We start from the raw sequence: 144,179 nt of genomic DNA, 5'->3' as shown, positions 1-144,179 counted from the left end.
ACCCAAGTGAAGTGGACACCATTAAAGAATTCCCCAAGTCCAGTGAATAGGAGCCCCTAGGTGAACCACGCATACCGTGTGGATTCCCTTCTTATTTGTGCTCTCAGCAATGTCACCTGGACATTCCTTATTGCTGTCTACAAAATGCTCTGGCTTTTCATGCTGTCTTATACTGCAGGGCACAGCCCCTTCCACCATGTGGGCCAGTGTGTTCCAGTTCAGCACTGTTCTCTGCTGCCTCTCTGTGTAGTGTTGTCTTCTAAAAATAGTTGGATTCCAAGTAATTCTCATGACAGGAATTGGCCTAGTGATTTTTTTTTTCAGTATGCAATTAAATTGTGTCTTCCTCAACCTTGAAAGATTTTTCATCTTTTTCTTGGCTTGCCAATTAATAATCTTTGTATCTCAAAAGCTATGTACCTGCTTGTTACAGAACATTTTAAGTAAATAGAAATAGAAAAGAAAAAAAGTAAACATCACAGTGTTGCTACCTAAAGATAATCAATTAATATTTGGGGATTTTAGTTTTTATCACATAATAAATTCATTAAAATAAATATATCCATTATTTAACCCTCCATTTTCACTTACAATGTACTTTTACTGATTAACAATGATCTGTGAATAGAATATTAAGTTAAACTCTAAGGTTTATCCAAGTTTTAGTGGATGGACACCTTATAATTAAACCTTTGTCCATATCTATTTATAATGCTTATAATGCTTTATATTTCTATCTGGTCAAATCTATCAATATTGATACTTTAATGGTTTATGATTTCATTTTGTTTTAAGAATTGTGTTCATTCTAGAGCAATGAGTATGAAGACAGTAAGGGCCAGCTTACGTCATTCCACTCTGAATCACCCATAGCTGTTTCCTTCTCCAGAATTAGAATCTGGGCCAAATATTTGGCACAGGGATGAAGAGGTTGCTTAGGATGCTGGCTGGATTTGAGGCTCAGCTCTGTTCCTTGCTCCAGCTTCCTGCTAATATGTACCCTAGAGAGCAGCAGGTGATAGCTCAAGAATCTGAGTCCTGTAACCCACATAGGAGACCTGGCCCACATATGGATTCCCTGGCTCCTGACATTGGCCTGGCTCGGTTTTATCTGTTCAGTATATGTGCTGCCAAAGTGAGCACAGCTCTGTCTGTTCAGGGCATTTTATTGAGTGAACCTGCAGATAAATACAAACCAAAGCAAAAGGAAGCGGATCTTGGGATCCCAGGGCCATGCTGCAGGCAGATTAGCTTCAGACACTACCCCCTCCTTCCCTGTGCAGCTCAGTTACAGCACTGTTCACAAGCACCTTGGCCAGGGCGCCACAGAAGCCACACGGACTCAGGGCAAAGTTATCTACAGCACAGAGGGAGACCTGCTAGGACCATGCCCGGGTGTCTGGAAGCATTGATCTTTTACAGGCAATTTGATCAGACACCAAAGTCACCAGTGTTGAAACTGGGACACTTTGTGGAGGGCTGGCTCCCCTATCTGGCTGTGCCCAGTCACACCAGAGCATCTTGGGGTGGAGGTAGAGGACGGGTGCCAGCTCCTCCCTCAGTACCTCCTCCCTGATTGCTCTCTTTTAAGTTGAATCACTTACCTGTTTGGAGACAACAAAATCCATTTTCCTTGTCATCAAGTTTTTAAATGCTTTGGCAGCCCAGGATTGTAACAAACATGTCCTCCCAGCCCCCAGTGTCTTCCAGCAAAGGTCTGAGGCTCCAGAGCATGGTCCTTATGGTTACTGGCAGAGTGGAGACCTTCTGCTGGCTTTCTGTCCTTCCTCCTTCCTTGCTCAGCCCCTTCTGTGTGCCAGCCACTGTGGGCAGGGCCCTTGGAAGTTTAGCAAGTGTCTCCAATGAAGCTTCCTCACTTTTTGGGAACTCACTGTTTAGCTGGGAGATGAAGAGCCTAAGAACTAATCATGGTATGCATCGTGGGTGCATTGATAGAGGTAGGGACTGCATGGAAAGAAGACAAAGAATGGCGATTCACTGGCATTCTCTTTGTGAGAGAGACAACGTTTGGACTTTAAAGAAAAGGAAGTTTGCTGTAAGGACAGACCACCTCAGAGATGAAAGCAAGGAGGCAGAAAAGTACCACATGGATTTGAGGACTGGAGAGTGATAGGGTGGTTGGAGGGAGCTGAGATCTCTGTCCGCAGCCCCAGCTGAGCGCTGGAAGTTCCAGCTCCTAACCCTACCCCTGGGAACCAGGGCACCACCTTCCGTCCTGACATTGCACTGCACTCCCCACTCCCTATTCCTATTCCAGTACCTTTCTCATCCAGCTCAGAGGTGAAAGGAGGAATCAGATCTTCAAAAAAAAATTCATTATAATATTTTCTTGGGGTCAGAAAATGAATTCAACGACGACAGGAAGCTGGTTGGGAACAAAGCAAAACTCCCCTTTTAAAAAAGAGTTATTTATTGATTTGAAAGGCACTTTCGGAGAGAGTGGGAGAGACAGAGAGAATCTTTCTACTAGTTGGTTCAGTCCCCAAATGGCCCACCAGGAGTCAGGAACCTCATCTGGGGCTCTCATGGGCATGGCAGAGGTTCGAGTACTTGGGGTATTCTCCACTGCCTTCCCAAGCTGTTAGGGGGAGTGGGTTGGAATGGGATATGAACCCGTACCCATGTGGGATGGGAACATTGCTGGCAGTGGCTTTACTTGCTATACTACAGGATTGGACCTTAGAACAAAGTCTTTGACTCTCTTAGGTGTCCCAAGTCTTGTAGTTGGTCAGGAATTGATTATCTTGACAGTGTTGGGGAGCTTCTGGTGATTTTTAAGGAACCAAATGAAAGGAATTCGGAGAGCGAAGGACCCTAGTCAGGGGTCCATCCAAAGTCTACAACTGTATTTGGGAGGCAACTGACAAAGAATGAGGGGTGTGCAGGTGGAACACTGTGGAGGTGGAAGGGAAAGATGAAGCTGTGCTCTCTGGTTCTCCCAGGCAGCTCAACATGAGATGGTGTTCATTGTTCCTTTAAAGTAGAAAAGAAAAAGGCATAGTTAATCAAACCACCCTTTAGAAAAGATTATAGGAGGAGCCAGCATTGTGTCATTGTGGCATAGTGGATTAAGCCACCTCCCGCAGGACCAACATCCTATATAGATGCTGGTTCGTGTGCCAACTACTCCACCTGTGACTCAGATCCCTGTTAATAGCCTGGGAAAGCAGCGGAATATGGGCCAAGTATTTGGGTTCCTGCCTCTTATGTGTAAGAGTCAGATGAAGCTCCTGGCGTCTGCAAAAGCCTTGGTCTTTGCCAGCCCTCTGGGAAGTGAACCAATGGATTGAAGAGCTCTCCCCTCCCTCTGTAACTCACATTATTTTTTTAAGATCACATGGAAGGGATACAATGATTTGCTATAATTTTGAAAGTCATCTCTTTCCTTAAATGCAATTAGCATGATTAATAATAGAGTAGCACAGATATTTTTGCATGCACCTCACAAAGTGAGCCGAGGTCTGTCCAACAGACCAACCAGGCCCAAAGAAAGACAGTACTATAGGCTGACTTGGGGGTGAACAAGTTTTCTGGTTGAACGAATCAGACCTGGGTACTTTCTTCCATCCCATGAAAATGAAAAGAGGTGAGACAGGCGTTTGGTGTTTGGGGACGCCCAGCTCCCATAGAGGAAGGCCCAGATGGAGTCCTGGCTTCCGTGCTGCTGGTCCAGCTTCCTGAGGATAGATGATGGCTGAAGCAGTAGGGTTCCTGTTTCCCCAGGAGAGACCTGGAAGGAGTCTCCAGCTCCTGGCTTCAACCTGGCTCAGGTTTGGGAAGTAAGCCAGCATGTTTAAAATGTCTCCTTCTCCCTGCTTTTCAAATAAAGTGAAAATCAGTAAATCAATATTTTTTATAAGTTCTATCAATAAGGTGGCCTTGTCGAGAAAAGATGCCTATTTCATGGACTCCCATCTTCTCCACTAAGAAGACATTACCCTTGTAAGGATGGGCATTTCCTAGGATCAGGATCCATTCAAGGTCTGTCTCCTCTTCTCATTGGACTTGTAAAGATGGTGAGAACTTGCAACGCCTGTGACTTGTTAGAGAACCTACTCACACCATTATTGCTAAATAGTTATGTGTAACAAACTAGACTGAATAGCTTATGACACAGTGAGAAAGATAATACACGCACCCCACTTTCAAAATGTACTAACTATTCCGATGAAATTCTACTGTGGGAAACATATTTACCTAAAAAGGAAAGAACAAAAAGAGGGGGCCCTCTATGGAAGGGGCAATAATTTTTTCACTAGAAAGATTAAAATGTAGGTTTTTGCCCTTTAATTAATGTCTTTTTCTGTTCTTCTCTCCCACCAGATAATTTTCAGGATCAGATGAAAAGAGAACTAGCCTACCGAGAAGAAATGGTGCAGCAGTTACAAATTGTAAGATACATTTCTATTTTAAAATGAATGCCATTGGAGTATTTTGTTTTCAGATCCCCTTGAATAGGTGTGAGACCTGTGATGGCTTAGCTGTGAAACCTGTTGGTCCATTTAACTCTCAGCTGGTTTAGATGCTAATTACCCAGAGATTTACTTAAACAACAAACAGATGTGTCAGCATGTTTCCTCTAAATGTAACTACCTACCATGTGTTAATAGGCAGCTGTGTGTATGGTCTCTGTAAAAGAACCAGCAGTACCTGCCTCTTCCTGCACCGTGGAGCTGGGATGGGCTTGGAGCCAGGTCCTCCACTGGCAATGAAAGTCAGTAGATACACAGCTGACCACTTAATATTCACTTGAAGGATGCAGAAAAGAAAAAAAAAATCCTGATAAAGTGAGCTGTTGCCTCATAACCATTTCTAAACCATTCTAAAAGCAAGGACACATGTGGTGTTCTTGCGGGGGGAGGTGGAGCTTGTTCCCAGCTTTGATTATTCTCATTTGGGTTGCTTGACATTGTTGAGCAGGTCTCTGCATGTCTTGCATGTCTTGCATGCAGGTCTCTGCATGCCCCTTCGAGCATGAAGTGTGTTGTCTCTGCATGTCTTGTCTACACAGCCAGGTCTTTAGGTCTGTATCTGGGTTATTCAAGAAGGAGGGTTGTTGTCTCCTTTCTGCATCCGTGGACTTTCCTTAGAGCGCTCTCACACACACGCGTGCCTCTCCATCCTGGGGGCTCTGTCTGAAGGGCTGCTTCTGATGCTCCCGCTGCTTTCCCATGGTCTCCAGCGCCAGTGAACAGCTCAGCTTTGCAAACCACTAGGTTAGAGGCAACTGAAACAAGATCTTTCTCCTGTGTTGGTTCTGTTTGTTGTGTGAGTTCTTTTTGCAACTAAATTCCCTGGGAAGCAGGGGATTTTCTTAATTGGCTGATAATGAATTCCTAGTGAGGTTAAACAGTAATTTCTCCACTACTCTTAGCTTTTGATTCCTAAATCCTGAGAGCTATAATTATTTGCTGTGAACATACTTCTTGTTTTCTTTGCCCAAAGGAAAAGATTTACCTGGCAATAGAATCATACAAAGTGTTAAGACCTTTCTTTTTTTGTACAGGGCATCCTTTTCAGATTTCTTAAACAAAGGTTGCCACACATGCAAAAAGAAAGAAAAGAAATCGTGATTTTTAGTGCCGTAGTGGTTATAGCACAGTGAGCATTGGGAAAGGAAAGTTCAGGTTCATTTCAGCCCCCCCCTTTAAAGCCAGTTAAGCACTCTTAATGTCTAAATTTTCCTTGACAGTGGGTTTTCTCAGTAAAAGAAGAAATGATACTATATGCAACAAGCAGGTAGCAGGAGAAAAAAACCCTTCTGTCCTTTGAGATATCTGACCCATGGAGGAAACAAATCAGTATTACTAAACATTTTTATTATAGCATATTGCAAAAATAATCTATCATCAAGTATTCATCTGCTGAGACAAGTGTTACTAATTCATTTCTGTGGATAGTAAACTATTCCTGATAGCAAATTAAATAGCTTGGGAGAAACTCAATTTTTTCCTCCAGCCCTATAGATACCATATAACTCTTGAAATCTGCAATAGGTACATCCAAACCAACATGAAAATTGGTAAAATAAACATTATCCCCTCCTTCTGCACTTCCTACTTTGTGCCCCTTCCCCACCCCACCAACACTGAAGGGTGCTGGCGGTGCCGTTAGTCTTTAACACAATTTGTGGCATCACATCTCTCTTGATAGATTTTTGTTGAATGAATCACCACTCGTGGATGTCTCCTAGCCCATTTCTGACAGTCTTGTACGGCAGTACTCTGAATTCTTTTTCAAATTTCCCTAGTAAGATCCTGATTTCCTCAAATGTTCTTTTACTTGCATCATTTCATGTCAGCTCCAGCAGACATGTGCCAGCAAACACGAACTTCTAAATCTGAAATTTTGGGTTCAAGATGCAGCCCATGCATATGATTCATTAAGTGCCAATTCCTCAACTCAAAGGGACTCTTGTAGGTTTTAACCCAGGGCCCTGATAGGTGTATTCTGATATGAAATGAAAACTAAATAAGAAATGCTTATGCCAACTACCAGATGATGGGCAGTACAAGAATGAGTTGTCAATTTCATGGCACAGCCTTCTCAGAGTGGCACCTGTCTTAGTGTAACCATTTTAGCCTGGTAACTGAGTTTTGTGTGCATGTGTGTGTGTATGTGTGTGTGTGTACGCATGTGTATATGAGAGATTGTTTTGCATTGAACCACCTGCTTTAGAATGGGGGCAACAGACCCAATGCTACTTGAACAGAAGTTTATCTGGCTCCTTATTCCACTTGACCAGGAAACGTATCTGTGGAGAAATGTCTACAGAACAGTCTATCTAAATATTGTCATGAAGTTGCAAAGTATCACAGTTATTGACTTCCTTAGTGTCTTAGTTAAAAGATCTGATTCATCAGGAAATGTGGCTATATGCTTTGCTTCCTGAACAATTTACTCAGGCTTATATATATTTAAAGTTTGCAGATCATATATTACAGAAAGGGTACTTTTTTCTCTTAAGATGAAATAAGAACCCACCTTATTGTGCAACTATGGGGAATTTAAGCATATTAGAACTATCAGATTATGTAATGATTCCCACAGACCCATGATGCATTTACCCTATGTTGTTACACAGCACTCCTACTCAAAAGTCTTACATCAAAGGCATCTGGGGAATCATTGCTGCAGAAAGAAAACTTATGAAGTTTTGGTCCCTGCATTTTTGAATTCTCTGCTGACTATAATTTCTGTGCTATTGCTTCTTTTTCTAGGTTGTTAAATGCAAAGTTTTAATGCCTTTAGATTCAAATGATTGTCTCTCTGTACATTTAATAACTGAATGCACATTTATCTCAATGTGAATCAAAGCATATGCAGGACTAGTTTATTTAATATTTACAGGTGGTCACAAGCTAACTTTTTAAAGTTTATGTAGCTTAAAATTTGAGGTTTTTAAGAATATTTATTTATTTATTGTTATATTAGAAAGGCAGATTTTATAGAGAGAGGCTCTTCCACCTGCTTGTTCATTTCCCAGATGGCCACAGTGGCCGGAGTTACTGATCTAAAGCCAGGAGCCAGGAGTTTCATCCAGATCTCCCACATGGGTACAGAAGCCCAAAGACTTGGGCTATTCTGTGCTCCTTTCCCAAGCCATAGCAGAGAGCTGGATTTGAAGTGGAGCACCTGGGACATGAACCAGTACCCATGTGGGATGCTGGCACCACAGGGCTGATGATTAGTCTGTTGTAATACTTAACATAGTCTGTGTTAAAATCTCTCACCTATGCTCTTGATTTTCAAAGACTTAAAGCATTCTCATTACTAAGCAGATTTGCTTACACAAAACAAAGAATTAGAATCCCCTCAGCTATACACCAAATGCCGATGTTTGAAAATTTGTCAACTTCTTAGAAAATCTAAAGAACATAGAATTTTACATTCGCAAGTGAATTATGGTTTAAGGAGAAATGTGTCCAGTTTTCAGAACAAAATCCATCACGTCTTAAGCAGCAACCATCACCCAATAAATAACCTTTTGATTAAAATAATAAGCAAAATAATTTGCAGCGTGAGCTGAGACTTTCAGTGTCTTGACAGCCTCATTTTCATTGCCAATTTCGCGATAACTTTTTAAGCAGGGACATTCTGTGTACAAGCCAGGATTGCAATTTGTTGAAGACACTCCCTTTAAGAGTCATAGATCTTGAATGACTCGGTGCAGCTGCAGTACAGAGCACATGATGAATGGTGAGACCCAGACCTGCCACTAGGTGCAGAGATGGAGAACATGAACTAGTCTTGGAGTGCCCTCTGCTGTTCGTGCAGCAAGCTGCAGGCACATGCTGAAGGAGTCTTGCTCCTCTTTCCCAGCCCTCATTAAAGCAATGGTCATCGGTAGATTTAGTACTACTATTTTGTTCACGGTGGGCTTAAGACAAAAGCAGTTTACAGCTTCCCGTGGCTGGGAGCGCAATACTTCTCTGTGGAGAAAGGAGCTGTGGATCTTCGCTGTGGATTTTCTCGAAGGCTCTCTGATGTTATTTAGTAGAATGGCAATTTGCCCAAATTTCTGCTGTCACAACCCAAAAAAATTTTTGAAAGCATACTTTACATCACTTTTTAAAAAGTAGATGAACAGTTATTCTATTGGATTATAGTTTGAGAAAAATATGCCTGGGCCATCAGAGAAATATGCTTTCCAGGCTAAACATGCATCAAGAAAGAGCTTCCTGCAAGTCAGGGACTTGGTGTATCTCAGCTCTCCTGGAAGCTACCTTTAGGTCGGCTAGCAATAGACAGACACTTGAGCTCCGATTTGTCTCTTCCCAATTATTGATCTGCCGTCATGTATCTTGACAACGCTATTTGTTGTTCCTTGGCTATGAAGCTGCCTCCTTTTCTCTTCATTCTTCTTTTGAAAAGCTGACTCACCTAAATGTCTGACCTCAGGCAAACTTTTGGCACAAATTATGAAGCTGTGTGTTTTTAAGTAAGGCTTTTATATTTTGTTCTACTAGAGCCCGCTGGATAATTTAAAAGTTACAGAATACTTTGTTTCTTTTACTCATGCCTATCTTAGCGATTTCCAGGATGATCAACATGCAAATAAAACTTTTGTAAGCTGTGTGATAGGAGGTGCACATGGAATAACTAGAATCCCGAGCCCCACGCTGGGAAATGCTGGCTGAGCTATCCAGAAGCCAGCATTGCATTTTGTGGAATCTGAAACCTTATCAGTTGTAAGAGTTTCATGACTTGACAAGTCATAAGAATGAAGCTTCCAACTAAAAGGCTAAAATGCCCTCAATCACAGTACATCCAATTGCAGAGTTGTTAATTGTGAAGGGAAACAGTGTATCCTAGAGTCAGTGAAATACTGTCACTTTCACAAACAGCTGGGCCATGTGCTCAAATAATCCTTAGTTATCCTTTCTGATTTAGGACTTAGAAATTAGAATAAATCATTCTCAGCACTTGTGGTTTTTTTCTTTCTTTGGCTTTTATTTTACTTCCAGGAAATCCAGATTTGAGTGGGGATAGTTCTTGGCACCAATTTTGATTCCCAGCTACAGTTTTGCAGATTAGTTTTATTTAGAAATGCTTCCTCCAGCACCCCACACCCTAGGCTTTTTTTCTTTTCTTTTTGTTTTTCCTACATTAATAAGATGCAACATAGTTATTTCTGAAAAAAAGAGAAAGAAAAGAGCATTTTGACTTCAGTGGCCTCGAGACAGATTTCTGTGGCTAGAACGAGTGGCTCACTGGCTTTGAGGAGATCGCTGCTTGTGATTTTAACTGCTGGTAGTACTTGACACAGAAAGAGCTCCTTTTAAATCTTTGTAGCATCTGATCTTGATGTTGAAGAATCTTCTTAAATGTGAGAGTACACAATTGGTGTCATTTTATATTATTCTAAGTAATAGAATTCTGTTCAAGGCTCTGTTACATTATGCACCTACAGAGAGTCCTGTCATTGTAGACCATAATGGAAACACTGAGCTTCAAGGATGTTCCTGTTAATAGCAGGTGTCACATAACCTGCAGTGAAAAGAAGAGGTAACTAGAGTAGGACCCAGTATGATTGCTCTTGTCATAGTTATCTAGCTGATCTCAGCCCATGTTCTAAAATACCAGATTGGGACACTGACCTTGTTATGTTACTATATGAATCATTCATTCCAATGCTACTATTTATGCCCTTCGTCTATCAGAATGGTTTATCCTGTGGATCTTTGTCCCTGCCGTTCTTATGGATGCATCATTCCCTCTCATTAGGAAGGGTCCTGTGTGTGGACAGGTGGATCAAGAGTGCACAACGTACACGTTCTGGGAAAGTGAGGAAAGTATAAAACAGAATTCAAGAGTATTGCCTAGGGAAATGAAAATAATTTTGTTTAGCATTCAGATTTCATTTCCCATTCTAGATGACTGAATATTTATGTCTTTAAATATAAAATAGTTTCAATTCTTTTGAGTCTCAAATTTAAATTTATCATGATGAAGGTAGGTAATATAATGATCAAATATTTTCCTGGATTGGTGGGGAGGCAAATCTAAATAATTCATTTAGTCCAATTTCAACTGCTTCAATTTTCTAATTAAAAATTAGCGTTTCAGATATGACAAACGTTCATTCAAATCCCCAGTATTCAAAGGAACTTTTCAAATTGTACCTAGGTAGATTTCTCCTGGGTCATATTTTCCATTCAGTGCAGTTATTTCTGATGCTTCTTAATAATTTTAGGGAGTTTACTCAGTGTTGAAAAGTTTTTATTGAATTAGTCTTATCTGTGATTTATAATGATATTATATTTATAAAGAAATCACTCTAAAAACTGGAATGTTACATTGAACTAATTGGTAATCAAATTCTTATTTTGTGACCTGTGACATACACTATAGCATCATAACAATTTTATACCTAGATTAAAAAAATACTGTATTGTTAAATGCAATTTTTAAATGTTTTAAAGGGAAATATTGTATATTAAGGTTAGGCACCAGGTGCAGCAACAATCTGATGTGCTCACCTCTTCTGTCCTCAGTGTGATTGCTGGCAGACCTTGGGAATGCCACATCCCAGTGGCCCCACATGGTCAGACACAGCCTGCTACTCCTCATTGAGTCTCTATTGAGTTTTTAGCGTGTTGGGAAAGATGAGCTGTCTCCACATTGAGCTCACCCGGAAGGTGTTTTGTGCTTTGATCTTACAGATCCCCTATGCAGCAAGTTTGATCAGGAAAGAAAAGCTTGGTGCCCATCTCAGCAAAAGCTAAAAGGTAAGATTGCCAAAGGAGAGATATCTCCTAATTGTTATTACTTGGCTATGTTCTTTATTGATGTATTTACCCAAGGGACAGGTACAGTTACATCCTGTGTGAAAGTCAGTACACCATGAACTTGCCTGTGTCTGAGAATGGGGCTTCCGAAATGAATGGCTAAATGCTTCTTAAGAACTCTATGGAAAATTCCTAAAACTGAAGACATTCTCTACTCAGTCTGAAAAAGTGATCTTCATTCTATTTTGACGTTTTCTGTTCTTAGCGGGGGGTCTATCTGAAACCTAATTATTTTCCTCTCTAAAAAGGCAGAATTGTCAGCATTGTCCCTCTGGGATCTCATCTCAGTAACTCCTGTGCTTCCAAAAAAATCTTCCTGAAAACTGACTTGCAGTGAATTACTGCAGATGGTGAAATGAATACTTGGGTAGTTACATCACTTTGAGACCTTCTGCTCTAGGAATGGCAATTCATTCTTCTCTAAACCAAAAATAGTTTTTGATAGTTGAATCCAAATTAAAAATTAAAACCCTGAAAATAATTTAAAAGACAAATACTCTGGACTTTTAAGAAAATACAGACAGTAAAAATTCAAGGACTATATTGTTGTAGATGCCTAACTATTTCACAATTGATATATTGATTCCATAGAAGAAGACACAGGTAACTATTAAAATGATGGCAAAGCAAAAACTAGGATGCTGTTGTCTCTATAACAATGTGTTGATATGACTACACTTGAAATTGTTAAAGCAATAATTTGATCCATTCCCATCAGAATGATTCTTCCCATTCCTTCCCTCTGGAACAGAAGTATTGCCAACTCAACAGAAATGATTGGCAAAAGAATTCCCTAGAATACAAGTTCATGGTTCCTTTTCTATTTTTCTTTTTTTCAGGTTCAACAGCACAGGGTTTGATACATTTCAGGCCAATTCCATATAATTATACAGTCATGATTGGTCAGTTTAACTGCTAACTTTTTGTGTGTGTGGGTAATACCATTGTTTCTCTAAGCCTCTCCTTTTGCCTGTCACAAGCTTCTTCTACCATGAAATGAGGACATTCCTACTTCTGACCATCATCTTTATTTGTGACAGTTTTCCAAATTCACCTCACCCAAAACATTTTCCAAAACAATCTCTTGTTTATATGGTTTTCCATAATTTTTCTCATGGAGAACTGAGACATGGAAAAGAGAGATGGAGCTTTTTTTGTCCATGTTGCAAAGTTAAGAAGCAACTATGGGGCTCCTCACTTTAAACCTAGTGCCTACTGCTCCTATGCATAGAACTCTTATCCTCAGAAAGCAGAAAAATCTGTAGCTAAGAGGCTCACATTGTTAATTTGTGATGTGACACACCAGTGTGCCCATGAATCCAGCCCTCTTCTATATAGAAAGGTATTTTTATTAAGTCTGAACTTGACCTTGGGTAATCTTATATTTGTTGTTGTAGATCAAGCTTACACCAGTAGTATAAAGTAAAAATGATAGATCATTCAGATTCCCATAAATCTTAATTTGGGATATCAAGACAATCAAGGCAAGAATGATCCACATTAATTCTGATTAAATTAATAGCAAATGTTAATTTGAGTGTTAGTGTGTATTTTAAATGGCTATTTATTGAGAATTCAACAAAGTTTATACATCATAAAGTCGAACAAATTGTGATGTCTATAAATTGCACTTCAGTGAAGGTTGCTTAGACTCTGAATAACAACCTTGTGTCTCTGTATAGGTTTTTCTCATCCCTTACTCCTAAAAAAAAGTTAATTTAGCCTGTTTCTGAACTTCATGTAAATGATGTTACATGGATTGTTCTCTTGTGCCTGATTTCTTTTACTCAGCATTTAGAAAGTTCATCCATCAGAATGTGGTTAAATTTAATTTAGCAGCCTCAGTAAACTCTCTTTTTACCTCTTCTGCTTTTCCAACTCATCTTTCCTGCTTGTCAGATGCAAATCTATCTTGTACCTACAAAATGAAGACGTGCTGGCCAGAAGCCATGCCTCTCATAGTGACAGAACACAAGGCTAGGTAGAACAAGAGATTGATTTGTGTTAAGTAACTAATGCTTCCTTCTTGCTGATTTTGTTAGCATCCTTGCAGGCAACAGGGATTTCTCTAAGTAGACCCTGGTGCTTTCTGAAGATTAGTGGTTACTTAAATGCTTAGCTAAATCAGCCAAGCAGAGAATCACGACCATATTGTTAGAGGCAGTCTCTTGTTCTTAATATGCCAAGCCTATGAGGAGTTACCCCAGGAGAGATTATCAAATAGAAATCATTACACCGCAAGAGAGAGACGGATTCTTTCTTGCTGAGTGACCACAGGTTTCCAAATTAGGACTTGATGCATTAATGTCTTATGCAAGAATGACCCTTAAGGTAGTATGCTGTGTTCTTGCCACCCAGTGGATTCCAGTGTGACTGTTAAGAGGAGGAAGCTTTTCAAAACCACAGGCAATCCACTTAATAAGCTGAGCAAATACTGCCACATATCACCACTCTGCAAATCTTACTTGTCCTCTCTTAGAGCATAAGAAATTCCATGTTGAATCAAAATAAAGGTCTACCCAGGTCCAGATACTGTGACATTCCATGAGAGCCAATTTGTCGCTCTTAACAGTATCCACGTTGAAACCTAGGCATATACTCTGACAATTCTTAACTTTCTCTTGATAATTCCTTAAAGAGGCATTACTCATGGATTTGTCTAAGCTTTGTATCAACCCGGTATAGTCCCCTTTGGGGTAATGAATACTATTTGTTTAGCTACCAGCTGTGTAAAGTGCAGTTTGTTTTATTTATCTTTAAACTATCTCCTAAAGAAAAGTCCTATTAGGTTAAATGTTGTACTGTTCTGCATAGTTGTTTTGAGAGCTTATGTGTACTATGGAAAGAGTTTGAAGAATATTTCAAAACGTTGTGCGTTTGTTCCTTTTACCTGGACCATAAACACTAGATTTATTTCAGATGGTCTTTCTCAGTGCTGGTTATTTCTGTGACCCCCTTCCTACATGAACACCCCAGTATAATTTCTGTGCAATCCATATCCCAAATAAATGTTTCTTGATGTAAAAGCTCATATAATTATTATTTTATGTTCATTTTCTTCCAATCACCATTTTAAAGCATTTTGCCACTACCATTTGGGTAACTAATTGGAATATCTATGTCTTCCACAGAGAAGAATTCATGAAAAAAAATGGGGATCACAGGAAATGAATCCTAGGAAATGACTCATTCATTAGACCATCATATCACTGACCAAGTTGGAAATGATCATAATTGTCATTTATTGAGTACTAGCTATGCTAAACACCGGGCTAAAATATTTGTGGTATTCTTCTGATGTACAGCTCTGTAAAACAGATGCCTACGTCTGTGTGAGATCCATGCTCTTATGATCCCTCTTTTCATGCATGTGCCTCAGGAAGGTCAACACCTGCAAGTGATGGAGTTAGGCATCCATTCAGATCTGTTCACATGCAAAGCAACCTCCATGTTTCTTTGAGTTCTTGGACTAGTGACAAAGGAGATTGAGTTCTAAATCTGACATTACTTCCCTATGTTTTCTTCAGTGATATTTAATCTCTTGAATCTTATCTACAAAATGTGGATTGCCAAAGCTCATCAATGTTTCCACCAGTTCTAGAACTCTTTTTTTTTTATTGTATCTACTTATTTGCAAGACAAAGTAGCAAAGAAGGGGTGGGGACAGGAGAGAGGGAAATTGATCTTCCATACACTGGTTTACTCCCCAAGTGACCATCATAGCCAGAGATGGATCAATCTGGAGCCAGAAGGTTTTTTTTTTTTTTTTTTTGGTCTCCCATGTAGGTACAAGGGCCAACAGTCTTGGACCATCCTTCGCTGATTTCCCAAGTACATTAGCAGGGAGCTGGATTGGAAGTGGAGCAGCTGGAACTCAAATTGATGTCTACATGGCAGGCTGGCACCACAGGCAATGGCTTAATGCACTCTACCACGGTGCCAGCCTGCAGCTCTAGAATTCTGACCATTGTTCTTCAAGGTCAATCTTCTACTATTATCTCTCTTTCTTTTCAAGGAGTCTGCTTTTGTTAAAGCCAGGTCAAGACCACATGTAATACCCAAGGGATGCCTCATGCACTTTGGCCATTTGCACTTTCTTCATCAACAAGTTGCTATTCTGCAATCTTCTTCAGGGTTTGAAAATAAAATACTCACAATATCTACCTCTTTGTTAAACTGCCTCTATTTTTTCATCTCATTTTGAAATCAGAGCTACAAAAATAATGAAGCAAATGTCTTTACAGGATATGGACAGATTGTCATGAAACATTCTTTCTTCCTTTTGTACAGACCAGTCTGTACAAAACCAGTCAGTACAGACCAAAGATAAGGAGATGGTGTATCCACTTCTCTCCTGTTTAGTCAGACATAAAGGGAACAGATTCTTTCAAGAATTGCCACTGAAAAATAGAAATGTGCCCTCACTGGTCAAGTTACTTTGTATCAGTCACACTATTTGATATTTGAAACAGGCCAAGGAGGCAAATACTGCTGCTTTGCCCTGCCTCCAGCCAGGGAAGCTGAAGCACAGAAACGTGAGTTGTCTGTGGCCTCACTGCGAGGACAACAGCTACAGTTCTGTAGCTCACCTGATATCCACCATTGTTTCAGTCCTAGTCTGAAATCATGGCCTAATTCACATCACTATCATCAATTATAAATATGCACTTTATAACTGATCTGATGGTTTCGATGATTCTGAATTAAAACTCATGACATACCAAGACAAAAAAGTGTAAACACAAAACAAAACAAAAAACTTAATCCACGCTAAAAATGCTGATAGGACCTCAGAATGTGAAATGCTGTCTGCCTTCTCACAAAGGCTGTCTTAAATATCTGCCCAACAATAAACCAGAGCTTCTAGAGCCCAGTCATCTGGCACCATGGTAAACAGCTCTGATTCAGGATTTCATTTGGTCCAATGGTATCCACACAACATAAGCTAAATCAACAGACAAGCATTTAGAAAGGAAGATGTTTTCATGGCCACTTAAAATTGTTTGAATTTAAACCATATTAAAACTGTCTGAAGGGACTGCTAAATACTGCTGTACCTGTTTTAAGATGACCTGATTGTCATTTTCTGCTTTTGTCCTATCCCAGGTGCACAGAAACCCTTACTCTTGTTCTCTTGTAAGATACAGCCTGCCATGGAGTACTTCAGGCCTGCACACAGACTGCACACTGAAAGGGCTTGGGAATCAAATACAAAATCAGGTTCGCGGGAACCCAAGGACAAGTGACCTCAGAGCAGCATGGACAACCATGTAAAATAGACTGTAGCAGCCATTCATTCGTGGGGGGGAGGGGGGAGCCACCCGGAGCAGTCAATGCTTGTCGCATCTTTTGGTGGAACCAAAGTTGGAGTCTTTGTGTTTTTAGAGGGGACAACTGAACCCAGAGCATGGGAAATGGTGTTAGCCAACCAGGGTGGGAAGCCATGGATGGTCCTGAGTAGCAGCAGGGCCACACACATGGAGAGAGCAGCTTTATTCACTGTCCTTCACCCTTGACAAAGTGATTCTTGGTGGGAAAGAAAGCATAGGGCTACCCTGGGAGTGGGGATTGGGTTTTGACAGCTGGGAAGGCATCCTGTTCACACCTGCTTTTCATGGCAAACAGACACACATGTGTGGCCCCTTCCTCTCTGGTACTTTGCCTGCTGTATGAATGAAGATTGTATTCCTCTGGAAATATTTTACAGTTTAATATTGAGTATAATTAAGAATATAATCATGTTATCAAAAATGGTATTTAACACTGTTGTAGTTTCTTTAACATTCATGTGGATAAAAAAGTCTATAATAAAAAAACTATGAAATAAGAACTGTGTTCCTATAGTTAAGTGCACATTTGTATGGAGGCAGTTAAATGACAAGTATACACACTTTGGGGGATTTTTTGGCATAAAATATCTGAATAAATTTTTTAAAACAATTTCCCATAAAACAGTGGTTATTAAATACTAGATTAGCCTTGGGCTGTGACAGCACCTGGAGACCTCCTCTTGTTGGGAGAAGGAATGTTCTGAATCTTGCTAGGTCCTGACAGCATCGGTGAGGTGGTAAGTAGCTCACCCTCTTCCTTGCTGTGATGACCCAAATCCAAGTCCGTGAGTGGATTTTATGCCCCAAATGGTGGCAAACAGGCAAGAGTTCTATGGTAATGCTGGAGTGCATAGAGATCCACTCTGCATGGCACGTTAACCCAAGGCTGTCAAAGACCAAACCCACCGAAGAAACTTCTTATCTTTGACATTCCCCAGGGAATTTCAGAAACAGTTTAAAATGCTTCACCATGGTATTTGGTTCATCCTCCCCAGCCAGCTCTATTGTCATGATGTGTCCAAAACCTTCACCCTTTATTTTTTACTTGGTTGCCATGTTAAGAAACCAAAGACATGGTAGTCCTTTGTGATTTTTTTTCTTAGTCAAGGAAGAATAAGAGTTGTGTTCAAGAAGGGATAGACACCAAGTCTGTCTGTAGACAGACCCCAGCAACCATGGACTTAACTGATAGGGAGATACTGCCACAGAGCTGATCTCCTTGAGTTGTCTTTCTAGGAACGATCTGGGTCTAAGCATGGGGTTCATGAAGGCTTGGGGACCTGGCACACATTTCTGACACTGGCAGCTGGGCTTAGGAGTCATCTGAACAGTCAGTGGGTAAAGTGGGTGGAGTGTTTCTCTAATGTAAGCTTTACATCACACGTAAGATTAGAAGTCGGCCATTCTTAGCTTTGTACTTCAGACCAAAGATATTGAAGGTGAAGGGGTAATGACCAGGGAGAGAACATCACAAACCTGGCATCATGACCACCCACCAGAGGACAACAGAAATCATTTTGTGTAGATGCCATTGCTAACTCTGGCACTCGATAGCTTCTCAGAGCACGGCCAGCAACTAATTCAGAGGGAGAATATTTACAGATGAGTGTAACGTCTTTGTCCTACAGTTAACATCAATGGCAGTATAAGCCAGTCAGAAATGTAATTATTTCTCTCCAATTGTGTCTTCAATTGTCTCCCACTAGTGGTGCAAAAATATCAGCAAATGCTTTTGCAGCAAAAGCAAGATCAGAACCAGATAGGTACATGTGCAGAGCCCTGGAATTCTTAACCACGGCATAGTTCTGAATTAATTTAATGGCCAAGCTCAGTGCTGAGATCATTGGCCTATCCTGCTCAGATGGTAGCAGTGCAGAGTACCTTATGGTTTTCTATCTAAATGTCAGACTACAAAGAAGCCAGCAATTGATCTCTCCCTGAGTTCCTGGGGACTTTTGTTCTTCTCCTCTCTTGGCCATCCAGCATCCCTACTTCCCAATCTATTTTATTGGACTGAGTCTGTATTCCATACAAGCACTAACACCTAACAGTCCTCCATGGAGCCATAAACTCACATGCCCCAAACCAATCACTTCAGAGGAATAGAGTAAAGGAAATCTAATGCATAATATATAAACATGTCATTTACCCCCTATTTATTCTCATTAAGGACAGTGGGAAAAGATTGTGTCCTTCTGATACTTGAAATTAAAAAAAAAAAAAAAAGAATTTCTCTCCAAACCTGGACATGATTGAGGTATCTGAGCTGCCCTGTAAAAGCAGACAGGACATCCATCTACAGTACTTCATGGGACTAAAAATAAAATATCTCTAGAAGGACAAATACACATTCTTGTCCTTATGAAATGGCAGTAGAAAATCTTTTCTTTGGCTGCTTTGTCACATGAAAACTCCAAGGTCAAGCCAAATGCAAGCTCAGGAACAATACAGGCAATGCAAATAGAATTCTCTATTTTGATTCCAAATTAAATTGTAACATCAGAAAGGGCCATAGCAAATCAGAGCAAAAATCCTGTGCCTGATCTTGTCCTGTTGGGGTACAGCAGACATTTCAGACTGATGCTCTGCTTCTTCCAAATGCTTGAGTAATTGCCCATCTGTTTGCCAGAGGCAAGGAGAGGGAAACATCACATCCCAATTTCCTTAGATGGAGCCATGAGTGTAGCCTCAGTGCTGTGAAAGATAGAGGATATGTCTCTTCTAGCTACAGGGGATATGATCAAATGGCTAAGATCTCTTTCATTTAGGAGTCAGTGTTAAGAGAGTTTTGGTTAGCAGTGAGGAAGGTCTGAGAAGGACCACTGTCAACATGGCGAGGATGTATGACCCTGCCCTTGACCAGACACTCGCAACAGATTCCAGACTTCCCTTCGTCTCTCTGCAGAGCTGAGTACCCAAGCTCTGATCATAGCATGAGACTCCCCAAAGACACCCCAACGATGCTTGTCATCACTTTGTGGGAGAGATGTACATTGGATACTGTGAGTGTAAGGGGTGTTCACGTCCGCTCACCATCACTCCCAGTGGTTAAAACAGTCTGTTATATGGCACAGCCACATCAGACATGTTTTGCTAAATAATTCAATGAGCCACATGCTGTCTCATTTGATTGCAAATGACAGTATATGGCAAATCACTAACTGCCATCCATTAGAATCTACTCTCGAGCAGCAATATATTAGACAAATCCTACATGTTCCAGGCTTCCTTGGGGTTAGATGTGGTCTTGTGTTCATGTTTTCACTGATAGGATGCAGGTGAAATGCATGAATTTCAAAAAGGTTACTTCAGTACAGCAAGACTTAGTTAAGAAGTGTGTTATTTCCTTTCTTTCTTTCTTTCTTTCTTTCTCTCTCTCTCTCTCTTTCTTTCTTTCTTTCTTTCTTTCTTTCTTTCTTTCTTTCTTTCTTTCTTTCTTTCTTTCTTTCTTTCTTTCTTTCTTTCTTTCTTTTTGAGGCAGATATGGTGGCAAAGCACAGTAATCTTTCACCTATCATGCCAGCATCCCAAATGAGTGCCAGTTCAAGTCCCAGGTGCTCCTCTTCTGATACAACTCCCAGTTAATGGCTTGGGAAAAGCAGTGGAAGATGGCCTAAGTACTTTGGCCTCTGCTTCCACTGTGGGAGACCACAACGACCTGGATCCCAGCTTCAGACCAGTCCAGCTCTGGCTGTTGCAGCCATTTAGAGAGTGAGCCAGTGGATGGAAGATCTCTGTCCCTACCTTTCTCTCTATGTGCCTCTGATTTTTCAAGTAAAATAAATAAATCTTCAAATAAATGAGATACAAGTATTTCTCTCCCACCCCCAGTTTTTTCCCTGTTTCCTGGGGGTTTGTGGTGGGGGAAACAAAATTCTATCTCAAACTCTCATTTTAGATATTTTGCTAACTCTGATCACAAAATCCCTTGGTCTATCTGGAGGTAAACCAACTATCAGTAGCAAAATTTCTTACCTATATGACAACTTTAAGATGCATATGTATGCTGTTTTACGTGAACACTGAAGTAAACATTTTATGATCACACTGGCCCTTTGGTGTAGCTGAGGGGTAATTATGCAAAAACGCACATTCACTACAGAGTCAGTTCTAAATGTGGTTCCTTTACTGTCATGAGCAGCTTTGTCAATTTCCTAGTCTCATAACATAGTGAGCCAATCTATAGTTGCTTTGATACTGTTCATTGCCTATATAAATAGGTAGGGATGGGGGAAGGGACCAGAACTGAACTTGATCTACTCCCCAGGGTCACAAGGGAGCTGAGTTGAAAAGAGAGACATATTGTCCCATAGTGTTCATGGGGTTCTGCTGTGATGTCAGCAAAATTGTGTGAAGACTCAACAAGGAGAAACAACTCAGCAGTTCAGGAAGGCTCACAAGTGGTTGTCAGCCATCAATTGTTATGCCCTGCAAATTCACTGGCCCCTGTGGGTAGACTCCAGGCACCACTGAGATTAGTCAGGGTTGCAGGAAGCAAGCCAGTCCCAGACTGAGATGTGATGAGCAGGAACATGTAGATATTGTTTCTCCTAGACAGAAGGGCAGCCAAGTGAGTTTGGAAACTCAGGTGATCGTCTCAGAGTCCCATTGAGCCAGTAGCCACCACACAGAGTTGGGAGAAAGCAAAATCATTCTAAATTCAGCTTGGCTTCAGCCCTCATCTAGGTTCTGCAATGGTGCTGTGGTTCTAACCAGAGGCCTGGGAAGTGGGCTGGCTCTGACTTGAGAGAGGTGTTAGCAAACACTGGGAGCTGAAGAGACTTTTCTGCACATGTCTACCAGAAACAAGCTATGCACATTTTAAAAGTGTTAGCTTCAAGTTACCTAAAGGAAATAAGCATTCCGAAAAGTCACAACTCTGTACTGAGTTAAGAATATCTCTGAAGGCATGTTAATGCCTGGAGTCTTCAAATAATAAAATTCATCCTTCTCTTCCAAGTTTTACATCATCTCACTATTAAGGACAGTGGCTTCCTGAATGATTGTTAATGATGGTTTTCTTTATTATATTTTAGACCATTTAGCAAAGCTTATTGATTTATACTTCCTTGTAATTAGTTGTAGTGATTAAAATAGCTTTTATAGTCCTCTTGAGATTGACTTTTAAAAGAATCAACATTTTCCCCAAATTATGTGCTTTAAAACATGGTTAAATACTGTTTGAATTCAGTACTAACCCATCAGTGGAGAAACTGATTTTATATGGAGTTGCTTTCTCATCACTCCACTTGCATGGTGCCATCATCCAATTACTTGGCAGCCAATAATAATAACAGCAGCCAACTTTCACAAGGTTTACAGGAAGCCGAACATCATGCTAAATGTCTTAATGCATTATGTCATTTAATCCTCTCAAGAACACTATGAAGTAGGGACTATTTAACTGAAACTTGGAGGAGTTAAGTTACTCAGCTGATAAATGGCAAAGCAGAAATTTAAACTTTAGGCTGTTGTGACTTCACAATCAAAGGCACTGCTCACGGCCTCGGGGGGCCAACTAGGACTCTTCTGCACTTATGTGAGGTTGAAGTCACTGCCAATTTAAAGGGTGCTAGAAGGTCATGTAAAGAAAGATAACCCCCCCGTGAAACTGAAATTCCACTATTAGCATAATTTTTGAATAAGATATTAGATATTAGATGTTTCTGGAAACATGAGTATTCCAAGACAGGGTACTCAAAATATGAGTTATCAAACGGCTAAAAAAAAATTTTTTAAACTCCTCAGAATGAAACATCCAGCTCTGTGCTCTTGACCTTTGGCTCATCCAATGATTTATCGCACACAGAACAAAAGCACTAGGGGCAAAGTAAATCAACAATTTAGACTTTAGCAAAGTTAACAAACTTTAGCACAGGAAATGATAGCATCAAGAAAATGAAAAGACAGCTTTTAATTGAGGAAAATATTTTCAAATCAGGCATCTGATAAGGGACTTGCATCCAGAATATATTAAGATAAGCAACCCCATTTAAAATTGGATGAAACATTTGAATAGACATTTCCTCAAAGATTCCTAAGTGACCAATGATCACAAGGAAAGATGTTCACCATCATGAGTCATCAAGGAAATACAGACTAAAACCACAAGGAGACACCCACTATGGTGACTGTCATCAAAAAGACAAGTAAGAAATAACATGTGTTGGTGAAGATGTAGGGGAGGGGAGGTTAAAATCCTTACACAGAGCTGGTAGGATGGGAAATGGTGCTGAGTCACTGCAAAAAGCAGCTGAATAGTTCCTAAAAAAAAAAAAAAGCAACTAAACACTTCATGTAACTGACTAAGGAACTCAGAGCCTGTCATTGGATTTCAACAAAGGTGCCAAAGCAATGAAGAGGAAGGAGGGAAATTTTTAATAAATGATGCTGGAATAAATCTGTATCTATATTGATTATATCTGTATTAGCTATATCATCCGTATCATCTGTATCTAGAATGACCTTTGAATCCCACCTCCCATCATAAGTAAAATTTAATGTAAGAAAGGTGACAGCCCTCAATGTAAAATTTAAAGTCAGAGCTTATAGAACAAATCATAGAAGTGTATCTATGACTACAGAGCAGACAAAACTGTTAAATAACTGCCAAAAAAAAAAAAAAAGAAAACCCAAGACAAGTTCTAATAAGTTTAACTTCATTAAATTAAAAATTTCCAGGCCTTGTGCAATAGCCTAGTGGCTAAAGTCCTCACTTTGCAAGCACTGGGATCCCATATGGGTGCTAGATTGAGTCCTGGTGGCCCTGCTTCCCATCCATCTCCCTGCTTGTAGCCTGGGAAAGCAGTTGAGGATGGCCCAATGCCTTGGGACCCTGTACACACTTGGGAGACCTAAAAGAAGCTCCTGGTGCCTGGCTTCAGATCAACTCAGCTCTGGCTGTTGCAGCCACTTTGAGTGTAAATCATCAGACAGAAGATCTTCCTCTCTGTCTCTCCTCCTCTCTGTATATCTGACCTTTCAATAAAAATAAATAAATCTTAAATTAAAAAATTAATTAAAAATTAAAATACACAATTTCCATTCATTCTAAGACATCCAATAAGAAAATGCAAGCTATAGACTAGAAGAAAATATCTGCTAAACAAGGAATTTATATCTGTGATGTAAAACAACTTCTTCAACTTCATAAAAGTAAAGCAATCTATTACTTTTTGTCTTGAGCAAACTGAACAGACAGCCCCCTAAGTCATCAAGAAATGCAAATTATAACCATACTGAGATACTGCTGCACACACATTACAATAACTGTGATTTTAGACGACACCAAATGTGGATGATGCGATGTGAAGCAACTGGAACTCTTCAACACTGTTGGTGAAAATATGAAATAGTATAAACTATGTGGAGAAAGGCCTGCTGAGTTCCTTGTAAAACTAAACATATACTTAGAGTACAGTGCTTCTACTCATATATACTTACTCTAAAGGAAATCAAGACATAAGCACACAAGTGTACTGCAAGACTAGAAGAAGTGTCATGAATTCCTTCCTAATGAACCTGATTGCATGGAGTTCTTGGGTTCTTGGGGCCCGAGTGCACAGATTCTTACATTTATTATTGCCCTCTGGAGAAGGTCCTCAATTTACCAGAGTTCAAATTGAGATTTTTCGATGTGATAGTGTAAAAGACATATATTCAGTAGAAAACATCTTCTAAATTTTGAATCTTAAAAAATATTTTTTAGTTTATGTGACAGGGAGAGAGAGAAAGCAAGCAAGACAGAGAGAGATATCTCCCACCAACTGGTTCATTTCCTAAATGCCTATAATGGTCTGGGCTGTGCAAGACTGAAGATGGGGTTGGAAACTCAATCCAGATCTCCCTCGTAGGTGGCAGGTGCCCAACTACTTGAGTTATCATTGCCTCCAAGGGTGCACATTAGCTGGAAGCTAGAACTAGGAGCAGAGCTTGTCCTCAAAACTGGCACTTTGATATAGGATGCAGGTATTTCAAGTAGTGTCTTAACTGCTAAGCAAAACACCAACCCTAAAATTTTTTATTTTGAATTTCTTCTGGGCTGGGGGTAATGCAGTAGGATCCTCTCTCCTGTCGCTGGGTGGTGGTAGCCAACATAGCTACCACAGTCAATCAACTGGGGAAGTGTCCACTCCTGTACAGTGTGCTGTAGTCAATATGTTATATGGAATATTTAATGTTTTCTTGTAAACTTGGCTTTGTGTTAGATGATTTTGTTCAGCTATGGGCTACTGCAAGTCTTGTGAACACGTCTAATGTAGGTTAAGGTAAGCTGTGATATTCACTAGGTTATATGTATGAAATGCATTTTCCACTAAACAGTATTTTTATTGCACCCATGAATTTATGGAGCAATATCCCATTGTAAGTTGAGGAGCATCTGTGTATTCTTCAGTCAACTTCCATTGCTTGAAATACCTTGAAAAGAATTCTACAAATAAATGCTCAATACACCATGGTGGTACTTTAACTTACTTCCGTGCTTCCTTAGATCTATGTGTAAAGACTTCAGAGAAGGCTTACTGCTTGTGTTCCTTGTTCAGGATAAAAGTTTGTTCGAGTAAAACCATGAGGGTTGGGCCAGTCTTTGGATACAGTGAGCTAATGCCTGCAGTGCTGGTCAGTAACCCATATGAGAGCAGGTTCAAGTCCTAGATGCTCCACTTCTGACCCAGCTGCCCGATAGTGTGCTTGGGAAAGCAGTGAAAGATTACTGAAGTACTTGGGACCCTGCCACCTAATGGAAGACTTGGATGGAGTTCCAGGGTCCTGGCATTTTGGCTGTTTGAAGAGGAAATCAAAAGATGGAAGATCTCTGTCTCTCCTTCTCTTCCTGCAACTCTGCCTTTCAAAGAAGTAAGTAAATATATATGTATATATTTTAAAAGCCATGAGGTTTCTCTATGACTTAGAAAAAGGAAAGCTCTTCCACAACATGGCAGAGTTTAAAAGTACTGACAGTCCCCGATTCTGGCATGTGTAAGCAGCCTTCCTGCTGGACGGGGATTTCTTCCTGCTGCTATCCTCAACTCTCTTTCTTGAGTGTACACATGACTGAGTCAACAAAGATTAATAAGGTAATGTTTATATAATAAGCTACATAAATAACCAGACATAAGCAAGCCCTTGGGAAATACTAATTAATTCTCATCACTCCTAAGAGGTTTTCTTCCTTTAACAGTAAGTAACAAGAGAGAAAACTTGGCAACAACAGATGGGTGCTCCATCTTCTGGAACACAGTTTTCTATTCTTGACTCTCAGGAAGCCAAGACTAATTGGCCCTCGTGGCTGCTCCAGAATCAAACTGAATTGGGGTAGTTTTCTCAAACAGGCCAACGTGTAAACGCCACGCCAGAAAAAGAAATAGGATCTGATGTTTTGTATCATTAGTTTATAATGAGATTCCAAGGTTTTCAAAAATTGTTTTTATTTGAAAAAGTCGCAGAGAAAGGAGAGACAGAGATCTTTCATCTACTGGTTCACTCCCCAAATGGCTACACCTGCAAGAGCTGGACTGGTCAGAAGCTAGAAGCCAGGAGCTTCCTCTGGGCCTTCTGTGTGAGCACCGGGACCCAAAGTCTTTAGGCCATCCTTCACTACCTTCCCAAGCCATTAGCAAGCAGCTGAAGCAGAATATGAACACGTAGGACTCAAGTTGGTGCCATATGGGATGTTGGCACCACAGATAGAGGCTTAGCTTGCTATGCCGCAGTGCAAGCCTCTATTTTGAAGTCTTTTTGATGCTACTGGTTATTTACAAAATAAAACCCTAATTCGTACCTCCTATTCAAGGCTCCACATGATTCAGATCCACTCCAAACTTACCTCTTTCTAGCAGGACTCTTTCCTGTGCTGACGACCCACTCCGACCTTGCTTTGGCTGACACTATTTCCCCATGGAGAAGAACCTCCTTCCTTCCACTCCTGTTGTCCAAGCTCTGTCCCACCTCAAGCTCATCTCAAGGCTATCCCATTCCTTCAGATGTGTCTGCTCCCTTAGCATTGCACACATATTTTACCTTTGTTTTTTTCCACCAGTCACATGGCCCTTCTGCTGCTTTGGGTTTCTATTGCTCTGTGTTTCTGACGTGTGACTACAGAGTCTGTAACTCCTTTAGGGCAGGAACAGAAATCTGTGTCTTCTATTTCACTCTTCTCATTTAAACACATGCAGCTCTTCCTGCAGTATCTTCTCATGCAGATGGTTTTGGTGCCTGATCCGCTGTAAACGCATGCACCGGTTTGTACAGAACCATCAGGATTTGGGGAAGACTCACCCTACGGAAATAGGCCGACCAAGCTCTTATTTCTTGAACCCTGTTTAACATTATTGCTCCCACATCCACCCCTCCCAACCAGAGTCTTGTTCTTGGCTCTGTGAATCCAGACACTTCTTTACTTTCAAATGTCCACATACTTTGCTTGAGACCCAAAGTAGGTTAATACCACCAGCATCACCGAATGACACCAGCAGTTGCTTGTGCTACTGAATTGAATACGATGCTTTAAAGCTGAAGAAGTGGATTTCCTTAAGTCATTTCACTTACTCAGCACTAATCGATTTTTCTGTTTTTAAAAAATTTTTATTCATGGGGCTAGCATTGTGCTGCCTCCTGTAAATCTGGCATCCTCTATGGGCAAACAATAAGCATTGGGAAGCATTTGAATATGACCCAAGAGGTGGGGCTCCTGCCTCCCGTACTGGGGAGCACATGGAACTCAGTGATCCTGGATTTGACCTGACCCAACACTGGTTACTGAGGCCATCTGGATAAGGAATCAACAGAAGGAAGCTTTCTTTCCTTCTCTATCTCTCTCTTCTTTATTCTCTGTAACTCTGGCTGTCAAGATAAATAGATACATCTTTGGATTTTTACAAGTTTTTTAATTTGAGGACCCAGTACGATAGCCTAGCTGCTAAAGTACTCAGCTTGTACCACACAGGGAACTGATATGGGCACCAGTTCTAATCCTGGCAGGCCTACTTCCCATCCAACTCTCTGTTTGTAGCCTAGGAATGCAGTCGAGGCTAGCCCAAAGCCTTGGGACTCTGCACCCCTGTGGGAGACCCGGAAGAAGCTCCTGGTTCCTGGCTTTGGATCGGCACAGCTCCAGCTGTTGCGGCCACTTGGGGAGTAAATCGTCGGACAGATCTTCCTCTCTGTCTCTACTCCTCTCTGTATATCTGACTTTCCAATTAAAAAAAAAAAAAACTTATTTATTTGAAAGGAGAATAGCAAAAAGAGCTCTTCCATCCTCTGGTCACATCCCAAACGCTCCAACAGGACCCTGAAACTGAATCTGGGTCTCTCACATGGCGGTAGAGACCAAGGTACATAAGCCCTCACCCTTCCCTTCCTAGGGTGTACATTAACAGGAAGCTGATTCAGAAATAGAGCAGATGCAGACCCAGGGACCCCAGTGTGACATGGGACCCCAAGTGGTAATTTAACTGCTGTGTCAGTTTAAGCACTCTCTTTTCATCTCCGTAAATTTTTGTTTTACTATATTTGCTTCCTGTCCTGCATTCTTGTTTTTATAAAATTCTAATGTCTTCTATTTTCTGTTTCCATATATTTTATCATAATACATTTTTCTATATTCTAAATTTCCTCAACGAATCTTTATGGCTATCAAGCATGAATTAAACTTTTGAATCAACTTTAACCTTTTCTAAGGTTTAGCAAATTTTTCATCACAGTCTTCCTTTTCATGTTGCTGCTTTTCATCAATTGTCCTGGCCACTTGCTTATAATTAATAGCAACGAGCTAGATGGAATATAACTGGTATGGAGAGAACTGTTTAACCTAAAATTCTGGGCATGTACTTAACGACAAGTATGAAGCCAGCAGTTCAGCTGCAGTTTGAATGAGGAAGGAATAGTGGTCAAACTCATAGCCTCCCCAAAGCAGGAAGCAGAACAACTCCACCATGACAGAGAAGCCGCCCCCCTTGTCAGTCCTTCAGGGTTCACTCTGAGCCACAGCTCTGTGATGTGTCATCCATCAGTGTGCTTCATGCCACTTGTTTTTTTCTCAGCTTGCAATTGTTGAAATTGCTTATGTTCTTCCATTTCTATACCATTACGTGTGAATTTCCTTCTTTAAATCCCTTTATAGTTTAATGGAGTCTCAAGAAGTATGAAAGCCAACTTTGTGTATTTCATGTACCATCTGGAAGTAGGAGACAATTATCTATATTGTAAAAGTCCCCTGTTGGTTCTGATGATCAGCCTTGTTGGCAAGACATGGTTCTAAACTATCTTACTCTCATGTTCCTCTTTTTAAAGTGCCAAACGTTTACTGCATCATAACTCCTTACTTTCTATGTCTCATTCTCCGGATTTTTTGGTAATTTGATCAAAGCAAATGCATGTCTGATTATTGTTCATGCCCAACCTATTGGCTCTCACACACCTTAAGCATGATGTTCAGATGCATCTTAGAAGTCAGCACATTTTCATTGACTAGAAGAGTAAGTAGTTGAATGAATGAGTGAAAGAATTGCATGCCTTCAAGTAAGTCATTTCTCTAGTTTTAAAAATTCTGATTTTATTCAGTCAGATGATTTTTTTGGAAATAAAACTAGTCATCACTATGTACCCATTTGGGATTAATTCCTTTTTGAAATACAGTGACTCAATTTGATCTTTTTAAAGAAACTTTCCATTTCCAAGAGCCCTATTTCCAGAAACAGTTAACAATGCATAAGCTTTCAGCTTGTAAATGGTTTTATTTGAGTTTCAGACCAGAAATAACTTGTATCAATCCGTAAACATGAATGAGACTCTCCTTGTGGGATTTTCCTATTTTGGTCTGATGCTTACCTGAAATAGAACCCATCTGAGTGGATTCTGCTGCCATAAATGCATTTAGAGGCAAGGTTGCTATTATAAATAACAAAATTAAAAGCAAACATACCTCAGTCATCATTGATTCATATATCAGACATAGACAGTAAAATAAATATCCCTATTAAAATAACTATCAGGATAAAAATGTTTAAAAAAAACCCATAATCCATTTTTATCAGTCTTCAAACTGAGTCTAAATTTTTAATAAATGACATGCATCATCCTTATCTTGAGCTATTTTTTAATGAATGCAGGAATAATAATGCTGAGATTTAGAAATAGGAAGAGGAAAAGAAACCAACAAATTTGCCGAACTTTTCTCAGGATCATGAACTTGTGATAACTTTTCATGATCATATGCCTTTTTAATTGAATTATGAAACATTTTAGTGCAATGTGAACAGTGATTGATTACTCAATTAATATTTATCTTCATTACTTACAGATGATTTGGGAATTATAAATATAATTTAAGTTAGCCAGGAGCCTGGGTTTACACTCAGAAAAAAATCTAGAATATGTAATGTTCTATATTACAAATGACTCAGATCTCTTAATAAGTAGATTGCTTTATTATTTGCTTTTAAAATAGGTACTCAGGCCTGGCGTGATGGCTCATTGAGTAAATCCTCTCCTTACAAGTGCCGGAATCCCATTTGGGCACAGGTTTGAGTCCCAGCCACTCCACTTCCCTTCCAGCTCCCTGCTTGTAACCTGGGAAAGCAGTAAGTAATGACCCAAAGCCGTGAGACCCTGCACCTGTGTGGGAGACCCAAAAGAAGCTCCTAGCTCCTGGCTCTGTATTGGCTCAGTTCTAGCTGCTGTGGCCATTTAGGGAGTGAACTAGCAGATGGAGCCAGGAACCCACTCCAGGTCTCATGCTACAGTGCTGATTCAAGTCCTGATTCCTCTGTCTCTGATCCAGCTTCCTGCTAATGCATCCAGGGAGGCAGCAGATAATAGCTCAAGTGCTTTGGGCCCTGACACTCCTGTGAGAAACCTGAGGGAGTTCCAGGCTCTTAGATTAGACTTGACCAAGCCCTGGCTGTGGACATTCAGGGAATTAAACCAGCAGGAAGATCTCTCCCTTTCTCTCTCTGTCTCTCTCTCCTCTGCCCCAATTTTCTCTCTCTCTCTCCTCTGCCCCAATTTTCTCTCTCCCTCTCTCTCCCTCTCTCTCCCTCTCTCTCCGTCTCTCTCCCTCTCTCTCCCCCCCCCCCTCACACACACACACACACTCATTCTACCTTTGAGATACGTGAAAATAAATAAAATTTTTAAAAATACTTGGCACAAACAACTCCTAGGCTTACAATCACATGTTCTGTAACCGTGGTTGGATGAAGTTTGGTTGACATCGACTGGGCTCGATGGTGGCAATTTGGTCCCACTCTATACATCTCTCATCCTTCCCCTGAACCAGTGGGTTAGCACAGGCACATGGACTTGTTTATTTGCTTGTTGTTTTGCATGACAATGTCAGAGATACAAGAAGGAAAGCAGAGACATATGAACATAAGGCCTTTTGAAGTTTTACTTCAGAGTTAACCCAGTAACACTTCCTTGTTGTTTCATTGGGCGAGGAAGGTCAGATAATTGAACTCAAAGTTCAAGATCGACAAAATTCTAAGTGAAAGACATTGATACAGAAACAGGTACAAATTTCAAGTGCAAAACTGCAATCTCTCCTATGTATAAGGACTGAGTTCTGGGATATTTTAACTTTAATTTAAATTATTTTTATTATTATTATTTTATGATACAGATCCATGGGCTCTGGGATTTCCCTTACTCCCTCCTCAAATATCCTCCTACTCCCACTGATTTTCCCCATATTATCATAATAGTACAGTTCCTCACAAACACTCATAAATCCATCATTGTGGGCATGGACAATGGCAGAGAATTCAGCATCCTATTGTTAAGATATATTCAACAGTTTTATTGGGAGTTCATGATCTGGAAGCAGAGATGCATGCTGCATTGTATCCTTACAACTGGATACGATAGGCTCCATTACACAGCTACTATACATCCCCTTAAATGAAAAGCCACAAAACAAAATCAACATCAGGGAGTAAAAAGAAATTAACAGCACCATGAATTTAAATAACATGCTACTGAATGTCTAATGTGTTGCTGAAGAAATTAAAAAGAAAATCAAGAACCTTCTTGAAGAAAATGATGCTACTGCATGACTGATGAATCAGTGAAAAATTTAATCAGAAAAAAAAAAAAAAACCTGTTTTGACAGGCCCACCACAGTAACCTAGTGGCTAAAGTCCTCACCTTGAACATGCCAGGGTCCTGTATGGTCACCAGTTCTGATCCCAATGGCCCCACTTCCCATCCAACTCCTTGCCTTTGGCCTTAGGACCCTGCACCCGTATGGGAGACCTGGAGAAGGCTCCTGACTCCTGGCCTCGGATTGGTGCAGCTCCGGCCATTGTGGCCACTTGGGGAGTGAACCATCAGATGGAAGATCTTTCTGTAGATCTGCTTTTCCACTAAAAATAAATAAATCTTTAAAAAAAAAAGCCAGGAGTCGAACTTTATGTTTAAATTTTAAAAATTATTTTTTTATTTACTTGAAAAGCAGAGAGACTGAGGTACTGGAAATAACTGGTATCTAGTTCCCTCCCTCAGTACTTGCAAGGGACAGGGTTGGACCAGGGCCAAAGCTGAAAGCTGGGAAAATAATCCCAGTGCCCTACATGGGTGGCAGAAACACAATGACTTGAGCTGTCACTACTGCCTTCCAGGGTCTGCACTGGCAGGAAGCTAGAGCCAGGAATGGAACCCAGGTATCCCAAGATGAGATGCAAACCTCTAAACCATAGCCTGAACATCTGCTCCAAGTTCTAATTTTAAATAGATCACAGCCAGCAAGAAAATGTTTTCAAGTTGCTAAAATGCAGAATATGCATTTTATCCAGTGTTGTCTTCACTTGGGGACCATTTGTTGTTTGTCACAGAGAATCACTGCAATAACATAATAAATTTTCTAGGCTATTGGATTTCTTTGGAAGTAGAAACATCAAAAAAACAATATTTGTAAAACACATAATCTGCTATTATCAGCTTACATGCCTGAGTCTTTGAAAAGCAATGAATCCGATAACATGGGACTAGTACTTGTACACTGTCTTATATTTTAAGCTGCTTTTGCCAGATCTAGAGACTTTTGAAGCTCAAGCGGCCTCAGAGGTGATAATCACCTAATTCTATAGGGGAAATCACAGAGGCACAGAGAGGTTAACCTGATTCTTTTAACACCAGAAGAACTGGCTCCTGTAAACTAGCCAAGTGGCAGCACAAAAGGGGCACCTAGCGGTTCTACTTCCAATCAATCCTGTCCTTCCTCCTTAACTCATTCATCTCACTCTTCCTACCCTCAACCCCAGGGAAACAATCAGTAAATTCCCTTTGATTCCCTGCACAAAGCACCCAGACAACTTCCCCTGGGTGTCTTCTCATCCATCCCAGTATACAAATCTCTCTGTGTTTGGCTTAACTTTCCTTCATGGCTGTGGACGATTTGGTGTCATCCCACATTTCATCTGTCGAAACCCTGATCCCTAATAAGGAAGAGCAATTTGGGGGAGACCAGGAAGATTAGATGCAGCCATGAGGATAAATCACCCCGAATAATATAAGGGTCCCCAAGAGAGTTTGTTCTTTCCCTCTCTCTCTCTCTCTCTCTCTCTCTCGCGCGCTCTCTCTTTCTCTCACTCCCCCAACCCCTTTCCACAATGGCAGGATGCCATGAGAAGTCAGCAATTCACATCGTGGAAAAGGAGCGCTCTACAAAACTGATGCTCTAATCCCAGAGTTCCTGCCTTTGGGATGTAAAAGTCAATTTCTGCATTTCTGCTTTGAATTTATTGTTATTTTTGGAGGAGCAAGTGGGCGGGGGGGGGGGGGGAGTATGTGTGTCCCATCCACTGGGACATTGTTTTAAATGCCCATAACAGCCTGGGCTTGGCTGGGTCACAGTCAGGAGCCTGGAACTCAATCTAGGTCTCCCACATAGAGGGTCAGGGACCCAAGCACATGGGCCATCACTTGCCGTTTCCCAGGGTTTGCATGGACAGATAGCTTGAATCTGCTGCCAAAGCTGAGACTTAAACCCAGGCTCTCTCCTATGGGATGCGGGCATCTTAACCACTAGGCTAAACACCTGACTTCAATTTCTGTTTACAAGGCACCTAATCTTGGTATTTTTTGGCATAATTAAAAATTTATATTACCAGCGTCTAATGCTTTGTGACCGTTAGGGCACTGGAGTATCTGTTGCTTCCTTTGTTCCCTTTGTTTATGTTCATGTATTTCCCTCAACCTAACCTGCACTTCGGACAGATTCTGGAAATCATTTTGATGCATACATGTGGTGGGAAAACACATTTTTTTTCTTCCATAAGCTGCTAACAAGTTGGTTCTTTTAACCTTAGTTTCTTCTTGAGAATTTAGCTAACTCTTGCTTTGGCCAATATCTTTGCCAGTTGGAGTGAAACATGGACTTTCAAAGTCCTTTCTGGGACTGGACATGATGTTTTTCCTTTTCCTGGCTTACGAAACCCTGAGAAGTTGAGGAAATCTTTGATTTCCACACTTAAAGATGATATCAAATGGAACATAGTTTTACCTTGCCTTGCCTCACCCTGATGTCCTCAAAGATACACAAAGTCAGAGGCTGAAGCAATAAAACCAAATCTTAATCAGTCACATAATATTGCAATAAGGAAGAAAGGTCATTACAAACCAAACTCATTTGCATTTGTGGAGGTGCTTGGGCATTTAAGAGACAGTGAAGGAACAGGGATGGGTCAGGAGGCAGAGCAAGAACAGCGGGGCCTGATTTCATGCCACCTCACCAGCCCTCCTGTACCCTTTCACAGGTATGTCCCCCATGACCTAAGTACCTCCTGCTAGGCCTATTCCCAAAACACCTTAGTTGGATTGCATTTCTACTCTCTTAGAATTATTAATTTATGTCTTTGGAGATTAGATGTCCTCAGGAATTTGGAAGCCAAACGTTATTCAGCTCACAGTAACCCTGGGTAGCAAATATTCCAACAAAAAAAGACTGAGGCCGGTCTTCAGACATTGGTGAAAACAAACAGAAAATCCTGGTGGGAGCCATAAGCTTTCCCAGGCAAACCCATAAAGGTAAGCTAAGGACATGCTAAGGATGCATGGTAACTGTTAGAAATTGGGTTCCTAGTTCTAACATAGAGAAAAGACACCCAGAACCCTGTGTGTTAGGAGGCTATGATTTTCATAGGCCAACAGAGCTGAACCAATCCAAAATCAGGAGCCAGAAATTTCTTCAGAGCATCTTGCGTGGGTGCAGGGGGCCAAGGGCATGGGCCCTTGTCTTGCTTTCCCTGACAAGAAGCAGGGATCTGGATCAGAAGTGGAGCAGCCAGGACACGAACCAGAGCCAACATGGGAAACCAGTGCTTGCAGGTGGATTAGCCAGTGCGCCACTGAGCCTGCCCACAAACCTCCATTTCCTCATAGGTCAAACAGGATAGTTGTCATCTCATGACAGTTCTTGGGAGCACGTAGAGCTGTGCTGTCCAATAGAGATATAACACAAGCCCCAGGCATCATCTTCAATTATCTCACAGTCACATTGAAGAAAAACAAGTAAAAAGAAACAAGGAAAAATTAATGTTAGTAATATAACGTATTTATCCCCTACATTCAAAACACTACCATTTTGACATGTAAGCAACATTTTAAATTTGCGAGATATTGTGTTGGTTCCAAGTATTTAAAGGAAGGTATGTAACGCTGTCGATTCGGACCAGCCACCAGCGGCGTCGTTTTCTGGTATGGCATTAAGCCGCAGGTTCACACGCCTGGCTGACGTAAGCCCGGGCGGGGCTTAGGCAGACGAGGAGCGCGTTTTGGGCCCCGCCGGCTGCCGTAGGAGAGCGCCGGCCAGAGCGGCGCCACGTCCACTGCGGCTGCGGGAGGGAAGCAGGCCTGGACCGCCCGGGTCGCCATGGCCTTTACTCTCTACTCGCTGCTGCAGGCTGCCCTGCTGTGCGTCAATGCCATTGCCGTGCTGCACGAGGAGCGCTTCCTCAAAAACAGTGAGTGGGGTCGGGACGGGCTGAGGGGGATGAGGGCGCGCCCGGAGCCGGGCCGGGACCAGCGAACGAGTGGCCCAGGGGCTGCGCCCGGGGACCGAGTGGCCTTCATCGCTCCACGGACTCAGTTCGCTTGCGGGGAGGGTCGTGAATGATGATGGAGTCCTGTGGTCTGGATGCGGGGGCGCTGCGGAGGTGAGCCCGGGACGCCCCGTCTGCAGTGAGTTTCCGTCAGTAGATCGGCGGTCTGGAAAGCTGGGGTGTGGGTCTGGAGAGTTGGTGTTGGGCAGGGGGCGTGGCTCATCGTTGAGCAGAGGGAATTACAAGCCTGGACTGATGGAGGGGAGTGGGTGGCTGGCCTTCAGGGCTCCCGGGCAGGGCAGAATGTGCCAGGAACTGTAGCCGTCCCGTGGACTGCTTCCCTACCGCCGCCGAGCAGCTTGCATGTTGCGGGAAAAGCGTGTTCATCGCAGTCTGTGGAGTGCCTGCAGGGTGCTCAGAATCTGAGAAGCCGACAGTGTAGACACGCGCTGGCCTCCCGGACCTCACAGGCCTGCCACCCTGGACCAGAGGCGGCTGCCTTTTGAGGCAGGGTGGTGCCTGGTATGAATCGTTTTGCCTCAGCGTCCCAAGTACGTGTGGGTCCCTGATACTCAAAGCCACAAGCTAGCGCTGATTCAGGTGGTACTTTAGGAGAGATTTATGGAGCACAGATTAGCTGCCAGATATCTTTAACAGGAGCTGAAGTCACTGGAGTTACCCTGTCCTTCAGATAGACTTAAATAAAAACCGAGCAGGGGAAAAGCAGGCATCAGTGTTAGGAGAGAGAAAAGCCAGAGGATAGCTTCTTGTGAGCTTGGGGAAACTTCTTGGAAAAAGTATGTCTAACCTGAAATTTGGGGAGTAAACCATTAACTAGTGCAGGGATGGGAAGGTGAGGAGAGGAAGTGTGTGGGGTTGATTTGTAAAATCCCAGGCTGCTGAAAACAGCCTTCAGCAAGACAGTGACATCAGATTTGTGTGATTTGTTTGTATTCTTTAGTGATTTACTTTTACTAGAAAGGCAGATTTACAGAGAGAAGGAGAAACAGAGAGAAAGCTCTTCCATCCACTGGTTCACTCCCCAAATGGCTGCAACCACTGGAGCTGAGCTGATGGAATGCCAGGAGCCTGGAGCTTCTTCCAGTTTAGGGGGCCAAGAGGCAAAGTCAAGGCTGTTGTGCAGATGCTTATGTAACCATTTAAAAAGGTGAATGAAACATTCTTCACTGAGAGCACTTCCACAGTGGCAGCCCCGGAGCTCTGTGGATCCACTTTCCAATGGGATAACAGTAACTGGTGACAGTTTGTTAAAATTCAAACATTTAAAGTTTCAGAGAATCTCACATAGCAAATAGAGAAACACTTAAAAATTGAAAGGCAGAGACACAGTGTTAGTCACACACACATACACCAGCGAGAGAGAGAGAGAGAGAGAGAGAGAGAGAGAGAGAGAGAGAGAGGGAGAGAGGGAGAGATCTTCTACCCACTGATTCACCCCCACAAATGCCCATCACTGGACTGGGTCAAAAATCCAGGAGCCATGAACTCAATCCAGATCTCACTCAAGCACTTGGACCACCACTTGCTGTCTCCCTGTGTGTGCTTTAGTGGGAAGCTGGAATCAGAAGTGGAGCCAAGACCCAAACACAGACACTCCAACACAGCGTGGGCATCCCCACGGCATCTTAGTGCCGAGCGCTTGCCTCCGGGAAACTTCCCCCCCATCCGACCCCCAAGAAAATGGCTAACTCGGGGACTGTTACAGTATCTGGCAGGACAACCTGCACCATCAGGAAAAGTAAAAAGGACATAATATAGAAGGTGATGAAAATTAATGAAATACAAAATAGAATAATAGAATCCACAAGAACAAAAGCTGGTCCTTGAGATCAAACCTTTAGCGAAAATGACCAGAGAAAGTGAGAAAAGGCTCAAATTACTAAAACGAAGGGAAAAAAATGAGGCTGTCACTGATGACTTTACAGAGAAGGACTGTAAAGCAGTAATATGGACAATAGTATACTAACCAAATAGATAAAAGGAATGGATACATTTCCTAGAAAACTACTAACTATTGATCCTGACTTATAAAGAAATAAGAAATCTGAAATAAGCCTGTAATCTATCAGGAGATGGAGTTAGTACTTTTAAAACTTCAAACGAAGAAAAGTGCAGGTTTCAATTTATTTTTTATTTTATGGTTAACATGGTTTATGTAGTTGAGAGTGATGTAAACCCACGTGGGTCTTTGAATTAGATGGGGGGGTGCGGTTGAGGCATGGAGAAAGGTGTATGGGACAAATGTTTCAATTTTTTCTGTTTCCACGGGGCGGGGAAAGTTAGGAGGGCATTCCTTGCTGTCAAACTATATCAGTACCCAGGGATTTGGAAGAGTCATTTGATGACGCTTTAGAGAAAATTGAAAGTGGGGACATGTGTTCCAAGAGTGTTATTTGAGTGGTTTTGATAGCTCTGTGTTGTTACCAGCTTCATTGCACCAGGGTTGAAAATGTTTCCAAGGTCTATTGGCTGACCAAGTCCACCTTAGTGAATCCACAGACCCAGACACTTGCTGCAAACTTGGCCATGAAAACTGTCCATTCTGTGTGATGTGGCAGACAACGTTCTCTGCTGGGCCATATGAACTTTTGTCATGACTCCCATGTGCAAATGGGCACGCTGGCCATTGCACAGGCATCAACAAATGAGGAGGCCCAGTCCCGACACATTCACTCCAAGGTCGGACCACACATCCTGTGATTTTCCTTGTGGCCAGTGTTTGAGTCCAGCCATCTAGTTGGGGAAGCCCCCAAGAAACCTCGCCTGGGCTCACCTCAGACTTGACTCCTGTGTGCATCAGCCTGTGCAGGGTGAGGTTCAGTCTGTCACCTGCAGTAGCCAGTGCACATACTGGTAGATGCAGCTAGCTGCTCAGTTCCACTCCCAGCCCCATCTCTCACACAGACTGATGGGAGCTGCAGCCTAGATCAGCCGAGCCCAGCCTAGCCAAACCCACCACAGACCTGATCTTCATGCACACCACTGGGTACTGTCAGGCTTCAATGTTATGTGTTACATAAGATTTAAAGAATTACAAACTCCTTCAAAAACAAAAAAAAAAAAAAATGAGGAGGCAATGCTGCCCACAAGGCCAGTGTTAACCTAGGAAAAAGCCCAGACAGAGACATCATAAGAAAAGAGATGGTAGACCAGTATTTCCTACCGAATATAAATGCAAAATTCTCCACAAAAGTGTTAGCAAACAAAATCCAGCAACATAAGCAAAGGGTAATTTGTCAAGAAATGCAGGATTGGTTTAACATTTGAAAATCAATGTAATGCATCATATTTTTTTAAAAAAATTAAAATCACAGAACTATCATAGTAGGCAGAGGAAAAGTATTTAACAAAATCCAACAGCCTTTCCTGATAAAAACCAATAATTTAGGAATAGGAAGGAGCTTCCTTAATCAGATAAAGTATTTATTTATTTGAAAGGCGGAGTTACAGAGACAGGAGAACAGTACATCTTCTGTCTACTGGCTCACTTTCCAAAAAGCCACAGAGGTTAGGGCTGGGCCAGGCTGAACCCAGGAGCCCAGAGCTTCTCCTGGGTCTCCCACTTGCAGGGACCCAAGCATTTGGGCCATCCTTTACTGCTTCCCCAAGCCATTAGCATGGAGCTGGTTTGGAAGCGGAGCAGCTAGGACTCGAACTGGTGCTGGGGTCAGTCAGAAGACAATATTGTTGAATTGACAATACTTAATAATACTGATTATCAGATTTAGAATATATGTCAAAAATCCCAGTTACTTTTTTCCAAAAAGCTTATGATTTGATTGGAAATATAAGGGGCTTAGAGTAGCTCAGATAATCTTTAAAGACAAAAACAAGTTGAAAAAAAAAACCAAGTGGAAAAAAAAATGAGTTGGAAGACTCTTGCTTTCCACAAAGCCACAGTGAATGATATATATTAGCATCAGAGTAGATGTAAAAATTAACAAAGTGGTATTGAGTGAATAATCATTACATCAATTGATTTTTTTAAAAAGTGTCAAAATAATTCAATAATGGAAGAATGGTATTTTCTTTCTTTTTTTTTTTTAAAGATTTATTTTATTTTTATTGGAAAGGCGGATATACAGAGAGGAGAGACAGAGAGGAAGATCTTCCGTCCAATGATTCACTCCCCAAGTGAGCACAAGGGCTGATGCTATGCCGATCCGAAGCCAGGAGCCTCTTCCGGGTTCCCAAAGCTTTGGGCCGTCCTCCACTGCTTTCCCAGGCCACAGGCAGGGAGCTGGAAGGGAAGCGGGGCTGTCGGGATTAGAACTGGCACCCATATGGGATCCCGGGCGTGCAAGGTGAGGACTTAACCACTGCACCATTACGCCGGGCCCGAAAAATGGTATTTTCATTAAAAAGGTGCTGAAACAACTGAATATCTATATGAAAAGAGTGAAATTAGACTCCTCATTCACACTATCCACAAACACTATCTTAAAACTAGAAACTTACTAAGCATAAGACCTAAAACCTTACAATTGTTAGAAGAAAGTTAAGATAAAGCAACATTGCAATTTTGGGTTAGCCCAGCTCTGGCCACTGAGGCCATTTGAGGAGTGAACCAACAGCTGGAAACCTCTCTCCACCTCTTCTTCTCTGCATTTTATAAATCTGCATTTCAAATAAATCTTGAAAATGAGCTGTTAAGCTCAATAAAAGAAGTGACCTGATTGGGGCTGTTGCAGTGGTGTAGTAGGCTAATCCTCTGCCTGTGGCACTGGCATCCCATATAGGTGCTGGAGTGAACTAGTGGATGGAAGACCTCTCTCTGTGTCCTCTCTGTAACTTGGCCTTCCAAATAAGATAGATAGATAGATAGATAGATAGATAGATAGATAGATAGATAGATAGATCTTTAACAGAAATAACCTGATTAGAATATTTGGGAACTAGCTAGACATTTTCCAAAGAACATGTATGGATGACCAGTGAGTATATTAATAGATGGTCATCATTGTTAATCATTACAGCAATATATATCAAACTATAATGAGATACCACTTAATATCCACTAGGATGACTACAATAGAAAAGACTAGTAATAACTAATGTTAATGAGGTTGTGGAGAAGTCAGAACCGTCATATATTGTTAGTGGAAATGTATAATGGTTCAGTGGCTTTGGAAAGCAGCTGGCCTGATCCAGCCTTGTATATTGCAAATACTTGATGAGTGAACTTAAAGAGGGAAGAAGTCTCTCTCTCTGTCTCTCTGTTTCTGACACTGTGCTTTGCAAATAAATAAATATTTCTAAAAATATAGTTGCTATACAACCCAGTGATTGAACTTCTGTGTGTACCATGGGTGATAAAAAAAAAGTTCCCACCAAAAGAACACTCACGTTTGTAACAGTTCTATTCAGGATAGCCAGAAACGGAAACAGCTGTCCAAGAACTGATGCGTGTGTAACTGAAATGTAGTACCATGTTTGGCCAGTACAGGAGCAGAGTCCTGACATGTGCTGCAGCATAGATGAGCCTTGAAGTCATGGTGCTCAGTGAAAGAAGCTGGCCGCAAAGGACCACAAATCATGACACTGTGTCTGTGAAATGTCTGCCACTGGCAATTCTATTCAGACTGAATAGGAGGTTAGGATTGCTTGGTGCGGAGGACCTGGGGGGATGGGATGTGGTTGCTAATGTGTATGGGCCTTCTTTGGGGCTTTATTCTAAAACTGCATGTAGTATTGGTTGTACAACTCAGCGGGCAAATGAACAGACTTACACTCCTGGAATTATATACTTTATGTGCTGAATGGTAGGTGAATTAAATCTCAATACAATAGTGCTTTATTTCCTTTTTCTTAATTACACATATCTCACTGATCATTTAAACAAACGAGTTGGTGCTACTGGTTTGGGGTTGTGATTTTTCCCACAGTAACCACTTTGCTCAATTTAGTATTTCAGAAATGGACACTTCCAGTTATGCAGTAAGCTGGTTGATAGGTTTGTTTCACCTAGTTTTCTAAGCTATCTTCTTAACTTTCTTAATAAACCTTCAATTTTCAAAAAGAAGTACCGAATGTCTTACAGTAGCACTGAGTTTTGTTAAGGGACAAGTAGAAAGGTTTAATATTTAGTACTGAACAGAAAATAACTTGCATATTTGTTTATTTAAATGACCTCCCCTGCATGTTTAAGTACTTCCAGAGTAATTGGCATTCTACACAGTCACAGGCACACCCCATCCAGCCTTCTTTTATTTTCTCCATGGCTGAGTTAGAGCAATACTAACATTCTCTCTCTTTCTCAGATTGGTTTATTTTAGTAAAATCAGGGAGGGCTCTTCTGTTGCTTTTTCATTCTTCAGATGGCTGCAGCAGCTAGGGCCAGGCAGGGCCAAGCCATGAGCTTCTTCTCGGTCTTCCATGTGAGTGATGGGGGCGCGAATACGTGGGCCACCCTCTGCTGCTTTTCGCAGGCTATTAACAGAGAGCTGGATCAGAAATGGAACAGCCAGGGCTCCAACCCACAGCATCGCAGGGGGCAGCTTTAGCCATTAGGTCGAAATGCCAGTCTGCCTTTCTCCGTGTGTGTGTGTGTGTGTGTGTGTGTGTGTGTGTGTGTGTGTCTTAAACAGTTTTGCTGTCACCATTCTTTTCTTTGTTTTGTTGTTGTTGTTGTTTCAGTTTTTAAAATTTGAGAGGTAGACGGAAACAAGTGCAGAGACCTTACGATGACACATGTCCTTGCTGCTGAGCCTTCCCTGCTGCCATCTCTGCTTCTGTAACCTTGACTTAGCCCCTGTCTTTGATGGCTGGCCCCTCAGCTTACCCTGTAGATCTGTCTGACATTTCCCCCTCTCAGTGTCACCCATCTTCATGGGTCAGACACCACCGTCATTTCCTTTTTACCCCTTCCAGTAGACTGAGAAAGAGGATTATGCTCTTTTTAAAAAAATTTATTTATGTTTATTGCAAAGTCAGATATACAGAGAAGAGGAGAGAAAGAGAGGAAGATCTTCCATCCAATGATTCAATCCCCAAGTGACCACAATGGCCGGTGCTGCACCGATCCAAAACCAGGAGCCAGAAACTTCCTCCAGGTCCCCCACACAGGTGCAGGGTCCCCAAGGTTTTGGGCCGTCCTCAACTGCTTTCCCAGGCCACAAGCAGGGAGCTGGATGGGAAGTGGAACTGCCCGGATTAGAGCTGGCTCCCATTTGGGATCCTGGCGCGTTCAAGGCGAAGTCTTTAGCTCCTAGGCCACCGTACCGGGCCCAAGAGGATTATGCTCTTGTATTTTACAGTTTTGAATATCAGCAAATATGTGTAAGTAACTGGATAGCTTTTACCATTATGTTTCTACAGTTTCTGTGTCTAGACAGGTGTTGATTAAGCCTGAGTGGATTGCCATTTTGTAATTTTTATGTGTGTGATTTTTTTAAGTTTTGGAACAGGATATGCTTGGTGTTTGCAGTTAGTAATTTTTTATATTTGAGTTCATTACTGAAATTATAGCAATAACCACTGCTGTTTGGTAGGTCCTGTAGCTAGGAAAGTGACAAAAAGCTGCAGCATTAAATATTTCTAAGAAGAAGAAAGGAAACTCCTTAACTTTGGCCATGTTCCTGAGAAAAACAGCTGAGACTCCCTCTACGGCAGCTGGAGGGCAGATGATTCGTTATCATGAAGAATAATCCCTGGCACCTGGTCCTTTACTTCTCACTTGTGTGTATCTGGAATATCTAGACAAATGATTTACTCTTCCCACCCAAAATTCTGTTCTCTTTTTCATTCTGCTGGCATAAGAATAAAGATAGGCAACAATTACCTGAGAAACTACCATTTGTTTTAATTATTTTAATGCTGATGCTTGAATTATGGAAATTTCAGTATTGTAAGAGTTTTATCCTATTTTGGTGAAAAGCCATCTAATGCTAATAATATAACTTTTTCTAGGCGCCAACTCCTTTGACCATGTCAAAAAATATCTTTAAACATTTTTTAGTTAGTCTGACAGAAAAAAAAAGGATGTTGGGGATTATGGGTTCTAATAAATACTAATTTCGTAATCTGTGTAGTACTTAAAACAGGTTGTTTTAATATCTGAGAAATTCTGGCTGTGGGTGGTAGAGTGACAATTTTAGTAATGATGCATTTTTAAAAATCAAGTAAAGAAAATGAATTGGTACCACCATATAAAGGTTGTTCTGAAACACAATTTTCAGTATTTCACATGACTTGTGGCTGAAGCCTGTTCTTCCTCTCAGCCTCATTACACAGGGCTTGCTCTCTTTTTAATTTCAATTTTTATCAAAACAATACATGTATATATGGTTTCAAAGTCAGAAAGAAAGAAGCTCCTTACCCCATGTTTTCTCACCCTGAACCCTCCTCAAGTGGAGCTGTTTTCTACTCTTCCAAGTCTCGGGCGGACTTAACTTCTCTTGAAGGGTGAAGTAGTGCATTGTTTTTGTTACTATGACCCAATACCCGAGGAAGACTACTTTATAAAGAAAAGTTTTTGCTCCTGGTTGTGTGAGTACGAGGTTGAGGGGCTGCATCTAGCAATGACCTTCTTGCTGGTGGAGAGCCAAGATGGTTCAGGCGTCACAAGAGAAGGATGTGCACACAGTGTTTGATCTCTCTCTGACACCAGGATTCAGTTAGGATGAGAGTTTTGTCTTTATGACCTTATTCAATCCTAATCACTTCTGGAAGACCCCACTTCTAAACACCATAGCTGGATTTAAGTTTTTACCTTCTTAATACCTCACAGATGGGTTATATTTCAGCATATAAAGCCCTAGGAGACACTGAAACAATAGCAGAAAGGTTTAGCCCAGTTTTCTCCCCAGTAGCACACTTACACTTGTGTGACTCTGGCGTGCATAGGACCTTCCTCCCCCAACTTTCTTATCTTGAGCTGGCTGAGTGTGTCAGTTTTCCCTGTTCTTATTCACTGTGAATATCACTCACTAAACAATAGAAAAATGATCACTTTCATTCTTCCACTTGATTTGTGCTTTAGGTATACAGTTCCACTTGGAACCAATTTTTCTTGAGTTTTGAAGACGTCATCCTATTTTTCATTTCCTGTATTGCCATTAAGACACCTAATGACATTTTGTTTCCTGATTCTTTGTAGGTAACCTAACTTGTCTAAACCTTTTATTTATCTTGAGGGTTCTGAAATTTGACAATACAATACCAGTAGGAAGATCTTTTCCCATTTGTTGGGCTGTGTTCTGATCAGATCTTTTAGCTGAAAGGCTTGGTCAGCTACAGAATATTTTCCCTTAATATTTATTTGAGCAGTCTTGACATATTCTTCCTATGTTTATTTCTCTGTTTATGAACCCTTAGCTATTTTGACACATTAATGCTTTGATTTTTGTTGCCTTTTTAATTTGCCTCCTCAACTGTTCTTTCAAGGCACACACTTTGAGAGGCAAAGTTAGAGAGGGAGAGACAGAGAGATCTCCCATCTGCTGGTTTACTTCCTAAATGGCTGCAACACCCAGTGCTAGGCCAGACCAAAGCTAGCTACTTCCAGGTCTCTCATGGATCCAGGTCTCTCATGGTCTCACAGTGATCTTAGGACGTGGGCCATGTTCCATTGATTTGCCAGGCACATTGGCAGTAGCTGGGTTGGAAGTGGAGCAGGACTCCTAACTGTCGCCTCTGCGAGGTGCTGCTATACTATAATGCTGGCCCCTCAATATTAGTTTTAAGAATGTGTAACCTAATAAAGCATGAGCTCTGTCTTGTTCCTTGTAGATTCCTTTTCTTGGTATATCCTGTTTTTGTTTGATATCTGTTGTGGCTTTTCCCTCTGAACTGTCAATGCATAGTGAAGCATAAGCAAGGAAAGGTGCTTTGGAAGCCCCATGTGTGTGTGACTGAGATTTGTTTACTGGTGGTACTCACTGGAAGGCAAATGAAGTTAGCGATTTTGTTGAGGTGAATACTCCGAGGAAGTTGGCCAATTTCCAGAGTAACTTTCTAACTTCCTCTCTGCAGAATTCAAGTTTATACATCCATGCTTAAGCAATTAGGGTGAATGAGCAGGACTCTCGCTATTGGAATTCAGACTTTGATTCTTCACACCTACCCCAGTCCTGAGCGTGTGCTGCAGTCTTTGCTGAGAATAGCATCCTGTATTTGAATGGGGTTGACAGAAGAACAATCCTCCCATCAGTGTAGTCTAGACAAGAGGAAGCTCTTATATAGATTTACAGTTAATCTTCATGGCCATCCCCGTGGCCCACACTGGCCTTTTGAGGTTTTACTCACATTTCCAAGGATCTTCACAATGATTTACCTTTATTGTTGTTGTTGTTGTTGTTGTTGTTGTTAGTTGTCTACTGGTTTCACGTTTCAGCCTTCCTTACTAAATCAATTTTTCATTTTGTTTTTTAATGTGTATGTTTCTGTTGACTTCTTTTGCTTGAAGACTTCTTCTATTAATGTATTCCCTTACTGTCATTTTTAGTAGGGTTTCCTGAGAAAGCTAAGAGAACACTTGTCATCCACCCTGGTTAACCAAAACAAGGTTGTTTTGTTACTGTGCATTGCAGTCATATTAAGTTTATGTAAATGATACTGTAAACTGTTAGAAAATTATTCTAGTCATTGTGCTTTATAAATTTCAAATTTTCCTGTAGCAGTCTGGAAGATGACTCCACTGATAGTGCTGATTTTGTAGATAGTGGCCAGACACTGATATGAAATAGTTTCAACAGGGCAGCAAATGCTGTATCTTTGGACTTAAATTACAAAGAAAATTGTCACACAGTGAGGAATGCTGACTGAGCTACCTGAAAGAGTGTGACAGGCATGTGAAGAAAAGAAGTTAGAGGGAAACTTGGAGTAGAGCAAAAATAATATTGAAGAAGCAGCATATTTGCTTGCCGGAGAGAGTGACAGAGAATGACAGAGAATGAGATTCATAAGTAAGAGAAGTGTTGCCTTTGTGCCCTTGATTCTGTGGTACGCTTTACTTCACACTCTAACATTTCTGAAACTGTCCTTAGCGTAAACAGATGTGAATACTTAATATACATCATATGTCTTAGAAGTGAAAACAAGAGTTCTTACCGATGATTCCACAATTGACCTGAGCTTACCTCACCCCAGATTAACTCAGTTTACTGTAATTTAGTTTAACTTCACAAATATTTGCTAAGTTCCTGTTGTGAAGTGGGGAATGGGCAAGAGCAGAAAGATGAAGAAAGATGACTCAATTTGCAGTCCTTGTCCTCCAGGAATGTATAATCTGATAAAGATGCATGAAAATCACTCAGGAGAACAAAACCACTGTAATTTGTGAGTTGCTTAGGGGCTTAAAAGAAAAACGGGTTTATGACAGGTAGGAGAGAATTAGGAAAGGGCTGGCATTGAAGTCAGACCTGGATCAGAAGTGGCCTTTCACATGCATGGTAGTTAGTGACTGAGCTGCTGCAAGTAGCTGTCCACAGGGGTCTGATTCCAGGACTCCTTGCAGATACCAAAATCCACAGATGTGCAAGTCCTGTATATAAAATGACATACTATTTTATATAACCTCCCATGTATTTTTTGTATCATCTCTAAATGATTATAAAAACCTAACATAATGTAAATTGTTATCTTGAATAGTTTAGGGAATAGTGACAAGCATAAAAATATGTGTATCTTCCCCCTAATACTTTTCATTTGAGATTGGTTGCATCCATGGATGCCCAACACATGGATATGCACAGCCAGCTGTACTTGTGATTCGATATAAGGCAGGAATATTAATATATGATGTTTGGCATTTACTGGAATAAACATGGTCCCAAAATACACTAAGGGCTGTGGGAGTGACAGCTGTGATGGTGAGTGTTCATAAGCTTACAACAATGCCACTCCTGTGGACTGGAGGGCTCTCAGCAGAACCTGAGCTAGGCCTTGGCAGGAGTCAAAAAACACCAGCTCTGTTGTGAATTCTGATTACCAAGTATATCTCAATCAATGACCAAGGGGCAAGCACCAGCTTTTTCAACCGAATAACAGTGGACTAAGCAAAATTAAATCTTCTTTCCTGACACTTGATTCTTTTTAAGTTTAAAATGGATCTCTTTCTTTGTCTACAGCTTAAGCGTTAGCATGTTGGGAATTAGTGAAGACCAGTAGTTACATGAAATAGTGACAAGTAGGTCTGAAATGAGGACAGGAGAAGGATAAATCACAGAAATGTGGACATGCAAATCTTTAGGAGAATGTAAATGTTTAGGAGAAAGTATAAAAGGAAAGAAAGAAAAGAAAGGAAGGAAGAGAAGAAGGAAAAGAAAGAAAAGAAGGAAGGAAGAAAGGAAGGAAGGAAGGAAGGAAGAGAAGAAGGAAAAGAAAGGAAAGGAAAAGGAAAAAGAAAGGATCTATCACACATAAAGGTAAAGAAATAGTGATTTATATTGTAGGAAAATAGCCTAAAAGGTAAAAGACTCATTTTTGGAGAATAAGGGGGGTCCTGGGTCTTAATTCTCACCTCGGAGTTGAGAAATGATTGTAAAGGGGTAGGGGATGGGTCCGCTGGCAGCCTGCTGTGTGCTCCAAAGCCCTCACCACGCTGTAGTGAAATGTCTCCAAGTCATGGAGGTGATGCTTCTCACCATGGTTTTGTACAAATGAGGGGATTGAGTCTCGTGTGTTCTTGACTGAACTAGTTATTCAGCCTGACAGTATGCTTCAGTTTCCAGCTCTCCCCTGAGTAATACTTTGGTGATTTAGAAAAGAAATAGAAGCCCAAAGGGTATCACAACACTCATTTATACTGAATTAAATGTGATGGGATAATTTAGACTATAGTGTTTGGTTTTTTATAAAATCAAAGTGTAATTGAGTTGAAGTTGTGCCTAGTATCAACAGTTTTAAAAAAATAAAAATACTTAATATCATTGAACTTTTCCTATAAATATGACTTTATATTTTATGTCAACACAGGCCCAAACTAATCTTTTAAAAGATGGTTAATGAGGGAGCAGGGCAAGCGCATAATACAGTTTAATGCAGCTAATCATCTTTATATTATCCAGTTGGCTGGGGAGCAGACCAGGGAATCGGCGGATTTGGAGAGGAGCCAGGAATTAAGTCTCAGCTAATGAACCTTGTTCGATCTGTAAGAACTGTGATGAGAGGTAAGGAGAAAACCTTGCGGAACTCTCTTAACTTTTAATTCTGTGGTTCGATCTAAGTAGCAAAGCTTCTGAGTGTTAATGCCATCGAGCGCCCTTTTTGCAGTGGGAGGGCTTTTTCTTTTCTTTAACTTGGCTCTACTGCTTGATTATTGGTTTTTGTCTCAGTTTGCCACTCATTTCCAGCTACGCCGTGGATGCATACATAATGCTCAGTGGTACAGTCGTTCCCAGTCATAGAGCTAAAAGGATGACAAGCCTTTGAAAACTGTCACTTCCAAGTTGCAAAGTCACCTGGAGTCCTGGAACACTTTCAGGAGGAAAATAAATGTCCCATAGCTGTCATTATATTGGAAAATATTTGCAGGCATTTCAAGAAGGCAGAAAAAAAAAACCTTTCATGTAAACATAAAGCTTAGGGCTGTCCTATGTTAGCTGCATTTATCACAATGTTGGGCATAGTGTAAATTAATCATTTTGTACTGTATTTCTAACTCAAGTGTCAATGGCAGTCTTCTGGGTCTCCCCTCTGCCTGTTCCAGTTTGCTTCTTTGGTTCCAGAGTTACTCTCCACAAAAGTGTCTCCTTCATCTAGGTGGGCCATTGTGATCTAATTCCCAGTTACCTAAACCCTTTGAAAAATAATTCATTTATTTGACAGTTGGAGTTACAAAGAGAGAGTGGGAGAAACAGAAAGGTCCCATCTGCTGGTTCACTCCCTTCATGACTGCAATGACCAGGACTGCGCAAAGCCAGAGGCAGGAGCTTCATCCAGGTCTCCTATATGGGTGACAGGACCCCAAGCACTTGGCCATCTTCTGTTGCTTTGCCTAGGTTATTATCAGAGAGATGGATCAGAAGTGGAGCAGCTGGGACGTGAACTGTGCGCATATGGGATGCTGGCATCACAGGCGGGAGCTTCACTCACTGTGCCACAGTGCTGTACCCCAGCCCTTTGAAAATAAAAGCTTTGGGCTTTATTTTCCACGGCATTTGCAACATGGTTGTTAGCTCTTTTCATCCTTCCTGAGTGCTAAGAACTGCTACTTCATAGTTTTTATCCCTGCTCATTCCCTCCCCCTGTGGAATTTTTTTATGGTAACAAGCTTTTTTCTCTCTTTCTTTTTTCTTTGCAGTGCCATTGATAATAGTAAACTCAATTGCAATTGTATTACTTTTATTATTTGGGTGAACATCTGTGCAGGAAATGGAGACTCGGAAGAAGAGATGCCAGCAGAAGTTCCTACTTCAGTCATTATTGGAATATTCATAGCAGGCCGACCTCACACTTGACAAAAATGTAAAGTTGACAATTAAAGCAAAGTTTCTCTTTATCTGATTCTTTAAAATGTTGCACTTGCAGTTTCATTATAAAAAGATCAGATCATCAGAGGCAGTAATTCTTCAGGATTGGGAAATATTTGATTGCTGACTGTTAATAATAGTTCGTGTCATGATAAAGATTGTTAAAAGGGTACAGGATTGTCACGTCTGTGTTTTAAAATATTTTTCTATCTCTCACTTCTCAGGGATGAATTTTTGTTCCAAAGTTTTGATTCCTTATGCATTAATTATTATGTGAGAGTGATTATTCCTCTAGATAAAATTTAACAGATTTTCTAAAACTCATTACATATGAAGTGACAAACAGGTAATTTGAATAATTTTATTTTGACCTCTTTGTTTAACTATTTTGTCTGTATACGTCCATTGTGAATAATTCAAATTTATAGGCATTATGAAGAAGAATGCTCTGTAAAGTCACATGATGCTTGTACTGTTCATTTCATTTGTTATTTTTATTAATTGGTAGAAAACCCTTTGTAGAAAAGTCTGTGCCCTTTTTACAATGATGATGTATTTCTTAAAATACACATAAACATTATCCTGAAAGAGCAATCCCAAACAATTGCAATTGGACTGTACTCTATAAGACTTCATTGTGAATCATTTATTTTTATTGTAAACCATTTATCTCCCCCAAATCATCACATTTCCCTTTCTTGATGGAGTAGCTCATTAAAGGGTGTTGTTCTTGTTTCTTTGTTCTGTCTGTGAGGACTAAATAAGTTATTTTGTATTTTTTTTGTGTGTGTTTTTACAGGTTTACTCATCCCACAATGCAATTTTATGCAGAAAGGTTAAAATTGTGTAAATGCTTTTTGTGAAAATTGCCAGTTAATATTTTAAATGGCTGGAATGGCATCTTTGTTTATAGGAGAACATTTGTAAATAAAGTTGAATTTCCAAGGCAAGCATTTGTTTTTTGTACTTCAGTATAACCCTGTCAACATTAACTGCATTCATTTCCATTTTGTGTGTAACACATCTTATCTACATTCTGAACATAAACCTGCCAGGCACAGACTTCATGAACATCCTTAATACTCCCCCCACCACAGTGCCTTAACTGAATTGCTGATACCAGTCAAAAGGAATCTTGGGCAACTTTTTTTTTTTTAAGATTTATTTATTTTTATTGGAAAGGTGGATGTACAGACAGGAGGAGAGACAGAGAGGAAGATGGAAGATCTTCCATCTGATGATTCAATCCCCAAGTAAGCGCAACGGCTGGTGCTGTGCCAATCCGAAGCCAGGAGCCAGGAGCTTCTTCTGGGTCTTCTATGCAGGTGCAGGGTCCCAAGGCTTTGGGCTTTCCTCGACTGCTTTCCCAGGCCACAAGCAGGGAGCTGGATGGGAAGTGGAGGTGCCGGGATTAGAGCCGGTGCCCATATGGGATCCCGGCGAGTTCAAGGCGATGACTTTAACTGCTATGCTATCACACCAGGTTGTGGGCAACTTTTTTTTTAAGTTGAGAGATAAAAAGAGATGCAGCTCTGAAATTCCCATCCACAGGTTGATAAGAACCCCATTATTTGAGCTGTTGCTGCCACCTCCCAGACTGCATTAGCAGAAACCCAAAGTTAGAAGCTGGAACTGGGTGTTGAATGCAAGTATTCCAGGTTAGGAAGCTGGCACTTTAACTGGTAGGCCAGATATGTACCTCATATTTCTCACTTTTTTTTTTAAGATTTATTTATTTTCATTGCAAAATCAGATATACAGAGAATAGAGACAGAAATATCTTCCGTCCTATGATTCACTCCCCAAGTGACCACAACAGTCGGTACTGTGCCAGTCCAAAGCCAGGAGCCTGGAACTTCCTCCAGGTCCCCACACAGGTACAGGGTCCCCAAGGCTTTGGGCCGTCCTCAACTACTTTCCTAGGCCACAAGCAGGGAGTTGGATCGGAAGTATAGCTGCCGAGATTAGAACCGGCGCCCATCTGGGATCCTGGCGTGTAGAAGGTAAGGACTTCAGCTGCTAGGCCACCGTCCTGGTCCCATATTTGTAACTTTTTTTAGTCTATAATTTGTTACTTCTAAAACTATGAGTCAAGTATGGAATACCTGTTGACTGTGTGGGGGTTAAAAATGGAAGATTGTTGGACAGTTTGACTTGCAGTATCATATATTCTTAATTGGTTACTTGGCTCATAGCAGTAACTAGCACATGTGGTACTTAGAGGTAGTGTTCTTTTGGCCTTTCAACTAGAGGATGAAAGAGTTGGAGTTTGTACCTTTAAACAGATTGAAAAGAAGTAGCTTAATTGAGGCATTCCCATTTCTCCACATGCTGTAAGTCTAAATCATAGAAAAAAAATTTAAGAGATCTTGGTCTGATGCCATTTTTCACCTAAAACATAACATACACCTTCATGTTATCTAGTGTTGAGATATGTCCAAGCCTTCAGTCCACTTCAAAGCAGGCACAGTAAGGCAGGACCATAGTTTCTGTAGCAAAGCAGTTGTGAGTAAACTGAAGCACTATACAGCAGGTTTACATCTCTAGAGGCTACTTATAATGTGGCCAGAGGTAGTCTGAGCTTTTGCTTGTGGACTCAAGATTCCCCAAAGCAGTTAGGACTCAATAACTCCTGTATTTCATTTTTCAAATGTTTTGAAGTTTTTATTTATTTGAAAGGCAGAGAGATAGGGCTTCTATTTTCTGGTTCTTTCCCCCCAAATGCCAGAAGCTGGAATTGGAAATGGAGTTAGGACTGGAACCCAGCACTCTGGTACAGATGCAGATATGTAAGCGACATCCCACATGCCTATACGTATGGTATCTTATTTTAGTGAACAATAATTTTAACTGCCTACTTGCCTGCTCACACCCTTCATCTGTTCTCAGGATTAACTGTAATCATTTTGGACTCCAAATATCCTTTACCATGTGACTTAAGGCAAATCAAATTCAGAGGTCTTTTATTGACTCAGCTATAAAGTTGGTCAGTAACTTTCAGAACAGAAAGGAGTCCAGATGATTTACATATCTTTCTCAGCTCACTAATCTTCCACTGTAGATGTAAGAGATGTTCACTGCAATAAAATGCTTCTGAAATGAATCATTTTCTTGCTGATTTATTTTAAAGTTATTACCACAAATTTTTGATACTAATTTAATTTTTTTTCCCTAAAAGTTTCGTGGGGTCCCTGATTGGTCATTAGATGTCAGATATTGTGAAACAGTTCTGGGCAAGGACCTGGGACATAGTGGATGACAGCCAAACATATTAACATCCAAGATAACCCAGCCTAGCTCACATCCCATTCTGCTCTCAAATACACCAATGGGTGCTACAGCCTGACTCACCCCCAGAACTGGCCCACATGTATGCCAGCAAGTACTGCCACCTTGTCCAGCCTGACCTGCCCCTAGCCCTGGCTCTTGTACTCACCAGTGGGAGCTGCAGACTAGCATGGGAGTACCCACAGTTCCCCTACAACCAGTCCACTCTCAGTCCTGGATCTTGCTCTTGGCAGCAGGTTTTGTGGTCCAGCCTGATATAACTGAACAGACCCAGCACTTGCCAGTAGGTGCTGCGGTATAGCTGTGCCGCCCTTACCCATTCTGGTCATGTGTGCCAGCGTGTCCCATCCCTTTCCATTCCTTCTTACAAGTCTTGCCCTATTACAAGGCAAGCCACTGGATGAGTCAGTATTTTAATGAGGAATAAGCCACTGAAGCTGTACCATTACACAACAATGAATGACCCCACCAGTTACATCAATCGCGCAAGCCTGGAACCTATAGAGTATCCCAAGGCTGCCTTTTCCCTTACCCTTACTTTAATTTCCTGTTTTCATCCATTTTGGCTCCTCTTCAATCCATTTGTTGTATTACAGACAAAGTAAGTACTTGGAAAAATACATGACTTATGCTACCCACTTACTTAAAATCTCTTAGTGATATCTTAAAATGAAAGATTCAACTGATTCGAAAGGGGAAACCAGAAATGTGTTCTATTTCCTTCTATCCACTGGGCACTCAGAAAACTAACACTTATGGGAGAAAGGCAAAAAAGCGGAGCTCCAGAGGTGAAGGCTCACATGACTACAGCACTGGACAGAGAGAGTTGTTGGCTATGGGTCCCCAGTCAAGGACAAAACAGGAATATGGCCCTGGGGTTCTCTATGTAAATCAGTTACACCTATGTTTGTTGTTGAACCGATGCAGGTGAGGAAGGAGCTAGCCAGGATCTGAGGTTGCCACCTCACAACCTCATCCCACCCACCTGTCCCTGTAAATCCACAGCTTTGGCTGGGAACCGAGGCCAGCCAAAAATAACCAACATGGCTGACAGCAGCTCCATCATTACAAGGTCATTATAATACCGTTATCATGGTTGACACGCCTACTCCCATCAGGCGCCATCTTGATGGCACGACACTGCCGAGCTTTCCAGAAAAGGGCAGGAAATGAGCAGTCCTCAAATCCCCTACCACAAACTTCACTCCTCTCTATGAATGTTCAATTAAATCCTGCCCAGACATTACTTCCCCCTGCCTCTGGATCATATAATGGATGTCCCCAGATTTTGAGGGGAAGTCTTCTTGACTATGCCTGTACTCTTTCGGAGTGTGTACTTCACTTTATAGGGAAATTTCATTTATATAACAAATCAATCAATCAACCCTTGTCTACATTTCATCCTGGAATTCTGCACCCAGCCACCCCACATCAGAACTGTTTCTGAAAATTGCTCGCTTGATCATTTTCATGGTGCCCAAGTACAACCCACGAATGTTATTTGGATCAAGAGGAGAGATAGCTGTGTGTGTGGGTGGGGGGGGGGGCGGTGGCAAAGGAGGACTCTTGACGTGTGCAGGGAGGTGGCTCCCTGGGCCAAGATTCTGCACGCCAGGCCTGTGGTACAGGAGGCGCGGTGGGAAAGCTCCACAGTCCAAGGTTTAAAAGAGCCTTGAGGTGAGAAAATGCCGCTGTTCCAGGTAATGGGTAATGTTACTTAAGTGCCAGATGCGTTTCCAGGAACTATGGAAGAAATGACTTGGGAGACTGGGTGACTCCAGAAGGTGACCCCCTGAGATGCCCCTCAGAAATGGACATGAAGCGGAGTGAGGGAGGGCAGAGGCAGAGCTAGGTAATACTTGGGTGCTCGGTGGCACTGTGTGCGAGGGAGAACCGCTGCTCAGCCAAGACATCCTGGAATCCCTCACGCGCCTGGAGCGTCTGGGGACCGGCTCGCGGCGGGCGGGACTTCCGGGGCCCGAGCCCACGTCCGGCGTCCGAGTGGCAGCTGCGGGGCGCTCTCGGCGGCTGTGCGGACGTTCCCTGAGGACGGCGTGCGGTTCGGGGTGAGGAGCCGCTCTGGGACGGAAGAGGAGGCGGCGGCAGATAGGGCGGGTGGTCGGTCGTTCGCCGCTCCGGGGGCTTGAGGACGGAGCGGCGATGTCCCTGGGCCGTCCCGCGCTCGGGGAGCTGGGTCCGGGGCACGCCCCGCCGCCCGCTCGGTGTCCGCTCGGCGGCGGCCGACGCGCATGCGTGGAGCGGGGCGAAGTGGCCGCCGAGGGGCGTGGGGCTCCCGGGCGACTCTGCCGCGGCCTCAGCCGGGGGGGGGAGGGGGGGGGGTTGGTCTTCCAGCTGTAGAGAACCGAAAGTGTCCCAGGCACGCGCGACCCCAGGCCCAGCCCAGGAGAGGAGGCCATGGAGCCGGGAAAACCTTGCAGGGTCTAAGGAATCCGAGCCCAGACTCTGCAGAAGGCGGCTGGGGAGAGGAGAGCCATAGAAGGGACCACCAGGTGGTGGGTTTTGGGGATCAAAGTCTCCTCGTGGGGACCCCCTGAGTGCCTTGAGACTCGCTAGTCAGGAGTTGTAGAGATAAACCTAGGCTCTGTACATCATGGCTTTATCGGGTGAACAGCGGGGAGTCGCTGAATGATACCGTTTATTGAATAAGGAAGAGTTCCAGAAAAGTCTGGAACCCCGTAGGAACGCGTCCAGGGAAGGACAGGAACTGTGTTCCTAAGTGGGCTTAGTGCTCCTAGCCTGGCCTAATCAGAAGAATCTCAGCTTCCAAGACAAAGTTTTTATTGAACTCTCATTTCATCAAGTATTTTTGCAATTTTGAGTTCTGTGTCACCGTATGGATGTTTTCTCAAATCCTCAATTTATGCTAATATTTGGGGACTTTACATCATAGATGTTTTTAAAGATTTATTTTATTTGAAAGGGAAAGACAGAGAAAAAGAGATTGTCCACGTGTAGGTTCACTTGGCAAAAGGCTTCCCTGGCTAGGGCTGAAGGAGGTGGCAGCCAGGAGCCCAAGAAGTTCGGATATTTTCTGCTGGCTTCCCAGGCCCTTTAGCAGGGAACTGGATTGAAAGTGGAGAGCTAGGACTCCAGAACTGGTGCCCATGTAGGGTCCTGGGGTCTGAGGTGACCCCTGGCTTACTTTCTTTAACTTGCTTATCAGCCATTAGAATTGTATGTGATTGTTTCTGCCTCAGCAGTGGAGAGTGAAAAGTTAAGAAAATTGCCCACTTTCATGCAGCTTGTGAATCCTGCAGGCTTCACACCCAGGCAGGCCCAACTCCTTTGGCCTTGTCCTTAGCTCCTGCACTCATGCAATCACAGACGGGACTTTGGGGCTCCAAGAAAGAGATGCAAAGCAGGGTGGAGATACAGGTTGTGATTCAAGCCGGCTGGAGGAGAGATGATGGCGCTGGAGTACAGGGGTGGAGACTGAAAGAGGCGTTGGATTGTTGATGCTGCCGCCCCTTCGTTCATCAAGATGATAGGAGGAGAGCAGCTTTGAGGGTGCAAAGACCTGCTGGGTTGAGACACGCTGAGGCATCAGAACAGAGGTTCTCAGAAGTATCTGGAGGAATTCTACTTGGAATGAGGCAGAATTTGCTTTCTTGGCATTGAACATGCACCACTGTCAGTTCCTTTATGGCTCTTTGGAGAGATGTCCCTTATAACTTACTCAGCCAGGGGGATGATGAATTGTGGACCACCTGTATAATCTTTCTCTTTTGAGGGTAGTGCTGGCATTTTACAATTTACCCTTAGCCTCCATATCTGTGGCTCTATCCGCAGAGACAGCGACTCCTTTTGTCATTCCCTACATAGTGTGGTACTGCAGTGGCTAAGTAGCACTAAATTGTCTTCATTATTACATGTACTCTAGAGATGATTTAAAGTATGTGGGGGGTTACATGGACTGTAAGTGAATGCTGTGCCACTTTGTTTAGGGAACTTGAGAATTTGTGAGTTTTAGTATCTGCAGTAGAGGGGTTTCTGGAATGCCTGGGGTACCAAGGGATGACTACTTGATCACATGCTGTCTTGTGGTTCAGGTAACTTGTGTAATCGGAGGGTGATTGCAGTGGACCCATTGAAATATGATGGAGGATTGAGTGGGACATCTCAGTTTTGCTCTTCCAGGGGCCTCAGTAACTCTAATCATTCAGTGTTCCAAAAGGACGTATTCGAGTTGAAAGGGATGTCCTGTGGAGCTGATGGGAACTAAGACTACAGCCCCCCACTTGAATCTTGTGATCACATTGTGCCTCAGTATTTATCTTGACAGCCCCTCACTCTAGCTGGATGTTTGGCTTCAGACCTCACGATTCTTAGTAATTAGCATTTTTTCCAGCCTTGTGGTTATTTTGTTCTTTCATCACCTTGAAAGTGAACATTTTTATCATGTCTCATAAAAGCAACCTTGTGAGAGAGGCAGTTTTAGGCTCCTGTGCATACAAAAGAGAATGATTTGTCTTTGTTTTGCCTGACTTGTGCAGTGAGTGAATTTTAAAGAAGTTTGAAACTGTGACACACCCGAGAGTCACATGCTGAGGCCATAGGAGCAGTCTGGTCTTTTGACTGAGAAGCTGTTTCCCCTGTCCGGTAGGTAGTTAATGCTGCTATTGACAGCACTGTCAGTAGTGTTAACTTGACCACTTGGTTAAGGTAGCAGGTTTCTCCACTGTAAAGCAATCATTTTTTTGTAACCAGTGGTCATAATCTGGGCGATTCTTTCAGTCTGAGTGAGTAGACTGTTCCTTAGTAATTTTTCACCAGTTGTTTAGTTTTCAATCCTGACTCCTGCTTGATTTGCTTACTAATTGGTGGTCAAAAACTAAATGTTGATTTTCCAGTTTGAATATTCATCCTTCATTGGCATTCTTCCATTAGTAACTTGCCCTCTTTCATCCCTTTAAAATATTTTCAATGTAGCGTGGACTCATGGATTCTTTTTCTTTTTTGCCTAAGTGTGTTGTTCATTCCTGCCATTTTCCATTTAAATGTTCAAATTGCCCTGTCCTTGACTGATGGGAAAGCTTTCAGAGTGGTCCGTGTGTCTCCATCTGTGATTGGGTAGAACGGCGTGTACTGCCCTACCTGCTCTGGGTTTGTTTAGTGGGCTCTGGTGAGCTCCGAGTTCTTGGGAGTGTTGTTGCTTCTTGGTCTTTGTAGTAGTCAGAGCCAACACATACGTGATTTTAAAAGTCAGGCTGATACAGGCACCCCTAAAATCAAACCAACACCAGGTTCTTCTGTTCCACATTTATATCTCTATCCTCCATCTTAAGAAGAACCCTGATTTTTTTTTTAAGATTTTATTTATTTTCATTGGAGAGAGCAGGAGAGACAAGGAAGAAGATCTTCCATCTGATGATTCACTCCCCAAGTGGCTGCCAGTGGCCGGAGTTGAGCCTATACGAAGCCAGGAGCCAGGAGCTTCTTCCAGGTCTCCCATGCAGGTGCAGGGTCCCAAGGCTTTGGGTTGTCCATGACTGCTTTACTAGGCTACAAGCAGAGAGCTGGATGGGAAGCAGGGCCACTGGGATTAGAACCGGCACCAATATGGGATCCTGGCGTGTGCAAGGCTAGGACTTCAGCCACTAGGCTACTGTGCCTGGCCTTTTTCTTTTCTTTTCTTTTCTTTTTTTTTTAAGATTTTATTTAAAGAACCCTGAATTATTTTTAACATGAACAATTTGTTTATTTCCTCGACCCTACAATATACACAGGTGTTTTCTGAACCAGTACCTCTACCATTATCAAGCAGAAACTTACTAAGCAAAGTGCACAATTTCCTTGCACCTCTTGAAGATGGGGAGTTGGAAGTGCTGTGTCTAGACGTTTTTTTGGCTAGGTTAATTGCTGCTTTTCTTCCATTTTGACAGCAATTTAATTAAAATTGGACTGTTTTAAACAAGAACCTGGCTCAGAGTCAGTAGCTTCCCTCCTCTCTGTGGATTTTTTTTTTTTTTTTAAGAAATCACGACAGTAGAGCATTTTCACACAGTGCAGAAGACACATGGCATTCAGTAAATACATATGGGCTAGTTAGTGCTTCTGTAGCTGCTGCTCTGTACCCTCAGGTTATCCATTCGGGGACGGGTGTACCTGTTACACAAGGGCAAGTGGAGGAGGAAGACAGCACCCATTTTTTAGGTTCCTACTGTGTGCTTTTGATTGCTAGGCATTCTTGTAACTCACTGAACCTCAGTGCTGCTTGGTATTTACGTGTCCCTTTTTACAGGTAAGGAAATGGAAGCCTAGGGTGATTAACACATTTGCCAAAGGTCACTTAGCTGACCCTGAGTCCTGGACCTGCCTGACCCTCACCACCTGACACCACTTCGTATACCATCTGCATCACTCTCGCTTGGGCCTCAAGTTTCAGCTTGTTGAGGGGGATCCTATGCTTAGGTTCAGGGGCGTGGAAAGGGAGCTGCCTGCAAGAGGCCTGAGGACATCCAGGCTGATGGGTTCCTTGGATCCAGTTGGAGGACTATTTCTATGCTTCCCAATCTGGCCATGTTCTCCTGCAGAAATACATGTCTCTCTGAAATGCCCAGGACATGCCCACCATGCAGGTGGATCAGTGGCCAGTATTTGCCAGCAGCTCTGAAGCACATATTTCAGATCTAGGCTTCTCCCTGGCTCTGTCTGTGTTTTGTGTGTATGCCCTGTGTGTGGAGGGAGCTGACATGGGGTGAGTGCAGGGTCTGGGGAAGACACTTAGCAGAAATGATAGGTGAAGTGAGCTACGAACCCAAAGCTGAGGGGGAATTCATGGGTCATCTTCACCATCTCTCTGCTGCCTGACAGGACTGGGCTTAAAGGAGAGTAATGTTTCCAAGTACAACACTGGACAGTCTAGAGTCTCCCTGGCAGCTCTGGAAGGCGGGCCTAGTGAGATTAACGAGCTCCTGGGGGAAGGAGAAATCAAGGTTCTGGAGGCTGATGTGCCACCGTGATTCTTTCAGCCCAGAACACCTGTCTGGGTGACAGTGATTGAGGCTTCATCCTGCCTCCTTGGGCCACATATTGAAGACAAACATGGGCCCACAAATAAGCTTGACCACAGTTTCAAAATGAAATCGAGGCAGCACTAGGACTTGCCAGCTGCCTGTCTTGAGTCGTCTCTGTTCCACCTCAGGTGGAAATTGTTAGGAGGGAGTGGTCTTTCCATTCACCGTCTGTCCAAAATTAAGATGCTGTTGACACCCCTTCCCCCTCCCCTCCTGAGGATCTTCCCATAGTTCCTCTCTCCACAGATGGTATGAATAGCCTGTTGATGTCTCCAGGATTCCTCCCAGCGTAGCTCTAACCCTTTTCCTCTGCTGTTTCCTTGGGCCCTGGCACAGAGTAAGCACTCACTGAACATTTGTCCGGGGGCTGGAGGGATACAAATGTCCAGGGCAGCCTGAGAGTGTCCTGCAAGGATGAAGAGGAGCGAGCACACCACCTCAGATCCTACAAGTCTTCAGAGAGATGCACTCACACCTGTCCTCAGAGACATACAAGGAGGTTCCAGAAGCACTCTGTTAGATGGACTATGTAACGCTACCTATGTGTTCATGGTTAGCAGGATAGATATATCATTACATGTGTATACAATAGAATACCACTCAGGAGTGAAAAGTAAGGCTTTCGGTGTTAACATGGATTTGTGTCACAAATGTAATATGGAGTAAGAGGACAAGTTATACATATTCATGGTATCATTACTACAACACTTTGAATATATCAAAAGTTGGATGGATAGGACAAGCATTTGACCTAGCAGGTAAGCCTCTAGTTAGGATCCCATGTCCTGGGTCAGTGTGTCTGAGATCAGTCTTGGCTCTGACTACAGTCTACCTTCCTGCTGCTGTAGACTGGGAGGTAGCAGGTTCTGGCCACCCGTGAGGGAGACCTGGCTTGTCATTACAGCCATGTCCATGTGAGGAATGAACTGGCAAGTAGTAGTAAACTTAGGTCTACATTATCTCCTCCCCTCTCCCCCTGCCCCAAACTGGGAGAGGAAGGAGAATCGTATGAGGCTGCAGAGAAGGCTCCACTGTGTCTGATGTTTTTGAGGTGAATGATGGGTAAGGGGGTTGTATTACTTTTTTTTTGTATGTCTGACATTATTATAAAGGCAACCAATGGAAAGAAGATTTGAATGAATGAATGGATTTACTAATCTAAAAAATGAAGTCCCACACCCTTCACTTCAGCTTCCCTTGTTTGTCTTGGTCTTATATCCTATGTGAGATGTAAATAATAATATAAATTATTTAAAGGAAAATGTGCAAAAGGAAAGTTGAACATTGTAGTGTAATCTTCTGCCTTTAAAATTGTCTGTAACTTGGCATCTCAAGGATTTGTCAATACTGCCAACTCCTTGGCCATTTCAGGACATAGCACGGCAAGTGGGCAATTAGAACGATTTCGTTGTATGGAGGCCAAGTTGAAGATTCTGCAAATGATTTTTAATGCTCCCATTCACCCCCACATCGTAATTAAAACAGGTAGGCGTTGGTGCGGTGATTAAGATGCTCCTTGAGGCATCGTCCTCTAAATTCAAAGTGCTGGTTTGAGTTCTGACCCGGCGGGTTCCAGCTACCTGCTAATGTATAGCTTAGGAGGCAGCAAGTGATAGCCAAGTGCTGGATAGGAGACCCACTTGGAGTTCATGGCTCATGGGTTGGCCTGACCTCGCCCTGGCTGTTGAGAGCATTTAGAAAGTGAAACAGCTGGTGGAAGCTCTCTCTGTGTCTCTGCCTTTCCAACACATAAATAACAGGAAATTTAAAATAATGAATTATTCACCAAGGAGTTCTTTTTCTTCTGCAATTTCAGTTCAAGATTGAAAAAAAAAAAACCCAAGTATCATAAGTTTTATGCATCAAATTTTGGATTTTTGAAAGCATTTTTTTTCTTTACGGAAGAAAAACAGTTTGGCATCAAGCAGTATCTTTCTGGATATGAATAATACTTTTTAAAGGCTCACCAGTTTTTAATTGTCCATTGTTTTCTAAACTGTATTTTTAATTTCATTTGTTCTCTCCTAGGGAATGAAGGATGGCAGCGCGCCGTGCATTAAAAGCCGTTTTGGTGGATCTCAATGGCACACTTCACATTGAAGATGCAGCTGTGCCAGGCGCCCAGGAAGCTCTTAAAAGGCAAGTTCTCCTCCAGGTTCAGCTGACAAATATGTTTGCAGATTCTGTTTGCCAAGGCAGATCATTAGCTGAGTGGATGGCCTTGAGATGGCATTTCACCAACTCACCATATACACAGGAGCTGCCTTAGCTTTAGCTTGAAGATAGATGTGTTATGACACCTGCCAGACACCGCTCACCAAGCCTTTGTTAGGTTTGGCCTTTTCCTCTGTAGGTTTTTTTGTTCTCTCTCTCTCTCTCTCTGTGTGTCTCTCTGTGTCTTTTTCTAAGTAATTTGGAAACAAAAATTCAAGATTCTAAAATAAGAAATGAGTAGCATTATAAAAATCCTAAAGGAATCCTGAAATCACAGGATACGCCAATGCAAACTATTCCCTTTCCCTCTCACCCCCGCTGCTCGTGAGGTCTGTCACGGAATGTGCCACTATTCAACTGAAGTTTAATTAAAGGCCTTGAAATGTCATAGTTGTTTCCATGAACTAAATGTTTTCAGAGACTAGTTGTCTGGGCACAAACTGGGGATGCAAAGCAAACACATGTAAAAATGAATGTGGGCATTTGCTTATGAGTGTCTTGCTAAAAGCCAATAGCCAGTGTTAAGCATCATCATCCCACACTAAGTTAGGGGTTTCTAAAATAAACAATCCATAGTCTATGGGGTTTAGCATTTCCCAACTTTTTTTAAGGATTTATTTGCTTTTATTGGAAATGCAGAGTTACAAAGAGAAGGAGAAACAGAGAGCTTCTGTGTGCTGGTTCACTCCTCAAATGAACCATTTTCCTACTTGAAAATGTTTGTTATATGCTGTTAGAAAACGTCCACAGTGTCAGATATTAGGGAAAAAAAGCTCTGGAGGAGCTTACTCCCCATGGGGGGAATCAAGAAATGGAAACTGACTTGTAGATCTGTTAGATATCTTAGTTACATTTCTTTTGTAGGCGGAGAGATGGTGGATGACGTTTTCGAAGCCAAAGGACCTTGGTTAGGCACTTGAATTTTCTCTCGAGTTAATGAGGGTTTCCGGGGCCAGAGATAGGTGGTTGCTGTGGGCAGGGCCTTTTCTGCTGTAAAGGAGAATGATCTCTGCTCTGGAGCAAGAATTGTTTCTCCTGCTACTAAACAACATCTCTAACTCTCTGTGTAAACTGCAGCTTGCTGATCCAGAGGTGGAGCAGCCAACACGTGGGCTGTTCCTGGCTCTGGCAGCTCCATTCCAGGGACATCTCTACACTGGCATGGCCCGTTTGGGTTCCTATAGAAACAGTCTAAAGGGAAGTTGAGGGACTAGTAAAATAAAATTCATTAAAAGTGATGTGGTTATTTCATACATAACTTACACTTATTTTTTAGGATAATAGTTATATTGAAGTAATTCCTTCTTTTTTGAGAACTGAGCCAAATTTAATGTGTTTAATGGGCTTTGCAGAATAGTAGATTTGTAACATCTACTACACAGATGTTACAGAGGTGGTAATAATTACCGTGAATTATTTAATTGTGTGAATTGATGTGCTTTATGTGAATACTTAGAAAAAAATCTCTTCTGTTTTATTTGCTTATTTGTTTTAAATTGAGGGTAGTGATTTATACTTTGTGGCCTTTAGGGGCAAGCATGAAATTAAAATTAGCAGGTATTTATAAAGAATTCTAAATTATGTCTAAGTTAAGCTTATTTTTAGATTTTGCATTAAAACACTATAGGATCAAGAAAATAATTTTCTTCCTTTTAGAAAGGATTTATTTGAAAAGCAAAGTTACAAGGTGGTGGGGTGAGAGAGAGAGAGAGAGAGAGAACATAAACATGAGTTTCCATCCGTGAATTCACTCCACGGCTGGAACAGTGGAGTGGCTGCAACAGTCAGGACTGGGCCAGGTGGGATCCAGGAATGCAGAGCTCCGTCTGGCGGGGCCGAGCTACCTGGACCGTCTTCCGCTGCCGTCCCAGATGCATTAGCAGGGCATGGAGCACAGTGATGTGGGAAGCCAGCATCTCAAGTAGCAGTGTCACCTGCCTCTACAACACTGGCCCAGCTTCTCTCTCTCTCTTTCTCTCTCTCTCTTTTAATGTGTATTTTATTTTATTTTATTTTATTTTATTTTATTTATTTTTTTTTTTAAAGATTTATTTTTATTATTTTTTCATTGGAAAGGCAGATATACAGAGAGGAGAGACAGAGAGGAAGATCTTCCATCCGATGTTTCACTCCCCAAGTGAGCGCAACGGTCGATGCTATGCCGATCCGAAGCCAGGAGCCTCTTCCAGGTCTCCCACGCGGGTGCAGGGTTCCAAAGCTTTGGGTCGTCCTCGACTGCTTTCCCAGGCCACAGGCAGGGAGCTGGAAGGGAAGCGGGGCTGCCGGGATTAGAACCGGCGCCCATATGGGATCCCGGGCGTGCTAGGCGAGGACCTTAACCACTTGCGCCACTGCGCCGGGCCCTTTATTTTATTTTTTCTTGGAAAGGCAGATATGTAGAAAGAAGGAATTAACGAAAAAAAGATCTGCTGGCTCACTCCCCAAGTGGCTGTAACGGCCAGAGCTGGGCCGATCTGAAGCCAGGAGCCAGGAGCTTCCTCCAGGTCTCCCACATGGGTGCAGGGTCCCAAGGCCTTTGGCCATTGTTGACTGCTTTCCCAGGCAATAAGCAAAGAGCTGGATGGGAAGTGAGGCAGCCAGGATACAAGCTGATGCCCATATGGGATCCTGGTGTATGCAAACTGAGGATTTAGCCACTAGGCCACTGCACTGGGCCCCTGCCCCCAGCTTCTCATTTTTCAAGACTTCACCACCCCGTGTTTTTAATGCATGATTGTCAGCTTAGCTTTCAGAAGCATATCATGGACTCAAATCAGTTTTGCATGTCAGTAGTTCAAGGAGAAAACAAACTTGGAGTGTTTCTTTAAGCCTTCTGGGTTTTTGTATGTAAATTGCATTAATTAATTGCATGATATTAATGCATTAGGGATTGCCAGTTTCTGTTGACATGATGGAGGTGTTCTATGTTCCAGCATAAGAGGTCCAAGCCTGTCTCAGGACATACACACGGTTGGCACTCCTGTGCCAGCTCCATTGCTGCCTGCTCTTTGAAGCTGGGCAAGTTGCTTCACTCCTATAGGCCTCAATTTTCTCATCTTTAGGAAGAGAGGTGGTATCAATGGATATTCTCTGAAAGCTTTGATCCTACGTTTTCTGTAAACAGTGCTTACTAAGCTTTTTTTCTCTCCTCTTTATTAAACTGTAGTGAAAGGTAGAAGGCCTCGCCAAAGGTAGATAGAGCTTTTACAGTTTGATTTGGGAACTTTTAGAGGTGAAGTCCAGAGAATAGACCATTTCCAAGCAGTTCTGAATAGTAAATGATGGTCCAATTGCTTGAGCCCCTGTACCTACATGGGAGAAAAGCTCCTGGCTCCTTGCCCCAGCTGGTGTGAACAGTTGGGGAGTGAATCAGGAGCTAGAAGATTTTTCCCTGTGTCTATCCCTCTCTCTGACTCGATTTTCAGATAAATAAATCTTTTTTAAAAATGCTTTTTGACCACAAGAACACTCGGTGGTGGCTTATCCTTCACTTTCTGCCCTTTGGTACAGCATTACCAAATTAGGAAGGCTTACAGGATGCAATGTACAAACTGCCTGTTGACTGCGGAATTTTACTCCTCCAGGTTACGTGCTGCTTCTGTGATGGTTAGGTTTGTGACTAATACAACCAAAGAGAGCAAGCAGGACCTGTTGGAAAGGTTGAGAAGATTGGAGTTCGATATCTCTGAAGATGAAATATTCACGTCTCTGACCGCAGCCAGAAGTTTGGTGGAGCAGAAACAAGTCAGGCCCATGCTGCTAGTGGATGATCGGGCACTGCCTGATTTCAAAGGTGGGGCCAACTTGGTATGATTTAAATTATGCTTCGAAATCACTCATAAAAATGGACATTTGGATGTTTATTCTGATTTCCATGTGTTGTTGAGATGGTCAGTACTACTGATACAGCCTGAAATGACGCTGTGTTTCTGAAGCCAGTTTTGACCACAACCCTCAGTAAGTCACACAGACCACACAGAAACCCAGCACATTTGTACATGTGCTTATATTCTATACCACATAGTGGTATATGTGCTCATGTATGTTCTATATGCTTACATTCTGCTTACTGTAGAGATATGCTGTATTTCTATTTATTGTACTTCGTTTTTGTCTGATTTTGAAGCTGTTAGAGTTATTCCGTTAGTTTTATAAACTAATGGATCATGATACATAGTTGAAGAAAAGACACAGATCAGAATTACCTTGAGTACTGCAAACCTCAGTCCAGGAGCCACTGTAATCAGCTTAAATAATGTTCGATTAAGTGAAACAAGATTTTCTTGTTTAAAAATAGATATCCTTCTGGGCAGTGTGAAGTTTTTACAATGAAAAGGAAATAGTTTTCAATCAAGAAAAAATGAAATTGCTTTCTCTTTTGAAAAATTAATAGCATGCCTATTTTTGTAAGCAGTTGAGTGAAATGATACAATATAAGAATGCTCATAAATACATTAGTTATAGACTCACATGATCAGCTTTCAAATAAAGATGGGCAATTTCAGCACAAGTGTACATTGGGCAGGATGTCAGACCTTGTATTAATACACCAGTGTGTCAGCAACACAACTTGGCTGAATTAGACAGAAGATAAGTTTACTAAAAGGACTTGATGGTTGATGGGAATATAAAATGCTGCTACTCCTATGGAGAGGAATTTGGCAATAGTTAACGAAATTACATGTGAGGCATCACCACTTGTTGGAACCTATCGCTAAGATATAGTCATAAAAATACAGAATAACATGTGAACAAGGATATTCATTACAGAATTATTTGTAATAGTAAAAGATTGAAAACAACCCAAATGTTCATTAAAGGGTAATGATTGAATAAACTGTGCTATATCCACAAAATGGAATGCTTTGTAGCTGAAAGTAAATAATGATAAAGAGTTCTGGGGCCCTGCGGTGTGGCCTAGCAGCTAAGTCCTCACCTTGAATGCGCCAGGATCCCATTTGGGCACTGGTTCTAATCCCGGCAGCACCACTTCCCATCCAGCACCGTACTTGTGGTCTGGGAAAGCAGTCGAGGACAGCCCAAAGCCTTGGGACCCTGTACCCGTGGGAGACCTGGAGGAAGCTCCTGGCTTCGGATTGGCATAGCATCGGCCGTTGTGCTCACTTGGGGATTGAATCATCAGATGGAAGATCTTCCTCTCTATCTCTCCTCCTTTGTATATCTGACTTTGTAATAAAAATAATTAAATCTTAAAAAAAAAGAGTTCTGACTCCTGATAAGGAGTGATATTTTCATAGGCTATAGTAAGATGTCCAAAACCTTACATATGGGAAATGAATTTGCATATATATTTATCTTATTTTTGTGAAAGGAAGCCAAAAAAGGATAAATGAAAAACGAACAGAAAAGCTTAGCCAAAGGAGGCAGGGGAGTGATGGTGTTAAAAGAGCAGACTTCTCTAAAAAAGTGTCCTTGTATGTATGTTTTGACTTTGGAACCATGTAAATGTTTTTACATAATTGGAGACAATTAAAGGTGATCAAACTAATTCCTAAAAACCACATGAAAACAAATGAACTTCAACATTAGTGATATAACTACTCAGAGAAAACAATTGTAATTAAAGTCAAGTGACTAAACTATAAGGGCACTTCAAAAACTTCATGAAACTTTCCTGAAAGAAGTAAAAATTTCATATGTTTTTATAAAATTTTTATTTAGCCATTTACTTGAAGAGCAGAGTGATATAGATAGAGGGAGAGAGGGACATCCTCCACCCAGTGATTCGCTTCCCAGATGCCTGCAACAGCTGGGTCTGGGCAAGGCTGAAGCAAGGTCTGGCTCTCCCAGGTTGTGGCAAGGGCTTATGTACTTAGACCACCTGCTGCCTTCTCAGATGTGTTAGTAGGAAGCTGGACCTGACACAGATCAGCTGAAATTGTAACTAGCTCTGTGATCTGGAGTTATAAGCAGTAGCTTTAACCCATTGTGCTACAATGCTAACTCTTCAAATTGATTTTGCACCAAAATTTGTTTGTCCCTTAGTTCCATTTTCCATGAACGTGGTGAAGTATGCTGTTGCCGTATTCTGATTTGGTCATATGGGATAGATTGTAAGGACTAGGGTCCAGCATTGTGGTGCAGTCAGTCAAGCTGCCATCCCATATAGGCGCTTGTTGGAGACCTGGCTGTCCCATTGCCCAGTCCAACTTCCTGTTATTGTGTCTGGGAAGGCAATGAAGATGCTTTTTTCCTGAGAAGCCTGGATGGAGTTCTGGTCTCCTGGTTTCAGATTGGACAGCCCTAACCGTTGCAGGAGTGAACTAGTAGATGGAAGATGTCTCTCTCTTTCTCTAATTCTCGTTTCCTCTCTGTAATTTTGGCTTTCAAATAAGTACATCTTTTGTTAAAAAAAAAAAGGTATTTTCATACATCAGAAGAAATTCAAATATGAATTATAAGTATTGAGTGATGATGTCAAAGAATTAACTTTGTTGATGTATTTTTAAAATCTTGATTATATAAAGTGAAAATGATTATATTTGATGTATACTATTCTCTTTTATATGTTTTTAGAATTTCTATGACATAAAGAAAAAGACATGTTCACTGTCCAGCAGCAACAGATTTGGTACATGAAGCCAGTAATAATATACGCGGGCTACTGACTGATGTTCAATAGCTGAAGTTTACTAACAGATTACTAATAGCTGAAGTTTACTGCTATCATATAAAGGCCTGGTCACATAGGCACCAGGGAAGAGCGAGGAATTTAATTTCAACAGCAAGAGGGGGGTCTCATAATACGCAATTTGTTCCTCTAGCAGGTTCCTTTCCTCAGTGGGTTAGTTCCTGTTCCCCTGTCTGGGGAAGGAAGCACCTCTCTTTGATCATTATTTAAAACTGAGGTTTAGGGAATTTCTTGCCTGTTCATTTCCACATCAAATGCTCAGGCATCCTTCCAGACAGGGTAGCAACTAGCTCTGGTGCCACACTGGCAAAGATTCCCAGTGTCCTATCTTTAATCAGTTGTTTTCCTACAGATCTGATCAGTTGTCCTTCTACAGAGATAGCCCACAGAAAGGCCAAAGATGCCTGGTCTTTGGGGCTGTTGCAGCTGGACAGGTGCCATTAATGTCCCTGCTGACCCCTGACCTCTGCAACTTACTCTGGGTGACCCCACCAGGACTGCTGCCTCAGAATCTACTAGAATCTGTAGTTATTTCTTCAGAACATCTCACTGCTTCTTGGCATTACTAGTTTCCAATTCAAAGCCCTACGTGGGGGTTTCAGATTGGCAGATTGGCAGAGCTGCAGTCTTGAGCCAGTACCCTTAGCTGCAAGGGAGGCTAGAAAAGAGCCTGGTGAGCTTCTTATGAGGATGGTATTCAGAACCAACTAGGACAACCAGAAATTATAGCAGGTGCATTCTCCAATCAATGTGTGTATTTTCTGCTTCACCTTAAGGTCTACAAAGCAGGTTTTACTCAGATTTTTCTCTTTTGATTTTTAAAGGAATGTTACAGTTCTAGCTGTTTTAGCAGTAAGGAGAATTAGGATATATGAGTATAAGCATAAGCAGAGTCTGTGGTCTGGAAACATGTTTGTTCAGTCGAAGATTGTACTTACAGCATGCTTATATACAGGGCTGTAGCCAAGTTAGAAATGGTTTTGAAGGGAATGTAAATTTCCTTGCCAATAAAAAAATGTCTCTGCTGGTGGTAGACACAGGTAATTTTAACTCTTGGCAATGCCAACAATTTTATTTCTTCCATCAACAAACTTTAACCATTTACTCAATACTTGGGGCTACTAGGAAATTGAAAAGCCTGGCAATAAAAGAGGCAAATAGGAATTGCCATAGGAACAATCTACACAGCTTTTTAATCAGACTTTGAATAACTCGTGGTGAGTGTACTTGTTTGGTTGTCATACTTGAAGTTCTGTTATTAGATACCAAGGGCCTTAAAACATACTTTAATTATAAAGTAGTTGTGAAGCTAAAAGTAGAGAGAGGATTATGTAGCAAATAATGAATTCTGGGGCTGTTGTGGTGCAGCAAGTTAAATCTCCACCTGCAATGTTGGCATCCCATATGGGCACTGCTTAGAGACCCTGCTGCTCCATTTCCACTCTAGCTCCCTGCCAGTGTGTCTGGAAAGGGATTAGAAGGTGGGCCGAAAGTTTGGGCCCCTACACCCACATGGGAGACTCAGAGAAGCCCTAGGTTTCTGAGTTTAGCCTGGCCCAGCCTTGGCCATCATGACTTTTTCATGTCAACCAGTATATGGAAAATCTTTCTCTTTCTCTGTCTCTCCTACTCTCTGGGTAACTGCCTTAACAAAAAAAAAAAGAGAGAGAGAGAAGAAGAAGGAGAAGGAGGAAAGAAAGAAAATGGCAGAGTCTACAGTGCTCTCTGTATTTATCCTGAATGTGTTACCCTCAGCTATGTCAGTTAGAAAATCTAATTTCCCTTGTCTCTTAGATGCGCATCCCTCATCAGTTGCTATTGATCTGACAGTGCGTAGAGAACCCATGGCTGTTGATTGTAATCAGTGAATCTGATTAGAAGTTGTTTCTTGTTTGAGAACATTGGCTCACAATCTTCAGTTCATATCTCGTATTGAGTAGCTATAACACCATGCACAAAGAATATGGAAAGAGAGTTTTTATCTCATATTTTGAGTATCCAACCAGGATAAATTTTAAACTTCAAATTATGACTATAGCAAAAATTTGCACTTGGTTGACTAAAACTACTTTTCTACAAAAACTAATATTGTTTTTAATTGCATTTCTCAGCGATTAAATATTTTTCCATTCCCAGGAATACAAACGAATGATCCTAATGCTGTTGTCATAGGATTGGCTCCCGAGCAATTTCATTATCAGATCCTGAATCAAGCATTCCGGTAGGTGTGGCCGTTGTTTCTTCCTTGAATGTGCTCTCCCTTTCTTCCTCCTCCAGTCTTCGTCCTGTGAGATCTTATGTGTTTCTCTTCTGGCCACTTAGGTTTTGCGTCAGGGTAGACACTAGGAAATCACATCAAGGTCAGCATCAAACAGTTATGACCATTTTTACTTTGTTTGAGGTTTTGTGGGATTTTTTTTTTAATGATCCATATTTTGAAACATGATATTTGAAATTTTTCTGGTTTAGAGAATCAACATTCTGGAGCAGCAATTCGCAATAAAATTGCAGCTTTTCAAGCTAGCAGGCTTTTATTTATTTATTTATTTTAATTTGAAAAACAGAGCTCTTCCATCTATGAGTTCACTTGCCAAGTGTTCAAAGAGGCCAGTGCTGGGCCAGACTGAAACCAGAAGCCAGGAACACCATTAGTTGTCCACATGGGTAGCAGAGGTACCACTTGCTACCTCCTAGACTGTATTAGCAGGAAGCTGGAATCGGAAGCAGAGCCGGGACTTGATTCCAGGCCCTGTGTCTGCCCTGGGTGAGATGCAGGCATCCTAAGTGGGGTCTTGTCTCTCTCTGTTTTTTTTTTTTTCTAAGATTTATTTATTTTATTGGAAAGGCAATGTACAGAAGGAAGGAGAGACTGATCTTGTGTCTGCTGGTTCACTCCTCAAATAATTGCAACAGCTCTAACAGCTGGTCTGAAGCCAGGACTCAGGAGCTTCTGCCGATTCTCCTATGGAGGTGCGGGGTCTCAAGGCTTTGGGCCATGTTCTGCTACATTCCTGGGCCATTAGCAGGGAACTGGATGGGAAGCACAGCAGGCAATACACAAACTGGCACCTATATGGGATTCCAGTCCTTGTAGGTGGAGGATTAGCCAATTGAGCCATTGTGCTGGGCCCCAAAGTGGTATCCTAATTGCACGAAGAACATGCCCTTATGCCAGCAGTCTTATGTTTAATTATTAGTCCTGCGATTCTTCATGGACTATGCTAGTCTCCCAGGGAAGAGAACATCGATACTGATACACCAAAAACATAAACACAATTCGCCCTCAGAACCCAAGCTATAGAAAGATCTGATGTATCTGATCATATTTGCAAATTAGTTGATGAGTGATCATGATAGTCTGAGCTAGAGTAGTGGCAGCAGCCATGAAGAGAAATAGATTCAGGTGGCATCTGCATGCTTGGTGGGTGATTGGGTTTCAGGCGGAGTGAAGAAAAGTGAATCGAGAACATCCCCATTTCTGACCTAAGCAAGGATAATAGTGTTTGGCTTTTAGGAAGTGATGAGCTAGGATGGGGCTGTTTGACCTGTCCAAAGAGATGTTTTGGTGGCTGTTGGTTAAAAATACAATATGTAATATATAAATTTTCATATTTGTGTTAACATATGCAGTTCGCTTATATGAATTTTCTAACTTAACACTATTGCAACCTTATTTCTTGATGTAAATATTCTGGAATCAGAATATAGGAACCTTTAAAATGCATTATCGGGTTCCACCCATATCTCAACCCATTGTTCTTAAAAATTGCTATCTTTATGCAACATCTGTGTGGCCAGAGATAGCACTTTGAGACTAACCACCTCCTTGCTCCCTGTGTACACATTAATTTTAGATCCTTAGTGAAAACCATGACAATTTAGGGCACTTATACCTCTGACTCTCTTAGTTGCTGTCATATTCAAGTTTTGTTTAGAAGGAACAAATTCACCTGTGGTAGATGTTTAGTACCTGTTTTTACTGTAGTTACTTCCTGGTCATCTGCTTTGCCAGATTGCGTGAAGATAATACTAGAGGTACATGGTATTAAAATTTCTTCTGCTTCACCTATGTCAGTGATCCTGTTATAACTTTTTGGAGAGACTATCATGCCTTAAGTCTGCAACCTTTCTAAAATCAGTTTTAATTTGGGCCTGGCACAGTAGACTAATGGCTAACATCCTCGCCTTGCACGCAACAGGATCCTATATGGGTGCTGATTCTAATTCCTGATGGCCCTGCTTCCCATCCAGCTCCCTGCTTGTGGCCTGGGAAAGCAGTCCAGGATGGCCCAAAGCCTTGGGACCCTGCTCCCACGAGGGAGATCCAGAGGAGGCTCCTGGCTCCTGGTTTCGGATTGGCTAAGCTCCCGCTGCTGTGGCCATTTGGGGAGTGAATCAGTGGATGGAAGATCTTCCTCTCTGTCTCTCTGCTCTATATATCTGCCTTTCCAATAAAAATAAATCTTAAAAAAAATCAGTTTTCATTTGAAATGGAGAAGCTGCTATTGTTTCTTATTTCTGGATTTATTCCTATTGCTTTAATTCATTTCTTCAACCACAGAATTGAAGCAGAAAATATTGATTTTAGCTGGTAATTTGGAAAGGACATATTTAATAGGAAGTTGGGAGGCCTCTGTCTTAGATGAATATGGAATTCAGGGTAATAAAAATTTACGTTTGCCATTATACTGACTTTGTAATTGCTCAGATGCTGTCTAATTAGTACACTTTTCTAACCATATTGATTTTTTAAAATATTACACTTTGAAGCATTACAGTACATTTATGGGTCAACTCTAATTTCACAAATGCACTTAATAGCTAAGTAAAGTTAACAGAGGATCGTAGGCCCTGCACTTCTTTGCATATTGATGTTCCCTCAGCACTGTCTTCCAGTCGATGACTGCAGCTGTTGGGATGGTGCATGGCAGAGACAGACATTTCACGTGAGCCGCTAGTCAGTTAAGTGGCTGTTCAGGTTGATGAGAATGAGCATTGTGTTTTACAACTGGTCAGATCACTGCCTGGCATGCCTGGCATGCCTGGCTTCAGGGGCAGGTTGCACCAAGGCCAACAAATCAAACTTCACATTACATTGGCTTTTACTCACTGTGCTTTTGTAGGTGGCCTCTCCTAAAACACAGTTTGTGTGGAATTGAGCATGTATTTTAAAGAATTGATTTTGGGGAAGGACATGAACCAGTTAGAAGGATTAAGTATGATTTGGGTATAAATTCTATAAGACTTTAAAACTTTGTAATACTAAATCTAATACTAAAATAAAGAATAATAAACATTCGTATACTTATGTTTTGAAAAATAGGTATTATTTACACTTTTGATATCCCCTATATGTCCTTTTCTGATTTTGTCACCCAGGGTCCATGGGTACTCAGCATTATATATTTTTAACTTTTTCCATTTTTTTTATTATATCTTTAATAATCTTTACATAGTTAATTAGGGTAAAAAGGTTCAAGGGCTACAGGAAAATGGGTAAGACTATTATTTCCATATTGTTTCCTTCATATATCTGAGTTAAAGGGGGATTTTAAGGGAGAAGCCCCATCCAATCTCCCACCCACCCCAGGTCCTGGATGTGGGGCATGCTCCGAGGGTCTTGCTCAAGCGGTTTTGATAGTTCAACAGTTATGAATTGCTGCCAGTCTCGCCACTCCAAGCACGATGAGGTTGTTAAAGAATCCACTGATTGACATAGTCCTTCAGAGAGTCTCCGTTTGCCCAGTTTTTCACTGCCAACATATAGCTGAAGTGGTTGATTGACTTGTTCTGTCTTCTGTCTTTTGATGGTTAGGGTTCTGAGTCCGGCAGTTCAACTGGGGGGATCCCCAAAGAAATTTTGAGGTGTTCCCAGACCAGATTCTTGTGTGTACTAGCAAGTACAGGGTCCAGCACAGTCCATCGCCCCAATCAGCTGGTAGTTGCAATTGATGGTGGTTGCTTCTGTTTTCAGCCCTGTCTTCCACTGGAACCAATGAGTGGTGTTGCAATCCAGCCTGGTTCTGCCCAGCACACACTCGGCCCTCACACAGACCAGTGGGAGCTGCAGCCTGGTGAGAGCGACCCACAATAACCCCCACCAGGCCCGCCCCCTACCCTGGTTTGCCAGTATGCGTAGCAGGTTAGTCCAGTCTGTCCCACATCTCATTCAGTTCTCATACATTCAATGGGTATTAAAGCCTAGTTCTATCTAACCAGCTCAACTATCCAGCTCTCATCAGTGTTGTTGGGCGCCTCTCTGTCTAACCACCCCAGCCCCTGTCCTAGTTTTTGTGCCCTCCAGTGGGAGTGGTAACCCAAGAGGGAGGAGCCCACTATTTCCCTCTCAAGCCACTCCCACTCCTGGATTATTCACTCTCCAGGTGGTTCTGTGGTTTAACTTGATAGAATTAGCCCCCAGTGCCAGCTTGTGCCAGCTGATGCTGCGGCTAAGCCCAAACAACCCTCATCCACTCTAATTGTAGCTTGCACCAGTAGGAACAATCAGCCCAGCCTGGCTTTTCCCTGATCTAGTTCACATGAGGCGCATAGATGTTGTAGCCCTGCTTAGTCTGGTCTGCCCCATCCCAGCTCACGCTCTCCAGTGGGAGTAGCTCTCCAGTAGGGCATCCCCCTGCCGGCTCCGCCCCTCCCTTCCTGGTTCTCACATGTGCTGTTGGGCACTGCAGTCACATCCAGTATAGGTAACCTCACTTTGGCATTCCGAAATGTGCACTTTTTGTTGCGACCAAACCTGGCTCGACCCACACTGTTTTGGTGCTCGGATTTGCCAGTGGATGACATGAACTGATTCAGCCTGGTCTGCCCCCGACCCATGCCAAATGTATGCCAATGGGAAACTTTCCATGGCCTGTTCTGGGCTGTTTCCTATCATGCTTCTTGCGCTTACCTGCCAGATCTGTGTCCTGCCTGAGGAGTTGCCCAAGCTCCTCCATCAAAACCTCTCCCAGTGCCAGATTTTGCACATACCAGGGGTTCCATGAGCCAGCCATACTCAGTTCACCTCCTGTCCTAGCAGGAACAGTGGCTTTTCCTGATTGGCCTTCAACCCAATCTGGTTCTTGCTGTTAGATGTTTCACCCCAGCCATGGCTCATCCATACTCACATACAGCTCATACATGGCTCAGTAGGACTTGAGCCTAGCCTAGTCTGTCCCATATCTATCCTGGTCCTCCAGAACACCAGAAGATGTTGGAGTCTGGCTCAGCTTGGTGCGTCCAGTCCCAGTCCACACTTGTGCCAAGGGAGACTACAATTGTATCCTGATGAGAACGCAGCCCCCATTCCAGCCCACTCATCCCTTGGTTGGAACCTCAACCCAGTTAGGGTTTCCGCTTAGCCCCCCAACCGGACCTGTTCCCAGCCATAGATGGGAACATGCATGCCAATGGTTGCTCTGACTCAGCTTGGCACAGCCTCTCACGTGTCCCGACCCCTGCCTTAGACATTGTGGCTTAGCGTCCCTGGCTCATGTAGACCAGTAGGTGCAAGAGCCTATCTCGGCATGACCTGTGCTCCATCCTGGTTTCTGATTTTGCTTATGGGCTAAGGTTTGCTCAGTCCTGCCCGGTACATCCTGTTCGATTACAAATTCATACATTGGCCAGCTGTTGGAGCTACTTTGCCCAGCTTTGTCCGACCCCCAGGTCTGGACCACATGTTCTACTCAGAATTATAAATCGAGTGTTTATCATTTCATGAACCTTTTCATACCTGTCACAGATATGTAGGAATTCCTCCACAATATGTAGTATTAGCTCTGTGTGTTTTACCCTAGAAGTGCTGTGTGACTCATCTCCATAGAGCTCTAATTCATTGTCCTTTGTGGTTATATCACTAATAAGCACATCATTTTTCATCTTCTCAGCTGAATTAGAAAGCCAGAATTTGAGCATTTAAGTCAGGGGTGGATAATGTCTGGCCCGCAGGCCATAACAAGGCACGCAAAAAATCAGTTGGTCAGGCCTTGCCAATGTAACTGCAGACAGAACTCGATATAGTAGGCTAATTTTTTAGCCAAATTTTTTTTTATGGTTCACGAATGATTCTGTAAATATCCAAATTACCTTTGGCAGTAAAATGACTCCTCTGATAAGTAGTATACCATTTATAATTAAATTTGGTGATTTTTATTAGAGGACCTACAGAGCAAACAGATCACTGACTACTTTAACCAGAACTTATAATAGTCTGCCCTCAGTTTCCAAAAGGGTTTCCTTCCAGGACCCCCTGCAGATATAGTCCACAGATATTCAAGTCCCTTATGTAAAATGGTATAATTGTTGTACATAAGCTATGCCCATTCTCCCATATCCTTCTTGACATGGCTCTTAGTTGTTTGTAATATCCAAAGCAATATAAATATTAAATAATTGTTAGACTCTATCATTTAGGAACTGATGACAAAAAAAAAGTCCATGTGATCAGGAATTAAGATTTTTTTTCCCCTCTGTTGCTGGTTGAATCTTTTAAATGGAAGCTGTGGGTACAGAGACTGACTAGATTAGTACAACTAAAAAATCTGATCACAGAATTCACATGTGTTTTTTGTGGGGCATTTTAAATATTTTAAAAAAAAGAACTAACTAGGACTTGGCACGATAGCCTAGTGGGTAAAGTCCTTGCCTTGCTGTTCTGGGATCCCATATGGATGCTGGCTTGCTCCAATTTCCTTCCAGATCCCTGCTTGTGACCTGGGAAAGCAGTAGAGGATGGTCCAAAACCTTGGGACCTGCACTTGCATGGGAGACTTGGAAGAAGCTCCTGGCTTTGGATTGGCTCAGCTCTGGCCATTGTGGCCAGTTGGGGAGTGAACCAGGGGATGGAAAATCTTTGTCTCTCCTTCTCTCTGTAGATCTGACTTTCCAACAAAAATAAGTAAATCTTAAGAAAAGAACTAAGAGTTAGAACTAAGAGTTAGTTGTATCTCTGCCACCCTAAGGAGAGCCAAAGTTCAAAGTTTACATATTAACACATATTAGCTCATTTATTTGTTTCTATACTCATACAATGGTACTTTAAAAAGTTCATGGAAAATGAAACTAAAAAATGTTTTTTCCATGCCAAAAATATTTGAAATTCATGCTGCTTTTTCATAAGATATTTTCTGTGAACATATTAAAGACCTTAATATGCACAGATTTCAGCATAAACTTGTCTTTTTCATTCCATTTTTCCAAAAACTTTTTGAAGTGTCTTAGTACAAGTTTATAAAAATGTAAGAATGTATATGAGCACTGTAGCTTAGGCATTTCAAAAATATTCTTAATTATTATTTTAAAACATGTTTGGTTCCCACAACATATTGCACTTCTAAGAAACACAACAAATCTGCCATGAGTTTCTTACTATTAGTTGGTTTTTGAAAGGCACTTTTTAAAAAACTTGTTTGTTCATCAGTGTTTATATTGTTTTCCTTATGATTCCTGTTTCAGAAGTACAGTTGCTGGGTCAAAGGAATTTTTGGGGAAAACTGCAAGGAGTAGCTCCGCCTAGGAAAAGTTTGAGGGCTGCCTTCTGAATTAAAAGCAACTGCCCTTGAGCTTCTGGAGGAGCTTATCAGGACATGGTTGTACCTGAAGATCAGATGGGGCACACCTGCACACCTCAGAGTATGGCTGAAGGCTGTGTGATGCTTTTCTGTTTGTTCCATTTTCATATGAGAGATCACAATAGATAGACATAGAAGGAGAGGAAAAGAGAGAAACTGAGAGAATGCTAGTTCTCATCATTTGGTTCGTTTTCCAGATGTTCTCAACAGTATGAGCAGGGCAGAACTGGGAGCCTGGAACTCAATCCTGGAGTGAGAGTGAGAGTGGTGGGAACCCAGTTAATTGAGCCCTCACCTTCTCCGCTCAGCATCAACACTAGTGGCAAGAAGCTAAAGAGAGGTAACAGGCTCAGGTCTGTGCTATAGGGCATGAGTATCCCAGCCACAGGCTTAACTGCCAAATGCCCACCTTCAAGGATAACCTTCTGAAGCCTAGTTAATTACAGCTTTCTTAAAAAATCTTACAGGGTCTCAGAGTCCACCTGAAGTCTTGGTTGGGGGTTGGTGTGTGTTTTGGAAGGAGATTTTTTATCACTATCATTGGTTTCTGTTAACTGTTAGATTGCTTGTGACCCCTTACCTCCTCCTTAAGGGAAAAAAATTTATTATTCCAATTTATTCAGTTCCTTAATAAAGGAAAAAGATAAAAGGAAGAAAAAAACTGCAATAGTGGCCTCAGTTATTACAGCATTTATACAGCAACCCTTGAATCCTTTCTGAGTGCTGAGAGCTCTGTGCCTGAGGAATTCCAGAACAGTCAGCAGCAGGGTTCTAATGAGAAATATTTCCAGGCTGGAAGAAGCTCCTGGCTCCTGGCTTTGGATCAGCTCAGCTCCAGCCATTGAGGTCAGTTTTGGAGTGAATCATTGGAATGAAGAACTTCCTCTTTTTCCTCCTCTCTCTGTATCTGACTTTGAAATAAACAACAACAACAACAAAAAAAAAAAAAAAAAAAACAAAGAAAAAAGAAATATTTCCAGGGACCAGCATTGTGGTATAGCAAGTTAAGCTGCTGCTTGAAATGCTAATATTTCATATGAACATAGGTTCATGTCTCAGCTACTCCACTTCCAATTGAGTTCCCTGCTATTATACTTGGGTAAGCATCAGAAGATGGCCCAAGTGCTTGGATCCCTGCCACTCACATGGGAGACCCGTATGGAATTTCAGGCTCCTGGCTTGGACCTGATCCAGTCCCAGCTGTCAGAACCATTGGGGAATAAATCAGCAGAGGAAATATTTCTGTATGTCTCCATCTCTTTTCAAGAAAATTGTGCACATAGAGGCCAGCACTGTGATACAGCATTAGGCACGCTGTGACACAGCATTGGTTGCCACTGTGAGTTTCAGCTGCTCCACGTCTAATCCGGCTCCCTGTTAATGTGCCTGGGAAGGCAGTAGAGGATGGACCAAGTGATTGGGACTCTACACTAATGTGGGAGACTCAGAGGAAGCTCCTGAAGCTGGTTGTTGCAGTCATTTGGGGAGTGAACTGGTAGATTGGCGGACAGAAGATATCTCTCTCATTCTGTCTGTAACTCTGCCTCTCAGATAAATGCATATTTTTCTTTTTAATTTTACACATAGAGCCACATGTATAAGCCTACCTTGGTAAACACTGAAAACATTTCCAGCCCTCTAGCCGGGCTCCCTTTGCCAATCAGTATGTCCCTTTTCCCTTGACCGTTGGCTGACTTCAGTAAGGATTGCCAGTGTTTATCTTGAAAGAAACAAAATTCATGTATATGTGTATATATGAATGTGTATGTATGTTTAAGATTTATTTATTTGAGAGGCAAAGTGAGAGATCTTCCTCTGCTAGTACTCAAATGGCCACAAGAGCCAGGGCTTGTCCAGGCCAAAACCAGGAGCCAGGAGTTCCGTCATGGTCTCCCATGTGGGTGAGTGTTAGGGACCCAAATACATCATCTTCTGCTGCTTTCCTAGGCATTATCAGAGAGCTGGATTTATGCATCTTTTGTTTGTTTCTTTGTTTAACTTGAAAGTTAGAAAACTTTCAAATTTTCTGGTGCCACAACAGTGGTGTGGTAAGCTAATCCTCTACCTGTAGTGCCAGTATGCTGTATGGGCACTGGTTCAAGTCCTGCTGGCTACACTTCCAATCCAGCTCCTTGCTAGTGGCCTGGATCCAAGTCCTTGGAGTCCTTGAGTCCCTGTACCCGTGTGGGGGACCCGGAAGAAGCTCCTAGCTCCTGGCCTATGACAGGCCCAGCTCCAGTCATTGCAGTCATTTGGAGAGTGAAGCAGCGTATATAAAGTCAGTCTCTCTCTCGCTCTCTTGCTCTTGCTGCCTTTCAAATAGAAATAACATTCCTTTTCAGAATTCCTGCTGATGTGTTGTTATGGTAACAAAAGCAACCAACTTTTGTCCTGTATTTCAGGTATACATTTTTGCTATTTTAAAATGTATTTAGCAACAGAAGTTCTCTTGGTCCGTATTCGAGAAAATGTTGGCCCTGTCAGTCCACCCTGAGTACACCTTGACTCTTTGAAGATTCAGTGACATTTCTGCCATGCACAGGGGAGGGGCCAATGAGCTGCTGCGTGTTCTCTGCAGCCAAGTGCAGAAGCTGTTCCATTTAGAAAAGTGGAGAGGAACGCACAGTGTTAGCTCTTCCAGGGAAAGCACAAAAGCACTGACTGGGAATTAAGTACATACATCTATCAAGCCCATAAGTCTTAGCTCCAGTTAATATATAATAAAATATTAAACAAAGCCAAATCAAATGAGTTTTTAGGTTTGCTGTGTAAGTGGAAAGCAATTTTGAGGTCTGTTGCATAAAAAATTCCAGTTCCGTGGTAGAGTAGCAAATAAATGGGATTGGGGACGGTGGAGGAATAAACCACTCATTGTTATCTCTCAGCTGTCAGCTGTGGCTCCTCAAGGCCAGCAGAGTGACTTCTCCAGGTTTCCTAACAGGTGGATTTCAAAATCTGTTTTCAGAAATGAACTTGTGTTAAGATCAGTGAGTAAATGTGTAGGCTTTGTCCTGTGCTGTGAGCAATTTGTGGTAACTAACAGTAAGGCCCTGTAATCGTCCCATATTGGTTTTTACTTAATAAAATATTTAATCATAAATGTCTGGATTCTGCATCTCCCACAGGAAGGCATTTCCATGCCCACTGACAAGAATAATTTAGCAGTTTCATAGTTGAGCGCTTAATTACTCATAATTGTGAAGGGTAAGATGTGATGAATTCTTCCTTGACGGACATACTAAATATTTTAACTAAGTAGATGACTTAAAGTAAATTAAGCTAGTGAGATCATTCATTACATTGGTTAAAAGCAATTTGAAAAATACATCATATGCCATTAGAAGATAGTAAGGGTGAAGATTACTTTTGTCATGCAGCTGGAGGCTGCCCTTTTGGGATGCCTAGTCAGTGGGAAGAGAAAGGGATTGGGAGACGGGATTAAGCTTTTGGTGATTTTTTTTTTTTTTTTTTTGCCATTGTGCTGTTTTGCCTCAGTCCCTAGAGGATCCTCAGGTATGCATATGTGGAGGTGGTGATCACAGCCATTAGAACTCTTCAGACCCTTTGGCTTGGCATAAGCATCACATATCGCATCTGTCCCGTGTCAGGGTCGGGTATCAAAGCCTTGCCCATGAAGCCTGTGGGTGTGCACTGTAAGGAAGATGGCGGGCTTGTAGAGCAGTGTTGTATTTCTGAATTACAGAGAAATGTAGATGTGAGAGGAGAGGAAAGAGGAATTCAGCTGTTCCAGGAGTCAGCTTACCATGTCAGAGCAGCAGCGTGGAGTGTGGTAAAGGGCTCCGGAGCCTCCTGCTTACCATTGGGCAAAGGGGAAACAGCTCGTCTCATTAAATTAAGCTTCTTCCCCTTGGTGCCTTGTTTGGTTTCAGTTCTCTTAATTCCCTGTCCCTGGTGGTTTGAGTAAAGTGTTTGAAACCACTAAAGGTAAAAGGTTGAAGCAGTTCCAAATTTAATCATCTATCACCTTTCTTTAGTGTATCTGAATGTAATTCCCAGCAGTTCTCTGTGAATTCATTAGAAGACAGCAAGTCATTAAAAGTTAATAAGAAACTATTTGTTTCTGTGTGTGAATAAAACACTTTGTAAGTCTGACATTCTTTTCCACTCATAAAAGCTTTGCTTTTAGCCAGTTTGCATTTCCTCTACCTTTCTAGGTTACTCCTGGATGGGGCACCTCTGATCGCCATTCACAAAGCCAGGTATTACAAGAGGAAGGACGGCCTAGCCCTAGGTCCTGGGCCATTTGTGACTGCTTTGGAGTATGCCACAGACACCCAAGCCACAGTTGTAGGAAAGCCAGAGAAGACATTCTTTTTGGAAGCACTGCGGGACACCGGCTGCGAGCCTGAAGAGGCCGTCATGATAGGAGACGTAAGTGGAAGAGCCTAGTGGGAGCCCTGAGCTCGCCTGTCCTCGGGAGTCAGCTCTGGAGCAGTGCTCTGGGGAAGCTGACTTCCCGTTCCTGTTAGCAGAGATGACAGTAAGTGGCCAATCTGTAAAACAGGCTCTCCCCTAGATGCTTAGCTATGTACTTCTAAAGAACTGGAATTCTGATTATCTGTGACAGTTCTCCAGAATGTGATGGGACATATACAATTCAAGAAGCCATTTATGTTGCAACTCAACTAAATGCTTTATATGCTTTTGTAAAGAAAACTCATACACAGTTCTAGTTTTTTTTTAATTGTACTTGGGCAGAGAATAATCTGTACCTAAACAGTTGTACCACTATTGATTTTTGTTCTTAGCATATGCTTTATGGAAGAACTTCCCGATCAGTGTGCCACAAATAGCTAAAGGTATTGATCACCTTGGTGTTTGAGTGACAGGCATGCACCTGGGACCATTAGGGGAGCTGCTGAGCCCTCATGGCTGTGAGCACCTTGTCAACTTACCCCAACATCTGAAGAAAACGCCATTTCCTGCGGTGCCACACTAGGAGGCAGAATTCATGGCAGAGTGGGAGGAAGGAAGAGCAAGAAACTGCTGTGTTCAGGATTTGCAGGGCTGTTTATTATCCAACAAAGTGGCTGTTTTTCCTTCCATTTTCCCTTCTTCCCCCATTCATCCCCATCACCACTTCAATAAGGCAAGTTTATCTACGGGAGGTAAGACTTTACTTACATTACAGCTTCTGTGGAGATTTTACATTCATTTTTAAGAGGTTTTGGTGAACAATATTTTGGGGAAAAAAGAACTATCTTTTTAAAGATTTATTTGTTTGAAAGGCAGAGTTACAGAGAAGGAGAGACAGAGATCTTCCACCCACTGATTCACTCCCAAAGTGACTAGTAAAACCAGGCTGGAGCCAGGAGCCCAAAGCTCCCTCCAGGTCTCTCACATGGCTGGCAGAGCCCAGACACTCAGGCCATCCTTCACTGACTCCCAGGAGTGTTAGCAGGGAGCCAGATCAGATGTGGGGCACCCATGAGCGAGCACCCAAACAGGATGCTTGCGTCGCTTGCAGTCAGTTTACTATGCCACCATGCAAGTTCACTTATTTTTATTTTTTTAAGGAATTTACTAATACATTTGATTCTTAAGGTCACAACAAATGCATAATAATTACTATACCACAATTCTCATTTTTGTGGTAATGTGGCATTAATAAAAAAAAACCAGATTCCATGTAATTTATAGTTATAATAATATAGTATTTTCCTTCCTCTCACTTATCTTCCTTTCTTAATTTCCGAGATAACATTTTTAATTTACATTACAGTTAAAGGCTTAATGCTCCACTAAATAAAGAGTGCAGCAAGTAAAAAAAAAGTTGTAATTTAGTGAGGATTAGGCAAGGGCTAAAAACAATAATCAAATGAAAAGATTCTCTTTCACTCATACAGTGAATTTTTAAATAATCACCTCTAAAATTATACTTATAGAATGTCATTCTTAACCATTGATTTGACCGAAAAATAAGTTTGACAAAAGTAAATTTACAGCTGTTCTGATACACACATTATTTTGTATATTTTGCTTTTTTTCTTTTTATCTCCCACATATAAGGGAGAACATAAAGTATTTGTCCTTTTCATCAATGTGGTATCTTCCAGTTGCATCCATTTTTATTGAAATGGTAGAATTTCATTCTTTTTCACAGCTGAATAGTATTCATGGTGGTCAGTATTAATGGCATGGTCTGAATCCTGCTCACAGACATGAGATGGCAGATTTAACTGATGTTTTTTCTAGACCTTGGATTTTTAATTGCCATGCATTCATCATCACAGTCAACCAATTATATTTATCCTTGTTTTGAGAGAAATTAGAAAGAGGAACCCCTGGAATCTCGAGTGGTGTCAGGATTCAAACCCATGTTCTCTAGTGGGAGTTTTTGGCATCCTTAGTGGTCAGTTAGGCACTAGGCCAAATTCACACACTAAGTATACTAATTTGACTTAATTCTGCTTGTGAAAATTAAGTGGAAAATAAGGATAGCAGATTGTGCAGGACACAAATCTTCTAACTCTTATTCATTCACTGTGTGCACCTGGAAAGTTGCTAAATGCATCAAATGCATTTTTCCATGATCTGCCTTAGAGCAGATGGATGAACCTGTGACAAAGCATGGACACTTGTAACTCTGCTGTTTGGTCACTAGGATGACTGCTCTGTTATAGTCCTCCCTGCTTTGCTTGTCTGATTTGAGAGAGATTCAAAGCATCGTATTAAAGTAGTGGGCTGTCCCAGTCTGAGAAATCACATCGGTCAGTTGGAGCTGCTGGCAGTACCGAAGATGTTGGACTAACTGCCTCCTTGGTGCCTTTGTAGGATTGTCGGGATGATGTTGGCGGGGCTCAAGGTGCTGGCATGCTGGGCATCTTGGTGAAAACAGGTACGTGTCTCCTAGGATGATTCTTTCTCAGTCAGAGGGGTAGCATACACAGCTGCTTCAAGATGATCTTTGTAGAAACAGCAGAACCTTGGGCACTTGATTCTCTTTCAGGGACAAAGCAAAAATACTGTAAAGCTTTGGCTCACAGGGAGGAAGACAGTGGGGGTGAGCCGTTGCTGTGGCAGGCCTAGCAAGCTCAAGATGCAGAGGTTTCCCTGTCTGGGTGACAGGCAGTGTCTGCAGGATGTCCTGAGGGTGCAGGTCACTGCACCAGAAAGAAACCAAGGGCCTTGCACTGTGGTGCAGCATATAAATACCTTTGATTTGTTTGCCAGCAGTCGATGCTTGGGCTGCTCTCTTTAGAAACTGGCCAGCTTAGGGATCTGATCCTTTGTACTAATGTCTACATGTTTTAAAAAATACACAAGATCCCCCCTCTTTTTAAAGATTTATTTATTTGAAAGGCGAAGTTAGAGTGATACACACAGAATCTTCTATTTTTGCTGTACTCTCCAAATTGCAACCACTGCTATGATCTCTCAAATAAATTTAGAGCAAAAGAAAGACCTTCCTGAGGAGGATTTAGCTGCTCAGTGTCATGACTGCATGGACTCTGTGTCCTGGGTGCTGAGTTGCTGTGTGAAATATTGGTGAAGACTCTGTCCCTCCTTGGGCCCTCTGGGAATGACAGGGTTAGATGTTCCTGCTGCCTCTGATGGGAATGATGAGGTCCCCTCAAGGTGAGGAAAGAGCAGGTGTGAGAGCTGTGAGTGGGGTCAGATAGTTGCATTAGGAACTTAATGAGCTGGATTTAATGAAAAGGTCTTTCTGCCACCAAGTGGCACCTGCTGAATTAGAGTGCATGGTGAGCGGAAATCTTGCTCAAGAGTTTGTCATCAGGCTGTTACACATCATACAAAATGGTTCCATAGATGTGTCTATGAGTTCATTTTCATTCAGTGGTAAATAGGCTCTTCTCAAAAGGGAAAATTTAAACATAAGTCACCAAAGTGTTACCACAGGGAAAGGTTTTAGAAAAAATGACTATGGTGTTGACTCATGAAGATGTGACTTCAGAAAAGCTATTTTCGATTTAAAAATAGAAGCAAGAGGCTGTAGATGAAGCTACAGTTATATTTGGCAAGGCTCTGGGCAAAGAGTGAAGGAACCGCCTGTCTGCTCATTCCTGGGGTCTGGAGGGAACCACTGGGGCCTCCTGATACTGACACCAGTCACCCAGGAACTAGCAAGCAGAGTTTCTGTCTCTGCAGTAAAATGATCATCACCTTCCCAGGAACATTACAACCCTGGGATGTAAGCAAAAATGGAAGCAGCATGAAATGAAGCCAAGAAAAATGGCCATACTCATCATCCTGCTCCAGATCTTTATAATTCCTGCTTTTTGTAGTTTCATTTTCTTACTAAGGAAATCCTGCGATAATTGCTTTTTTTCTTGTATAGTACTCCTATAAGCCATTGAGTTTACTCACATGATTAAGGATTTACACTAAGTGTCAAGACTGGACCAGGCAGTGGTTGGTTGGCCCATTCCTACCCTCCAGTTGCCCTTCCTTTCCTGCACCCCTGGGCTGGTCTCTGTCGGCTCTGGGTTGTTTTGTTTTGTTTTTAAGAAAGAAAAAGAGGAAAAGAAGGGAGGGAGGGAGGGAGGGAGGGAGGGAGGGAGGGAGGGAAAAAGAAAGGGAAAGGAAGGAAGATAGATCTTCCTTCTGTCGGTTCACTCCTCAAATGGCCAGAACAGCTAAGGGCTGGGCAAAGCCAAAGCTAGGAGTAGGAACTCCGTCCAGGCCTGCGATAAGGATGAAGGAGCCCAAACACTTGGGCCATCTTTGATGCTTTCTTTTGTGGCACTGGATCAGACTGGAGTAGCCAGGATTCAAACCAGTGCTCATTTGGAATGCTGGCACTGTAGGCAACAGTTTAACCTTCTGCACAATGTGTGCTGCTGTCTGCCTGACACTTGGCTGTGAGCATATATCACAACCTTAGGTTAGTCTGAGAGCAGTCAACAGCAGCATACTCTGAGATCTCAGAGTATCCCAGCAGGCAGGTTAGTCCAGCTCAGGAAGCAGGCCAGTTTGTACCACTGATCTTTGATTAGAAGAATCCAGTGGTCTAACAGGCAAATAAAGACATTGCTTAGCCAGGGCCACTGGACTCAGGAGTTGGCAGTATAGCAGTAGTTAGTCATTAACTTACCTATGAAAGCAAGTAGAGACCTTGCAAAGAGTTTATGCTTGTTAAGATCTCTGTTCAGAGAAATGTGGCAGTGAAGTCTGTCGTGTGGACCACACTGGACAGATGCGTTCAAGGGGCCGGGAGGAGTGAAGGCTGAGTAATCACGGAAGCATCTTTACCTCCACAGCACATAGACATGGGACAGGCAGATTCAGGCTTTGTGCCTGGAGGACACAGCCTCTTAAAAGAGGTTACAACATGGTGGGTCTGTCATAGTGAGGGGGAGCTGGAGTGAGGTGGAAGAAAACTGCAGAAAGAGTAGATAGCTGAGGTAACAGCAGGAGAAAAGAGAAATGCAGAGGCAGCCCTGGGGCAGAGTCCTGTGTTCCATCATCCTTACCCTCCCTTCCTTTACAACAGGGTGCTCACCATGTTAGGTGGCAGGAAAACCCTGGGGCATGTAACAGACATAACCCTTGCTGTCACAGAATTCAGTCATCCTGGATTCCAGACATGTTTGAAGGGCGGCAGACATGCAGAGAACAGGTGCATGGAGAGGATAGCAGTGGGTAGATGTGGCTTGCATGGGGAGGAAAGAGCTGAGCTATGAAGGAGACTGTGAGAAGGGTCCAGCTGGGATGAGGATCCTCAGGAGAGCCAGGTCTCCTCCAGGTTAGAGCTGAGTACATAGAGTGGGAGCAGCCCCTGACAAAGGGCCTGGGAGCCTGTCACGGAGATGTGGATTCTTCCTGAAGGGACCCATTGTAGGTGTTGACGTCAGGACCATGCCCACTGTGAAATGGTGCTTCTTGCTGTTGTGGCCAGGATAGGAAGATTTGGGCAGTTGTCCCATCTGGCCCCAGGCATCTGTCACCTTACCCTCCCACCCCCAGGCACTGTCACTTGCTAGACTGCTAGGGTCCCTGCTTGGCTACAGCCTTGCCACCTCCTGTCACCCTCCTGAGCTGAGGGAGGCCTATGCCCTCTGGAATCCCAGGTTTCCATTGAAAAGTAGTGAGTCACCATTCCTGTCTTTAGAGCCGGCCGGGTATGAGAAGGAAATGATTTCATCACCTGTGAAGATGTGAAGGCACCCATGGCTGTGACCCAGTGCCTGTGACTCCACTGGACATCCTGGGGAGAAGCGCCTCATCGTAGCAGTTAGGGTAGATGCAGAGCCCCGAAGCTCTCCAGACTGTGAGGGTTCTTCCATGGTGGTCTGGGTGCTCGTGGGCTGTGAGTGATTGAATATTCTACCTAGAGCCTTTGTTCACTGGCTGTCTTCTTATTCCAGGGAAATACCGAGCAGCAGATGAAGAAAAAATTAGCCCTCCTCCTTACTTAACTTGTGAGAGCTTCCCTCATGCCGTGGAGCACATCCTGCAGCACCTGCTCTAAACCCCGGGGACTGGGAACCACACTCCATACAACCTTCCTCTCCTCACCCATCAAGGCCAGCACCACTCAGTGCTGGGCGAGCTCCACCCTCTCCTATTGTGGAGTCTTTGTAAAGAAAGGTATTGCATTGCAGCCAGCCACGAAGCTAATCTCTTTTGTTTTATTTTGTAAAAGAAGAGGAGACACCAAGAAAGGGAAAGCTGAGATTTTGTGCCATCCTTTTCAAATATTCATTACGCTTGGATGGCTGAGAGTGGAGAGCCTCTGTGAGGAAAGGGGTTTGCTGATGGAGTGGGAGGGGGCTTGGGCTGTGAGCAGTGTTGACTGGTGGCTTCTCAGTGATAAAGGAGTGTGCTGAAAGGCACATTTTTCTGTCCTTTGGAGATTGAGTTCCACTGTGAAATCTATCAGCAGTGCCAAGTGAGGACAGGACTGGAGCAGAACACATTGTCCTGAGCCCAAGTGGTCCAGTGAGTTTGTTTTAACAGATGTTGAAAACTATATTTTCTCTGCATTCCCAGCAGATGACTTCTTTTTCTCTTCATTAGCCAGAGATGACTAATTTAAATTTAGAACCTGATTTTAATTTAAAATAATATTTCCATTAATAACCTATTCATTGCAGATACCTATTATCGTGTGTAACAGTTGTTTTGGAAATTTTATGTAAAATTAAAACTATCAGTATTTTACAGATGTTTTAATTAGACATTGTTATTAACAGGAACAGTGCAGAAACTAAAATCAAGCCTTTAATGTCTTATAGACCATGCATTTTTGAAGTTAGTGTACACTAGGGTCCTATTAACTGTACATTTGCAAGATTTCATTATTTTTGCCTCTGACACTAGGGGAGAAATCTTTTAGAAGCTATTGGGACAGATTCGAGCTTTTATGTACTTGGATACTACAGCTGTAAAATGAAATCTCGTCTTGTAGTGTAGATTATTCTTCTCATGTTAAACCCAGCAAAATGAAGAGGCCTAAGTAAGTAATGATTTTCCTGGTGCATTTGCATACCGTGATAATCCTGGGCCTTGGCAGTTGTTTTACGGGGCTCTTGGGCATTGAATTATTAGAATGTAATTGTACATCATTGTAGTGTTCACCTTATTGAAGCTCATACGGATGTTAATGAGCTTTGGGTTCTGATGCTTGTTTAGAAACCAGCTTGGACTTGAATAGAAAGGAGCAAAGCTAAATAAATGGTAGTTGAGTGAGCACTGTATTCTCATTTTTGTTAGTCCTTGACCATCCTAGAAGGCAGATGGCAGGTGCCATATGACTACCACCCCAAATCGGAAACAGAGGCTCTGGAGCCTAGGCAGCTGTGCGTTGGTGCTCTGACCTCAGGCAAATTACTTTGCTGTCTGTGTCCACACTGGAGCTCTGACAGTGCCCCCAGCAAGAGTTGCTGGGAGCACTGGGCTCATCAACCATACACTAAGGATGTGGAAGAGAACTGAGCAGATGGCAAGTGACCATGGCATGGCTCAGGCAAAACTGTCCAGGTTTAAGAGGAGAAACAGAGCAGGTGGTACTAACCTCCATGGTCAGCTCTGGAGAAAGTTTAACTGAGGCTGCACTGTAGTTGGGCTGCCAGAGGACAAGGCATTTGGCATAACAGGCAGAGGACACTGGCCATGGCCAGGTGCCTGGTGCCTAGACCACGCTCAGTCCACCTGGTGATTGGCCAGCTACTTGGGCCCCTCCATCAGTGATTTCATGTGTTGGCTGGCAGCAACACGTTAACCTGATGACTGTGGGAAATAAGTAAATAAGAAAAGTTTTGTCCTGTGAACTCTTTCTTGCTGAGAGCCAAGGAGAATGCATGAGATGCTACTTAGGAACCCTGTGAAAATGACTCAAGTGCCCAGCCTCTGGCATCTTTCTGTCTGCAGGAGGGGCAAGATGTTCCTCCTTGCTGCAGGGCACTTGCTAGGCTGTACTTGCCTTCACATCCTCTCCTTCCCACCAACAGAACTGTGCCCCGTTCTTTTAATATCTGCTGCATTACAGATAGGCACTCAGATAGTTATTAAACCAGTAAAAACTAAATATAACGAGTTTAATGCTAGAAGGGATAGCTGTGGATAGGAAAGAGAAAATGCCTAGTTTTGGAACTGGTGCCTTCAAGCTGCCAACAGGGAGGCCCTGGTAGACTCAAGTCCCTGCCACTCATGGGGAAGACCAAACTGAAATCCTGGCTCCTGGCTTCAGCCTGGCATAGCCCAGGCTGTTGCATTTGGAAAGTGAACCAGCAGATAGAAGAGCTGTCTCTGTATCTGCCTTTCAAATAAAATGAAAAAAATAAATAAGGTGGGTTTTTTTTTTTTGTTTTTCAAAGACCCAAGGTTTCACAGCACCAGGTAGGCATGTGAAGCAGAGTAGGAAAGACAGGAATTAGCTAACCATTGGTGAATGGAATGGTTGGCACCCTAGGATCACTGTCTACCCTGGGTAGCCAGAGAGCCAGCCCCAGCCACAGTCAGAGGGTGGGAAGGCCAGTGTTCTCAAGGAAGACGGAGCCCTGCAGAGTAAGGTGTGGGGATAGTGGTCATAGTGGAGGGCCAAGGGGAGGTGTGGAGCTGAAATCATAGATTGGGTGACAGTTTTGCTTAAGAGAGCAGTCCCAGGGGCCCCATCCCCTGGGAACGTCAGGGACAGAGGCTGGGATGGGAACAGAAAGTTTATCTGGCCTGACTGGAGGAATGGTCTTGCTGAGTCCCTGACAGATCTGAAAATGTACTGCAAAAGTAAAGAAAAATTCCTTAGGAAAACTTTTCTAAATAAGGAACGCTACAGGAAATTGTTCACCAAAATTTTATGAAATTTTAACAGTGAGAAAAAAATTCTCCATTGTGAAATACATACAATTGAAATCTTAAGTTTTTTGTTGACATCTGTCATGAAAAATGAATGAAAATATCTCAGATTTCCAAAATAAGGCAGCTGTCCAAAGTAATGCTGTTTTCAAGAGCAGCCAAGGTTAGATGGGGGAAAAATGATTTCAGACAGACTCAAACTCCTTCTGCCAGGCCAAATATTTCTGAGTCAGATTCTTTGCTGAAGGCTTGGTGTGTGCCAGGACATCCAGAAAGTCAGCAGTGGTCACCGTGTCCAACTTGATCCCAGCTAAATTGCTGTTCTCTAGACAAAAACACAATGGGAATTGTGCAACCATCGACCTTCTAGTGATCAATGCGCCTGAAATGCTAATAGACCTTCCTTCAAGACGATGCATAATGCAGCATTCTTAATGGTTCTTGCAGCAGGGGGCAAGACTGAAGAGGGCTGGGAGAAACTCGCTAATGTACAGCTGAGTTAGCCCCTGAAACCCAAACCCTGTGAGTTCATTGTACTCACTATCACAGCTGAGTTAGCCCCTGAGACCCAAACCCTGTGAGTTCATTGTACTCACTATCACAGCTGAGTTAGCCCCTGAAACCCAAACCCTGTGAGTTCATTGTACTCACTATCACAGCTGAGTTAGCCCCTGAGACCCAAACCCTGTGAGTTCATTGTACTCACTATCACAGTATTATTTAATATTTATATAGCGCCTCAGATGGGTCCAGCCAATAGCAGAGTGTGCCAGATAAATAGAAAGCCTAGCCCCAAGGAGAGTCTCCTTGGTGGGCAAAGTGAGGAAGGAGCTTCATGTGCAGAGGGATGATCTGCCCAAAGAACTTGTTGCCGCTGTGAAGGGCTACCAAACGCAGGTGCCAGGCTCCACCTGCTGGTGAGAGTCAAGAGTTTTCAACACAGATTTTCCCAGAACCACTACTTGGTACTGCCAGCCATACCTGCCTGGTGATTTTCAAGAGCACTGAAGATCTTCCGCACTGGCCGCATGGCTGCCTCCCTGCACACCAGCTTGATGTCCGATCCTGAGTAGCCCTCAGTCTCCTAAAACAGCCACAGCCCAGTCACCGCTCAGCACGCAGGTTGCGGGAGGCCCTCACATCATCATGGGCAGAACCTGGGATCAGCACCTGGGCTTACATCCTATCCCTGTCCTCCATGAAGCGTGCAGAGGTTCCCAGATACACAGTGTTTCAGGAAGCCAAGCTCTAACATAGCGGGGTCGCCTAAGTAGCCGAGAAGCAAGTGCCTACCACCACCCAAACTGTAAGATACTGGTAAGTGACTGTGGTTCCTGGTGTCCAGCTCCAAGGAGGGTCCAACTGGTGGGCATGTCAATCCTTGTAAATAAAGGTCGTGCCTGCCTCTCAAGTACTGCAGAGGAAATCAGAGCAGAGGATGGAGCTGCCTAGTTTTTGTGTTTTCAAAAAACTGATTGTGGCTTATCTGCTACCAATTTTGCATATGGAGAAGCTCAGGCTCTGAGAGTGAGAGACTTCCCTGAGGTCTCAGGGCTGCTCAGTGTCAGGGCCAGGCCATGGTTTAGCCATTGGTGCTCTGAATCTAACCCTCACTCTATCCCTGCTAACTCAGGTGTTTCTGCGTGAATGTTGCCGAGTGCCAAGGTGTCCATTCCTTCCCAAAAAGGAAGCCCATGACCTTGCTGGGGCACCTGGATTGGCAAATGTATGCACGAAGTGGCTCCTGAAAGCTGTTTTCAGGCCCCGTAGCTTGTAGCACCCCACTCCTACCCCGGGGCAGCTTGCCTGGCCCAGCACACTGTACTCAAGCTCCGTGCGCAGCTCCAGGGCTCTGTTCTCGCTCACGGGTGGCAGCCAGTGGTGGATCATGGCCTGTCTGGCCTCCCGGCTGGGGAGATCCACCAGAATCCTCTTCTCCAGGCGGCGTAACATGGCACAGTCCAGCTCCCTGAAATGAGAGCCAAACATCAGAGGACTAGGTGGGGCAGCGGCACACTGCAGAAGCATCGACTGTGCTGGAAGAACCTTTCAGCTTAGCAGGAAGCAATTTAGCTGTCACTCCACATCTGTGTCTAGGTGGAGAGGAGGATCATTCTGTACACTGGAAGAAAGGACTGGAGGGAGAGAAGAGGCAGGCAGGGCTAAAATACTGGGGGAGAAACAAGAAAACAGCCAAATACAAGAGCATTCTTCCTGCCTTCATCACCAGGGCAGTTTGCTAAGTCTGACTTACCACCCTTGTCACCAGTAAGCATATGAGCCTTCCCCTTCAATCTCTCTGTTAAAACTCCAAGCTCTTAAAGGGGCAGAAACCATCTGTTTGAGTTTCTAGTAGAGTAATTAGGAGATGCCTCAAGGTGATGATGCAGTTCTCACTCATAGAAACACTGAGACTGTCTGAAGTGTCCACTCAGTTTTCTTATCCTCACTTTTAATCTGTCCATGTTTCCTTTTAAATTGAAAGTGGGAACATACTAATAAGAAACAGATCTGAATCCCAAATCCAAGTGAGCTGATGTCATCAAAGACTGTCCTATGGTTCCTCTGGCTTCTGGTTGGCAGTCCAGTCCATGGTCCTGGGGTGACTATGTTGTGTGTGTTTTAAGATTTATTTATTTTTATTGCAAAGTCAGATATACTGAGAGAGGAGGAGAGACAGAGAGAAAGATCTTCCAACCAGTGATTCACTCCCAAAGTGACTGTAACAGCAGGTGCTGTGTCCATCTGGAGCCAGGAGCCAGGAACTTCCTCCAGGTCTCCCATGAAGGTTCAGGAACCCAAGGCTTTGGGCCATCCTCGACTGCTTTCCCAGGCCAAAAGCAAGGAGCTGGATGGGAAGTGGAGCTGCCAGGATTAGAACTGGTGCCTATATGGGATCCTGGTACATTCAAGGCAAGAACTTTAGCCACAGCACCGGGTCCAACAGACTATGATAACAATGATTTGCATTTGCTTTGTTCTTTGCCAGTCATACCCTGTTGAGATTCCACTGTCTGCCCCCATGCACAACTCATCCCCCCTCTGAAGGTCACCACATATATTCAAGGAAGAGTCCTGGATAAGAAACCATTTGCAGGCCTGGCACGATAGGCTAGTGGATAAAGTCCTCACCTTGCATACTTGCATGTGCCAGGATCCCATATGGTTGCCAGTTTGTGTCCCAGCTGCCTCACTTCCATCCAGCTCCCTGCTTGTGGCCTGAGAAGGCAGTTGAAGATGGCCCAAAGCCTCGGGACCCTCGGGGAGACCTGGAAGAAGCTCCTGTCTCTTGGCTTCAGATTGGCTCAGCTCTGGCTGTTGCGGCCACTTGGGGAGTGAAACAGTAGATGAAAGATCTTTCTCTCTGTACCTCCTTCTCTGTATATCTGCCTTTCCAATAAAAATAAACAAATACATAGATCTTTTTTAAAAAGAAAGAAAAGAAAAGCTAACTGCACTTCCCAGCAGCTGCTGCTTTCCCTGGCTGTCCAGTCCAAGTCAGCTCATCTTTGCTCAGCTGGTTTCCTCTTTACTCACAGGCTCCATGCTGAGATGATGCCTGCAGCAGGTGCCACCTCTTCTCATTGGTCAGGGCCCTGGACTCACCAGTTCCATATCTGAAATATCATCCCTGCATATAATTATCAAAGACACTTTGCCTTTCGTACCTAAGGGCCGTTCTGACAGAAGGTAGTTTGTGTTGAAACAAAATATTAAAACAAGACACTTTATGAGTTTTAGAGTTGTTGAGGAATGATCACATTCTCCTCTGTTTATTCCCCAAACCCTTCTGCAACACCACTGCTGGGTGGTGGTGGCTGTTTAATGGCATAAATCTACAAAGCAAAGGGAATAGAAGAACTGATAATAAGAAAAGTTTAAAAGCTGGACAGCACAGTGAGGAGTTGAAAACTAACTTACCAAACCCAAGAAGCTCCTTACTAAGTTAACAATGAAGAAATGCTCAGGGGGCAGGAGCTGTGCTGTAGTATAGTGGAGAAATCCACCACCTGTGATGCCAGCATATCAGAGAATGAACAGTTCAATGTGGAGCTGGTAAGAAGGTTCTGGAACACAAAATCTGTATGGTGTGTCCAAATGTGCTGAGCACTGCTGAGACAGTCGTGAAGGATGTTTGCCTGTGTTAGGAGGAGAGGTGGAGGAGAGAAGGAAAGAAGAAAAGGAGGGGAAGATAAAAGCGAGACCATGAACGTTCACCTTTTAGGAATTCAGCTCAACATATGGGTATTTGCCACCACCTGCCATGGATGCTGTCACTGCCAAACCTCCAAGGTACAGAAACGAGTCAAAACAACTCCTTCCTTGTGGAAGCTGCAGCAGTGTTGGCCCCACGCCCAGAGACCAAGGAAGGAGAGAAAACGACTCATGGAATGGACACGGCAGGGCTGCAAGAGCAGCTTCTACTGTCTCCCAAGGCAGCCCCTCCCAAAAGGCAGGATTCTTCAGTAGGGGTGTCTGCTTGTCACCGTCCCTTCTGGAGGGACATGCTACTGAGGAGAAGCCAGGGTGGCTGGGATGAGGGGTGGTACAGAAGGAGGTGGGAAAACAATCCTTCTCTGTGGATGTCTATTGATCAGCTAAAGCAAGAGATTCACCTCAAAACTGCTTGTGGGCGCAAAATAAGTGCAACTCTCTGACAGCCAGGCCTGATGAATGCCCTTTTAATGGCATCAATAATAATATAATCAAACAAAGGAGGAAACAGGGGACAAATGGAATATACCCAAGAATCATTCTTTATGTCAATATATTTATACAAAAAAAATTTTTAACCTGTGGCAACCAGCAGAGACTCCCCTTAGCTCCTGCATTTGGATCTTTAAACCTGGTTACTCTGTTCTCAGATCACCTTTCTTTGGGGCTGTTTGGCACCTTCCATCACTTCAGAGGCCAAAACGCCCAGCAAGTGTGGGACAGGTAAGACACAAAAAGAGAGAAAGCTCCCAGACCTTGGAGCCTGGCCTGCTGCCAGGGGGAGGGTACAGCGCCCACTGGCCACCTGGAGGGCTTACATGTACTCCACAGCCTTGCACCTGACTGCCCAAACCTCCAGTTTCTCCCTTAAGACCTTGTGGTTCTAAGAACAGAGACCACTTGAGATTTTATAGAATTTGGAAGGTAAATGTAATTTATTTGTTTTTTGAATAGTTCTCAGCATGGTAAGAGGAAAGCACACTACAGCCCATCCACTGCACCCACTGTGGACTGACTGGGCCCGATGACTGTTGCAGAGTGGATGGTAGAGCTGTAAGACGGGGGTAACGGAGGGTGTGAATGGAGTACCTGTGAATACAACACTGAAGGTTCCTCTGTCTTCCTTAGAGAGCTCCACCATGGCAGACCAAAACCTACACAGTGCCATGTGCATAAGCTAGTCTCAGCATTCCCTGAATCTACTCTTGACCATCCGCATTGTTTCCACTCAGGTCATTTCTTTACAAGATCTTCCCCTTGTGTCTATCAGAAGTCAGGCCACTTTCACAGGTCCATATCAAGTGCTACAGGCTCTTCAAAGGCCTAGTCTGGGTTTGTTTTCATATCTGTCATTCAATTGCCTCCCCCCTCTATATGAAGCAACTTCCCAAAACTCATGGAAAAAGCACATCTAGACAGACTCATTGTGGTACAAAATGTTTTTATTATACTATGAAGTTTTTGAAGATCCCTCATGTAATTCTATCCTCTTAACACCATTATTGTTTTATATTTGAATGGCACAGTAATAGAGACAGACCTTTCATTTACTGGTTCATTCCTACAAATGCCCACAACAGATCAGGTTAGGCCAGGCCAAAGCCAGGAGCCTGGAACAGAATCTAGGTGACCTGTGGAAGGACCTCCTAGAGCCCAGCAATGCATGTGATCACAGTGAAAGCTTGCTAATCGTTGCTATGGAACTGTCTCTACACAGAGGAGGGAGTCCATATGGGAAGAAGTTGGTGTACACGGGCAAATTAGCATGTCCCCTGGGCTGGGGCAAATGTGGCTGAAAAATTATTAAAGTAGAAGACATGGGGCCATGCACTGGGGACACACTTTTGGTGTGAGCTTTTTTTTCCCCTCCCCTACCACACCCTCTTTAAAATCAAGCAAGACCAGTGTGATGGTCTCTGGGCTTTTGCACTGTCTTCTAAACGTCAGAACAGTTTTTAGTTTTTCCATCAGTCACAGGAATTCCAGGTGTCTGACAGTTAATAGGGTTCCTGGAACTGCTGGCCCTTTTGAAAACAGCAAGGCACCAAGAGTTTCAGCCTGTTTCCCATATCCCTCTTTACACCTTCTACAAACTTGCACAGAGCTCAATAGCAGTGGGAAGATGGCATTTGCGCTAAGGGCCCTGCTCAATCTCTTGGTTCTCCCTGGCCTCTCAGACCCAAGTTGGTGTACACCCAGCAATTGCAGTGGGTCAGCTGGGCCCTGTTTGTGTTCACTCAAGTCATATGTGTCTGTTACTCTAGGAGGTGATAGTAAAGACCAGACACCTTTTGATCTACTCTTTGCTTATTTATACACACGACAAACGAGCTCTTGTTTCTTGCTTCCTGCCTGCCCTCTTGGAGATACTAGAAACCAGAGGAGGTGCTCTTGGCGGGAGAGTGCTGAATGGAAAAAGACAGCAGGCCACTCCCTGCTGGACAGGGAGGAAATGACTGCCCCTTTGAGACAGAATGGGAATGCGCTAGGTTCACAGGCAGTAAAGGGGAGCCTGCAGCCCTGAAGTTGTTGTCAGTAAGAATTACACTAACCACAATGATTTCTTTGCATCCAGTCATCATTAGTTAGGTATGGTTCTGTTATTTCCCTGGAAAAAAAGGGGACTGCTTGGATCAGATGTTTGCTGCCTCGTGTGTAACTGTAAAGCCAAGAGAAAGATCTGGCCAAATCTTGAGAAAAATACTCTTTCCTCACAGGACATTAGCACCATATACTGAGGGACTTAAAAGCCCATTTGGGGCCCAGCACAGTAGCCTAGCAACTAAAGTCCTTGCCTTGCACGTGCCAGCATCCCATATGGGCACCCATTCTAATCCTGGCCACTCTGTTTCCCATCCAGCTCCCTGCTTGTGGCCTTGGAAAGCAGTCGAGGCCAGCCCAAAGCCTTGGGACCCTGCAACCACATGGGAGACCTGGAGGAGGCCCCTGGCTCCTGGCTTCAGATAGGCACAACTCTGGCCATTGTGACTGCTTGGGGAGTGAATCATCAGACGAAAGATCGTCCTTTCTGTCTCTCCTTCTCTCTGTATATCTGACTTTCCAATAAAAAAAATTTTTTTAAATCTTTTTTTAAAAAAGCCAATTTAAACCAGTTGATAATACTCATCTGACATCCCGAAATCTATCCTAAAACAATAACTGGAATTTGACCCAAATATTTTTGTGTAAGGAGATTCATTTCAGTCTTATTTAAAATGGAAGACGTTTGGGGAACTTGCATGTGCTCCACAGAAAGAGAATAACCAACTAATTATGTTACAGTCACATGTGACAATTTTGGGCAGAGCCCAATTTTCTGGGATTATTGAATGTTCTTACTGTAATGTTACATCAGAGAAGCAGACACCAATGGGAATACAAACTGGTGGATCCTTTATGGAGGGAAATTTGGCAGTCTCCACCACAATTTCATGATCCAACAATTCTACTTCTAGGAACTTACCCCAAAGATACACTAGTAAACGCAGAAGGTAATATATGCACACTGCTACTTACTGTGGCATTATTTTTAATAGCAAGAGTAAGAATAACCCAAATGCCCGTCATTAGGTGACTAGTGGGATAGATTATCACATACTCCAAATGGAGCACTCCACAGCTCTAAGGGGAGTACAAAAGAACTTCATGTTCTTATTTGGAAAGATCTCAGCTAAGGGGAAAAAATCAAGATACAGAGTAATTTGTGCAATTTGCCAACTTCTATGTTAGAACTCAAACTCTTTCTTTAAAGAAAGATTTATTCATTTTTACTGGAGAAGCAGATATATAGAGAGAAGGAGAGACAGAGCAGAAGCTCTTCCATCCATTGATTCACTCCCCAAGTGGCTGCCATGGTCAGAGTTGAGCCAATCTGAAACCAGGAACCCGGTTCTCCTCTGAGTCTCCCAAGTGGGTGCAGGGTCCCAAGGTTTTGAGCCATCCTTGACTGCTTTCTCACACCATAAGCAGGGAGCTGGATGGGAAGAGGGGCTGCTGAGATTAGAACCAACCCCCATATGGGATCCAGGCACATACAAGGCAAGGACCTTAGCCACTAGGTTACTGTGCTGCCAATCCTGCTGATTTATTTGATCTGACTAGGAGTAGAGACAGAGCAGCAGAACAGAGTAGATTTCACAGCCCAGACCCCCAGCAGAGCTGCATTGGGCACCGTTTAATGTAGAAAGGTAAAGGCTATAGGAAGGAACAGCACATGCACTAAGCTGGGAGTGAACTAGTTTCTGGCTCAGAACATTGCACTGACATGGCATTCCACAGGTTCCACCCAATCAATATAGGTCTGGGTAGCCCCTTGCCCTCTCCACCAGTGGCATACCAGGTGCCAAATGTAGCATTTACTTTTTTTAAAATGGGTTTCTCAGGGTTTTTAATGGGTTTTTTTAATGGGTTTTTTTTAATGGGTTTCTCAGGGTTTTTTTTTTCCCCCTCTGGGCATCAGTTTCTTTGGGAGGATAAATGAAGTAAGCTGGTACCATAACCTCCTTGAAAAATTCCTAGGCACAATAAGCCCTGCCCACATCCACAGAAGACACACTTCAAAATATTTCATGGATATCTGAAACAGTGGATCGTGTCAAACTCCATAAATATTTTTTCCAATAGATACATATCTATGGTGAAGCAAGAGATCAACAGTAATCATAAAAAAGAATAATAACAATATACCACAATAAACATTATTTTAAATGTCTGAATTGTGCATTTCTGGAATTTTTTAATTGAGTATTTTCAGGGCACAGTTGACTTTAGGTAACTGAAGCCTGGCAAGGGAAGTAGCAGGTAAAGGAGAATCACTGTATTCTTGGGCAGTGGAGAGCCATTTAGCCTTCTGGAAAATACAGTGGTCTCTCCAAGGAACGGATCTTCCCAGACTAAAGCCTGAAGCTCTATCACCTCACACCCATCCCAGCTGACTCTCACCGCACCCTCAAGTGTAAGGAAAGTGGTTATAATCAATCCTATTACCAATAGATGAAGGATAAGAGGCTCTAACCCTAAATGATTCAACAACCACATTTTTGTCAAAAAACAAAACTACAACACATGTAATTAAAAGATCCAACTGACTTACTTTTTTTTTTAAAAAAAAAGATCTATTTTTTCTGTTTTAATCTCTTTTTAAAAATTATTATTAATTACATTGCATTATGTGACACAGTTTTATAGGTATTGGGATTCCCCCTTCCTCTCCCCAAGCCCTTCCCCCATGGTGGGTTCCTCCACTTTGTTGCATTACCATAGTTCAAGTTTGCATGAGATTCTTATATTGCAAGCATATACCAAGCATAGAGTCCAGCATCTTATTGTCCAGATAAGTTCAACAGCTTGTTGGGGAGACCCTCTCTGGTCAGAAAGCAGAGCCGACAGAGTATCAACCCGATCAATTAAAATTTCTTAGTCCCTCCCTGGTGGTCTAGTGGTTAGGATCTATTTATTTTTATTGGAAAGGGATAAGATTTACAGAGAGAAGAAGAGATGGAGATCTACCTGCTGGTTCACTCTGCAAATGGCTGCAATGGCAGGGGGTGAACTAATCCGAAGCCAGGAACCAGGAGCCTCTTCCGGGTCTCCTACACGGGTGCAGGATCCCAAGGCTGTCGGCCTTCCTCTACTACTTTCCCAGGCCGCAAGAAAAGAGCTAGATGGGAAGTGGAGCAGCTGAGACAAAAACCAGCACGCACATGGGATCTCGGCACTTGCAAGGGAAGGATTTAGTCATTAAGGCATTATGCTGGACCCCCTGACTTTATTTTCAATTCTGGAGTCAAACACTTCATTCCATAAAATACGAGAAGTGCTCCAATGAGTTCAGCAGAAGAGGTGTTTTCACAAAGTCTGAAGAAAGCAAAAACAAAGAATAAAGAGCAGACAAACCTTTCAAAGTGGCTTTCCCGGTAAGAAAGGGAGCAGGAGACAGAACAATAGAAAAATAACTGATTCGATGAATTAAATGCCATAACATAACATCAACAACAGTTTCCAACATTATGGGGTTAATTAACAATGGATGCCAGCTATGTCTCCAGACCAGGGTTAGTCTCTTCAAGAAACTGTTGAATTCAGCTGGGCAACAAGATACTGGACTCTATGTAAGGCACATGCTTGCACTGAAAGAAACAAGACTAGATTTGATCTGTAATACTGCAATAAGGTGGAGCAATCCACCATGGGGGGAAGGGCAAGAGGAGGGGAAGGGGGAACATCAGAGCCTATGAAACATTGTTATAAAATTAAATGCAATTAAAAGAAAAGAAAAATAACTAATTGACTAATATTACGTTACTGGATTTATTGTTGCTTTGTAAGGACTAAAGCTTCATGAATTCTGTTATAATGCTGATTAAGACTGGCCTATTTGGGAAATTTCACTGTTCTCTCTCTGTCTCTTGATTTATTGAGAGGTCAAATAATAACTCAATGTTGGTTGAGTGACAAGGAACTTCAGCATGAGTGATTCTGTTTTGATTCTTAGCCTGGCCTGTTGGGGTGCAGTGCAAGAGCTTAGTCCAAAACAATGGCTTCTTATCATATTTATTTAACAAATTAAGTAATTCCCTCTTTGGACTCCACTATGAGATTGAGCACAAGTACTTGCATCTTAAAAATATAAGATGATCACCTGAGCACAACAGAACGAAGCCTTATAAATTCCAGGGCAAGTGGAGTCAGGCTTCCTAGGTGATGAATCTATGTAAAATGACAGATAGACATGAAGGTTATGGGTCCCGGATGATGAGCATGCGCTATAAGAGCTTTTACATTCAGATGTGGAAAAAGAAATGGAAGGGGAGAAATGTGGCACAATCCTGGCCATGACAGAAAGAGGTAGATTGACCTCTCTTGACCTTGGCCTATCTCTGAAAACGGGAAGAGCACTCTATTGTTAGCTGTATACTGCCTCACTTGCAGCTTGAAAAAAATAATATTCATGAACATATTTTTAGAATTATGATAGGATTGGGGCTGGTGCCGTGGCTCAACAGGCTAATCATCCACCTTATGTCACTAGCAACTCATTTGGATGTTGGTTCTAGTCCCAGCTGCTCCACTTCCCATCCTGTTCCCTGACTGTGACCTGGGAAGCAGAGGAGCATGGACCAAGTCCTTTGGTCCCTGAATCCAATGGGAGACCTGGAAGAAGCTCTTGGCTCCTGGCTCTGTATTGGCTCAGACCGGCTATTGAGGCCATCTGAGGAGTGAACCAGCAGACAGAAGATCTTTCTTTCTGTCTCTTCTCTCTGTAAAATCTCCCTACCAATAAAAATAATCTTAATAAAACTACAGTTGGATTATAACTACTTCATAAGGCATACTTCTGTAAGCAGATACTGCTTTTCCTCAGTCAGTATCTCTTATTTCCCAATTCACTTCCAGAATTGTCCTTAAACCGCTCTGGAACTGTTTGAGTGCAAGATTCTGAGCGTAGATTATATTTTCAATTAGAGTTTATTTAGCTCTATATTTGCTGTTCGATGCTTTAAAAAGACTTCTGATATGGCAGTACACTGGAGCCTGCAGAGGACACCTGGTACCACAACAGACAACAGAACAAATTAATCAACTACCCAGGCACATGTTGGCAGTGAAAATTTGGGCAAACGGAAACTCTAAGATGGATTATGTTAACCAGTGAATTCTGCAGCGATTTCACCATGCTTGGAATAGTGACATGGGCAGCAATTCAGAACTGTTGAACTATCAGTTCAAATATCAGTTGAACTTGGGCATTGCCCTTGGTGCATGCCCCATGTCTGGGACCTGGGATGGGCGGGAGGCTGGGTGGGGCTTCTCCCTTTATCTCCCCTGTTACCCCAGATACAGAAAAAAAGAGAAAGAATGTGGAAAAAAAAAAATTTAACCTTCTCCTATTAAAAAAAATGTCCTCCTAACCTACAAAAAGTTTAATTTTAACACTGACAAATGTTAATGTGTTATTTCTGGAATATTCTTTGAATTCTGGATATTTTTAAGCAAATACTGAAGTACTACTTAATTCAAACATGACATGCGTTCCTCTGTCTCCTCAGGCAATTGGTTCCCTGACTCCTGAAAATCTCAAAAATTGAGGATGCTCAACTCCTTCACATGAAATGGTTAATATTTGCAATTTACATAAACATATCCTCCCACATACTTTAAATCACCTCTCTAACGTATATACCTAATACCATGTAAATACTGCTTAAGGAGTTGTATTTTTTAGGAACAGATGATGAGAAAAGCAGTCAGTACCTGTACCATATGAATACAACTTTTTTTTTCTCGATGTTTTTGATCCAAGGTTGTTTGAATCTGCAGGTGCAGAACCAACAGCTGCAGAGAACCACCTGTACAAAACTTGGCTTTAAATTCAAAATATTCACTTTGCATGCTATCAGTGGGAATCCTGGTCTGTACTTTCTTTTTTCTAGCAGGGTTTTTCATGGTACAAAGAGCAAGAATTGGAAACCTAAAGAGTAAACCTCTCAAATTTGTCCTGCAGGGCTTGGTGGAGCACGACCAGGCTTTACTGCAAGTGGTTCATGTGAAATCTGCATCTCTACTTGGAGGCTCACAAGAACAAATTCAAAACATCTTCTTTGGATCTCTTACCAGGGCAGATTAGAAGCTGCTAAGACAAACACGAGGTCTTCTGAACGTGCCAGCCCGTCCATCTGAACCAGCAACTCTGTCTTCATCCGCAGGCTTCCTTCATGTTCCCCCCTACAGAGAGACAAGGAGGTGTTCTTCTGCCAAGTGGCAGAGTCATCGCCCTCATGAAAACAGTGGCACTCAAGGCCATGCCCTGGTGACCGCACAGCAGTCTGTTATGATAGCCACTGGAGCCACTCACACTAGAGTTAGAGCAAATAAGGGACTTCGTGTCATTCCCCCATATCAAAAGGAAGGAAGAGGCTATAATGATGGTACTTAAGAGAAAACCTAAAGTTAGCAGTGATGAAGAAAATAAGTGAAGGGTAAACAGTAGCATCCTAGCTGGGTCTACCTGAAATGTTACTTAACCCTTTAAAGAAATGGCAGCATGGAGAATAACTTTTGTTTCTATAGCTTATGTGACAGTACTCACACACACAGTATTTTGTTTAAAATAATAGGGAGACCTAAATTGTGTAAGAGAAATGAATCTATTTCACTGTAACAGGGGGCAGGGTAATGGCAGGGAAGCTATGTGTTCTTTGCACAGCAGATGAGAAGCAGCTCTCTGTGATATCCTTCCTCTGCAAACTCACCAGGAAGCAATTTCTCTCTCTGACCTTCTACTGCCCCTTTTCACCTGTTCCTTTTGACTATAAGGCTGAGGGCAGGGAAAGTTGGGTCATCAGAGTAGAGGAGAAACTGAGTTGGAGTCTGTGGCTTGCACTCACTAACAGAGAAGCCCATCTCAGCATGATTCCATACCTGTTCACCATCAGCCCATGACCCAATTTGTCCAGGAAGATTTCAGTGCACCTGCTCTCATCCCCTGACCCTTATAGGATCTTCAAGCTCCAGACAAGAACACTGATATTCAGAGCAAAACCTCGAGCATGCTCAAGGAAAACAGATAAAAAGTTTCCAAGCTGACATAATCGAGACTGTGGGAAAGCCTGGGGATGGAGATGAGCAAAGCACACATGAGAGCTGGTGCACAGGTCCTAGGGCGAGGCAGGCCAGGAAGCCTGTCTTTGCAAAGGGCATAGCTGCCACAGGTGGGCTGGGCAGACGGGGCCTGTGCAATCATCCACTGGCAGAGGATCCAGCCTATGGGTGGGAAACGTGGCCAGGAAGATCATAGTGTGTGTCCTGCTGCAAGCTCCTGCACAAAAGCCCTGTGACTCATTTCCACACTGGTCCTTCCCTGAAAGGTTTCTAATGAGTAAAATTACACAGTGACTTTCTAGGGATGCTGCACATCCAGCAAGCTAATTATTTGCTTTTTAAAAAGTACTATTACTTGGACTTGATGATGGACCATTGAGGGTCATTAATAAATGCAGCTGTGCAGAGATTTCCTGTGATCTGCTTTTTCAAGTCAGCAGTGTCTACTTTAGTGGCAGACATCAAAAAGCTCTGATCCACACAAAAATATGTTCTTAAAAACCAATTAAAAGGGCTCCTGGTACAATGACTCAATTGGCTAATCTTCCTCTTGCAAGCGCTGGGATCCCACATTGGTACCACTTTGTGTCCTGGCTGCTCCACTTCCCATTCAGCTTTCTTCTTGTGGTCTGGGAAAGCAGTGGAGAATGGTCCAGGAACCTTGCACCTGCAGGGAAGACCTGGGATAAGCTCCTGACTCCAGGCTTTGGATGGGCTCAGCTATGGCCATTACAGCTACTGGAGGAGTGAACCAGCACATGGAAGCTCTTTCTGTCTCTTCTTTTCTCTGTAAATCTGCTTTTTCGATAAAAATAAATAAGTCTCTCTCTTAAAAAATTTAAAAACAACACAACCAAGGCCAGCACTGTGGCACAGCAGGCCTTGGGGTGCCAGTTGCATCCTAGCTGCTACTGTTCTGATCCAGCTGTCTGCTAATGTTCTTGGGAAGACAGTGGAGGACGGCTCAGGTGTCTGGGCCCTATACCCACACAGGAGACTTAGAACAAGCTCTTGGCCACAGCCTGGCCCAGCCCTGGCTGCTTCAGCCATTTGGGGGAATGAACCAGTGAATGGAAGATGCCCCTGTCTCTCCCTCTCTCAGTAACTCTGCCTCTCAAACAAACAGAAAATCAACCTAGGCCTTTCTGGCTTTTCCAAGCATAAACAGAAGGCTCATTATACATTACAGTCTTTTTTTTTTAATTATTTTTATTGCAAAGTCAGATATATATATAGACAGGAGGAGAGACAGAGAGAAATATCTTCCATCTGATGATTCACTCCCCAAGTGAGCACAACGGCCAGTGCTGCGCTGATCTGAAGCCAGGAACCCAGTCTCCCACATGGGTGCAGGGTCCCAAGGCTTTGGGCCACAAGCAGTGAGCTGGACAGGAAGTGGAGCTGCCAGGATTAGAACTGGCACCCGTATGGGATCCTGGAATATTCAAGGTGAGGACTTTAGCCGCCAGGCCATGGTGCCGGGTCTTACACATGACAGGCTTGAGAAGTATCCCTGCCTGCTAAAAACATCATTGGAGACTCAATCTTTTTTTTTTCTTTTTAAACTTTTTATTTTATTAAAGGTAGAGTCATAGAATGAAGAAGAGATAGACCTTCCATCCACAGGTTCACTTCCCAAATAACTGCAACAGCCTGAGCCGAGCTGATCTGAAGCCAGGAGCCAGGAGCGTCTTCTTGATCTCAGGGTCCCAAGCCTTTGGGTCATTTTGTACTGCTTTCCCAGGCCACAAGAAGGGAGCTGAATGGGAAGTGGGGCATCTGGGACTTGAATTGGCACTCATATGGATGCTAGTGCATGCAGAGGGAGGATTAGCCAATCGAACCATTGAGATACAATGCGTGACACGTGCTGAGCCACAATCTGATGTCACCCAGACGTGGTGGCTTCCCTGGCCTAGCATTGCTCCATCCCCAGGGCAGCTACTCTGGCTTCTGAGGAGGTGGTCTCTGCTGTTATGTAGCAGCAGGAGAGGGATGGCATCCTGGGGCTGCGAGGGTGGGGTGGGGTGGTTGTTCAGGCCTGAAAACCACTCTGTGCAGAAGGAGGTGGGGTGGGGGAAGGAGGACACTTCCTCTGGCTGTAAAAAGGACTTCAATCAGCTCTCCAGATGATAGGATCTAATGTGCCTGCAGAAATCTGTGGGCTTACGCATTGGCGCCTTCTGCTGGTAAACGTGGATGAGCTTCCGACCGGCAAACACACAAGTGGGGAGAGGTGACAACAACAACAACAAAAAGCCCCCTCCCACCCAGTGCTGTTACCCAGGAGCCATGCCTCTCTGGCTCATCACTGACTCCAGCTCGTCGAGGAAGATGGTGGAGGGAGCGTGATAGCGGGCAAGTTCAAACAACACCTGGGTGAGGGAAAAGCAAGGGCATGTTTAAATTCACATTCACATACTCCAAGTCCTCAGATGTGCTCAGAGACTAAAGGCTAGAATGATCACAATAATCAGCATTTATACTACATTCTGTTATTCTACAATAACTTTATAATCATCACCATTATTTCTCCCTACTGCCACCCCCATGAGGCTGGATGGTCCAATTACTTCCATTTATCACTTGATAAAAGTCATACTCAGAGCAGGTGCTTAGTTCAAGGCTGCTAATCATAAGTGGGCACGCTTAAGGTAAAACTCAGTTCCCAAACCTGACTCCTGGGATACTATGCCTTGAACAGGTTCCAAATGGTCACAAGAGCCTGAGAACATGTTATGTTCCTTCATGATTTCTCCCTTAATTCGGTGGGGGGGGTGACAATTGGAGGGTTATTCTCAAGGAGGAAGAGCTACAAGGAGGGATAGGTTGCAAACACAGGGTGAAAGACTGAAGAGGTTTGCCAGTTTTCTGCTCCCCAAATCACTTCCTGGATTCCCCATAGCACCTCAACATTGCTGAGCAGTTGGCTCAGGTACTTGAAGGCAATTCTTGATTGAAAAAGATGTTCTATTCCAGAAGAAAATATTATAGATGGAGCAAGAACAGGAAAGCAACCAGCAAAAGAACAGACATATAAAAACAAAATAAAGAGCCCCAAAGGGAAATGTGGTGGTGATGAAACAAATATAAAAAGCTAAACCTTTTTTTTTTTAACCTTGAAACTGATCTCTTGAGTACTATATACAATTCTTCACCAGTTGATCAGAGAGAGTGGTGGAGATTTTAAAAAGAATTGAGGTTTTTTAATAGGCATGGGGGATTTATTCTCCATGTTGTTCAGCACTAGCAAAGCATCACAAAACAAATAAGAGGGGAAGGCTCAGAAAAAAGCCAGACTGTGGTTTTCACAGGCATGCTGGTTATCCCTTGCAGGTTTCCCTGACACTAAGAGGGAAATTGCCCATCTTTCCCACTTTATTTTAGAAGAATCTCATTTCATTGAAGCAAAAGGATGTCGAGTGGGCTGAGAGAGCAATGGCGGTGTTAGGACACTCAATATTTTTAAAAATATTTTGTTTTACTTCAGAGAGTCAGAATAAGAAAGAAACGGGGAAAGACAGATCCTCCATCCACTGATTCACTCTCTTCATGGCTGCCACCACCAGAACTTGGCCAGTCTGAAGCTGCAAGCCAAGAGCTTCCTCCAGGCCTTCCACATGGAGGCACAGATGTCTTAAGTGAGTGCAGGGGTCCAAGGTCCTAGGCCACACTCCACTGCTTTCCCAGGCCACAAGCAGGGAGTTGGATCAGAAGTGGAGCAACCTGGACTCAAACCAGTGGCCACAATATGAGGTTCCGGTGTTATGGTCCAGGCAGACAGCTAGTTCAGGGTCATGGTCTTGGAAGCCACACCTTCCCAGCCTATGTAATCCCTTCTGCCCACCTGTGAGTCAAATGACATTTGCCTATAACCATCCGGAACTTGAGAGGGGGGCATTTCTGCATTGCTGCATAGTCACTCCCCTCTTAAGTCTTTATAAAAGCCCATGTTGGAGAGCCGCTGGGCACTCTTGGTCACTTGCCTCTCACCTGCTTGCTTGCACGTTACCCCAGACTTACTCTGAGGACAGAGGTAGCAGTCTTTTTTTCTTTTTTTTGAGATTTATTTCTTTTTATTGCAAGTCAGATATACAGACAGGAGGAGAGACAGAAAGGAAGATCTTCCGTCCGATGATGCATTCCCCAAGTGACTGCAATGGCTGGAGCTGAGCCAGTCCGAAGCCAGGAGCTTTTCCAGGTCTCCCACATGGGTGCAGGGTCAAAAGGCTTTGGGTCACTCTAGACTGCTTTCCCACACCACAAGCAGGGAACTGGATGGGAAGTGGAGCCGCCGGGATTAGAACCAGCGCCATATGGGATTCTGGCCCGTTCAAGGTGAGGACTTTAGCCTTTCGGCCAAAATGCCGGGCCCCAGAGATAGCAATCTTGCTCCTTTCTCCTTTCCCTTTCTGGCCTACTCTCCCTGAATATAGCTCATGTAAGTCAGTACTTCTCATTCTTGGAATAAACTTCACCACTTGCTTAAGCCATGTCAATGCCAGTGCTTAAAATGTAAGAGGCAAAAACCTAAAAAAGAAGTACTTAGTCAAAAACCTAGATTGCAACACTGACACCACAGGTATGGAACCAGCCTGGCTCCACAAATGCCTTTTAACTTCAATAGACATCAACTAACTAGAAGCAAGTTAACATTTCTACCTTATCGCAAAAAGGAAGGCCCAACTCTGTCACATTAAGGGTGATTGCAAAAGCAGCAATTTACCAGATGAAAAATAGTATATTAGAGCTCTCTATTAGAGCACACACATTTTCTTAGGAGCTCACTTGGGTGCAAGGAGACCCAGAACTTCTACTGGAAGGGGAAGCAAATCCAGAAGCTAGATCTCCCAAGCCACTACTCTCTCGACTCCAAGACAATAAATAGAATCCTGGGTAAGTGCTTCTGGAAGCACTATTCTAAACTTTTCAGAGATACGGGAATGAAGTTAAATCATGTAGTTGGGGGTGGGGTGAGTGTGGAGAAATGTAAGCACCAACAGGTGTATGCATTTGCTAAAAAGACCACTCAATGATTCAATAGCGAGCAACTCCTAAGAGACCTTAGGAGAGAAACGAGGAACATAACCCAAAGGTTCTCTATAAATAACTCTCTAATTGGAAGAGAAAGAGAAATAAATGGTGGGAAAGCTCCTCTCACTTAGTGGAATATCCTGAAGGGCTCCTTCTCTGGAAGCTTCCACCAGAAGGAATTTGACATCATGAGTAGGATTTTTCCAAGTATTGCAAGAAGCCAGAAAATAAGGAAGAAATCACTTCTGCAAGAAAGTGGGGTGAGCGCCTACAAAGTTAGCAGAGGCTATGTGCCTTCCTTGGGTTTGTTTTCTAAACATCTATTTCTAAAAATGCATTTCACAGGAAAAGAAGAAACACAAATATCTCCTAAATACCTAAAAATATGCTCAAGTTCATTGCAAATCAGAGAATTGTACAAGAAGTCACAGAAATATTGCTTTTTCACTAGCAGATTGGCAAAGACTCTTTTTTAAAGTTTGGTTACTCCTCAATGAGCCAGAGTGTGGCAAAGCAAACATGCTGACAAATAACAGCTGACCAAGCTAGGACCCCCTGTGGCTGGCTGCCTTGGCAATCAGTGCTGTTCACACCTCGTGGCACAGCGATTCTACTTCTCAGGAAACTATGCTGTGTTACTATACAGGCAAATACGTGTGGACAAAGACTGTCCAATCTAATCTGTTCAATACAGCAAAAGACTAGAAACAACCTGAATGCCCACTAAGAAAAGGACTGGGCAAAAACATTTTGGTATATCCACAATTCAGTATCATGCAGATACGTTAAAGAATATGTCCTGTCTGTCTAGAATATTGTGGAACAGCATCTTAGAGTGTTAAACGAGGGAAAAACACAGTAGAAGGAGATGCATAGTATGATGTTATTCCTACTTAAAAAGAGACTGGTATCCTTGATGTTAGTGTAGATACAGACAAATGTTCTAGAAAAATGCGACTGGTATTATGGCACAGAGGGTAAAGCTGCCATCTGTAACAACATTGGCACCATATGGGTGCCAGTTTGTATCCCAGCTGCTCCACTCCTCACACAGCTCCCTAGTGACCTGAAAAGCAGGGGAAAATGGCCCGTGTATTTAGCTCTCTGGGACCCATGTGGGAGATCGTGGCTCTGGGCTTCAGCCTGGCTCAGCCCTGGCCTTTGTAGCCATCTGGAACGAAGTCAGTGGGTGAATGGTTCATTCTTTCTCTCTCTCTCATCCTTTCCTTCAGATAAATAAATCTTTAAAAAGAAAGGAAGGACCACCAGCTGTTAATAGTCATCGCTTCTAAGATGAGGAGACCTCAATGGCCTTTGGAACTTTTGTTCTTGTTTTTTCCAAGAAAGCTTGCTTCTTTTAAATGTATGGTAAAGGAAGGGAAGAGATTGAGGGAGAAATCATTCCCTCACATGCAATTCTAACAAAGTAATAATGCGGCATAGGAAATTTTTAAATATGTTTAATAGAACAGAGATTCTGCTAATTGATGTTTTTCTACTCAACATTAAGACAAGAAAAGCCCTTTCACCTTTGCTCAGAATATTCATAAAATATCTGAACTTACTCTTCCTGCCCAGGTATTCTGTTCAGGAGAACAGTGTAATCTTTGGGCACCTGTGCAGGATTTCTGACCATGGATCTTGACACTTCTCAAGACAGGAGATGAATCTAATCTAAACCAGTTCTAGGAGGCACCCTGTAAGGGTTTTGTCTTTATCCATCACACAGAGATGCAATATATTAAAACAATGGCCTCAGGCTTTTGAAAGGATTCTTGTTGGCCAATGTTCAGTTCATTGAAATCCAGCAGACTAAAATCAAATGGAGATCACAAATGTAAGAGCAGCTCAATTCAATCCTAGACCTTGTACTAAGTAAGGAAGACAAAGAACCAAAAAAAACCCCAGAAGATATCGACTAATGTTCCCACAAGGTAGAAACTGGAAGAGGTGATAAGAATTTATTTTAAAAAAATTATACCCGAAATGACCTGAGAATAATATCAAAATAATAAACAGATTAAGAGAATCCTTTTTAAAAAATATTCTAATATGATTTCCAAATGGGATACAATAATTAAGAAATGAGTCATCCAAAAAGTATAATTTCAGGATAATATTTCAGAGTAACTTATTTTCAGGAAATATGCAGTATTTTGTATTAACATTATTCATAAAGACTATGAAGATGTTATTGTGAAATTAGAAGCAATCCTTTAAGGAAAGCAAAGCATGATGGAGGAAAAGTTGCTCAAAACATCAGCAAGAATAATGAAGTTTTAAGTTGCTTGACTCTTCCTTAGAGAATTTGGTACAGGGAGTAGCAAAAAGTAATAGCCTTTCATTAAACATTAACCGAATATACAACAGGTGCTGACTAATGCACACTTCTTGGATGACAAAAACTTCAGACCTTCCCAGGATCCTTTCCAGAGTTGTACGAACCAAAACTGGGCTGTTGATGTGGTTCCCAAAGGAAGAGGGGGGTGCATCTTGCTGATGGGGATATGATGGACAAGTTATAGTCAGTTTGTTTGCCGGCTTTCAGAAATCGAGATCCAGAATAAAAGTGAATACATGTTACTTAAAAACAAATAAACCCTACTGTCCTTTTGTTGCACCATCCTTTGCTAGAACTTTAAAAACAAAATCCTGAAATGAAGAATTCCTACCCGAACGAGTTTTTCTGAATCCCCTCTCCACTTGCTGACGATAGTGGATGCAGAAATGTTAAAGAAGGTGGTTTTGCACTCAGTGGCGACTGCTTTGGCCAGCAAAGTCTTCCCTGTACCTGGGGATACACACGAATAAAACAGGAGCGGGAACAAAGATCCCACTCTTCTGCTCCCAGCCGGAAGTCGGAAGTCACAGCGGGGACATAAGGGGCTCCTCAGCTCTCATTTGTCCCAGGTCTGAAGTGGTGACAGAGGAGGAACACACATACACCCGATATCAAGGCCCAAACAGAATGCATTTGTACCTGGAGGGCCGTAAAGCAGTAGTCCTTTCCAGGGGGAAAGAATCCCTGTGAACAGCTGCGGATACTGTGAGAACAAGGAAGGGAACAGGTGGTCAGTATGTCAGCTGCACACCTCCCTTCCCCCAAACGAGTAATGACCAGTGAACATGGCACAGCGCTGAGTCTCAAGGTCGCTTGGGTGCATATCTCACTGATCCCAATCTTATTTTCACACTTGGGAAAAATGTCTGACAATTTTTGTGAATTAATAAAAAAAAAGATTTTCTTAAGTAAAAGAAAAGTGTGAGCTTTTTCTTTTCTTTTTTTTTTTTTTTTTGTCCATTAACAATGGCTATTTCTGACTGCATCATTTCCCTCAGTTCTATATACAGATCATTAGGCAACCTTTCACATGATGTGAAGCAGGTGTGAGCTTTCAGATGAATACTAGCAGGGCAGATGTTTGGTAGTGATCGAGTCACCATTTGGAACATCTGTATTTGATATCTGAGTGCCTGGGCTGATTGAGTCCTGGACTCCTGACTTTGACCTGGCACAGACCTTACTGCTGAGGGCTGGTGCACTGTGGGATACTGACACCAAACAGAGTATGTGAGTCTCTCCAGGTAATCAAAATTCAAACAACCTAGAGGGTGAGAAGGGTTGAAGGAAAACAGAGAGGAAAGATAATTCATAATGAAATTACAGCTAACAAGTATGGATTTTGCTGATGTTAAGTCCTGATACCATCACACACGGTTTGTAATGCTACAGAGACAGCAAAACCAGAGTTGTTCCAGCCATTCTGAAAGGTTGCTGCTGTAACAGTTCCACTTAGAAGGAGAGTCATTACATGCCTATTAATTCTAAACAACAGCATATTTCTTATCCCCATGTCTAAGCACAAGAAAAATAAAAGGGAGGGGGACGAAAACTCAAATTCAGCAATTTTGCCTCCTTAGAACAAAAGCATCCCCAAGTCAGGTGTTGCAAAGGTTCATCAGTAAAAATAAGTAGATGATACAGTAAAATAAACTTGTAATCCTGTCTGCAGGAGATTATGTAAGATGGCCACAGGTTGTGGCTCCTTCCTTTAAGTGCAATCTCTGGTCCCACTTGAATCTGGGCCTAGCTTTGCAACTTCAGCCAATGCTAGCAAATATATAAGAAGCAAACTGAAAATATAAGCCTAGCACATATAAGAAATATAAGAAGGTACATACAAAATGCTCATTAGCCAGGACTTGCCCTTTCTTCTCTTTCTGGAGAACCTCTGTAAACACATGGGACTTTTCTGCTAAAAAATCAAGGACATTTGGAGAAAGATCTCAGCTGCCCTGTAGATTTTAACTTTTCCAGCCTCTCTGGCTGATGCCCCATATTTGTATGAATCTAGCTGGTAATACTGTTTGGAAAAGAGAGGAGGCCCAGTTAAGTCTATCTCAATTTACCTACCCACAAAATTACAAAGCCAATGATGTTGTTTTCAAGTCACTAAGTTTTAGGATGGTGTGTTACATGGAAAAAGCTAACTGAAACACCAACCTTCTTATTATCACATTTATAAGCCAAACATGGATCATATTGGCTTTCTATTGTTCTGTCCATCTGATGAATCACAACAGAAACTTCTCAAGAGCAAGTGATGATCAACATGTTTATTTAAAAATTAAATAATACAAGAATAAGAGCAACATGCTGGCTGGCCTTGTCCCCTCCCTAGAAAGAACTGTCTAATCTTCACATTCATCCAACAAAAAAGCTTCAGATGATACTCGGGGCGAGAATGAGGGAAGGCTCTATGAAATAAAGCAAAATGGCCCTATCCTAGGGGAGGTATATGCACTGCAATAAGTATGTTTTAAGGAGGTAACCTAATTTGAGGCAACTACAGTAGCTGACAATTCATATATACAACAGACCTTTGGGTCTTAAATGATCACTTAGAGCAAGTACCCACCTTGGGCCAATATGTAGCCTGATTCTAAATTGACTAGGCTTGATGCTTCAGTGTTCAGTGTGTTGTGACATGGGCAACAGGTTCATTTATGGACAGAAGCTCATCCTGCCCTTCCCTTCCTGCTAGGTGCTTGACATACAGCTTTTCCAATGGATAATGAACAGAAATACCTCCCAAGGGGGCTTCCCATCCTTACCCGAATAGGATATACAACAGCTTCTTTGACTAACTGCTTCGCTGCATCGAGTCCAATAATGTCATTCCACTTTATGTTTGGATTATGGAGATAAATGTCCTGCAATGCACATTTGATCATTTTGTTAAAACTAATGTTTCCCTCTATAGCTGTAATAGCAAACAAACAAAAGAGTGAAAAATATTTGACTTACAATAGAATATAAAGTTAGTGATAAAATTACACATATTAGATATGTGTGTGTACATAATTCAGGATTAATTCACTAAAGCAATGGCATGAAAATATTCAATAATTTTTCCTATATTGATGGCACGATATAGTGCTTTTAGAGTGGGGGAGAGGGGACTCCAACAGTAGACTCTACCTGTCTTTGGTCAATAGCACACCATGCTGATTTATGGCCATGATCACAGAGGCAACAGAATATGCGTTCAAATTACATTAGTTTTTACTGTAAAACTAGCAGGTGCCTGACCTCTCTCTTGCTCCTTGATCTTGCAAACACTTGCTTAATTTGTTTCATACAAGAGATGGCACTCCTCTGAAACCAATTTTCTTTCTCCCTAGTGATCATTCCCCACTTCCAGCAGGAGCAATTGCTTCAACAGAATTCAAGGGAGGTGACAACCAAGCAGAAGTAGAGCTTTTCGCCTCATACAGTAGAGCCCTGTAGCAACCATCTGGGGTAATCAATTAAGGTAGCTTTTACTGATAACTAATTTACAGTTTCCAAACTTCAATTTCACCAGATGCCCCAGAACAGTCACTCAGGGGCCTTTCTCTGCAGGAACTATTTCGAGCAAATAATACCTGGAGTGTTACATTCTCCTCCCACCCCCCAAATAAAGAAAAAAAAAAAGATCTCTCTTGCAAAGTCATTTAGAATGACTACAGAACAAAGTGAAAACTATTCTTGTATTATTTAATTTTTAAATAAGCAGCAAATGCACATGATTCAAAAATATCAAAATATATTTTTAAAAAACACTCACTAGTTTCTAAAAAACATTAGTTTTTAAAAATCCACCCAATCCCCTCCCTGACAGTTCTAATTTGATTAGGAAAAAAATATTTATAGGAGTGGAATGGGATGATAGAGAAAGAACTAAGTCTTATAGAAATCCTGGGAGAATCTATTGTATCTTTAGAGCCTAGATCCAATGCAGGCCCATCACCTATCCACATTCCTGTATGTATATATGTATGTATGTATTTGTTTATTTAAGAGGAAGGGTGCAAGAGAGCTTCTATCCATGGGTTTACTTCCCAAATACCCACAATGGCCAGTATTAGGTATGTAGTTTGCATCTCTAAGGTGGGAGGAGCCCCATTATGCCTTGTAACAACCCAATTATCAAAGAGGTCTGTCTCATGTGGTGGTGAGTTCCCTGATGTGGTAGACATTCAAGCAGGGGGCTGAATGACCACCTCCCAAGATACTATGGAAAGGATTCCACATGCAATCATCTCAGACCACTTCCCTCTATAATTCTGTCCTCACTAGTCATATTATCCTTTGAGGGGGGAAAAGGCAAGAACAAGATAGATTTTCTTGGAACATGCTGTCCATGGCAGGTTTGATAAGCTCATCCCCCCAAGGAGGCCTTTCCCAGGTTCCCCATCCCCTGCAGGCTCTTCTCAGCCCTGGGTTCTGCTGCCAGTGCCCTTCTTCAGAAGCCCTATCCCCCACCCTCTCTCCCACAGCTCTGTTGAGCTTCTTGCAGGAATCAGCAGAAACATGCACAAGGACTTCCTTCTCATGTAGATGGCCTCTGCCCAGAGGCCTCACACTCTTCCTTTCCCTGCATGACACCTTCCTCCTCCACACTTGCAAAATGCACTCAAGTCGTGAGACAAGAAAGCCAGAGGCAGGGACTACGTCCCATTAGTGTTCGTTCACGTGTTCAGCTTCCACTATGCACCTGACCTGACATAGCAGGTGTGTGGGAAACCATAGGATGAAACAGAGAGCAGCTGAGGCAGCCTTAGCTAATTGGGGTAACTGTGCATTATGTGCGGAGAGGGGAGGAACCCCTTTAAACATTTCTCTGAGCCTGCGTTAAGGTTTCAGACCTGGAGCAAACATGAGGTCATAGGAATCAGAAAAGCACTCTGTAACTCAGGAATCAACTATTTGCTCAGGGAGCTTACCCACAGTCACCCAGCTAGACACAGAGGGATCTGACGTGAAATGCAAATCAACTGATTCCTACACTTGGATCAAGGTATATCATTTCTTTCTGGTTCTGGGGTGCCAGCAGTCCGGGTGCTAAGATTGTACCTGTAATCTTATTTTTCACATGTGAGATCATCAGACTCCTGGTTTCAGTCATAGGTTTTGGCTTTTTAAACAACAGGCCTGTTGGTTCCGTCTCTAAGAGGTTTTCTTTCCTGGCCTCTTGCCTCTGCTATAAAACCTTTCACCTGTTCCCATCCCCTCCTTTCCAAGTCTTTTTTCTACTTTGGTTTTCTTGGCCCCTGTGGTGAGATGGTGAGCTTTTTATATTGTAATTTTTATGATTCTATAATTTATTTATCATGCATTATTGTGCCTCTAAACAATATGAGTGCCTTTGCGAGTGGGGGCACTTTATAAATAAATGATCATATTTATTGTTATTAATAAAAGAAGCAGCCCACATTGCTCCGGGAGCCCCAGTCTCGCCTTCGTAAATTTGTGAATTGAATAGCGGATCTTACCCGGCTCACCACGGCTGCCAGTTCTCGCATCTCGCTGTTCATGCCAATAAAGGCACTGAGTGGCTTCAGCAGTCGTTCCTGATGAGAGTAACGGAAAGGCTCTCGTTATAGCACTGCTTCATAAAAATAAATAAATAAAAATAGCTCAAGGTTGCACTTGTATTTCTGTATGTTGGCAGGTGTAATGATGAATGCCACCTCGTGGCCACTCACAGAAGGGTCTGGGTTGCAGTCAGAGGTGTTCAAGCCAAGTTCACTGGTGGCTCCTTTGATGGCATCAGAGAGAAGCCCCCGGAAGTCGATGATTTGGCCCTGAAAGGGAGAAATGGGTATTTATGGCCTTAAAACATGAGAGATTGCCCTTCGGAGCTCAGCCCTACTCACTGGAGACATAGCCAGATCCCCTGGGATAGAGGCAAACTTACAGTTAGGCTTTCAAAAACACCTGTACTAATTGGACAAGATAATGTCCTCTAACATGTAAAAAAAAAAAAGCATACAAATAAATTCTTTGGAATGTAATTGATTTAAACAAAATGCATGGGTGTTTTTTCCTGTTTCTGACACATACTACTTGTTTCTTTATATAACTACTTCCCCTGCATAGTCTCATTTTTTTTTTCATTTTGTCTTAATGTCTATTTATTTTCGTGTTTGAAAAGTAAACACACACACGTAGAGTTTCTGTTTCGGTCTGTTTCATTCTCTAAATGTCCACAATAGCCAGGGCTGGGCTGGAGCCAGGGGAACTCCAGGAACCCAAAATTCCATCTGGTCCACCATGTGGGTGGCAGAGGCTGGAACACTGGAGTCTCTTTCTTTTGCCTCCTGGTGCACGTTGGCAGGAAGCAGGACTGGAGGTGGGGCAGCTGGGACTCAGATGGGCGCTCTGATCGGGGATGCATATGTCCCAAGAGGCAGTGAAGCTGCTGCGCCAGATGCCCACTCATCACAACCAGCCTTTTCTTGTCACATTTTCACTTTCTCATTTGACAAAAAGCAATGCTTTGAATTTTCAATTATGAAAGGCAAGGGAATTCCTTTTTTGGAATCAGCTTCCTGAGTTCCACTTACTCTCCGTGGGTGCACGGTTTCCTCTCCACTGTCTTTGTTGATTCTTGACACTTTCAGGCCAAAGTCAGCATTCTCCATGTTAATGACACCTTCCTGCAGAAAGGAAAAAAAAACAAAGACAAAACAAAAACAGAAAAAAAAATGGGAAGTGTGAGGTGGAAAACAATGGACAGAACAGATGCTGGCTGCTACTGCCAACTGCCTCGGGCAAAATCACATGGAAAGTACCAACCCAGCAAATGGAAAGACCCACATCTGTGCAGACCCAACAAGATGAACAACCTCCCCACCAATGCCATGTGGAAGGCACAGTTTTTGGGAGAGGCAGAAAAGACACCAGGCCATGGGCTCTGGGCAGCTCTTCCGATGGGCACTGCACCCATGCCCACTTTCTGGCTTCTCTTTGTCGCTGTGGCCAGCAGTGTTAGTGGCCTGGTGAGTAAGGAAATGCATCCATCAAGCAGCCAGCTCTGGCACTCACCAGCTCCATCACCACTTTCTTCCCATTTGAGGTAGCCTGCAATGGCCAGAATCACAAACCCTCATTAGAGTGAGGGATTCTTTTTGACCTGTTGAGTGGAACGATTAAGCCATTGTATACCCTAGGAGTCTTTGATGACTATTTTTCATTTTCTCAGGTTCCATCGCTGCTTGTGCCTTTAAGGCCAGGAATGTTTCAGCCTAAGTGAGACAGTGTGGACAACAGAACACCAATGCTTGGATGTCACCCACTTGAAAGGCTCTCTTCTTTTGCCGCCTTGTGTCTTCTCTGTGACAGTGGCATGTGGAGGTCTCGGGGGAGGGTTAGCTATGTGTGTTGGAGAAGTGCACCAGGGGAACTGGAGCTCCAGGCACACTAGAAGTCACCCCTGGCTGACAATGGAGGCACCCAGTCAAACTTATCTGCTGCTTGTGGAGACCTCGGACGGGAGGCCAGAGCCCTGCCAGGACCAGACTTGGCTGCTCGGAGTGAGGGATGGGCTTCCTCGTCTGGGTCCTCACCCAGCAGTCACAGGAGGGGGATTGGAGCAGGGAGAAAAGCCTATTGCTCTGAGACACCAAAACATTAAGAAAACTGGAGGGATTGTCTGTGACTTTAATCGAGTATTAAACAAATCTAAAGTTTAACTAGACCCCAAGGCAATTAAAAAACCCACAGTCTCACAAGGTAAAACAATATGGCTATTTTCCCACCTGGGGTTATTTTTAAGCCAAGAATGAGAGCCCCACAGTCCAGAAAAGCCATCCTGACCTGTTTAGGACGCTCCTTGTTGAGAGATTTCATGTCCCCCATCTTCCCCACTGAGATTTTGGAGCGTGGCCTTGGCTGGTTGATGTTGGGGAGGTTTTGACAGCTGGTGCTTGTCATCCTGAGCAAGGGAACAAAGACTTTCAGGAACTTCTTCCAACCACTGAACCCAAGACAAGCAAACAGCCAGGAGCCGACTTACAGATGTCCTTGAAAGACATGTAGGTGTGAACATTGTGACTGATCCATCCGGCCCTCCACCCGTCCACCTTGTCACTCCCTGTCCTGATCCCATCAGGGCACTCAATAGGTTCCTGCAAGTCTAAGGAAATCCTCAACTTAAGAAATGTTAGAGAAGTCTAGGGATCTAAAGTCTTTAAAGGAAAAATAAAAAGACTGATTTATTTGAAAGTCAGAATTATAGGTTGGGGTGGGGAGGCAAAAAAGAGAAAGAGAGAGAGAGAGAGAGAGAGAGAGAGAGAGAGAGAGAGAATCTCTTCCATTCATTGGTTCATTTCCCAGATGACTGCAATGACCAGAGCTGAGCAAGGCCAAAGCTGAGAGACAGGAATTTTTACCAGACCTCCCTTGTGGGTGCAGGGACCCAAGCTTCTCTTCCCAGACACATTATCAAGGAGCTGGATTGGAGTGGAGCAGCTAGGACTTGAGCCAGTATCCATATGGGATGTCAACATCACAGGTAGTGGCCTTACCCGCTGTACCACAATGCGAGCCCTTTGACTATGGTTTTAATGCAATGCCCTGGATATACCCAGCCTCAAAATAGTTCTCTGCATGTTGTGTGCAGTGGGCATCAAAAGGAACTTGTGGAAGAAAAGCAAACTAAAACCAATCTCTACTGTCACTGATCATTCATATTTGGAAACAAATTTTAGTCAAATACTTTGAACAAAACAAACTGATTGGGCTGCCAGTCAGAATGGTGGCTAACTCCAGTGAAGATAGGATTTAAATTTTTTAAAATTTTTCTTTCTTTTATTGTTTATATAACTGAGATCAATGCACAGCCATGTGGGCCATGTGGGCCTCTGATTAAGGTGACCTTCCTCACTAATGGAGGAAGGTCAGCGGGAAAAATATTTCAGATGTTTTTTCTCCTGTGTCCATAAGAGAGAAGGAGGAGGGGCCACTCCATGCTGTCAAGCTACATGAGCACCCAGAAAGGGGGATAGGACAGTTGTTTGATGATGCCTTAGAGATTCGGATGTGGGGAAGAATGCTCTGAGTGTCCTTGATGCTTCTGGAAAGTCGTTGGTTTTGTTGCTCCAGGGTTGAGTAAAACCTTCCAAGGTCCATTGGTTGACAGAATCCACTTTAGTGCATCCAGACTCCAAAACATGCTGCAAAGGTGAACTGTCCAACCTGTTATGCTTTCCGTTTTCTAAAGAGGTAGTTGACATCCCCTGCTGGCCTAGATGAGCTGGCCATCATTCCCCGAAGTGAGCATTTGGACATGCTGTCCACTATACAGGCATCAACAACTGAGAAGGTCCAATCAAGATGGGATAATTTTTAAAGGCAGATTTATGTCCTCATAATGACTCCTGATTGAAAAGAACAAGCTGCTCTCGTGTAATGTAAGCATACAGCTGATTGGCCAGTAAGACCACCCCTGTCAACAGTACCACCAGTGTCCACACAGGACCCCAGGGTTGGGCCCACTGGGCTGAAAGTCATGAAAGGTGGGCAATGACAGTTGCCCAGGAATTCTTCCACCTCTGAACTCAGAAAACTGTCCCTTAGGCCTCTTGTCAGCACAAAAACAAAATATCTATGACATGGATACAAAGCATTTTACAAACACAAATCCTTATTAATAGTGCTGATTAAATAAAGTGACATTACATACGGAAGAGTCCTTGAGAAAGTTTGTGAAAATGAAATTGAAAGATAAGCTTATTTTGGTGCTGTTAAATTTTTTAACACCCCCTCACATACATACATGGATTTCAATTTTTTTGTACCCACCAAAATAAATTTCTTTGAATTTTATTTTCCATGAACTTTTGCAGAGCTTTCATATATATGTGTGTATAAAATATATGTCACATATACAATATAATAATATATTTTATACACAAGTCTTTTGGGTTAAATTTGCCTCAAAATCTTGGAGGAACTGGCAAGAAACTGCGACTCTTTTTGCTCACCTTGATTTCTCATTGGAAGCAACTGATCTACAAGATTTGCTTTCACATGACCAAAATCAAGGGCCTTGAAATGCAACACAACCGGTGTTCAGATAGCTCTAAGGATTGTGAAATTCTTCTGAACAAGGAAGCAAATCCTAGGTGCCCAGCAGAATTCTGCAGAAACTCATTGATTCCTCTTCTGAGGATGAAGACCCCCAAGTCCTCTGTTCAGACTATCTGCAATAGCTCCAGTCATTCCTGAAAGCAGCCTGGCTCCCCACTCCTTCCTCTTCTCAGTTACCTTCTCTTTGTCCACCATCTGCTTAGCAGAAGAGAACAGCCTCCTCCTTTTTAGAGACTGTGTCTCTGTTGATGAGGCCTGAGATCACAGCAGCAGCAATCACACCACACTGCTGGCTAAGCTGTCCACCTGTAGTTAACTCAGACTTCTTACTTTGTAATGGAGTTGAAGAAAGGGGTGTTGGGTATCTTTCCTTTGAATGTAACCCCTATAATTTCATCTTACAATGTTGGTCCCATCTTCCATACTGTCAAGAACTTTCATGATCCTAATTCTGTCATCCATCACACCAGGTGGCTTTTCCTCCCTTGGGCCATCAGCAGATCTGTAAACAGGGAGCACGCTCTCTGGGATGGGAGACAAGATTAGATACAGACACTCAGACTGGCTAACGGCCAGTCTCATGGCACAACCTCCCATTTCAATGACTATCCTTGATTATAAAGGTGCATAGAAACACCATTCATTACTTCTACATCAACCTGCAGCCACTTGCTTTTCTACATGTACGCCTGCCAGGTACAAACACCTCTAGAGGAGTGCTGAAGAGATCTCAAGCTGCCAAACATGCCACAGGGTGCCACCCCTAAGGGGAGATCAAACACCCTGACACCCTCTGTTTACCAGATGCCTGCCAGGTGCAGAACACCGAGGATGCTCCAGCAAAGAATGTTCTGAGGCTGGCCTCTTGAAATGTTCCTCACTGTTTCTATTCACAGGAAGTTGTCATTTATTACTCAACTCTGCCCAGCTTTATGGACACTGTACATGAAGGAATAACACTTTTGTCCAAAAACAATCAAATCATTCCTAAAGAACAACCCACAGCAGTGGCTGCCTTAGGTAGAATATTTTCATGTGCTTTATCCTCAGGAATGCCTAGGCTCCATGATTATTTTTTACATGCACCACCTGGCAGCCCGATGAGATGTCTTCATCCCTTCCTTCTTAGGTTGAATTCACAAGAGCAGGGAACTTAGAGGTGACACATATAATTCATTCCATAAAGGACCTGGTAATGGACCTAGTAAGTTGTGTGACCATGACCTTTTTTGTTTTTTAAATCACAGTAGAAGGTATTTTAAAATTTTATTCATTGCCTCCATTTCTGCGTGGCCTCTCCAGTCATCCACTTTCTCCTTCTCCTGAAATTTAGGATTTATTATGATAGCAAAAATTCACAGGCCCTGCAGTCCGCAAGCTGGCCCGCTCCTGGAATTGCTGCATGTTTCCCAACAGGCTGTGACAATGGCCAGTTGGCTGGGCATGTGAAAAGCAAAACAGAGAGTTCACCAAGGCCAGAAGGGGAGAATGTGTGTCCTCAGGGTAATCAAGACACAGAGCAGCTCCTGTTCAATGATAAGAGTTCCAAATAAGATGTAGATGTGAGAAAGTGGAGAAAGAAATAGAAGAGGAACATGAGAGAAGGAAGGTCAAGCAAGAGAACCAAAGGCCAGTGTTGGCGATGGCAGCATGTGGGCTGTGCCTCCCTGCCTTATCATCTTCTGGCAGGTCAGGACTCATGATCAGGGAGTGCACAAATCACAGAGAGTGAGAAAGGGAGAAGGCCACATTTAGGGTGCTCGCTACGTGCTAGGAACTCACTATGTGTCTAAAATTTACTCAATGCTTCTCAGTAGCAGAGCCAGGAATTGAATTTGGGTTCCTGACTGAAGTCCAGGCTTTCTATACATAGAGGAAAGAGAGAGTCACAACGTACAATTGTCTGTAGTAAAATTGGGACAGAGCAGGAGATATTTGGTATAGTGGTTGAGATGCCATTTGGAACACTTGACACCCAGATGAAGGTACCCGGGCTCAGGGCTGGCTCTACTTCCAATTCCAGCTTCCTGTTTGTGTACAACCAGGGAGGCAGTGAGTGACAGCTCAGGTCCCTGGGTCCCTGCCACCAATATGAGAGACCCTGATTGAGTTCCTGGATCTTGACTTTATCCTGGCTCAGCCCTGTCATTGTAGATGTTAACCAGTCAAATTGAAAATCTGTTTATGTCTCTATTTCTTTCCCTATGTCCCTCTTTTTGTCTCTCTGCCTTTCTTTTTTTTTTTCTTTTTGCCTTTCAAATAAGTAGGCAAAAATTAAAAATAAATTTAAACCCAAGACAGGCACTGCTGATATTCTAGGCAGTTCCATTAGGAGGGCCCTTCAGAGTCACAGGACCAGCCTGGGATTACATAGTCAAGTTCACATGACCAATCTGGGATTACTGGTAGATAAAGTGATGGAGCTGTACTGGAGAACCTTCAAGAAAGGGATCCCACAAACTCCTGAAGTTGAGGTTAGCAAGATGAATAACATGCATTTTACCTTCTGGTCTTCCCGCTACTTCTCGGTGGTAAATTATTTTCTGATATTGCAAAATTGGGAGGAAAAAAAAAAACGAGTTTGAGAGAAGATTTTTTTCATACACACACACACACACACATATATATAAATATACTATATATACTTTTACATTATTCTTGAAGTTTGTCTGGTAGTCTTTTGGAATCCTAAAGCTGAAAGCTATTTTTGTCTAAAGAGAGGTGGAAATTACCAAAGAAGAGAAAGGGCTGGGCTTCCTAAACATCTCCCCCCAGAAAAATCCCCCCAAAGGCATCAGATATTGCCTGTGCAGGAGATCATGATTCTGGTGGCAACTCCAACATGGGTTAGCTTCATGGCCACTGTTTTGTAACATTTTCATGAACCTGACACTATCTAGTGGGAGGATGTAGGAGATCAGGACGATTGCCTGCGGCCAGCAGAGAACACTTACCACTTGCGTTCTTCCAGTTTACCTTAAAATATAGAGAGAGTGTACCCAATATCACAAGAGACTGTGGGCACCAACTAGACACTAACTGGCATTCTGGAAATCAGACCATGTCAATAATAGCATTGGTAGCTCTGTGGTTAGAAGTCAATGTTTTCTCTCAAGCTTCAGATGTAACATCAACCAGTCATTGAAGCCACATGCTCACCCCAGCAACCCAGCTAAAGCACCTCTCAGACCCCATCAGCCCTGGCTATTTTTAACTGATGTTCCTCTTGGTTTCCTGGTCCCTACATGAAATGTTAACATCTGTGGCTTAACAAGTGCCTTGCAAACAGGACAATGATATCCCTTGGTTTATAATTACTTCCCCCACTTACAGATTTCTAAGCCCGCGTTACAACAAAACTTGGGCCTCGCTTTACATCTTTCCTCCTGCCAGCTTCCTTGACTGCTAACCTATCCTGGGTCCTTGCGTTATATTGATCATTATCTGGACGGATGGCTTTCAAAAGCATTTCATTATCTATACATGAGCTATTAGCTTTACCAATATGCATTTTCATATGATTTTTCAACATAGATAATAGGTCTTCCCGAACAAAACAATCTTGCATGCTCTGCCAAAAGCTCCCTCCATCTTGGGAGAAACTAATGTTGGCTTTCTAACACGTAACTGTGCCACCGTAGACGTTGGTTTCATTGCCCTAAAAGATACATTCCTTAGACAACTGTCAGTCTGACTAGAGGGACATCAATAGAGAGATGATCATGTGGATCTAAAACAGGTGACATGTACTTTCTGGCTTGCTCTTTCCGTGCAGAGATAAGTTTGCCATCTATCTGGGAATGAGATGAGGAGGAAACTGCTCTGAAAGGTGAGATGAGGCTTTCTGTCCAGAAAAGCACCATGTACCTGTGTCTGAAGCTTTTTTCACAATTTTGGGGTATTTCTGGAATTTTACAAAATAATAGCTCTCGTATTCCATCAGGATGGTTTCAAGGTCAATGTTGTCACACACTTCAAAGTGCTGTAAGCCAAGGTTAGTTTCTTGCTCCAAAGTGTCTGCTGTATCAATATACCTGCCAGTTCCAGGAAAGGAAGGAAAAAAAAAAAAGATAACTGCAGATGGAAAAGTAAAGGTAAATAAGAGTTACAATTCCCACTGACCCTATCAGAACACGATGTCTATATGGAAGAATATGTCAAATAAAAACTAGACTACATCCACAGATTGTCCTTCAAAAACAGCTGTCTCTAAAAGCTACATACTCATTCTAATGATGTCACCAGCATTCAAAACATTTTGGGCCTTAATGACTTGTCAAATAAAATCAACCATTTCAAAAATTCTTTGTGATTTATCTTTGCTAATTTTAGCCAAGAATTGTTATTTCTTTAGTTTTTTAGAAGATTTAAAATTTATTTTGAAAGTCAGAGTTATAGTGAGAGAGATATTCCATCTGCTGGTTCATTCCTCAAACAGCCATGACAGCCAGGAGTGGGGCCTGACCAACGCCAGGAGCTGAGAATTCCTTCCAGGCCTCCCACATGGGTGGCAGGGGCCCAGTTATTGTTCATTTGCTTTCCCAGGTGCATTAGCAGGGAGCTGGATCAGAAGTGGAGCAGGCAGGACCTGAACACACCCCCATTAGTTATTTATATAACTTAATTGCTTCTTTATTCACCAATTTTTTTTTTAGTAACATTTGATAATTATTACACCATTTCAACTCCAGAGTAGGATTACCATCACTAAGACAATTCCAAAGTGTGTCTCCTGAGTGGAGAGGAAATTCCAAAGCCAGATTGAGGCACAAGCATTTAAAACAGCTGCTAAGGCATCACTTGGGATGCTCGTGTCTCATATGGGCGTGACTATGCTTGACTCCTGGCCCTGTTCCTGATTCCAGAATCCCATATGGATGCTGGTTTGTGTCCTGGCTTCTCCTCTTCCATCCAGCTCCCTGATTGTGTTCTGGGAAAGCAGTAGAGGATGGTTCAACGCCTTCATTTCTGTGCCTATGTAGAAGACATGAAAGGCTCCTGGCTCCTAACTTTGGATTATCTTAGCTCTAGCTATTGCAGCCATTTGGGGAATGAACCAGCAGATGAAGATCTTCATCTCTCCTTCTAATATACTTTCCAATAAAAATAATTCTTAAAAAAGAAAAAAAAATGACTAGAGGGTCCAGCACAGTAGCTTAGTGGTTGAAGTCCTCACCTTGCGCACACCAGGATTCCACATGGGCACCCATTCTAATCCCGGCAGCTGCGCTTCCCATCCAGCTCCCTGCTTGTGGCCTGGGAAGGCAGTTGAGGACAGCTCAAAGCCTTGGGACCCCGTGCTCGCCTGGGAGACCCGGAAGAGTCTCTGGCCATTGTGACCACTTGGGGAGTGAATCAACGCATGGAAGATCTTCCTCTCTGTCTCTCCTCTTCTCAATGTATCTGAATTTCCAATAAAAATAAAATAAATCTTAAAAAAAAAAGACCAAGAAATACAGATGAGTACTTTCCAGGATCCAGAAATTTGCCTTGACGATTCAAACAAAGGACTGCAAGCCCTGTATTGCTTAAGCTAACTGATTAGGGTGCAGACTTCTCCTGTGTGTTGCTACCACATTTCTTACAGCTTTGGGGCAGGGGGAGAACTAAATCAGCTGTGACTGGAAGAAAGAGCCACTACAGTGACGTTCTTAAACAATAGATTTAGCAAGAGTAGCGTGCAGTCATAGGCAATGGTGGGTAATCATGGACAAGAAGCAGGAAAGACTGCACACAGCATCACACTGGTCACCCAAATTCATTCTGTAGGACTAGAAGATATGGCATCCAGGACCCCTTATTGTCTGCTCCAATTCTACTCACACATTCAGTTTCTGGTCTTGCTGTTGATTTCCTTATTCTATTTGTCATGCCCTTTCTTTTGCCACATGTCTGCATGGAATGTTCCCCATCACATCTTTCAAGCCTAACTCGTGTTATTTTCTCTGCAAAATTTTCTCTGCTTGCTTATTCCAACCCATAAGGATCTATCCTGTTTGCTGAATTCTTATGCAGGTTTCTTGCTTAACACTGATATGACCTATAAAATACCTACAATGGGCAGGAGTTATGGACCAGTGGGCTATGCCACTGCTTAGGACATGGATGCCTCACATTGGAATGTGTGAGATCAGGTCCCACCTCTACTTTGACACAGCTTATCGCTAAAATGTCTAGGAGACAGCCGATGATGACTCAAGTATATGGGTTACTGGCACTCATGTGGGAGACCCAGTTGAAGTTCCTTTGACTTGGCCCAGTCCCTACTGTTGCAGGCAATAGGAAACTGAACCAGTGGATGGAAAAACCAGTGTTGCTCTGTCACTATGCCTTTCAAATAAATAGACTTTAAAAGAATAAAGTACCTATAGTTCACTATTCATCTTGATAATCCATTCAGACCTGCCTTTCCTGGCAGATCTCAGGAAAACGATCAACTTTAGTGGAATTTTCATTAATCCAAGATGCAAAAGGACATCTTGTGGCAAAAAGGGGAAATGCATGCTTCCTGCAAAGCAACAGAAACTCCCAGCCATGGATCAGTGACTGCAGGAGAGATAGCACTGATGCTTTCATTTATTTCTGTGTTCTCCTTTCTAACACAATTTACATAGTTTAAATACTCTGGAATAAAAATCAAAGATTATTAAGGAGCTGATGTGATGACATATCAAGCTAATCCTCTGCCTGCAATGTTGACATCCTATTCAAGCACCGGTTCATGTCCCAGCTGCTCCACTTCCCATCAAACTCCCTGCCTATGACATAAGAAAGTAGAAGAGAGTAGCCCATTCCTTGGGACCCTGCACCAATGTGGTAGACCTGAAAGAAGCTCTTGGTTCCTGGTTTCTGATCATCTCAGCTCTGGTCATTGTGGCCCTTTGGAGAGTGAACCAGCAGATAGAAGATCATGTGTCTGTGCCTCCTTCTCTCTGTGTATCTGCCTTTCAAATTAAAAAAATACAACTGATTTTTTTTTAAATCATGGGTTTGTCTTGCTTTCTGAGTATCCTTCCCTTTTACATCCTAGTAAGTTCCTCAATAGCTATTCAAATAACATTTATTGGTTATCTGTTTATACCATGCTCATCATACTGGAACATTATGACAACTAATTTATGCAGGCAGCAGTCAAAAAGCATTCATGGAGAACTAATTTGAGACAGAAGGGGCAAAACCCTGAATACCGTGACCGCAGCACAGCTTCTCTCATTGTGGTAGTAAATTAGAGCAGTTCTGAGATAGATTACTGTTTACCTTAGTGTAACCTAATGTTTGTCAAGCTTTTCTAATCACTGCAGGATTAAAGTAACACCTATTCACACTCTGCAGAACGTTTGTTCCCAAACCTCAGAAATCAGTTTGGGCTGAGGCTAATTCAAGGTTCTCTGGGTGAAGGTGAGACATCAAAAGACACAGCAAAATAGTCAACTTATCATTCTAGATGTTTTACACTTCGACCCTGCTCCTCGCGCCCACTGTTGATAGCCAGCCCCCCCCCCCCCCCACCCCCCCCCCCCCCCCCCCCCCCCCCCCCCCCCCCCCCCCCCCCCCCCCCCCCCCCCCCCCACGGTACTACAAAAAGAAAATCCAAATCCACCTGGCCAACTTTTTGTCAGGTACTAATTTTTAAATTTTTATTCATTTACTTATATTTGAGAAACAGGAGTCAGGAGAGGAGGGAGGGAGAAAGAGAGAGTAAGAATAAATCTTCCTTCTGCTGGTTCTCTCCCAAAATACCTGCAACATCCAGGACTGTCCCAGCAAGGACGCAAGTATCTGAGCATGTACTTTTTTTTTTTTTAAGATTTAAAATTTTTTTTCTGAAAAGAGGAGGAGGGACAGTGAGAAAGATCTTCCATCCGATGGTGCACTCCCCAAGTGACCGCAACGGCTGAAGTTGAGCCGATTCAAAGCCAGGAACCAGGAGCTCTTCCAGGTCTCCCACGCAGATGCAGGGTCCCAAGGCTTTGGGCCATCCTTGACTGCTTTCCCAGGCCACGAGCAAGGAGCTGGATGGGAAGCAGGGCCACCGGGATTAGAACCGGCAACCCTATGGGATCCTGGCACATGCAAGGTGAGGACTTTAACCACTACACTATCACGCCAGGCCCAGCATGTACTTTTATAAATGGAGTGGGAAATGTTTGATGCTAAACATGTCACAGTGCATCACACTTATCATGGTGAAAAAGATCCAAAATTCTGATATTCAAGGTGACATGAAAGGGCCAATTTCAAAACTATTTTTTGAAAAGCACAAAGACAGACAGAGACAATGAGGAAGAAAAATCTTCCATCCCATGATTCCCTTCCAAATGCTTGCGACAGCTAGTGCTGGTTGGAGCTGAAGTCAGAAACCAGAATCAGTGCTGGTCTCTCACATGGGTGGAAGAAGCCTGGTCAGTCGAACTACCACTCTCACCACCCTCTGCAGTGGTGGGGAAAGGGACCAGGAAGCAGAGCTGGGAGTGGTCAAACTTGTAATCACAAATATCAAAATTAGAACTACTAAAAATAATCACAGAGCCCAGCACAATGGTTCAATTGGATAATCCTCTGCTTCCAAACACTGGAATTTCATGTGGTCACCAGTTTGCATGCCAGCTGCTCCACTTCCCATCCAGCTCCCTGCTTATGGCCTGAGAAAGCATACATGAATGGCTCAAAGCCTTAGGAAACTGCACCCATGTGGGAGACCCAGAAAAGGCTCCTGGCTCCTGGCTTCGGATTGGCTCAGCTCCTGCCATTGCACCATTTGGGGAGTAAACTAGCAGGTGGAAGATCTTCTTTCTTGCCTTCTCTCTGTAAATCTGTTTTTCCAATAAAAATTAAAAATAAATCTTTAAAAATTTAAGCACACCTCTAACAAAGCACTTAAACTTAGTATTTTTTTTTCCCCCAAGAGAAAATTCCCTAGGTCCATTCTTTCAAACCCAATTATAACTTGCCTAGAATCACACCTAGGCATTCAAAAAAAAAAAGAAAGGAGTCATTTCTATGAATAACTGTCATGTGACATACCCTTCTTGTGTTAAATAATGCAAAATCAAGATAAGAAGATTTTTGCGTCGTGCTTCCATCCTCATCTGGCACTGCGAAAAAAGAGAAGAATTTAGATGAGCCACTGCTTTTAATGTGATAGACTCTCAAAAGTAAATACAACCTGGAAAAACCACATAGCATGACTAATGGGCTGGAAGGTGGCTGGAAGTCGCCAAGGATATACAAAGCTGTTGTTTGTTGTTATTTTCTTCTTAAAGCTGCCTTCTCCACTGCACATTGGCGGGACAGTGACTTGAATTAAGATGGTACTTTACTAGTTGAACTTCTTTCTGCCAAGCTCATTGGACTTTTCTTGCTTACAACCATGAAGAAACAAATATGCATACTCTCGGTATTCAGACTAGCTTAAGGAGAGTGACTACAGAAATCAGTTCACAAGCCAGAAAGCAGCTGTGCACATAAGAGCACTGACCTAGTACTGTATCTTTCTTATTAATTAGAGATTTATATATTTATTTGGAAGTCAGAGTTACGGAGAGAAGAAGAGAGACAGGGAATGCCTGAATCATTCCCCAGGTGGATGCAACAGCTGTGACTGGGCCAGGCCAAAACCAGAAGCCAGGAGCTTCTACCAGGTCTCCCATATGGGTGGCAGGGGCCCAAGCACTTGGGTCACCTTTCACTGCTTTCCCAGGCTGTTAGGGGGCTGGAACAGAAGTGGAGCAGCTGGAACATGCACTGGCACCTATCTTTAATTCATGCTGTGTTCCGCCCAGTCCCTACACAAATTTCAGAGGTGAGTTCCACTAAACCATTCAGAGTGACTGTACAGTCAAGCACCAGAATAGCCACTGAGGACAGCAAGGGCCTTGCAAGGGAAATTCCTTCATAATAAGATCCTTATTAAAAATGCATGAACTTCTCATTTATTCACAGAGTTAATGTGTTACACTTAGTAAACTGATATCTCAAATTCCCCTGAAATGTATGAGGTTACTTCCAAAACTGCACGGGAAATCGAATTAAAAGGTAGGTTTATTTTGATGCAAAACATTTTTGAAATCTATACACGTACATAATGCACACTTTTCAGTAAGAATTTAAATAACTTCTGTATTCACAAAATACTTACGATCAATAAAACTCCACTTATTTCAACACAATTTAACTGTCCTTATCAAAGAAGACTGCATAATAAATAAAACTAACTAGCCAAATAAATAAATAAACGCAAAACCTCCTCTATGTGTGTGGCCCAAATTGTGTTTTAAAGTCTGTGGACACACACTTCAATTTGTGATACAAATGAATGCTTTTCTGGCATTCATCAAGAGCTTTCTAAAAATTAGTTCTGTCATAAAATTTAAATATGTATTATTTAAAAATCAAATAGTACTGTAAGTTGCTTCTTTTAAAAAAGATGTATTTATTCATTTGAAAGGCATCTACTGGCTCACTGCCAAAACTGGTTCAATGTGCAGGTCTGGGCAAGGCCTAAGCCAGAGTCCTAATCTAGATCTCTCATGTTTTGTAGGGACCCAAGCAATTGTACTGTCCTCCATGGCTTTCCTAGGCACATTAGCAGGAAGATGGCTTGGAAGTGGAGCAACCGGAAACTCAAACCAGCACCTATCTCAGATGCTGGTACTAAAGGCAGTGGCTTTAAATGCTACACCATAATGCCAATACCCCCACCCTACATGCACAAATTATTTCTTTTTAAATTGTTTCTTATCATAATTTTTAAAAATCACACAGAACATAAAATATAGCCAAAGGTACATTGACATGATTGTGCGCCACTGCTACCACACATCTCCAGGATTTGTTCCTTTTCCCAACTGAAACACTGCCCCCACAAACACTAGCTCCCCATTTCCTCCTCCCTAGACTTGGCCAGCTACCATTCCACTTTCCATCCCTAGAACAATCTCATGACTCTAATAACCTCAAATAAGTGGAACCATGTGGCAGCTGTTCATCCAGGTCTGCTTATTTAACCAAGTCTACTGTCTTTGAGGTTTCTCCACACTTTAGCATATGTCAGCATCTGCTTCCTTGGGGTGGACACTGGGGCGTAGCGTGTTAAGCCACGACTTGCAACGCCTACCTCCCATATCAGAGTGCCTGTTGGAATCCCTGCTACCAGTTTCCTGCTAATGCATTCTGAAAGGCAGCAGATGAGGAGTCAAGTGCTTGGGGCCCTGCCACGCATGGGCGGATCAGACTCCTAGGCGGTGGAGACAAAGGAGCAATGCTTGCCTGGGACCAGGAGGGAAGGAGAGATGAACAGGCCAGAATGTGTGATGTTTTAAGGTAGTTAAACTATTCCACAGGATACTATAGTGATAGAACACATGTCATTAAAGCAGTGTCACCGAGTATGCAACACCAAGGGTAGCCCTCATGCAACACAGACTTTGGGTATCAGTGTGGCTTCACGGAGTTAACCCATGTACCACTCTGCTGTGAGATGTTCACAGTGGGAGAGGGCACGCAGACATGAGGGTGCGTGAGGTAAATGGGCAGTCTGTATTTTTCCTGTTCAGTTTTGCTGTGAACATACAACTTTCTTAAAATCTGGCTTTTAAAAAGTATCTGAGCATGTACTTTTTTTTTAAGATTTAAAAAAAAAATTTTTTTTTTTTTTGGAAAGGCAGATATTCAAAGAGGAGGAGAGACAGAGAGGAAGATCTTCCATCCGATGGTGCACTCCCCAAAAGGCTGCAATGACTGGAGCTGAGCCAATCCAAAGCCAGGAGCCAGGAGCTTATCTGGGTCTCCCACGCAGATGCAGGGTCCCAAGGCTTTGGGCCATCTTAGACTGCTTTCCCAGGCCACAAGCAGGGAGCTGGACAGGAAGCAGGGCCACCGGGATTAGAACTGGTGCCCATATGGGATCCTGGCGCATGCAAGATGAGGACTTTACCCACTACGCTATCGGACCGGGCCCGATGACTGACTTTTTAACAAATACATTAGATATAATACAATCTGACCTCAGTAACCATAGCAGCCTCTCAAACATCAAAATGCTCAGACACTAGGTCCCCTATATAGTAAATGGTGTGTTATCAGCATGTAATTGATACACATCGTCCTGTTCACTCCAAACCATCTCTAGGTTAATGTGATATACATGTTTCATGCATAGTAATTTAATCAGATCCTCCATCTGTTGGTTCTTTCCTCAAACGGCCATGATGTACAGGGCTGGACTGGGTTCAAGCCAGGAGCCAGGAATTCCATTCTGACTGCCCACAGGAGTGGCAGGAGTTTATTCCCCACTGTCTTTCTGGGTTTAAAAACAGGAAGTGGCTTGGGAGTTCAGCAAAAAGGACTCAGATGTGACCTTAAATAGGGGATGCTTACATTTTTAGTGGCTTATCTTAAGTGCCCTACAACAGCAGCCTCAGTCCTGTTACTTAAAGGGTTATTGGGCAGATTTTCCACATTTTAAAAAAGCTAAGAGAATCTATATGTGAACTAAGAAGCCTTGTTTTGGCTCATAGCTGGGGAGCTCCATATTTATCTGTGAGGTGGGGGGCTTTGTGCTGAGTCAGGATCACGTGGGGAGGAAGGAAGCAAGGAGAACTGGAGAACTCTCCCCTCCACCTTGGACCTTGTTATTAAAAAAAAAAAAAATTCAGGGATGGTGCAGTGGCTTGTCAAGCTAATTCTCTGTTCTGCAGTCGGTTTGAGTCCTGACTGCTTCACTTCACATTCAGCTCCCTGTTTTTGGCCTGCAAAAGCAATGGAAGATAGCTGCCAAGACTTTGGGCCCCTACATGCATGTGGGAGACCCATAAAATGCCCTGCTCACAGCTTTGGACAAGCCCAGCTCCAGCCATTGCAATCACTTAGGGAGTGAACCAGCACATGGAAGACCTCTCTCTTTCTCTCTATAACTCTGACTTTGAAAAAGAATCTTTTAAAAAGTTTAAATTTTTTTAGTAAAACATTGCAATTTGATCATGGGTTTCTACCCTGACAATTTTTTTTAAGATTTATTTTTATTATTTTTGTTATTGGAAAGGCGGATATACAGCGAGGAGAGACAGAGAGGAAGATCTTCCGTCCAATGATTCACTCCCCAAGTGAGCGCAATGGCCGATGCTATGCCTATCCGAAGCCAGGAGACTCTTCCAGGTCTCCCACGCGGATGCAGGTTCCCAAAGCCTTGGGCTGTCCTTGACTGCTTTCCCGGGTCACAGGCAGGGTGCTGGAAGGGAAGCGGGGGTGCTGGAAGGGAAGCGGGGCTGCTGGGATTAGAACCGGCGCCCATATGGGATCCCGGGCGTGCAAGGTGAGGACCTTAACCACTTGCGCCACCGTGCCGGGCCCCGCCCTGACAATTTAATCAAATCACTTCCCATTGGGCCAGAGTAATGGCTCAACTGGCTAATCCTCTACCTGCAGGCCACCTGGGTACCTGTTCTTGTCCTGGCTGCTCCACTTCCCATCCAGCTCCTTGGTAATGGCCTGGGAAAGTTAAAGAGGATGACCCAAAGCCTTGGGACTCTGAAACCATGTGGAAAACCTGGAAAACGTCCCAGGCTCCTGGCTCAGCTCTAGCTTTTGAGGCCCATTTAGGGAGTGAAGCAATAGATGGAAGACCTTTTTCTGTTTCTCCTTCTCTCTATAAATCTGCCTTTCCAATAAAAATAGATCTTTTTAAAATCACTTTCCAGGGGCCTCACCTTCAAATGCCATACCTGGATCAAGTTCATCCTTAACCCATTAACATAAGACTTATGGGAAATTCCCCTACTATGATCCAAATCCTAACAGTGTACTTCTTGCAATCTGTCATCACATTTTCTTAACAGATTTGACTATTTCTAGAATTAAAAGTTATCCTTAAAATATCTGATTACCTGAAAAGGAGTGCTCAGAGTGGATAAGGGCTATTGTACTGATTAGGGGCACACTTCTACTTCTGTCCTGGAAAAAACTCCCTTAGTGAGGAGGAGCTAAAAAACCTAAACAAATCATGAATATGAAACATCAAGAAGACTGGGGCCAGCTCTGTGGGGAAGCTACCACTTGCAAAGTCAGCATCCCAGGGAGCACTCATTCAAGTCGCATCTGCTCCACTTCAGTATGGAATAGATATTTAGTTATTTTTGTGACTACTTCTATCCAATAGTATGTAATTTTCCCAGTGGAAGTTCGTATCAAAATAAAGGCTCTGATATTAGATAGTCCATTAAAATAACACTTATATTATCTATTTTCATGCTTTTTTGGTCTGTGGGCTTAATTTTACAACATTTTATTTGATTACTCTCTCATGTATCTCAAAGCACTCTTCTCCATCCCAGAGAAGAGAAATATCATTAAATACATATTTCAAGTTGCACCCCAATACTTGGCATGATGCCAAACGCTAAGTAGAACATTATCTCCTTTTTTTTTTTCCAGTAAGATGTTTACTTGATTTCTTTTTTGGTTCATTTCTCCCTCTGTCCAAGCTCTGTTGAGATATAATGAATAAACAAAAATTATAATGTTCCTTGTGTAAAGATTGATGTTTCTCCCTTCTTTGTCTCTTCTTCTTCTTCTTCCTCATTTAATTTGAAGAATTACAGAGAGAGAGGGAGAGACACAAAGAGATCATCCATCTGCTGGTTCACTCCCTAGACAGCCACAATGGCCCGAACAGGGCCAGGCTGAAGCCACCAGCTAGAAATTTCTTCCAGCTATCCCACAGAATCCCAAGCTCTTGGGCCAACCTCAGCTGTTTTATAAGGTGCATTAGCAGGGATCTGGGTGGGAAGTGGAGCAACTCATATGGGATTCTAGGCCCAGCGGCTTAATCCTTTGTGCCACAGCGTCAGTCCCTTCATGAAACTTTTGTGTTGCATTTGTATGTGTGAGCCTGAATGTGGTGTGTGTAGGAGTGTCTGTGTAATGAATCCTAGTTTAAGTTTACAATTAGCCACAGTAAAAGAAACTTTTAAAGTCAATGTGAAAATTGATGTTAAGATATCTATCAATGGCCATTTTCACTCATCAATTTGAAGATACTGACACTTCAACTCTTGATGACAATGGGTATTTTGTAATTTGCCAAAACTAGCATTGTCCATTGTCCAGTCATCATTTCCTTCAACTATTCTTTTTATTTTTATTTGATTTGCCTCACAGTGCCATCTAGTGCATTAGGAGCAAAAGCACTTCATGAAATTTAGGAAATCCCAAAATAGTTATCCTTCACATAGTCAAGATGACAATCATGGAACTTGGTCTGAATCAAACCTGCACAAAGCATGAATATTAAAAGGTAGAAGGAGAATTGACAGGCTAAGCTTCTAAATATACAAATTTTCGGGGCCAGCATTGCAGCACCATGGGTTAAGATGCCACCTGCAAAATGACCTCCTACATGGAGCCCAGTTTGAGTTCTAGCTACTCAACCTTCACTTCAGCTCCCTGATAATGCTCCTGGGAATGCAGTGGAAGATAGACCACATTCTTGGGCCCCTGTCACCTATGTACAAGATTTTCATCACGTTTCAGCTCCTGACTTCAGTCTGGTCTGACCGTTGGGACCATTTTGGGTGTAAGTTAGCAGATAGATCTCTTTATTTTTCTCTCCCACTCTATATAGCTCTGTCTTTCAAATAAATAAACTGATTTTTTCCAAAATAAAAAATAAATATTGATAAACATTCAAATTTGAAGCCCATACTTGTAGATTGTGTTCAGGAAGTATTGAAGACGCCTGGTGATCTTGCATCTCAGGAACATTGGATTGAGAAGGGTGCAGGGATCTTCTCTGAAGTCTGTGAACGTTGGAATGCAGAGCTCTGGCTCCAGGGCCAACACTCTTCCTCAACTCCTCTCCAAAAACTCCCTTCACTTTCCACTCCCACACTTCTGCATTCACTCCAGACCAGAGAAAAGTAACTGTTTAATTGGCCAAAAACTGTGCCAAACTAGCAAAAACTATAGCAGTGTGGTTACTGGCAATCTTTACTGGCTGACCTGACATTATAATGAATGATATATCTCAAAATTCCTCAGGTCTAACATCTCACATTATGAGTGACCATTTGGAAGCAATTACCAGCTGGATTTCCCTCAATAAGCCAGCCATCCTAGTAGGCAAGAGTAATGTGCTTAGAGCTCCTGGCTCCTGGCTTCGGATTGGCTCAGCTCTAGCTGTTGCGGTCACTTGGGCAGTGAAACATGGGACGGAAGATATTCCTCTCTGTTCCCCCTCCTCTCTGTATATCTGCCTTTCCAATAAAAATAAATAAATCTTTTAAAAAAGAAGAGTAATGTGCTTAACAGAAGACTATGTTAACTGCTGAATAATCACAGAATCACAAAAAAATAAACTAACCCAGCCCACATGCATGTAAAGGTCTTTGAAAAGACAAGGATTATAGTGGACTCTATGGATGTAGAAGCTATCTACATTTTCAAAGAGACTGTGTTTGATGCTGACTTGTCCCATTTGCAATGACATCCACATCCCCCATAGTTGGAGGATTCAATTGCAGTGTCCTGTCTTCATGTGATCAAAGCAATGGAAGCAGAGAGAGAAGACGTACTCTCATTATCTATCTCTATGGTCTTTCTTTATTTCATGGGCTTCATCACAGAAGCCCCAGCCTACCAGCCTAATTCAATATAAACACTTCCCAACAAGCCCACTCTCAGGCATCATCACTGGAATAGGTTTTCCACCCTTAATTAATTGATTTAACATTTTGGAAGTGATGACTTCTGCAGGCTGGGCCTCTGCCTGTAGTGCCAGAATTGCATTCAGGTCCCTCCTGCTCCATTTCCCACCCAGCTCCCTGTTATGGCCTGGGAAAGCAGACCAGGATGGCCCAAAGCCTTGGGATGCTGCACCCATGTGGAAAACCCAGAGGAGGCTTCTGGCTCCTGGGTTGGGATGAGCTCAGTACCAGTCACTGTGGCCATTTGAGTAGTGAACCAGTAGATAAAAGATCTTTCTCTCTTTGTCTTCTCTGAAAACTCTGCCTTTCTAATAAAAGTAAATAAAATCATGTTTTTAAAGGTCTTTCCATGTTCTTGACTAGAGTCACAAAATTTGGCAAAGTTCTGATTTCTAGGGTTTAGTCATTTAGAATTCTGTTTGGCATCAGGGCTCTCCAAAACTGGATTTCCTGTGTGGATTGTGAAGCACCTTGCTTTTGGGGTCACCAGGTCTTGAATCAATAGCATGGCTTTTACTTCAAGGCAAGTTTGATGGAAATCCAGAATTTAGTAAGAGCAGAAAAGAAAGATACGGGGATGGTGCAGTGGTTTGACAGGCTGACTCTCTACCTGCCTGTGCTGGCACACAGCATGAGCTCCGATTCACGTACCAGCCGCTCCACTTTCCAACCCAGCTCTCTACTTAAAGTCTTGGAAAGCAGCAGAGGATGGCTCAAATCCTTGGACCCCTGCACCCACATGGGAGGCATGAAAGAAGCTCCTGACTACCAACTTCAGACAGGCCCAGGTCTGGCCTTTGTAGCCATTTGGAGAGAGAACAAGCAGACGGAAAATCTCTGTGCCTCTCCCTCTCTTTATGTAACTCTGACTTTACAAATAAAATAAACAAATCTTTAAAAAAGATAGAAAGGAAAAAAGAGACAAGACAATAACACTCAAATACATGGTGCTAAATATGTGAGATGAGTTTCTGCTACTTGGAACACAGAATGTGATCTTAAAATTTTGTTAATTAAAGGTATAAAGTTTGTTTTATATACATCTTTCTGCCTGTGTCATTCAAATTAGCATAGAAATTTTTCTTGTGAATTAAAAAACAAAGAATGAGCCATGCACAAATAGTCCATTTCAACTGCAAGAGATGGTGTGCCCCTGCAACGGACACAATTAGATGCTCAATTAATTTCTGTCTACCAGAGAAAGGCAGCACAGAAGCACACATCTAACCTAGGGGTCTCATTTGCCTGTCTCGATAATCTGACTGTTTTCTTCTTCCTTCATTTCCTTTGTGGGCTATTGTGCCACAAGAATGCCTCCATTAACAGATTCAAAATTGAATCCTATGTTACTCTAGCCTGAGGAAAAGGAAGCATTGAATATCATTCTCAGTTTGAGGCCCAGAAGATATTTAGGAAATGCTGACTGTATGTACACCACATGCAACATTAGTGCTTTTAATTTCCTTTTTACGGGTGCGATGGAGATTAATTTGCAAGCACTCCTTTCAATTTCTGTAATAAGATCTGAATTTTGTATTAAGCTTTCCATCTCAAAAACAAACAGTTAAAAGGACACATCTCCTCTTTCCATTTTTTATTATTCTTCCATTTTATAGTCCCTGCACCTAATATTAACTTAAAAACTTGAAGATAATTATATGTCAGTAGATTCTAATTTATTGTTTTGTTTATTTCCTGGAAACCTCTGGATTCTACCAGGAAACTTCCTAAATTTCAAAGGCAGGACACTTAACAAAACATAGAACTATTAAAAAAAAAAAAGACTTCAGATCCAGCATAAATAGGCATCATATTTAACACAAGGACAAAATAGGGCAACTATGCTCAGGAGCATAGGAACAAGGGTTTGGTGCAAAGGACATTTATTTTAAATCAGGAATATGAGCTAACCATAGAATTTGGGATTTCAGAGAGGATTAGACAGGCCATTGAAGCACATGGAACTTTCCAAATCATACCACTGTTTTAAAAACCCTGAATAAGGGACCAGCACCATGACACATTAGGCTAAGCCTCTGCCTGCAGAGTCAGCATCTCATATGGACACTGGTTTGAGTCCTGAATGCACCACTTCCAATCCAGCTCCCTGCAAATGTTACTTAATGATGTCCCGTTGACAGAGAAAAGGAATAGCACCTACCAAAACCAACAGCAAATGTGCAGAATGTTCCAATTAAATAACTAAAGAAGACCAAATCAAAGATGAACAACACATTGCTAAAATGACACTACCAAATTACTACCTATTAATATTAACCCTGAATGTAAATGGCTTAAACTCATCAAGCAAGCATCACAGATTACCAGACTGGATCAAAAAAACAAAATCCATCTATTTGTTGCTTACAAAAGATACACCTCACCAACAAAAACATGCGGACACTGAAAGTGAAAGGATGGAAAAGAATTTTCCAAGCTAATGGAAAAGAAAAACAAGCAGCTATAGCCATTCTTAGAAAACATAGACTTTGATGTGAAAAGTATTAAAAGAGATGAAGAAGGACACCATATAATGATCAAAGGATCCATTCAGCAAGAAGGGATCACCTTACTAGTTTTTTACGATATTTTCTTTTCCATCTCTAATTTTATTTGGTTTTTTTCTTGCTTGTATTTCTTTGTTAGTCTGGTTAAAAGTTTGTTTTAATAATCTTCTTAAAACTGTTTTTCTTCTTGTTGCACTTTGTAGTTTTTTAGTTTCAATTCCATTGATTTTTGTTGTGGTTATTTTTAATCATTTATTGCTTCCTGTTTATTTTATTCTTTTAAAATAAGTTCTTGAGGTGCATTATTAGATCATTCATTTGAGATATTTTTATTTTTTGTGAGCACCTAAAAATGTCCATTTCAATGCTGTTTTTGCTCTATCTCATGCATTTTGATATTTTTGTTTCTATTTTCATTTCTTCAAAAAAGTTTTTTCTTATAAATTTCTTCAGTAACACAAAGTTCATACAGGAGCATTGTTTTTTCAGGAAGGTTTTTAATTTTCTTTTTCATTTTTTTTTAGCGCCACATTGGTCATTCAATAGCATGTTGTTTAACTATATGTCATTGTAAATTTTCTGTTTTTCTTCCTGTTGTTGATTTTGTTTTATGGTTTTCATTTAAGGGAATGTACAGTAACTGTGTAATGGAGACTATCATATCCAGATGTAAGGATACAACGCAGTGTGCATCTCTACTTTCAGATCAAAGATGGACTCCTAATGAAACTATAAGATGCATCTGGGCAATAGGATGCTGGACTGTCTGCCATTGTCTGTATCTGCAATGTTGGGATACACTTACATAGTACAATGACGGAATTATGACTGTTTATGAAGGCTTATACTATTGGAATAATACAAGGGAAATCAGTGGGAAAGAGGGGGAGGGGGAAATCTCAGAGCCTATGGGATTGTATCATGAAATAATAAACGAGAAGAACTATTTAATTATGATCATTCTGTTGGTACTTTCAAAAGTTTATGCTGGCATATGGTACAATCCAGTTGCAACAGAACCATATGATGACAGTTTCAAAATGCAACCACAGTAAGAGAGGATTGGGGGATCCTGATGGGAAGCTTTCTACATTATCTAGAAGGTTGAAATAAGGGCTCCTTTTGGATGTGTGTAGTGATATAGTAGACAAACCCACTTCTAATCCAGCTCCCTGCCTATAGCCTGGAAAAGCAGAGGATGCTAGGTCCTTGGCTCCTATAAAACTACATAGCAGACTTCAGGAAACTTCTGCTTCCTGGCTTCAGATCAGATCAGCTCTAGCCATTGCAGCCATGTGCAGGGTGAGCGAGTAGAAGGAAGATCTCTCTCTCGTGCTCTCTCTCTCTCTCTCTCTCTCTCTCTCCCTCTTTAGTGTTATTCATTTATTTATCTGTTTATTTTGGGGAAGACCAACTTACAGAGAGAAGGACAGACAGAGAAAGATCTTACATCTACTGCTTTACTCCCCAAATGTCTGAAATGGCAGGAATTGAGCTGAAATAGACTCAAGAATCGGGAGTTGCTTTTGGGTCTCCCATGTGGTTGCAGGGTC

General features: G+C 42.6%; 4 protein-coding genes across 5 annotated transcripts in view; 3 read left to right on the top strand and 1 right to left on the bottom strand.

Annotated features, from left to right (window-relative positions):
- The window catches only part of SKOR2 (SKI family transcriptional corepressor 2), a 39,750-nt gene extending 22,611 nt beyond the window's left edge, over positions 1 to 17,139 (top strand). The window contains exons 7-9 of the mRNA XM_040984728.1: positions 4,345 to 4,412; positions 11,187 to 11,252; positions 16,419 to 17,139. Of these exons, the coding sequence (XP_040840662.1) occupies positions 4,345 to 4,412; positions 11,187 to 11,249 (131 nt within the window). The 3' untranslated portion in view covers positions 11,250 to 11,252; positions 16,419 to 17,139. The remainder of the gene's footprint in view (positions 1 to 4,344; positions 4,413 to 11,186; positions 11,253 to 16,418) is intronic.
- Positions 17,140 to 35,446: 18,307 nt separating this feature from the next.
- Positions 35,447 to 51,061, top strand: IER3IP1 (immediate early response 3 interacting protein 1). The gene is made up of 3 exons (XM_040984979.1): positions 35,447 to 35,601; positions 48,708 to 48,809; positions 49,943 to 51,061. Exons 1-3 carry the CDS (start codon positions 35,511 to 35,513, stop codon positions 49,996 to 49,998), a joined length of 249 nt encoding a protein of 82 aa, XP_040840913.1. The 5' UTR covers positions 35,447 to 35,510; the 3' UTR covers positions 49,999 to 51,061.
- A 4,328-nt stretch (positions 51,062 to 55,389) lies between these two features.
- Positions 55,390 to 90,550, top strand: HDHD2 (haloacid dehalogenase like hydrolase domain containing 2). The gene is made up of 7 exons (XM_040984978.1): positions 55,390 to 55,465; positions 62,465 to 62,575; positions 66,235 to 66,443; positions 71,439 to 71,523; positions 83,050 to 83,266; positions 85,670 to 85,733; positions 89,224 to 90,550. The coding sequence occupies exons 2-7, from the start codon at positions 62,475 to 62,477 to the stop codon at positions 89,325 to 89,327; spliced, it is 780 nt and encodes a 259-aa protein (XP_040840912.1). The 5' UTR covers positions 55,390 to 55,465; positions 62,465 to 62,474; the 3' UTR covers positions 89,328 to 90,550.
- A 1,787-nt stretch (positions 90,551 to 92,337) lies between these two features.
- Positions 92,338 to 132,508, bottom strand: KATNAL2 (katanin catalytic subunit A1 like 2). 2 transcript variants are annotated; one of them, XM_040984726.1, is made up of 15 exons: positions 132,444 to 132,508; positions 127,287 to 127,453; positions 125,923 to 125,962; positions 121,124 to 121,263; positions 119,894 to 119,982; positions 119,033 to 119,131; positions 118,820 to 118,897; positions 116,117 to 116,215; positions 113,982 to 114,045; positions 113,674 to 113,792; positions 108,251 to 108,342; positions 104,981 to 105,091; positions 93,959 to 94,121; positions 93,134 to 93,236; positions 92,338 to 92,477 (listed from the first exon to the last, which is right to left on the bottom strand). In XM_040984726.1, the coding sequence occupies exons 1-15, from the start codon at positions 132,506 to 132,508 to the stop codon at positions 92,338 to 92,340; spliced, it is 1,569 nt and encodes a 522-aa protein (XP_040840660.1). The 2 variants fall into 2 exon arrangements, with proteins under 2 accessions (XP_040840660.1, XP_040840661.1); XM_040984727.1 differs by having other exon boundaries at positions 119,894 to 119,986; positions 121,146 to 121,263.
- Positions 132,509 to 144,179: the final 11,671 nt, after the last annotated feature.

This window comes from Ochotona curzoniae, unplaced genomic scaffold (genome assembly GCF_017591425.1).
Source record: "Ochotona curzoniae isolate NIBS_2020 unplaced genomic scaffold, NIBS_Ocur_1.0 contig_43, whole genome shotgun sequence".
Lineage (NCBI taxonomy): Eukaryota > Metazoa > Chordata > Mammalia > Lagomorpha > Ochotonidae > Ochotona > Ochotona curzoniae.
Note: the sequence above shows the minus strand (reverse complement) of the source record. Positions and strands in the feature narration are given on the sequence as shown.

Coding starts and splice junctions, on each gene's coding strand:
- IER3IP1 (XM_040984979.1), top strand. CDS start 35,511: ATGGCCTTTACTCTCTACTCGCTGCTGCAGGCTGCCCTGCTGTGCGTC. Junction 35,602..48,707: donor GGAGCGCTTCCTCAAAAACA/GTGAGTGGGGTC, acceptor TATATTATCCAG/TTGGCTGGGGAGCAGACCAG. Junction 48,810..49,942: donor TGTAAGAACTGTGATGAGAG/GTAAGGAGAAAA, acceptor TTTTCTTTGCAG/TGCCATTGATAATAGTAAAC.
- HDHD2 (XM_040984978.1), top strand. CDS start 62,475: ATGGCAGCGCGCCGTGCATTAAAAGCCGTTTTGGTGGATCTCAATGGC. Junction 62,576..66,234: donor GCCCAGGAAGCTCTTAAAAG/GCAAGTTCTCCT, acceptor TTACTCCTCCAG/GTTACGTGCTGCTTCTGTGA. Junction 66,444..71,438: donor GGCACTGCCTGATTTCAAAG/GTGGGGCCAACT, acceptor TTCCATTCCCAG/GAATACAAACGAATGATCCT.
- KATNAL2 (XM_040984726.1), bottom strand. CDS start 132,508: ATGAGGATGGAAGCACGACGCAAAAATCTTCTTATCTTGATTTTGCAT. Junction 119,132..119,893: donor AAACCGTGCACCCACGGAGA/GTAAGTGGAACT, acceptor TCTCCCTTTCAG/GGCCAAATCATCGACTTCCG. Junction 116,216..118,819: donor TGGCAGCCGTGGTGAGCCGG/GTAAGATCCGCT, acceptor TGTGCATTGCAG/GACATTTATCTCCATAATCC.